Genomic DNA, 142095 nt, shown 5'->3' on the forward strand with positions numbered 1-142095 from the left:
AGAGCCTACTTTAAACTTGCCAGGCTACTAGTCCTTACTAATACGAATATTCTGTTGCTTGAAAACATACTGTGATCTCAGTAACACACTCAAGCAGGACCAGCCCTGCCACTAGGCAAACTAGGTGATTGCCTAGGGCGCCAGCCATCTGGGGTGATGATTTGGGTGCCCCCAATGTGACTAGGTGATGTTATCAGTGCGGGGGGGGGGGGGAGGGCGCCAGAAGTTAGCCTTGCCTAAGATGCCAGTCTAGGGCCAGCCCTACACTCAAGTCTGGCCTACCATGTATGAAACTTACCAACAGCAAGGTTCCAATCACGCACAGGTCTTTCTCTTTGTCATAAGACGTTCTCCCTACAAAGAAGGCCAGAGAAAGCAGCAACACCTGCAGAACGTCTCACTGGATGCTTTATTATCTATGGAAGATGCTACTTAAAAGTCCTTGACTCTCCTGCTACAATACAATCCTCTCAGAGGCTTGGGAAGGGATTAGCTGATAACACAGTATGTAAATTGGATTAACAAGGCAAAGTTGCTCTAGAATGCAGGAGCACAGAACTGTCCCTAAAACAGAAACCTAGATGTGTAAAGCCCTGGAGTTTGGAAGCCTTAGCTGGCAGGTACCCAGCAGTCACTAGCAAGGGGCAAGCATGTATGTGTCAACAGCTGACATTAGAAGAGTACTGAGCATCCACAAACCACTTCCCAAGGCAGTTCAGAATGGTTTTTTCTCAGCTAGGGGCTATCTCGTGGTGCCAAAGACCAGGTGAGTTCACAGTGCTGTTGTGGATGCTGCCAATCAAGGGATGATCCCTTCCCACTGACCCTGCTAACAGGATTTCCCACTGCCCCTAATCACTTTGCACAGTTCCTGTCCAAGGTCCTTTCCAGGCAAAGCCAGCTTAACATGCTGAAGCAACAGCTGTTGTGCAAAACCGCAGACCCAACTGCAAATTTCTTGCAGGATCACCTACCTTCTCAAGGGGTTGCCAAATTCATTTTTTGTGGCAGACTTCTGGCACCCTAAACTGATTTACAGTGGCATACACAGTTGAAGACTAGAGCCATCCTCATTAGACATATGCCGCATGTCCCCAGTTGGCAGGTATTGACAGCGACTTAGAGACCAAACTGTAAACTGGGGTCAAACAGCAGTGAACTATAATACATCCCGTGCCATTTATTCATGAATAAAACAGCAACATTCAAGCACAGTAAAACAATTCATCAAGAGCAGTACCATTAAACACCAAAAGCAAGGTCATAATAAAAAAAAAACCCAAGCAATTATTAGAATGCCTGGGCAAAAAAAAGAAAGAAAAAGGCTAGGTGCCAGGAAAACCACTGTCAGAAGGGCATAAAACATCCAAGGTTTCACCACAGAAAAGTCCTTTGCTTAAAAAAAAGAACAGGCCCATAGATATCTATCTTTACTGGCAAACAAGTTCATCCGGGAAACAGCAACCCTTCAGGTCCCCTTGACCCAGATCGTTGAGAGCTTTAAAGGAAAGAATCAGCACTTTGAATTGTGTCCAGAAACAAAATACAAGCCAGTGAAGTTTTTAAAGCTAGGAGAATGTGACTTTCATCCTTTGATCTTTTTATTAGGTGACATACCAATGGGAATTAAAGAAGAACATAACAACTTGGATAGAAACCTTATAATTGCAGTAAAAGTGATTCTGGGCCAAGCCTGGAAACAGCAAATAATCACAAACCGCCTCCCAGACTCTGGTTAGGTAGGGTTTGGTGTACTGCGCTTATGGATAAGAACACAATCTATACAGACCCATCGTAGACAAGAAAATGCTGGGTTCAGGACAAATTTATCAGAATCTGGTCTCCTTTAATAACTTTGGGGGACTTTGTATTATCCATTGGACAAAGCTAAAAAAGAAACATTAGGAAATATTTAAGCATTCACTAGCTGCTGTATTAGGCTCATCTCTCATAGAAATATGTTGCAGTCCCAAGAGGCTTTAAATATTGTTTGACTTACTGCGTTCTGTATGTTTATAGAAAACAAGAACAAGAACTGAAAGACTGTTGTCTCTAAAGCCCACTCTGTATGAGCAGTCTTTTCCAAACGATCCCTGAAAAGCAACCTTAAAAATCTGTCTCATGTGCTCCAATCCCTTCCTTCCAGGAGCTCAAGGCAACAAGCATGATTCTTACCTCTCCTATTGTATCTTCACAACAACCAGCGAGGTAAGTTAGGCTTCAGAGTGATTGGCCTGAGGTTACCCAGCAAATTTCATAGCAAGAGTGGGCATTAAAGCTGTGAGTGGGCCATATGAGTACTGCATAAATTAGTTTGCTCTAGGGCCATCATTCCTGAGCTAACACAAAAATGTGTGAGCTGGAGGCAAACCCCCCCCCCAAAAAACCCCTCTGTGAGCTAGCTCATACTAATTCAGCTTAAAGGGAACACTGGATAGGATCAGTTCACTAAAGAGAATCTTCATGTCCAAAGGCAGTAAACTTCAGTACATAGAATCAGAGCTGGAAGAGACCTCCATGGTAATCTGGTCCAACCCTCTGCACAGTGCAAGAAGTTCCTCCCCCCTAAATGACAGGAAGCAACATCTGTGGAAGACCTTGGCCTCTATGTTCTGTTTGTTGGCCTTCCAGACAGCAGCAGCGCTAGGACACCAGCCCGAGGCTGGCACCCCTGTCAAGGTGCTACTGCCGCCCCAACACCAGCACCGGGAAAGGTGAGCGCAGTTACAGCAAGGCTCCCAGTGTCAGCGTGCATGCCACCACTGTCCATTGCTCTGCATCTGTGGCATGAGAGGCAGAGTGATGGCAGGCAGCAATGCATGCTGACACCAGGCGCCTTGCTATTGCTTCTAAGTGGACTATTTCAGTCCACTTAGAAGCACAGGCCAGTGGGAGGCCCCACAACAGCACCCTCTCCCCAAGCTCGGAGCCTACTGCAACTCAATGGGCACGCCAGCCTTGCTTCCAGAGCAAATCCAGAGGCCCTCCAGAGCGACTGCAAAACAGGACATGGGGCTAGATTAACCACCCGTCTGGCACAGCAGGACACCTTTCATATTCTTATGAGGGGGGGTGGATACTAGCAAGTGTGAAATGTGTCCATTTTGGGTCCCTTATAAGTCTTTTGTTGTTGGCTTGTTTGTTCTTAAGACTCTAAGTTTAACAGCAGTTTTGGGGGTTGCCATCACTCGGTGGGGTTTTGGAGAGGACGGGACTTCAATGGAGTATAACGCCATACAGTCCATCTTCCAAAGTAGCCATTTTCTCCAGGTGAACTGATCTCTATCGCCTGGAGACCAGTTGTAACCCTAGGGGAGATCTCCAGCCACTACCTGAAGACTTGCAACCTTAATATTGAGGGCTATTACATTTTTATTAGTTTTATTTGGTGGTTTTGGGGGGGAGGGTAATAAGAGGATAATAACTTGTTTCAGGATAATCGTCATTTTAACAACTGTTAGAAGCTGCCTCAAGACAGAAGCACACTCAAGAAGACGGAGGTCACATGACTAGAGAGTGGGGTATATATCCATACCAGAATGATCCAATACTGTAGACCAGTAGTCTTCAGTCCACAGATATGAAACCTCAGATAGGTATAGAGCTTGGCATTCTGGGCTGGCCTCTTCAAGCAGGGGTCCCCAATGCCCATGGGCACCCTGGCACTCATCACCACAGATGCTGCCACCACAGCATAAGGATGTTAACTGAGTGACTTAAAAGTAAGCTCTATGCATACACAAGGAAAAAAATAGAATAGTATTTAAAAGGTATCCTGTTAAAGAGCTTCTGCCTGAAAAACTGAAGAGTTACTTGTAAAATTATGCAAAACCTCACTCCCTAACATTTTGCAATTGGCTCTGCCTTGCATCGGTGCTTAGTACTCCTGGCCATTTCTTACACACCCAGGGAAAATGCTGGTCACCACTTTGGAGTGAATTTAGGGGGAGGTATTTGTGAGTTTCCTGCATTGTGAAGGGGGTTGGACTAGATAACCCTGGAAGTCCCTTCCAGCTCTATGATTCTAGGAAGCATTTCTCTTCCAAGCTAGTTTGGCCAGGGATCCTGGAGGTTTTTTGCCATCTGCATTTTGCATGCTTTTTGTAGTGAGAAAGAGACAGGCTCTGTGCATCCACAAAGGCAGGGAGACACTCCTCACTGAAGGATTGCCTATCTTGCAGGACAGTCATGTCTTGTCTGCGCATGCAACAGTATCTCATTCAGGTTGCCCCAAGAGCACAAAGAAGCAAGACCTCAAGCTTGGACAGGAAACAGGAGCATAACAGCATGAAGAATGTTGTAGCAAAGAACAAACTGGGGTTTTATCGCAATGGAGAAATCTCGGCTATTGTGTGGCCTTGCCTTGTTGTCCTGCTGCTCCTTTCAGCTTTCTTACAGGAGTGGTGGTGGTATTGCTCTCCACACATCCATGCAAATAATGGGTTCTTCCTAGCTTTTATGAGCCTGAAGCTGTTTGTGAAATTCTAACACAGGATGATGGGTGCAACTGCAAAATCACTGTCACAGAATCATAAGAGTTGGAAGGGATCTCCAGGGTCATCTAGTCCAATCCCCTGCACAATGCAGGAAATTTACAAATAACCCACTAAAACTTGCTACAACATTGCTTACTACAACATTCTTCATGCTGTTTTGCTCCATTTCCTGCCCAAGTGAGGTCTGGACCCTGGTTCTGCCATTTCCTGTAATCTCAGGCTTGCATTTTACTGAGTCCTTGTGCCACCTAGAGGTGGGTTCTAATGTGGAAGGCTTTTAAAACCACTGCTGTAGATGAGCAGTCTTCAGTATGGCAGCTGACTTTAAAAACAGACCACAGACAAGTCAATAAAAATGCAGAAACCTGGCTGGGACCCACTTTCACATGCCTTGCAACCCACTGTTGTAGATTACCCTTGATTTTTAATTCCAGCTGGGCAGTCTTGTTCAGTCTTAAAGAATTCAGAATTATTCCAAAAGAAGCTTTTATGAGTAAAATCTCAGATCATTAAGTTTAATCTACACATTAACTATTTAAGAGCGCGTGGGGAAGCTAAAGCAACACTGGGGAGGGAAAAGGGAACGGTTTTTCGATCCCAGCTTATTGGAAACAGTGAAGAAATTATTTTTCTCTCGCTGGTCTTCCGGCGAAGCCAAATGAAGTTCCTTCTTCCAGGTAAGCAACGAAAAGGCTTCTAGGGCCAACAAGCCGCGGAGTCCTCCGGCTTCACTACCGGCCAGGGCAACCGACGCCGCGTTGGCCGCTCTGCAATCACTTCGCCTCGCCCGGCGTTCGAGGCCACGGAGAAAAGCAAAGGCACTCCGTTACAGCCAGCCAGCCAGCCTCCCTCAAGGCCTGCCTCAACGCTCCCTGAGGGGAACCAGAACAACAAGACCAGCGCGCCAACGACAAAAGAAGAGAGCGGAAGGAACCCCGCCACTTTATCTCGAGCCCCCCTAGAGGGCGGGACAGGGAAAAGCCCCGCCCCTGGCGGAAATTCATGCCGCTACAGGTTCCTCGGCTTAACGTCAATGAAAATCTCCTTGCCCCAGCAAGGAACGTGATCGAGGGCGCCTGAAGAGACCGCCCGCCTCTTTCTGATTGGCGGCGACGGTAGGTTAAGGCCACGCCCCTCTGGCATAAAGCTCCACCCCGAGCTGGGTCGAGACTAAGGACCGACACCCTCCTCTCCCAATGAACTTGCGCGCTATTGCGCTGAGAGGAGGAGTTGTGTGAAGGGCGGGACTTAGGAAAATTGGAAGTGGGGGGCCGCAAAAGCGTTTCTCTCTATTGGTGACAGAATAAAGTATGAGTCCAGCGGCACCTTTAAGGCCAACAAAGTTTTGTTCAAGGCATAAGCTTTCGTGTGTGCACATCCAGTGGACGCTCCTTCGGCACTAAGCACTGTTCCCGGAAAAGAGCATTCAGACGCGAATCTTGCGGGTGTGCAATCACGTGTCTTTCCCAACGCAGCTTCCTGACCGCGGGAGGGGGGGAGAGGAATAAAAAGACAGGAAAGAGATCGCTTCCGACTGCATTAGGGTTGCCAATCCCCTGGTGGGGGGCAGGGGATCCCCGGGTTTGGAGGCCCTGTGCGGACTCTTATCTGGGAGATCCGGGTTTGATTCCCCACTCCTCCACTTGTACCGGCTAGAATGGCCTTGGGTCAGCCACAGCTCTGGCAGAGGTTGTCCTTGAAAGGGCAGCTGCTGTGAGAGCCCTCTCAGCCCCACCCACCTCACAGGGTGTCTGTTGTGGGGGGAGGAGGGTTCTGAGACTCTTCAGAGTGGAGGGCGGGATATAAATCCAATATCTTCTTCATCTTCACTTCAGGGTCATCAGAAAGTGGGGGGGGATGTCTGCTGAGCACTCCATTAATCCTTATGGAGACCGATTCCCATGGGGTATAATGGAGAATTGATTTGCGGTATCTGGGACCCTTCGGGGGCTGGGGTTTTTTTCTCCGGGTAGAGGCACCAAATTTGCAGCATAGCATCCAGTGCCTCTTCCCAGAATACCCTCCAGGTTTCAAAAGGATTGTACCAGGGGGTCCAATTCTATGAGCTCCGAAAGAAGGTGCCCCTATCCTTCATTATTTCCAACGGAGGGAAGGCATTTAAAAGGTGTGCGGTCCCTTTAAATGTGACGGCCAGAACTCCCTTTGGAGTTTAGTCGTCACAACCTTGCTCCCGGCTCCACCCCCAAAGTCCCCAGATATTTCTTGAATTCCACTTGGCATCCCTGGGCTGTATCCAACCGGGGAGCGAAGGCATACCTCCCCGCAGAGTCCCCTCTCGAAAGAGGTTCTGGGTTCAACACCCGAGTGCCGCGAGCACGCCAACACGCGCTCCTCGGCCGCCTCATTCTAGCGCCATGGAAGAAGTTGCTCTGAAAGGAAGAGGGGGCGAGCAGAGAGCCGCCCCCCGCCGGTCTCCCCGGCGTCAAAATGGCCGCCTGCCTCTTCCTTGGCTCATCCAGGGGCCCCTGACCGGCCCCAGCCGCCGCCCGAAAGGAAAGGGCTCCATTGCCGCCGCGTCGCTCCGAGGTGACAATGGCCGCGGTGTCGCCTAGCGACCTCCTCCTCCCTCGCCCTCCCTCAGCCACGGGCTGGCTTCCTGCTGCCATGGAGAACTGGGGCGGGGGAAGGAAGCAGTGCGGCGGAGGCCGGCCAGGCGAAGCGAGCTGAGGGAGCGTCTCCCGCGGACTCAGGTGCTGGCTGCTCTTCCTTTCGGGAACTTTTCCAAGAGCCCTGCCCGTCTTCTTCTAGTCCGTTTTTGTCCCTGCCCATCCGTTAAGTCTCCCTTCCCCTGCCTTTCGCAACAACCCTGTGAGGTAGGTCTCCCTGCACGGGTCAGGATTCCCCGATGACCCTTGTTGTGCTGCCAGTGTAGTCATTTGAATGGATTGGCTGGAGACCCAGCCCTGTTGAGCGCTGTTCTCAGTTGTGTTCGCAGGCCTGGTGATGTTATTGTTCTCTTTGTGGGGAAAGTGGCAACTTCTCAGAAAAGCTCCTCAGAAGCTGAGAGCCCTGATTTATCCATACTGGAGAATATGGCAGTAGAACCTCTCCGTCCCTGATATCTTGGCTAGGGCTTTAGAGGCTGACTAATTACAACAGAGTTGACTGAAACTTCATCCAGCGAAGGCAGAGGTCCTGTTCCTGAGCCATTGTGGGGAGGGGATGGGTACGGGAATCTGACACCCAGCCCTTGGCGGGGCACTATTAATGCCGGTGCCAACTGTGAAGAGCTTGGAAGTGATTCTGGATGCTTCCCTTTCTACGGAAGCCCAGTTCACTAATGTTGCCAGATTAGCATTCTGCAAACTTTGGCTGGTCAGGTGACTGGTTCCCTGTCTTTCCTTCCATGACTTGGCGACAGTGATCCATGCGACGGCCACTTCCAGGTTTGATTACTGCAATTTGCTGTACATGGTCCTACCCTTGAACCTAATCTGGAAGCTTCAGTGGCTACAAAATGCAATGTCACACTTGCTGACTGGGTATCTGTGCAGACCCACATTCAGCCAGTTGATTACTGAGTAGTCAGGTTCAAGGTTACAGTATTAACCTTTAAATCCTTATACGGCCAGGAACCAGCACACCTGTGGGACCATCTCTCCTCATATGTGCCCCAAAGAGCCTTGTGCTATTCTGACCAGTGCTGCTTAGTAGTTCCCACCATCTCGCCTTGGCCAGGGCCTTTTCAGCCTGGTGGAACATGTGCCCAACTGAAATCAGGGCCCTGCAGGATCTGTTGCAGAACTGCAGGGCCTGCAAAATGGAGCTGTTCCACCAGGCCTTTGGTTGAGGTGGTGGATGTCAAAGAACATTGGCCTCCCCTATCTCAATTACTCCATGGCGCTATTCATATTTATTGGTGCCACAGCAGTGGTTGAGTTATTCCATCAGAATGATCCACCGCCCTTCCCTGATATGAATTCAGTGTACACTGAAATTGAACTAACCCATCAAACTGCCGGTTAGGTATTTTAAATTAGCCATTTAAATTTTAACTATGTTGGAATTAATGTTTTAATTATTCTTTGTTTTATGGAATTGTTGACATAATGTAAACTACTCTGAGCCCGTTCACAGGGTAGGATGGGATAGGAATCTAAATAAATAAGTATTAAGCAGAATAGACCACACTGTTTTGAGCTGCGGACAGAAGGTCACATTTTGGAGTATTTCCCCATGCTAAAAAATAAAAAACCAGCAAAGCAAACAAAGTATAAAAATTGTGTTAGCTTTCTGTTTGTAGTAAGCTGTTCATGTGAAGCAGTGCTCAGAGCTGGAATCTGTTATTTGCAATTCAAAGTGGCACCATTCCAAACTACCACTTCACACAAACATACAAAACTAACCATTCCTCTGTCAAAGTCAGTATTGTCTACTCTGGCAGGCAGCAGCTCTCCAGGCAGAGATCTTCTGCATTACCTACTTCCTGATCTTTGAACTGGAAATGCCCAGGACTGGGACCTTCTGCTGCAAAGCAGATGTTATACAGCCATGCCACAATGCTGCCCCTTAATGCTCTCCCACATCATTCTCCGGCATGTGCAAACCCTGAGACAAATTGGACAACATGAACTTTCTAGGACATATGAACATATGAAGCTGCCTTATACTGAATCAGACCTTTGGTCCATCAAAGTCAGTATTGTCTTCTCAGACTGGCAGCGGCTCTCCAGGTTCTCAAGCTGAGGTTTTTCACACCTATTTGCTTGGATCCTTTTTTGGAGATGCCAGGGATTGAACCTGGGACCTTCTGCTTCCCAAACAGATGCTCTACCACTGAGCCACCGTCCCACAAGCCACCTACCTCCAGCATTGTTCATCAGGCACCTTCCCTCTCCCTTCCAGACCTGCTGTGATTGTGTGTGTCCTGCTGCTGCTGCTGTTGTGGGGGCCAGGAGAGAAAAGACAGGCAGTTTTGTTATCACAGTAATCATCCAGAAAGAGCACTGCTTTGTTTGCTGTCTTTACCCAAAAGGAAGACGACCCTGGCTGTAAGACTAATAAAAGTTACACCCACGTGTAAAATTGTTACTGTAATGACCCCTTCTTTTTCATGACAGCACACCTGGGGGTGGGGGGAATCTAGTCTTCCTTTTGAATAAATACAGTAATACTGCTTGACTCCTTAGTAGAATGAGGGCTGCTGTCTAACAAGGAAAGCAAGAAATAAGGAGTAGGCAAAACTCCTTTCCATCATAAGTGATCACACCAGTGCCGTAAGGCTGAATCTCTATGCATGATTTTCAAGCCTCAGGCAGCTCCATGGTTTCCTCAGGAAATTCCTTCCCTTCTAGCCAATATTAAAAGCCGTGCTTCCCTTCCATGCGCAACTCTGCTGATGCTCCAGGACACAACAGATGGCATCGCTGCATACAGCCCATTGACCAGAACCTAGAACTTGGTGGTTGTGACTGGCGGGTTCATTTACATTTGGACCCCAAAGCCTACTGACAATATGTTCTCAGTCATATGGTCCGTTAATGAAGCCTCCATATGGTTGTTGACACAAAAGTACTTCTGCATTGCAGAAAATATTTGTAAATGAGATTTTCACATTTGGTTTCAACTGGGATTTTGTGGTTGGTAGGGCAAGTTTTTATCAAATCCAAAATGGAGCAGAACTGTATTGTGTGTTATCTTGTTCTTGCTGCGTTGTTTTCTGACTTCTGCAATCCAGTTTTTGTGCTGTTTATGATATGGCAGATCTTATATTGCTTTTATTGCATTGTTTTCTAGTTTTTTACACTGTTTACTGTATGCCCTGTGTTCTTTTAGGATTTTGTAATCCAAAGTGAGTTTCAGTAAGAAAATTTCAGGAAAGTAGCCTTGCGTGTCTGCAGGAGAATATGTAGATTTGAGTCCAGTAGCACTTCAGAGACTGGAATGATTTTTTGGGGGTATAAGCTTTTGAGAGTCAGTAGGTGCATTCACACACAAAATAACATGCTTTGCAACTGGATTTTTACTGTGTAAAAATAGCAAAATCCACTTGCAAACAGTCGCCATGTGAAAGCAGCCAGTGTATCTGACAGAGAGAACTTTGACTCTCAAAAACTTATACCCTGAAAATCTTTTTGGTTTCTAAGATGCTCCTGGACTCTAGTAATAAAGGTGGCGTATAAAGTTAATAAATAAGGAGAAGATGCTCAAAAGCCAGAACAACTTGCCCTCAGCAACAGAATTAGCAGTCAGACTTCCACAGCCCGAGTTTGGCACTAACTTTTGGGGAAAGGAAGCAGAGGTGGAGTGTGGGAGAAGGAAAGCAACTATTTTGAAAAAGGCTCCCTACAACAAGTCCTCAGTCCAGATTCCCAGGCGTCTAAAAAGTCAGTGGCCCCTGAGAGGGCTCAGCAGCCCCTTCCCACTCCATCTGTGAGAAGAGATGGCTTCTTCAGAAGGGCAAGTTTTAGAAGGCTCCGAAGGTAAGAAGCTTCATCATCTCCCTTCAGCACTGGCGGATTGTCCTATGAAATGTAGTTCAGGAGGAGGTTCTCTAGGAGGCATGAGGCCACACATCCATGTACTTGGTTTGTGTCAGCTCAGAAGATGACCCTGGAAATGTGTGCGAGTATAATGTATAGGTGAGGACAGCATTTCCCCAAACTCAGAAATGTTGCAACTGCCTATTCCTTTGGCTAGGCTAACTTTCCACAATGGCGCAAACCCTCGATTTGGTGCCGTGGCCTCAGGATGCTTCCCCCGTCTATGCTGCCCCAGCGATTCTAATCCCGTTGGAGCCCAGAAAAACTATGTTGGCAGGAGTGAAGAGCAGCCTGTATCACCCATTCCTGCCAACGCTGCGACGAATGGATATGGATACCGTCGCCCACAAGCTTACAGATGAACACTCTAGGACGTTAACTGCCTGCTCCAAAGGTAACTAGCGTGGCCAGTTTATTGTGAGTGGCTGAGAGCCAGATCAGTGTGCGGGGTGTACACAGCAGCCACTGCAAACCCTGGTTGCTTCTGTTTGTAGCGGACTAGTTTGGGTGCGCTCTAGTTGTGCAACATCATGATTAATCATACTGTCTGTGATGTGCCTAAAAACGAGGTGCTGTACAATTCAAGGCAGCTGCACATTACATCCACAGACTATGCCAAGAACCACCAGAGTCTGTGTTACTGACTTAACGGTGACCCTATGAATTAATGACCTCCAAAATGTCTTAACATTAACAGCCTTGCTCAAACCTTGCAAACTGAAGGCTGTGGTTTCCTTTATTGAGTCAATCCATCTCCTTCCAAAGTCTGGACTTCGGTAAATTATAGATAATAGCAGTCATCATCATCAAGACTGCAGTGTTTTGTGAACTAAGTGATTAAAAACATTTTGTTTGTCCCACGAATAGGAGAAAATAACTCTTTTAATGTGGCACTTCTACTTGCTGCTGGGAACATGTATTCAACTAATTTAAATTAAAAAAAAAAATCTGTGACCCAATTAATCAGGAGCACTTTTGTGTTAAGCAAAATGCTTTTAATTCACTTAATAACTTCAGCCTTGATTGTGATGATTGCTATTATGTATAATTTAAGTCCAGACTGAGGCAGTTCTTGGCACAGTCTGTGTATGTGGACATAATATGAAGCTTCCGTATCTTCCAAGTCAGGCATTGGTCTAGTGCAGCGGTGCCTCCTGTGGCTGGCGGAAGTTCTCAAGGAGCTCAAGCAAGAAGGGTCTTTCCCTCCCATTTGCTACGTGAAATTCTTTATAGCTGGAGATTGAACTTGAGATCTACTGCTTGGGAAGTAGGTGCTCTACCAGTGACTCATGGCCCCTTTCCAAAAGCCATGTGCAAGATGGTGCTTGTGGCATGGGGTGAGCACTCGCATTATTATACACCAAACAGAAGACAATGACGTCTTTTAGGCAGGGCCAGCTTTTTTTTCTCTTGCAGGCAAGATGAACTTAACCTGTGTCTCGCTGCACATGCCCAGCAGTTTGTCGGAAAGCCCCTAAGTGAGGTGTGTGGTTTTAGACCACCAGCTGAACCCAAACCTACCATCTCTCAGACTAATAATTGGCAATCAGTTTGGAATAAGCATTTCTATAGTCAGACACATAGGAGATTCCTTAAAGGGCAGTGGAGGCTCCTTCTTTGTTCCAGCTACAGTTGGTGAAACTGTATTTCTCAGGGAGGCATCAGAAAAGAAGAGGAGGAAGAGCAGGGAAGGCTGGTAGGCAGGGTCTGGGATTGTCAGTCCTCCAGGGATTCCAGTAGAGGTTTGCTTACCCATAAACGTGTCCAGCAACAAGTCCTCAGCATGGGGGATTGTTGAACGACAGCTAGAAGCGTTTTGTGTTTCCTTGGTACTCCTTGCTGCCCTTTGACCATGACTAAACAGGGTAAGCTTGCTTTCTTATGGCCACTATTGAAAATATTATTTCCCCTAAAATATAATCTGCATGTTATTTGTTTGACTTTCCTCTCTAACGTTTGCATTCCTCTGAGGATTCCTAGGAGGGAATTCTCTTAGGGGTGGGGAGGTATCAAGAGAGAAAAAAATAGCATCAGACAAAATAACAAGGTTATTTAAAAAAAAGCCAATCAGGCTAAAACTGCTAAATGAGATCTACCCACCCATCCCTGCTTCAAATTGAGCTCCATTTTCTGTCCATTTTACAGTTATTCTGCAAGCAAACCGCAGGATAGTCTTCATGGACCAGTTCAAAGTGTCTGAACCAGTCACCAAACCAGTTTTCAAAGTTAGCATCTGAACTGGAAGGTTAAGACAAAGAAATGTACAAGAACCCTGCTGCTCTGGAGCTGAATACAAACTTTTAATGGTTTGGCTCCCTGCTTAGAATATTTTGATTACTAACCTTGTTGCAAGGCCAGGGGTTCAGCTCTGCTGAGAAGGGCATCATCTTTAAATCGGGACAGAGAAGGTCCATTGATCAAATAGCAGCAGGGTGGCCCATGCTTTCTCAGTCTTGAGCAGATACTGCTTGGATGCATTAAGTTTTCTTTTTTTTTTAATCAAATGTGTCTGTTCTATTTTGAATGCTGGTTTTGTGTCACACACTGCAGTTCACTTCTAGCAATGCAGGCATCACAGTTCCTTAGAGGAAGGGAAGGAGATCTTCATGTCCCTTGTTAATTTTTCTGTTGTATTTTTCCAAAGAGGACTTTGACAATGCAACATTCACCCTGGCTGGAGTGCCCAACCAGCGTCTCCCATCTCTGGTGAGTAGCTTCTGCCCACTATCCTGTGATGCTGAATGACCCTTCTGTGGCCTGCCACAGCCAGTCGCTACCACAGCTCAGCTGTTTCCAGTCAGTCACTTCTGAAAGCAAGCAGAAAGTGCCAGATCTTAAACCTGTCTGCAAATTACACCCTGAGCAGGAGCAATAGCTCTGATGCTGGTTGTATTGTGGGCATGAACAGGGTCTTGTTACTGATGGCTGAAGCCCATGTGTTCCTTGTAGGTGTTTCTGAGCAAAGGCACATGCTCCATGGATTAGGAGAGTGGGCAGCCAGCTGGCCTTTTGACTGTGGGAGGGGGGCTCAGGAGAACCCCAGGAGAGCAAGACCTGCTTAGGGTGACTGGATCTCTAGCCAGCCCAAGCAAGCCTCGCTCACCTGGGGCTCTCCTTTCTTGCGTTGGGTTGCTTTTGGCTGGAGGGGGAGGGCAGCATATGGGTTATGCTAATGAGCTCCACCACCTATTTTTCTACAAAACGACCCCTGCACACAAGTGACTGTTTCTGAGAGAAGAAACAACCTTTGCCAGAGGTTTCCTTCCAGCAATTGTGGTGGGTGTTGCCTTCCCATGAGTAATTCCTAAAATGGCCTATTTGGGGCTTTTAAAATTGTTTTTAAGCTGAAAGCCACTTTAAGCAAGTCTCAGGAGAGGTAGCGTATAAACCTCCTAAAATAAATGGATAAAATGAGTACAGGAGACTTTTCCGCCCACACCCAAACTCCTGGGATGCTTTACCGTAAGACCGTCTTTCCTTTGCATCACTTTCAGGGGATGACGGAGCTGGGCAAAAAGCTGACTGAGAAGTACAGAGCAGGAAAGATGGCTCCTCTCATGCCCAGCACGAATGGGGAAGAGTGGCCCAGCTACACGCGAGCCATGTCGGACTGGTCCCGCTTTGTCTCTACTGCTGGAGAATTCAAACTACCCACTTTTGGAAAAAAAGGTACCAAGTGCTGCTGCCTTTCACCATTCTGAAAGGCTAGTCTAAACTTTTATTTCCTTAGCGTTCTTCTATCAATGAGGACCCACAGTGGCTTACAACATCATTGTGCCCTCCACTATTTTGTCTTCCCCCAGCAAGTTTCCGTGGCAGCATGGGGATTTGAACCTGCATCTCCCAGAACCTTGTACAGCACTCAGGGTATTTTTTGTAGCAGGAACTCCTTTGCATATTAGGCCACACAGCCCTGATGTAGCCAATCCTCCTGGAGCTTACAGTAGGCCCTGTACTAAGAGCCCTGTAAGCTCTTGGAGGATGGCTACATCAGGAGTGTGTGGCCTAATATGCGAAGGAGTTCCTGCTGCAAAAAATGCCCTACCATTCAACCCTTGCATAGGTGGCCACTGCTCATGTTGTGGAGCTGCCGCATGTCAGCAGCCTTCAGCAATTCCAAAAGAGGGAAGTTGTCTTCTGAGTTGTGATCTCAACTTGTTTTAACAGCATTACATTGCCATCACTAATGTCCAGATGTGGTTATATTTCCTTCCACACAAAGGTCTTTCTCTTCTTTGGCTATCAAGCTATGGCTTTTTTTCCCCAGCACCCACGTGACTTGGTCTGACTGTGTACCAGTCATCTTTTCCCTGTCTTCAGTTTGATATTCTCCAACCTGCCTTTCTTCAAACTTTTTGGCAGGAGCACAGTCCAAGTTCATAAGATAGTCCAGATGGGAAGAAGTGCATTATTTTGAGACATTCAGCTATCCTTTAGCACGTCCATGGCCTTTTCTGCCCTGGCTTCAACCTGGCCAAAATATCTGCCATATAACATTCATGCCCTGTAGAACCAGTTACAATTCTGCAGGCCTTGCAAGGTGATGTTCTGCCAGGCACTCGGTTGAGGAGAGCGACAGTTCCATTGTGGCACTCCCACCCTCTCATCCCCTCCTGTAATAGCAGCACATTGGTTTTTGCACCATCTTCTAAGCTACACCTGTCTTGAATGTCAAATGCAGCAGCCAGGATCAGGCAGATATTTTCCTTTACTTTGAGAGGTCTCTCCACAGGGAATCCCTTTCTAAGGCACACTGCCACTCCTGAGCACACAGCTGCACTGCCAGAGTGAAAGACATTTACTTAAATGGGATTATTTCCCAAGGAGAGTGTCCTTACTTTGCCTTTTCCAGTGGCATTTCTGCAATCCCTTCAGATTCCAGACCTCTGTAGCTGATCACAGCATTCTTAGCTCAACTGTGTTGTGTGTGTGTACTCTCTCTCTCTCTCTCTAATCCCCCAGTGGTTTCAGTATGAGATTAAAGCCAAAGTGTGAGGATCCTTTCCTGACCCACTTATTGGAAGATTGGGAGGTAATTTTAGATGCAAGACATCCTGAAGCAAACCACAGCATTGTCCACTCTGGCCTCGCCCTTCCTTGCTTCCCTCTTCATTTCATAGCCCCAGAATGCTGAGAGGGTGATGGATTTGGGTCAGTCTTTTGTTTCATAACATGGAAAAGCCCCTCCCCGCAGTCCATTCACATCTCTGCAGCTCCCACTCCCAGCTTTCTCTCTGAGCCTATGTGCACTGTATCAGTTGGGACAGGCACCCCAGAAGTCTCTGTAGTCACCTGCGCCATTAATAGGAAGTCATTAAGATCCTCTGCCTCTGGCAAAACTTAAGTCTTTTCTCTGTATTTTTCACAGTTCTTGGATTCAGCTGTTATGCTTTGAGATACTTAAAACCCGATGTCACCCAGACCTGGCGGGTAAGTGCTCTGTTGCTATTAGTATGTGATGGCAGCAGGGGAAGAGTCCTTTGGAGCGAGTTCTCTGCAGAGAACATGTCTGCCTTGTTAAAGAAGAACACATTGTGGCTTGAAATATGCAGCACTGAGCTGTCAATCATGGCAAAAATACAGTGCCTACCAAGAGACTATTGCAATGCCTGCCAAAGGTCATATGGTTGATCTGCTGCTCTAAGCGCAAAAGAAAAAAAAATAAAGCAAAAACTTTGGGTGGTTCTTTGCCATGGCTTTGTCATCTGAATGAAAGGTGGATTGTCTGTGCAATCCTATGTAGTTACACCAGTCTAAGCCCACTGAAATCAAGAAACTCTGGACTAAGAAACTCAGCACAGGATTGTACTGTGTTACTTAAAGCCACCCTGAGTCCATTAAGGGGAGGGCGAGATATAAATCTAATCAAATAAATACCCTTTCTTCATCTTGTTTCTTGTCAGTACTGCCTCAATCAGAATCCCAGCCTGGATATGTATGGACCGAAGCCAATCCCCTACAACACCTTGTAAGTATATCCATGTGGATCAGTCATTATGAATCCCTTGGTAACTCTCTTCCACTGGGGTGATACTTTTTTTTTTCTTTTCTTTTTTTGCAGAAATACTTTCAGGAGTTTTGGATCTGCACACAGGTAATTGCCACTGCTGGTTCAGATGCTGGCACGATCCCACTCTGCAAGAGTGGGGAAATGAAATCACAATCCCAGTCCACTGAGACTGGCCGGTGCTTTGTGCTCATAGCGAGTCACATCACCACAATCACTATGAGCATATCATCAACTTAGTGGATTTTGTCCGGGGGCGAGACTTCAACTCATTTTAAGGCAGGCGAGGATTTGTTACCTTTCCCTGAAATTCCTGATTTGGAAGGTGATGTTCCCTAGAAATTCACAGGGAACCCCCCATTTCTTAGGTGTTCTTTATGTAGCTCCAGGGCATGTGTGTAAGTATATATGTTTTTAAAAAAGGATGTACTGCTTTGTCAAAGCAGGAAGCAGCTCATGCAGAATGAAAATAACACTATATAGTAAACTAATTCAAGCCAAAAGAACAGCACCCTAGATACTCAGAAACAGACCCCCAAATCAAACAACCATACTTTTGTCCAATGGGAAAGTGCCACAGAAATCCATCTTGGAGACAATAAAAACTCAGCAGATAGAGGGTTCATTTCCAGAGCCTTGGCGGAAGAAGGTATATATATAATTTTCTTTAATTAATATGGTTGCTGTACGTTGGAAGTGACTTGACAGCACCTAAGACCCATCTAGCAAACCATTTCAAAGATGGGGGCCACCATCGAGATAGTGGTCAAATGCATCTTCCAAAAGGAAGGAAACTTCTAGCAGGAGACACTGAGCCAAACTTAGCTAGTTAATGGACACATATAGGGAGAGGCAGTCTTTCAAATGTCAGCACTAACCACAAAGGGTTCAAACCAGCCCCTTTAGTTGCGCCTGGAAACAGACAGGCACCAGTTGTGGAAAAAGCACCCCATCAGTATAATGCTGTGCTCCAGCCAAGAGATAGGCTGCTGCATTTTGCACAAGCTGACTTCAAGGGTAGCCCTAGGCACAGCATGTTTACAGTAGCCCCAGTCTGCAGGTTATATCAGGCAGGAGAGGGAGCTCTCACAGTGGATGAAAAACGTTAGAAAGCACTTCCGCCAACCTTTCTCAGCAAGTAAGGTGGGTGCTGGAGTCCCTCCAGGCTCTTCTCTTGACTGAACAGGATCAACTGAAGAAGATCAATGGCCCTATCCAGTCTCCTCAAGAACATCTGCCTTCCCAAACACTGCCCCTTGTCTTGACTGGACTGAAGTCCAGCTTTTTAGGAAGGACAAGTGCTCCCACTTCAGAAACGTTCTTCCTCTGCTAGTCTTACAAACATCAGACCCATACAAGAGAATGAAGATACATTCCCTGACCCGGCAGGAAAATGTAGGAATGCCGCCCATTCCTAACCCCACCCTGTGCCGCTCTGAGCCGCTTTCTGACACAAGGCCGCACCAGCCCTCTCCGTTGTCTTTGATTGTCTTCAAACACATGGCCCTGCATGAGGAGGCCACAGCCCCCCAGCCAGAATGAGAAAACAAGGACAGTCTTCATTCTTCCCAGAAATCGTGGCAGATGGCACAGCAAGAGGCATTTTCTGCCAGTATGAATATCCTACACAAGGAACAGCACTTTTATGTCACTGTTAAAGAATGCCGGAAGGGCAGTGACTGCAGAATGTGCAACCCATGCTGGGTTTTCATGTGGTTAGAGCAGGCCTTCTTGGTGTATTGGGGCAAGGGCCAAATAGCAAAGCCTCAGCTACCAACCATCTCAGAGAACAGAAGTTTCAATCTTCCCAAACACACACTTCTTTATGCCTTTTACGTGACTTAGGACAGCTAAGGATTTGGAAAGTGGCCCCAAATCATGAAATCTTAAGTTAGAGGAGGTCTGAAAGCAGAGAAGGTTTGGAAAAGGACTGTTGTTTGGTTTATCCAACGGTATCTTCTCTTCCTTTCTAGCCGTTCCCACTACCTCCAGCCCTGGCGCTAGGAAGCGACTTTTTCAGAGCCAAGCAAATCTTCTTGTGCTGCATTTGAACATCAACAAAAAGAATAAAAAGTGCATTAGCTGCCTCAGCAAAGGAAGCTGAAGATAAGGCCACTAAAATAGGCATTGAAAGTGGGGGAGGGGGAGATGACAGGGTGTTCCCGGCCATCTTTGCACCTCCGTGCAGTGGCAGGCAGCCTCAGCACTAGAACAGGCAACTAACAAGTTAAAGCCAGCACTGACTCAATTGATGCACTGGTTCATACATAGTGGAGCTCAGCATCTTGGGGTAAACGTCAGATTTTGTGCTGCCAACAACAGCCTCTCAGCTTTGAAACACGGAGCTTGCAGCAGCCATTTTGAACTGAGCTAGTCCTTCCCTGCAGTTTCTCGCTTACCCTCAGGCTTGTCACAATCAGGGCTCTCCTGCTATTACAATTGATGCCCAGGTGACAGAGATCAGTTCCCTTGGAGAAAATGGTGGGTTTAGAGGGTAGACTCTGTGGTATTATACCCTGTTGAAGTCCCTGCCTTCCTCAGGCTCCACCCCCAAAATCTCCAGGTATTTCCCCACTCAGAGTGGCAACCCTACCCCTTCAGAGCACGCCAAGCTGGGGAGAGTGTGTGCATTGCAGAACTGCACTTCCATGGCTGTATGCTTTTGTAAGATAAAGATCAAGCCAGCTTGACTTTTAAAGCCATTCCCTTCCCTTGCCTTCCTTCCTTTGCAAACATGTTTTTGCAGACAGAAAGGCTGGATAAGTTACCTAACAATATGTTTCCATTCACCATATTAACTAGCAACATGCTTTTCAGAGAACTAAAAGTCATTCATCTCTTAAATACCAAGCCACCAAGAAAGGACTCTTTCCAGCAATAGCCTTGGATAGTTTGGCACTCACAATAGGCATTTGAAAGCCTATGCTTGCGTCTAGCACCCTTGTATTTTCCCCTTAATGCTGACTTCTGTGCTTGTATTTTTTTTCTTATTAAATATTTATGTTTGCTATTTTGTCCTGGGCTTTCTGTTATTTCCTCCCTCCCAAACACACACACACTTCCTAAGCATTACATTCTGCTGTTCCTGTGTTTCACAGTGGACATCGGGAGCGTGAATTTGCCAAGGGCATCTGGTTCCTCTGCTCTGCTTAACTCTCTCTCATAAAACCCAGTTGGAGCTCCGGTCTGCTTTGGATTCATGGTATAAGTTCAGTAACTTGTCGCTTCCAGAATCTGTGTGAAGAGAAGTAAGAAAAACACCCCCCACACTCAACCAACACAGAAGTGGTGGGTATGTTAAAATGGAGTATTAGGGTAAGATCTTGTCAGAGACGGCTGCCTGGAAAACCCTGAAGTTTTTGGCTGTTCCAAGGAAAACTCAATGACTCTGGCTGCCCATCCACTTGTTTCCTCCCTATGGCAGAGCCCAACTATCTGGGTCTAGGATGAATATGTACCATCACTGTAGTTCTTAAGTCCAGGTTTTTCTTTTAAGCCTTATGCCATCATAGTACAATCTCACGAGATGCGAAAGAAAATGTGTTTCTGAAATGTCATGGGGATTTGCAGGTCAGGACACACCCTGGTAAAGCATCCTGGTTTCCAACATGATTCCAGCTTGGGTTATGCCCGCCTACAGAAAGGCCATTTCAGGGAGGAAGAATCAGAGTTTAGGTGGGGGGGACACAGTCTGGGAGCAAGATATGGAATTTAGCTTGCTCCTAAGGGCAAGCTCAGACAAGTGAAGGTTCACAGCTGCTTCTCTAGTACATCACAAACTTTGTCTCACCTCTGCAGCGGCACCAATGAGATACCCAAACTGCCTAGACTATGAGTTGCTATGATGTTGTACTCAATTCTGGCAGCTTCCCTAGCAGAACTTAAAACCACCACAGCTCTGGAGTGATTGAGCCCAACGCAAATATCCCTGTAGCAACTTCTGTAGTTCTTTTACTGAGGCCTCTGCATATAGCCCTCACCCAAAGACGAAATTGCCAGGAAGGAAAGGAAAGAGATTGGATTTATACCCTTCTCTTCCCTCGGAGTCTCAGAGGAGCTTACGGTCTCCTTTCCCTTCCCCTCCCCACAACATACACCCTGTGAGGCAGGTGGGGCTGAGAGAGCTCTTGAGCTGCTCTTGAAAGGACAGTGGCTGATCCAAGGTCACTTCAGCAGCTGCATGTGGAGGAGTGGGGAATGAAATCTGGTTCTCCAGTTAAGAGTCTGTGCACTTAACTACTCCACCAAACTGGCTCTCCTTGAATGGTTACTGCTCTATGCCCGCAATCAGCTTTTCCCAATTTTTCTGGCTGGAAAGGCGGGGTGGGGGGGAAAGAATGGTAGTTTTCAGCCAATCTGTGCTATCTGTTTGTTTGCTCCCACAGACCCCCTCCCCAAAGAGACCATACCTCCCCCTGCCCACATTCAAATCTAAGCACTGTAAGCAAAACAAAGAGACAGGTCAGGGAGGAATATCTCAAAAGAACAGAGAGGGAGGGGCATCAGAACATGAAGGAAAATATTCCTATCAAGGAATTCATTTTAGCAGTGACTCCTTAAGAAAGGGGAAACACAAGAAAGTGCTCAGAGGGGTTTAGAACCTACATTCAGGAAGCAGTTGGATGGGGACAAGGTTGCTTTCGCTTCAAAATAGCCTGCTGAAGCGCTATTGGGCTTGGTCTCTTTCCATTCAGCAGCTCCAGTTGTGTGCACAAAGCCTCAGGGAATACAAGTTCCAGACACCTCATACTTCCTTCCTTAGAAAAGCAGTTCAAAAAAAGCACAGCTTCCACTTCCCTGTTTGTAGTTCCTTATTTTTGCTGCAGTGGTCAGAGTATCGACTGAACTCTATGTAGTGACATCAGACCCTGAGCCTCCCCTAAAATCTAGTACACCTGACATGTTAAGGATCCACGACAGCGTCCAGTTAAGCTACACAGATTTTTTAATGAGTAGTAAACTTTTTTTTTAAAGCAATATGAAAAATAACGAAGACAAACTCCCCCAAAGTTAGTTCTATACATCAGAGATGCCATGAAAGATACAAGTTCCAGGCAGGAGGTCTTGTGTGAAGGCAGACTGTCCAGCTTGCTCTTATACCCAGCGGGCACCTCGGCCAGCCTCCTCCTAAAGATGTCCTTCCTCTGTAATGTCCTGAGTAGCTGGCTAAATAAATGGCTCCCAGCTAGAAAGCTTTCCTTCCTGGGGGCGCTCTGCATCCCATAACAAACAGGTTCAACTCAGCTTTATGGGGCAGTCCCCAAAAAGGCTAACTCTCAGAGGTGCCCATTACAGGCAGCTCCCAATTTAACAGTATGAAGCAGTGTTACTCACTCTGTGGCTTGCCGATAGCCACATTCACAGTTGCCATTAACTAACAGAGCAATGTTTACTTCCAGCCCTGGCACTGGGTCCAAGACTTGCACCTCCAGGAGACTCGTAGTTTACCTGTTTAGTGGCAGCACTTTCAAGGTGGAAACTACCTGCCAACCACAAGCCCCTCCCTCTGGGCAAGAACCCTGCCCACTCCTGAAATACGGAGCAGGTGCCATTTTGGGTAACAGCGCTCAGAACAACCACAGGAGGCCCCCCTGAACCAATGAGAACCACTGATCTGAAGTGCAAGAGAAAACAAGTAATCCAAACACACGTATCCCACAGGCCTCCAGAAGGAAAACGTAACGCAGATGCTCAGCTAGCTCACCTCCAGTTCAGTTCGCGGGGGACCACATCATTTACGAAAACTGCACTCCAAGAAAGAAGGCTATCCCGTGGCAAAATAGTGGTGCTGCCAGCACTGCTCTAGTTTCTGCCCCATAGAAATTCTCCGTGCAAACAACCTACTCCCCAGAACCACCCTATATTTAACTTGGGGGGGGAAAGGGATGTCGCTCTAGTTACATCGTACTTTTTACTCCACAGCCTGCTTTTCACTCCGCCTCCCCTCAAGGTGGCAGGGCAAAGCCCAACATGCAGCCCTGGCATCTCAAGAGCTTGCGATTTAGAGGGAATTCCAAGACACTTGCCTCAGCTGTTTCAGAAAGAATCTTGGGCCTTTTCTGCAGGCTGATGCCTTAAGAGTAGCCAGGCATGTCTCACCGGCTTTACTGCACCACCCCAAACCTTTGCAAGCAGCAAAGAGACCAACGTGCAAGATGCTCCTGAGTCCCACCCTTCCTTCGGCTGACGCTCAAAGGCATCACAATAAGAAAAGAGCGGGATCGAAGTGGCAGGTTTAGGAGCACGTACTTCAACCTGTCCTGAAAACAGCCACTTTGCTGGGAATGGCAAAGCAGGCCCAGCTTGTGTCTGCTTCCCAAAGCCAGCTCAGCTTCCATTCAGAGGGCAAAGATACAACCTATGCCTGGCAAAGGCCGCCAAACAGAAAGCAGCCTGCTTCTGCTGTATATTTCACTCCACCAACCCCAACCCACCTATCACTGTGCACTGGAAGGCCATGTTTCACGAGAATATAAAGTCTCCGGCAGGGTTCGCACTTCATCCCAGCATCAAAATGGGGGTGGGTGGGGGTGGAATGGAAATTTGGTATCTACCATCCAAGGCAGCTGGGTCAAGGTAGGCAGGGTGCAACTGGGTAGGTGTTCTCAGTAGACGTGTGCTGCGCACTGTGCTCCTGCAGCAGGCCCAGGTCCAGGAAGCGCTCGCCACACCACATGCACTTATAGTGCTGCTCCCGGGTGTGGACCCCGTGGTGCTTGTTCAGGTGCTCCCTCTGCTTGAAGGCCTTCTCGCAAGCCGGGCACTTGTAGGGCTTTTCCCCAGTGTGAACTCGCCGGTGGCGCTGCAAGTCAGAGGCGTATTTGAAACGTTTCTGGCAGTCCGGGCACTTCAGGGGCCGCTCGCGGGTAGGGTCGCAGCGGTGCTGCACAAATTCTGACGAAGAGAAGAAGCGCCGCTCGCACAGGGTGCAGCGGAGGGGTTTCTCTGCACAGTGGGAGGACAGCTGGTGTTTCTGGAGGGCGGACGCACGCTTATAGGCCTTGCTGCACACGGCACACTTGAATGGCCGCTCAGCGCTCTGGACGCAGCGGTGGCGCAGCAATTCCGAGGACTGGCTGAAGCCCTTCTGGCAAGCGTTGCACTTGAACAGGTTCTCGATGCCGTGGACGTGCTGATGATAGAGCAGGTGAGCCGGCTGCACAAAGCCCTTCTCGCACAAGGAACACTTGAAAGGGGGCGCCTGCGGCTCCTGCTCTGTGGAGGTCGTGGCGCCCGCCGTCTTATGCGTGCGGCGGTGGCGTATTAATGCGTACTGCTGCTTGAAACTCATTTGGCAGAGGTCGCACTGGAAGGGCCGCTCAGTGCTGTGTGTGCGCTCGTGCTGCCGCAGGTCCGAGGGCCGCCGGAACGCCTTGTGGCAGGCGCCGCAGCGGAAGGGTCGCTCGCCGCTGGGGGTGCAGGGGTGTTGCAGTAGCTCCGAGGACTCCTTGAAGTGCAGCTCGCAGACGTTGCAGCGGAAGAGGTGTGCTTCACCTGAATGGGCGTACATGTGGCGGACCAGGTGGGAGCGGTGCTTGAAGGCCTTCTCGCACACCGTGCACTTGTAAGGCCGCTCGGCGCTGTGTGTGCGCTTGTGGTGCACCAGGTGCGATGACTGGCTGAAGCTCTTGTCGCAGAGGTTGCATTTGTAGGGCTTCTCCCCGGTGTGTACCCGCTCGTGGCGTGACAGCTCCGAGAGGTGCTTGAAGGGCTTCTGACAGATGGAGCAGCTGTAGGGCTTCTCTATGGGGGCCCGATTGAGCGCCGCGGGCTGCTGGGGCGGGGCAGGCTCCTCGGGTGCCGCTGCTGCAGCTGCAGCCGCCTTGTAGGTCTTTTCACAGATGGAGCACTTGACGGCAGCGCTGCCGTTGTGAACGTTGTGGTGCTGAGCCAGTGATGTGAGGAGGGAGAAGCCCATCTTGCAGACCCCGCAGACAAACGGCTTCTGCTCCACTTGCAGGCACTGGTGCTCCAGGAGGTCTGTGGCCTGGTGGAAGATCTTCAGACACTGGGTGCACTGGAAGGACCGGTCGTGGCCCCCCTGCAGACACTGGTGCTCCTGGGGGTTAGCGAGGTGGGCCAAATCATGGCCACACAACCCACATTTGGCAGAGGGTTCCCCGCTGCTGGTGGGGATGGGCGGGTGCTGCTGAAGGCTGCTGGGTTCTGGCTGGAGCAGGATGCCATAGACAGCACAGCCCAAGGGATTCTCGCCTACAGCGTTCGACGGGATGGGATGATCTGGGACAGCAGGCGCCCCGGCGTGGTGCGTCGGTTGTTGCGGAGGAGGGGGTGGCTGCTGCCAGCTTTCTGACATGCTGGAGAAAAGAAAATGGGGTTTCCGCAATAAGGGCTTCAGCTTCTCAGTGGAGAGGGAAATTATTAAGGAGATCTGAATTCCCAGCAGTTGATTCTGAAGATGGAGGGAGGAAGGTCACAGCACTGGCCTCTAAAGCTGGCTAGCGCAGCCACTCCAAAAAGTGTTTGGCGTCAAAGACATACAGACACAAGCAGGCAGAACATCCTGTAGAAGGCGCTGTGCGTCCTTCCAGAAAGTGCTTCAAGGATCCTGCAGGAAGAGAGCATCTTAGGTTAGGGCCCACAGACTGACAGGCAATTTTTATACAGTTCAGAAGTCCAAATGTAGATCAAGACCTGATAGTTGTTGATCAACCTCTTTCTCCTCCAAGGTCATGGATAGAGCCAGGTCAATAACGAGATTTTAATCTGGAGTCCACAGATATTGCTCAGAGACTGTGGAATCTGTCTCTCCAACAAATCTCTCCCCCTCCCACACACACACCTTTAGTCCTCCAGAGCATCTCAAGTTCCCCACATTTCCATAAAATATGCCGCCATTGTGCAAATACCAAGAGATCTACAATGCACCCAATCACATCTCTGTTATATAGGCCAGAAATATACAGCTCTGCCAGGGGAGAGAGGGAGCCTAATGATGGACTCGACACTAGCAACACAGCCAGGCAGAACTAAGCAATGTGGAAGTCTTAAAGCCAATTCTGAATTAATTCTGAAACCAGACACCCCACAAATGGTTGCTTTCTTTCTTGAAGGACCTCACACATGGAGCAGAGAAAAGCTCAGAGAGATGCTATGTAACTCTTGGGAAGAAGAACTTGATTTTTTTAAAATCAGCTTAATGCAAAAATAAAAGATGCCTAGAAGCAAAAATCTGCCACCAGAAATATTTTGTCTTCAAGGATGGGATGGGAATACAGGTGAATGTAGTGAAATAAAACCCAAGCAGACCCTTTCCAAGCATTGCACTCCATGGACCTCTGAAAGCACCAACCCACATGCAGCTGTTATGGCCTGGCAGTGCTTGCTGAGGAGCCTGATTCCTGCTCAGCCAAGCTAGCTTTGTCAATGAAGGCAAGAGAATGCGATTGGAAGCTGATGAATGTCTTCCGGGAAGAGGAGGTAATCCCTGAGACTGCTCCTTAGGATCCCTCCCCCAGCCCTGAGGATTCCTCATTAGTCCCCCAACTTGGGGCAAGGTTTTCTAAGAAAGTGGTAGCCTTCATTCATCAACCTAATACCCACTTCAGTTTGCGTTCTGGCTTGATTTTCTGCCTGGACCATTCTGGTGGGTGATTGATGATGACAGTGCAGTCCATGTCATAAGAACATAAGAGAAGCCATGGATCGGGCCAATGGCCCATCCAGTCCAACACTCTGTGTCACCATGGCCAAAGTGCCATCAGGAGGTCCAGGGCCAGGACTCCAGAAGCCCTCCCACTGTTGACCTTCAAGCACCAAGAAGACAGAGCATCACTGCCCCAGACATAGTGTTCCATCTATACCTTGTGGCTAATAGCCGCTGATGGACCTCTGCTCTGTGTGCTTATCCAATTCCATTTTGAAGCTGTCTGTGCTTGTAGCCACCACCACCACTTCTTGTAGCAGTGTCCTTCTCAATGGCAATGTCCTTCCATAACACTATGGATGGCTTCCTTCTGGATCACTGGGCAAGGAAATGAGCTGGGACCATAATACTACAGTGGCTCTGAACCCTTTGGCAAGCCTACTGTCGAAGAAAGCACTGGGGGGGTTTGTTCTATGCCACAAGGTTCCACCGTCCTCCAGTCTATTATACTCCAATGTTACAAAGGGCCTGGGGAAATAAAAGTGTTAATTGATTGCTAACAGAGATGGTAAAATTAGGGTTAAAAGGGCAGGAGTGTATCTGAAAATCTGGCTCCACCATGGAACAGCCTCTTTTCCAGTAGCTAGCCACTTCCCCTAAAAGTGGAGGCACCAAGAACAGGGTTTTGCTGCTGATTGTAAGGCAAGGTGGGGGTTGTTACAGAACTGGGTCATTTTCAGATTACAAGTAAAACATGCCCTTTAGATCATGCTTGAAAAGAAACTGGTAGCCAGATTAAGTACTCATCAGACACGACCATATCAGTGGACCCCTACTAAAACCCAGGCCCCTGTATCATGAACCAGCTGAAGTTTCTGAAAACTTTTCCACTCACCCCATGCATGTTCCAGCGTTGTAATCTAATTTAGGCCTTACCAAAACACAAATAACAGAAGCAAGAGTCAGATTTTCTCAGGAAGTGTCACACGTGATGCACTATCCAATGTTGGTAAGGGAAGACCCAGCAGCCCCTGAAAGGAGAGGTTAATAGACTTATTACTAGGAATATCGGGAGAAAGTGGGGTGGGGTAGAGTAAGGGAATTATACATGCAAGCTTAAATACCTCAGCAGAAATCCCATCAAGAGGATTTTTTCCTTTTTACTCAAAAGTTATAGCCCAACCTTTCTCCGAAGAGCTGCATGGTATTTTAGACTCAGTGGCATTTTTGAGGAAGAAATAGATCCTCCCCAAACATATTGTCTGGACCACCCAACCATCCATCTTCCATGGGGAAGACCCATATGCAACGCCTTGTGGTACTACGCAGAAAGACGTAGCTATTCTTTGCTTCTTGCTGAATTACCAGCATATGACAACTCTCTCAGAGGTTCCTTCCATATAGAAAACAAATATTAGTGGGGACAGATCTCAAAAAGCATGTGGGAATTTGTGAAATTATAAAAAAGGAGAGGGGCTAATTTTAGAAACAGCAGCAAAGAATAAATGGCGTACAAGTAGAGCAACAGGAAACTCTGCGAACACTAATACATCCACAGATTCTACTTGGCAACTTCTACCTGTATGTGCACAGGATTCCACTGAAGGTCACTGCTCACTCCTAGGTGGGAAACAAACAGCCACCCCACAAAACGTCTGCATTCTCCAGTCTCCCTCCCAATCTGTTCAGTTGGGATTCCACTGGCATACAGAAAAGGTTGGCCCTAGACTGTCTGGCACCCTAGGCAAGGCTAACTTCTGCCACCCCACCCCCCCGCACTGAGGTCACCAAGTCACATGGGGAGCACCCAATTTGATGCCCTCAAAAGGCTAGCATCCTAGGCAATCACCTAGTTTGCCCTGCATACAGATGCCCAAATTTCCCCAAGCATGCTCTCCCATCTTGCTGAATACCAAAAAGGCTTTTACCATACAGAAACGTGATCACCCATGAGCTTATGCGCATTCTATTCTTGACCCTGGTTGGAACACTGAAAAAGCCCCAGGACTAATCAGCAAATAAGGAGGAATGAAAGAAGCTCTTCAGAAGGAAAAGGCTCCAATCTCCAGTCAGAGCCTAGGGAAAGGGACCTTCCATTTTATCCCCGATTCCTCTTATACAGGTACTGGGTTAAACTTTCAGCTTTTCAGCCCAACTTGGAAGCCCATCTCAGCTTCCTGATGCGGAGACAGTAATTTCCAGAAGAGAACCTTTGGAAAGTCTTGATTAACCACCCAACGGGCTTAGGATTTGGGGCAGACACTAAGCAGCAAGGCCTCATCTGGAATGCAAGCAAGGTATCATGCCACAGTTTAATCTTGGCGGTTCATCCCCTTGGGGCAAGAGACACTGTCCCAGTTATCTGCCTGAAGCTGCATCTAGGGATGTGTTGGGTCACCTGTCTCAGGAAATGTATGAGGAAGGAAAGGAAAGGTCCCCTGTGCAAGCACCAGTCGTTTCCGACTCTGGGGTGACGCTGCTTTCACAACGTATGAGACCCCAACCATTATTTGCAAGGCAAGCCAAGGGTCTGGGTCACTTATCGGGCATCCTCCTCTGTGGGTCTCCAGCCCAGAAGAAGATGCTTTAGGTCGCTGCGGTCGCCCTGCTTGGCACGCAAGAGGTGCCAGCCTTGCTCTACCTGGTTAGCGCACCCATCAAAAAGAGTCGCTGCCAGTCCAGTCTCCAGAGATGGGATGAGGCTGGGTAGGCTAAGGGTCGCTTTCAGATGTGCCCCCCACCCCAAGCCAGCCAGCGGTACAGGACTGCGGCCAGAAGAGATGCCAGCCGGGTTCCTCCTTTCGGGATTCACACAGCAGGGGCAAGCAAGAGTTGCGCGTCGCCGGAGGACGGGCAAGCAGGCAGCAGTCGGCCCGGCAGGGTCGAGACGCTGCCGGTGAAAGGAGCCCCAAGAAGATGTCCCGAGCAGGCCGGGGAGACCCGCGGGAGCCGAGGAGAGTCCGGGATCCAGTGTGGGGACTGGGGTGGAAAAGAACCAGGACCTACCTCCGTCGGACCCACCTTAGAGGCCCGGAAGAGAGACGCGGCCTAGTCGCCCGGCTCGATCCTCGGTCTCGCGTTGATCGCTGCGGCCGGGGAGGTGGGAGGGCACGAAGAGCGAGCCAGGAGCCGGCCGGAGAGGAGAGACGCTGGAAGGGGCGGCGCCCGCCCGGCAGAGAAGGATCGGGGCCGCCCTCTGCCGGACCGTGGAAAGAACTGCGGACCAGACGCCAGGGGAACTGCGCGGGGCGGAGCAAGCGAGGCCGAAGCTGCGGAGGAGGCCGGACGGACGGATGGACTTCCCCGCGAGCGGCAGCTAACAGGCAAACGGCCTCGGCCACGCGCGGTTGCTGGCGGCCGGCTCGGGATCGGTGGGGCTTCGCGGTTGTGCAGAGACTAGAAAGCGTCCGATATAGATTAAGGGGGCGGAGGGAGGCCTGGCTAGGGAATAAACAGACGTCTTTTGCGTAAACCCCGCAGAGGGTGTTGATGATGGACTGGCAGCTCTTGGAGGCAGAAGGAGGAGGGGTGGGGGGTAAAAGGACTTTTGTGCTTGTCTTTAATCGACTTTAAACCGGATCTCTGCAGGTTCTGTAACGGCATTTTATTCTCGCAGGAGCTTTGGTAGGCTGCAGCAACGAAGGACGATCCACTCCTGCTACTTGGTAAAGTGGGCTGCAGTCCACAAAAGCTTGTGCTGGAATAAAAAGTCTATATATGCGTGCGTGTTTGTGTGTGAAAACGCACCCAAACTCAACATTAGTGGAGACCCTATGTCACTATAAAGATTTCTTTATAATATCACCATTGTGCGTGTAAATTATTATTGCTGTTAAATGCATTTATTCTAATTTCATTTCTCGCTGGGATTATTAGTCTCAGAACATAAGAGAAGCCATGTTGGATCAGGCCAATGGCACATCCAGTCCAACACTCTGTCACACAGTGGCCAAAAAGTATGGTAAAAAGTTTCAGTCACATAAGAAAGTGGATCACAAAATATAAAATTTGAATCTAACAGCAAGGATTCTTCCTAGTAAGATGAAAAAATGCAGTTTGGCTGAAACGCTTGAAGAGGGGAGAAAGAAAATGGCGGGAAACAGGACAAATGCGACCCTGTATTTAAGGTGACAAGACGATCAGTGGAGGAAAGACTTCGGTGGTGGAAAGTGCCTTCAAGTTACAGACAACTTATGACAACCCTGTAGGGCAGAGGTGTCGAACTAATTTGTTATGAGGGCCGGATCTGACATAAATGAGACTTTGTTGGGCCGGGCCATGTGTGTACCTATTTTTTTTTTAACTTAAATTTTTTTATTTTATAAAAAGCAGTAAACAACAAATTTTGACAAATATATAACTGTGTGTACCTATTTAAGATTAGGTAATGAGATATAAACTTTATAAAGGACACAAATACAATTATATATATATTTAAAAACATAGAACATGCTGAAAATTTTAGCACTCATTGGTCTTAAAGGTGCTTTCTTTGTATTTCTGGTTTTTAGAACATGGATGGGGTCACTGGGGCTTTTGTCCAGTGAGGCTTCTGATTGGCCACTGGATTGGCTGTGCAGATTTGTTTAAAAAATTGCTTTGGCAACCACTGCCAGCACAACACAATGATAAAGGTAAGCTATCCGTGTGCAAAACAGTTTTTAAATAATATGTTCATTTAAAAAGTCATCCTGTTAAACAGAACTTCTGCCTGCAATGCTTTAGGGCAGTGGTCCCCAACCTTTTTGGCACCAGGGACTGGTTTTGTGGAAGACAATTTTTCCATGGACTAGGAGGAGGGGCACGATGGTTTTGGGATGATACAATTGTGCACTTTATTGTGGTGTGATGGTTAAATGTGCAGTCTCTTATCTGGTAGAACCAGGTTTAATTTTCCACTCCTCCACTTGCAGGTGCTGGAATGGCCTTGGGTCAGCAAGAGTTGTCCTTGAAAGGGCAGCTTCTGGGGAGAGCTCTCTCAGTCCCACCCACCTCACAGAGTGTCTGTTGTGGGGGAGGAAGATAAAGGAGATTGTGAGCTGCTCTGAGATTCGCAGTGGAGGGCAGGGTATAAATCCAATGTCTTCTTATTACTACATTGTAATATATAATGAAATAATTATACAACTCATGGCCTGGTTGCTAACAGGTCACGGACTGGGACCCGTCCACAGCTCAGGGCTTGGAGACCCCTGCTTTAGAGTACTATCAGAATCAATCATAAGGTCACTCCCTGACATTTGCAGTTGGCTCTGCTTCCCATGGCAGCACATTGGTTCTTCCATGAAAAAAATCACTGTTCTGCCAACTTGACTGGAAATGTTATTGAAGAAAAGCCACTGTACAATGCATGAGGCTGAAGAGAGGGGCATATTTTCTGGGCATGCAGTATTGGCCACTGGGGAGTCAGTCCCTTTGCCATAATGAATGCATTGGTATGGAGTGTGGTAAAAGTGCTGTGAGCCACACTGGGCACACATAAAGAATCTCCAGCAGCTCTCCAATATGCTTTTTTTTCCTGCCTTAAGTAAATATGACTTTTTCACCACCACCAGGTCCCTCCCTAGACACTGTCAATTCTGCTTCTTCCTTAGAGTCATCCCCCCCCCCCAAACACCGTGATAATAAACATAAATGGAAGATATGTTTCGCTTCCTTTCGGAAAATCATCAGGAAGGACAATGAAAGGACCAAACTATATCCTGCCTTCGTCCATTTTTCCTAGAGATCCACTTCTCCCGTTAGTCCATCGCTGTTAGAACTGGGTCATCCCAGCTCACAACACTGCTTCTTGAGTTGGCTCTGCCCTTTATTTAACTAATAGGGACTGACAGGGTGGCCAACCTCCAGGTGGAGCCTGGACATTGCCAGAATTATAAATGCTCTCCAGATTAATGATGTTCCCCAGGAGAAAATGACCGTTTTCATGGGTAGACCCAATGGTGGTAAAGGTAGTCCGCTGTGCAAGCACCAGTCGTTTTTGACTCTGGGGTGACGTTGCTTTCACAGCGTTTTCACGGCAGACTTTTTATAGGGCGGTTTGCCATGGCCTTCCCCAGTCATCTACACTTCCACCCCCAAACCCTCCAGTAATTTCCCAACCCAGAGTTGGCTGATTGACTGATCAGTCCGTTTAGAAATTGACAGATCAGTCAATTAGGGTGAAATTACTAGCTGCCTGTGGAACATTTTTCAAAACTTGAGAAAGTCAAACCGTTAGACTTGAGACACAAACTGTTAACATTTTGAAAACTTCCACAGACAGCTGGTATTTACAGCCGTTCTTTTCACTCTGAATCATTTTCCTGTATTTAGCTATTTATCTATACCAGGGGAAACCAACCGAAACAGCTTCCAACCCTCCTCCATCATTCTCCCCTCCTTTCCACTGTCCTGACAACCTCCACCCTGCGAGGTAGAAGAGGCTGAAAATGCGTGGGACTGGCCTCCACTCACCCGGCAGGCAGGCCTCCTTCCCACAGCACAGATTTCAACCTGGATCTCAAAGCACACCGAAGGAATAAAGTGAGTGCAACCACAGATCAAAACAGGATTCAGAAAACCGGATTGAGGCTTCATTAATTTCCACAGGGCAATAGTTTAGCCTTAAAAATTAGAATTCTGTTATTCTAATATTGAACATATGAAGCTGCCTTATACTGAATCAGACCCTTGGTCTATCAAAGTCAGTATTGTCTACTCAGACTGGCAACTGCTCTCCAGGGTCTCAAGCTAAGGTTTTTCAGACTGGCAACTGCTCTCCAGGGTCTCAAGCTAAGGTTTTTCACACCTATTTGCCTGGATCCTTTTTAGTTGGAGATGCCGGGGATTGAACCTGGGACCTTCTGCTTACCAAGCAGATGCTCTACCAATGAGCCACCATCCCTCCCCAATTTTAGCCTCTTTTTGAAAAAAATATTTTTAAAATATGCTTCCTTTCATTGTATGTAATAAATAAATAAATAAAACACCCGTTTGCCTTCAGAAGCGAAAGTGAGTTAAAGAGGAAAGGCGCCGGCCCTGGTTGTTACCAGGATCCAATGGAGGTTGTGGCCCACGGTGGGTATATAAATATCTAAATAAATATACTAGGGGACGACAGAAACCCTTCCCAGTTCTCACTCTCCGCGTTGCTGGGACGGCCTGTTTTGCATTTGTAAAAAAAACCCGCGAGAGCTCCACGGGAAGAGGCGATTGGAGCGAGAGAAGGCCGGCCGGCTGCCTGGCGCCGCCTCCGGCCCTGCCCTGCCCTGCCCTCCTTGCGTCCTTCCTTCCTTCCTTTCCGCGCTGCGTCTTCGACTAGGGCTAGCGTTCCATGCGGGTGCGCAGAGGCGCTGAAAGGCGCGTCGGCCATGAGCGGGGCGATGCTGGTGGGCTACAGCAGCAGCTCGGGCTCGTCGCCGTCTGCCTCGGGCGACGAAGGCGCCTCCCCCGCGGCCCAGGAGGTAGCCGGCCAGGCGGGGAACCCGGCCTCCCTTCCCGGTGCTAGGTGGGCTTCCTCGCAGTGTCTGGCCGCTGAGGTGGGAGGCAAGGGGGAAAGGAGAACAAACTCTGAGGTGGTGGAAACGGCCTGCAAGCCCCGTAGGGTTTTCATGGCGCAGAGGTGGTTTGCCATTTCCTTCCTCAGCAATCCAGGACTTCCTTGGCAGGAGGGTTACCTGTGTCCAGGTGGCACCCTGAGAATTACAGCTGCTCTCCAGCCAACAGGAATCCGTGCCCCCTGGAGAAAAAGGGCAGCTTTGGAAGGTGGACTCAATGGCAATATGCCCTGTTGAGGTATCCCCCCCCCCCCTACCCAAATCCCGCTCCCTCAGGTTCCACTCCCAAATCTCCAGGGATTTCCCAACCCAGAGCTGGCAACTATATTTGGTAGTCCTGGTCAAAGTACGCTCCAGGGCCAACCCTGCTTAGCTTCCGAGATATGATGAAATTGGGCTAGCCTGGGTTGTCCAGGCTAGACGTCCCCACCATTGAATGGTTCAGTGAAACAATGCTGTATTTATTAAAATAGCCTTCCCCCCACCCGTGTAGTTCATGGCAGCTTTCAAATTTAAAACCTGAAAAGTAAAACTGCAAATAACCTGTGTACTCCTTTAAAAGTTCATCATGATTTTGCTGTTGGTGTAGAAGCTTTTGTACACCAGAGCCCCCTTTATGCAACTACTGGGAATACTTCCTCTGAAACTTATTAATTGCACACATCCTCTTTTTCTAAAGGCAGCTCAGCCTGTAGCAGCTTGCAGGAAGGGAGGATGCGTGTCCTCATTCCATCACCCCCAAACTGCCTTCCTTTCTACCATCTTGGTGTAATGGGGTGGCAAAGGTAAATCCTCACCAAGTCTAGGGCCAGATAAACAGCTTTGATGATGAAAATTTCCATGGAGCAGCATGGAACCTCAGGGCTTAACAAAGATATCAGCTTCTTATCTCACTACACATGCCAACTCGCTCAGTTCTCACATACCCAGAAATTAAATTTTGTTGGTCTCAAAGGTGCCACTGGACTCAAACTTTATTCTCACATCTGTTGTTAACTCCTTTATTATCTGTATGCCAATTTGCTGCTATTTAGATGTCTTACCAAATGTGTTATTCCAATCTTAGCTGCATTTATTCCTGTTACTTATCCATCTTGACTCTAATTAGCTCTTCCTGGCAACTAAACCCCCCCACCTATATTCAGTATTTGAGAAAGCATGTTTCAGTGTATCTGAAAGAGTGCACATCTACAAATCCTAAGTCTCTCAGTTCTTGCTCTTCCCCGGAATTGAACTCTGTTGGTCTTGAAGGTGCCATTGGACTCCCATGTGGCTCTTTGACATGCAACTTATGACTATTCTGAGGACCATTCCCCTATGTGGTACCTGCTCCATATTTCAGGAAAGAGATCAAGGCCCTAAGGGCTTCTGGGTGGTTCCCACCTTGAAGCAGCCACCAGAGGAATGAGTACATTGTGTGCCGGAAATGCAGACCTCATGCCAGAGATGGAAGTAAAGTGTGGTTTTTTTTGGTTGATGACGAATGTGGCTCTTTGTGAGCCACAGAGTACCACTGAACTAGCAAATGAACAAAGAGCCCAGGGTTCATGTTCAGGGTTCAACCATTAGTTCATGTTTTCTCTTTTGCAGAAAAGAATGAAAACTGGCATGGGTGTGTTGGGAACACTAAAAATGCTATTTTGGTTCTGGTTCCCTGTCTTGCAGCGTAACAGCTCCCCGCCTTCCCGTACCAGAGAGTGTGCTAAATATGTTCAGAGACCAGGAAGAGAAGGAGACGGTGGTGGATGACTGCAGCAAGCATGGAGGCCGCGTGCGGACCTTTGCGCATGAGCGTGGCAACTGGGCAACCTACATCTACATGCCTTGTAAGTCTCTTCAGTGCTTTCCAGTCTGTGTGCAACAGTGAGAGGAAGTAAGGTTGCCAACTTCCAGATGGGGCCTAGAGATCTCAGATCTCCACACTACACATATCCATTTTCCTGGAGGAAACTATGGCATCCCATGCTCCTCCCTCCCTGAACTCCCCCTGCCTTGATCACTGCCCCCAGATCTCCAGAAGTTTACCAGGACAGGGTTGGCAACCCTAGCAAAGCAAAGGTGGGTAGGGGGCCTTCTGCCTTCCCAGATTTTGAGAATGGCCATCTTTGACAGCAACAAAGTCCTGCTGGAGGTTCCCTTTCATGTTCTCAAGTTAGCACAGTTCAAGGGGCAAACTCAACCATGGGGGGGTGGGGGGTTCAAGGACTTCCTTGGTAGTCTTCCATCCCTGTACTAACCATGATTGACTCTACTTAGCTTTCAAGCACTGCCGAGTTTCAGCTAATCTGGGGTATTCAGGTTTCTAAGCACAGCCTTAACTGTTCCATAATCCAAATGAGTGATGGATACTCAGAGCCACTTGTTAAAAATCTCCTTATAGCTGACAGGACATATTTAACATAAATATTTCCACTCTTTTCCAGGGTATTCTCTGCTAACAAAACAGCAAAAGGATAGCTCTTTCAAAGTATACCATTAGAATGTATTTATTAGTACTGATAAGTGTGGGAAAGAGAATCTGACTCAAAACCTATAGCTCTGAGTCAGTACGCACAGATGGCCCAGGTTTTTTAATCATGTAACTATTCGGCTGCCTGTTTTTGCTATTCATGAGGAAATCCACATCTTTGTCTACTATTTATTTTGTTTACATTATTTATAATGAACCTTTCTCACTGAGACTGAAGGGGGATTACACAGTGTCAGTCAATGCTAGTCAGAAGCCCTGCTGGACAAAACCCCCACCTAACCCTGCCCACTTGGTGTCAGCAGGTACCATATTGGGGATCCCTGCTGTAAGCACTATCTCATACTGGCTTGAACTACTGCCACATACTTGTTGAATGTTGCCTTAGCCAGGAACCCAGCTCTCCAATCCTTTACCTGTGGGCTGATTTTCTTTCCTTCTTGCCTTGCAGATGAAGCCCAGGAGGACTTCTTGGATCTGCTGCAGCTGCTCCTTGCACATGCACACCTGCATGTGGCATCGCTGACAGCTGCAGCTGAGTTCCACATCAGCCTGTCACAAAGTGTGGTCCTGCGCCATCACTGGATAAACCCTTTTGTGCAGTCTCTCAAGGAACGCCTGTCCTCCTTCCACAGGTAAGAGATCTTTTGTGTTCTTGAGCTGCCTTATCCCGTGGCATGCTTCATATTGCCTCACACCTTTCCTCTTCCCAATCCTGTGCCTGCTCTGTCGGAGCGGGAGTAGCAGAGTGAGGGAGATGACTTGCCCGACACAGGGCTTCAGGAAAGAAAATCAGGCAGACACGTGCAACTAGTGCCAAAAGGTGTATTAACATATATACACGACAAGTGCTCTCTTGTGCAGTCTATACAATATCACCTCCACGGACAAAGTGCTTCGCCTAACCACCATCTCACAGGGAGAGACCTGTGTGATGCACACACAGATCATATATAGTCCAAGCAGCCAATCCTGGCCGTGCTGACTCAGCAGATTGCATCACTTGGCTTCTGCCGGCTCAAGCCGGTCTGCTGATCAGGTCACTGTGACCTAGCCTGGCAGCTAGATCACCAGCTGTCATACTGTAGCTGTCAGACTGGGTTTATGTAGATTCTTGCTCCAACACACCTCCTAATCTATTTAAACCCAGTATACCCAAACACTTTACACAGTTTTCATGTTCACTTGCAGTTAAACATTTCGTGAATATATCAGCGGCATTCTCATCCGATGTACACTTTATTATTTTTATGAGGTTTTTAGCCGCTGCTTCCTTCACATTTTGGTACCTGATAAGTATATGCTTGCTTTTCCCTCGAGCAGCTTGGTTCTCCGTCAGTTCTTTGGCTGCTGAGTTGTCAGTATATACTGAAACTGGCAAATTTACAGGTATGCTAAAGTCCCTCATCAGTTGTACTGCCCACTCTAGGTTAAGTACACATTCGTTTATGGCACCGTACTCTGCCTCACACGTGCTACATGCCACCAGGGTCTGCTTGGTGGCTTTCCATACTACTAGGGCATCTCCCAGAAATATTCCAATTCCTGTGGTTGATTTTGCCTTGGGCCGGTCCCCCCAGCTTGCGTCAGCATAGGCGCGTAGTTCAGGTTTTTCTCCTACTCTGAGGGATAGCTTACGTTCTATTGTGCCGCTGAGGTAACGTAGTACTCTTTTAGCCGCCACCCAATCTTTGTGGTGGGGTTCAGCATTTTTCTGGCACAATATATGTACCGCATAGCTGATATCTGGCCTGGTCCAGCACGCTAGGTGCAATAAGGACCCGATCAGGGACTGGTATAATGGTACATTCTTGAATATCTCACCTTCAGGTTCCTTGCTATAACCTGTGGTCATGGGTGTTTGCACACTGCTAGCTTCGTTCATACCATACTGAGCTAGCAGCGCTCTCACTTTGTTGCTCTGGGACAGTTCAAAACAACCATCGGCCCTCCTCGCTATTTCCACCCCTAAGTAGTAGCTCACTGGCCCCAGGTGCTTGATAGTGAACAGCTTACTGGCTGTTTCTTGAAACCATGCTAATTGTTGGTTGGAGTCCACTAAGACAATCAGATCGTCCACAAAGATGAGGACTATCATTCTGGACTCTCCCACCACCCTGCTAAACATGCAAGGGTCTGCCAGATGCTGGTTGAATCCTACTTTCATTAATGCTGACTTCAAACACTTGTACCATGCGTGTCCGGCTTGTTTCAAACCATACAAGGCTTTGTTCAGTTTTAACACACCACTCCCACCATCAAAACCGGGGATTTGTTCCATAAACAGCTCCTGGTCTAAGGGGGAGTTCAAATAGGCTGTCTCGAAGTCAAAGTGATGGGCTTGTTGCCCCGTACTTCCAGCCTTACACAATGCTGCCCTGAGGGTTTCAGCTTTTAAAGTGGGGGCAAACACTTGCTGATAATCCAATCCCTTCCTTTGGCTGAACCCTCTGGCCACTAACCTGGCCTTTCGTTGCACGGCCCCGTTTGCGTCTTTCTTTAACCGGTAGGTCCACCTACAGGAGATAATGTTCCGGTTGCCCGGCCTTAGCACCTCAGTAAACACTCTGTTTTTCAGCAAGGAATCATATTCCTTCTGCATTGCGGCAAACCATGCTAGCCTTTCTTTACTATCTAGCTTCAGCACCTCCTCGTATGTTTCCGGTTCAGGGGTGCTGACTTGGTTTGCACTTGGGAACCCGTATCTAGCAGGAGGGATGCCTTTTGTGGCTCTAGCCGACACCCGTGGCCCTGTGCCAGGATTCGGCTCACCTTCTCCAGCCCCACTGGGTGCCACCTCCTGGGCTGGGCTTCTGGGCTGCGCTCCAACATTCTTATCAGTACTTGGCAGCATTCCCAGGTCTCTTTCCGTAGAGTGCAATCTTGCCCAGCTGGACTCACTAAATCCAGCGGACCTACTAAAGGTTAGCTTCGCCCGCTTATCACAAAAGCGATATGATTTGGTTTCTGGCTGGTAGCCCAGAAAGGTTAGGCTCACTGCCCGGTCACCTCCTTTCCTTCTATGTTTCAGAGGAATATTCACCCAGGCTTGGGTTCCAAATACCCTCAGAAAGCTCAAATCTGGGCAGTGGTTATATAGCCGCTTATAAGGCAAATCATTTACAGGCTTACACCAAACCCTATTATGTACGTATGCCGAGCAATGCATCGCTTCCGCCCAATAACGAATTGGCAGCTTTGCATCCTCGAGCATGCTGTGCATTAATGTTTGTAACACGGCGCCTGTTCGCTCGGATAGCCCATGTTCTTGGGGCGTTGCTGGGTTCGTCAGACGGTGGGCAATGCCCTTGTTCTCCAGCCAACGTTTCATCTGGTTAGATAAGAATTCCCCCCCTCTGTCGGTTTGTATAGCTAGGAGATTAACCCCTAATTGTCTCTCCACTGCTTTGACCCACTTGGTGAATGTCTTATACACCTCAGACTTATGCACCATGGTGAAAACCCACGCGTACCTCGTGTGGTCGTCGGTGGCCACCAAGCAGTATCTCCTCCCCGACAGACTCTTTGGCAATGGGCCAATAACGTCTAAATGGACTAGTTCCAGGGCTCGTGTGCTTTCCCTTGAGCTTTCTTTAGCAACAGCACACGCCTTGCTTTTGGTCTTCTTGCAGACCTGGCAATCCAAGTAACATTTGCAAGGATTTACTTTCAAACTAGGCACAAGCTCCAGGGTTTTCTTTAACGCCCTAAATCCGCAGTGCCCAAGTCTCCTATGGAGCAAATGTATACAATTATTGTGCACAGGCTCATTCGACACCTGAGCCACCTGGGCACAATCACTCTGGACCACATACAGTTTACCTTCCCTCTTTCCTGTCACAAGCAACTTTCCCCCACCTCCCAGGATTTTGCAGCAGGTTTTCTCAAATCTCACCTGGTATCCCTGGTCAAACAGTGTGCTAACACTCAACAGGTTAGACTGCAGTGAGGGTACATACAACACATTTTGCAACATACATTTCAGTGCAGGAAATTCCACATTGCCTGAGCAAACAGAATTGGCAGTGGTCCCATCAGCCAATCTCACATACTTATGCTCAGGACTGTCAATGTTTTTCAACAACTCCTTCTCGCAGCAGAGATGGCTCATTGCCCCGGAGTCTAAAATCCAAGCAGACCCTGTGCTCTCTACTGCAGACGTGACCAGCCGGGTTGCTTCCTCACACGGGCTGGCGGTCCTCCGCTCTCGCCGCACACGCCCCCGCCTCTTCTCCCTCTCAGGGCAAGCTCGGAGCAGGTGCTGCGCCGACCCGCATCCATAGCAGCGACGGACTGCAAACGCAGTCGGCTCCACTTCCTCCACCTTCGGACGCCTGCCAGCAGCAAAAGCTGGCTCATTCTTGGCTGTCTTCCCGGACACACCGATAACAGCACGCTGCCTGGCCGACACCCCCGGACAGCTCACGGCCGCAATTCTCTCTTGGAAGTCAAGCAGGTGGGCACAGACGTATTCCATGGTCAGGGTCGCTACGTCCACCGTCTCCAGAGAAGTTATCAGGGGAGTGTACTCAGGTGGCAACGACGACAGCAAAATGTACACTCTGTCGTCTGGAGCTACAGTCTTGCCTCTTGCCTCCAGCTCAACGAAACAGTCCGTTAGCCGTTTGATGTGATCTTTCACACACCCTCCAGCCGGCATAACGGTGCGGAACATCCTCCTTGTCAAGGCCATGAGGGAACCAGCAGTGGTGCTAACATGCACCGCACTCAACGCGTCCCAGGCAGCCTTGGGAGTGTCCTGCCCTCGCACATAAACCAGCTGGTCATCTCCTATAGATAGCACTATGTTGGCCAGTGCCTTATCCGATAACACAGTCTCGGCAGGAGATAAGTCAGCAGGGGGGTTACTCACGAACAGCCATTGCCCTTCACGCTTGAGGTAGTGTTGCATTCTCAGGCTCCACACCGCGTAGTTGGCTGAGGTGAGCTTCTCAACGGCTACTCCAAGCTGTTGCTGAGCCATCGTGCCGACTCCTCCTCACGGCTGGCTGCCGACGTCCCTCTGGCTCTCAAACAGAGAACGGTGGTGCTTCTGTGTCCTTCACCGGCGTTCCTCGCCTCCGGCTCTTTCCAAACTCACAGTCAGCTCAACTCTCAACTCTCTCCTCCGCGCAGCGGAAGCGCCCTGGGCCCATAACCCTGTCGGAGCGGGAGTAGCAGAGTGAGGGAGATGACTTGCCCGACACAGGGCTTCAGGAAAGAAAATCAGGCAGACACGTGCAACTAGTGCCAAAAGGTGTATTAACATATATACACGACAAGTGCTCTCTTGTGCAGTCTATACAATATCACCTCCACGGACAAAGTGCTTCGCCTAACCACCATCTCACAGGGAGAGACCTGTGTGATGCACACACAGATCATATATAGTCCAAGCAGCCAATCCTGGCCGTGCTGACTCAGCAGATTGCATCACTTGGCTTCTGCCGGCTCAAGCCGGTCTGCTGATCAGGTCACTGTGACCTAGCCTGGCAGCTAGATCACCAGCTGTCATACTGTAGCTGTCAGACTGGGTTTATGTAGATTCTTGCTCCAACATGCTCTTGAGGAGTACTTTCTCTGCAAGGAGGCAGACGGAAGCACTTTCCTGCCTGTGCTAAAAGAAAAATCAGCCAAAGCTTCAAGAAAGTCCCTTATGAATTAACAAGAGCACAGCTCAGTCTTCTTAGCTCAGCATTCAGGTGTAGTCAAGTCCTGATAGTGTGATGGAAAAGTGCAACAGCAGACCAGTATCCACACTGTTTCTCCATGAGCTTCTTCAGGTGCATGTGCAATAATGAAATAGTGATACAGTCAAAGGTTCATTTCGAGTCATGCATAGCACTATAGTTTCTGAGCGTTTTGACCTGGGACTAGGCTACATACTGACACCCTTACATGATCCCTTTCAAACTAGAATTGACATTTTCTTGCTGACCTTAAACTTACAGATTTTTTTTTTGAGACACCAGTAATAAAACCAACATGGAGACTGCATTTAAAGGGAAATCTACGTTTGTTCCTGCCCACTTTGATGCAGCTATCTCAGTTTTTGAAAAGCTTGTGATCTGGGAAGTGGAAAAATTAGAATGAAATTTTAAAAATGGTTGGAGCAACTTGTCCAAAGTGGTCAGACTGTGCTTGGAATCTCTTGCAAAGGATAATAGCATTGTAATGAAACAGGCAGACAAAGGGGGAGGCATTGTAATTTTAGATACTAAAGACTGAAGTAGAACGTCAACCTTGGGATTGGACCTTTTTGAAACCATTGGAAATGGATCCCACTGAACTGTACAAGCTCAGTTGATTTACTTCTTTTATAAACCACTTCATAATGTTAGCTTATTTATATAAACATTGTTAGACAACCAATAAAGGTTCATTGCCAGACAACCCCTCACATATTATCATATTAATTTTGTATGGTGGTCAAGTAGGTCTTGTTTTATTTGTGTTTGATATATAGTTGATTTTATTAACCTAATTCTTCTTGTTAATGTTATGATATGCTATTCACAATAAAAAAATTATAAATTAAAAAAAGAAACAAACGAAGTTGAAGAATATGGCATATCACTCAGTTAGTTTACACTTTGTCTGCATTAGACTTTCCCCATTTCTGAGTGCTTTTAAAAAGCACACTGCAGTGATCTAATCTGGATGTTTCTTTTGAATGCATAACAGAGCCAATTGGATGTAGAGGTTAAAGCAGGGGCCTGAATCTGTTCGAGCTTGCAGCACCTTTGGAATTCTGACACAAGGTGATGGACACAGCCTCAAAACACTACAGAGCCAACTGCAAAATGTCGGGGAATGAGGTTATGCATAACTCTCATAGTAACAGATGAGAGCCAGTGTTAGTGAAGAGGTTAAGAGTAAGGGACTACATTGAATAACAAAGATAAGAGGGCAAAAGAAAGACAGATGTTGGACATTCAAAATGAAATAAAGAAAAAAGAAGGGGAACTGAGAAAAAGGCCAGGGAAAAAGAAAATTATAAGGGAGATTACAATATTACAAACGCAAATTAGACATTTGTTAAATAAAGAACTGGAATGGAATCTGAAAAGATTGCAGCAGATATCTTTCGAGGGAACAAACAAACCCGGAAAATATTTGGCCTGGCACTATCCATAACCGTTTTCTCTCATCTCCATAAATGCTGATCTTACAGAAGACATGATAATTAGTAAAGATACAAGACAAGGTTGTCCACTTTCTCCACTGTTGTTTATAATGACTCTTGAAATATTACTGATGCAAATTCAAGAAGATAAAGAAATAGAAGGATTAAAAGTAAAAGGATTTACTTACAAATACAGAGCATTTGCAGATAATATAGTGTTTATAAATGAAAGCCCCATACAAGTCACACCTTTGTTGTTAGCCAAAATACAAGAATATGGGGAGTTGACAGGACTTTGTATTAATAAAGAAAAATCAAAACTTCTATGTAAAAATATGCAAATAAATAAGCAACAAAAATTGCAGAGACTTAACGGGCTGTGAAGTTACCTCCAAGGTAAAATATTTGGGTGTGGAGATAACAATGAAGAATATTTATTTGTTCAAAAATAATTATGAGAAGCTATGGCGTAAAATGGATGAAGATATGCTAAAGTGGAATAAACTTAATTTGTCACTGTTGGGTAGAATAGCCGCAATTAAAATGAATATTCTACCAAGAATAATGTATTTGTTTCAAACTATTCCGATTGTGAAAGACAGTAAACAATTTAATAGATGGCAAAGAAAAATTTCAGAGTTTGTGTGGGCAGGGAAGAAACCAAGAATTAAAATAAAAATTTTAACAGATGCAAAAGAGAGAGGCGGATTTCAATTACCAGACTTAAAATTATATCATGAAGCAGTTTGCTTAGTATGGATAAAAGAATGGATAATGTTGTTAAACAAAAAACTCTTAGCGTTGGAAGGTCATGGAAATAAATTTGGCTGGCACGCTTATATTTATTATGGGGGAAAAAAGATAGACGGCTTTTTCTCTCACCATTATATAAGAAACAGCTTGCTAAATACATGGATGAAATATAAGAAATATGGAGATGAGAGAAAACCGTTATGGATAGTGCCAGCCGAAGTGATAAAAATAACAGCTGAGACGGGTGAAGAAAAGTGGTTGTCATATAATCAACTATTAAAAATACAAAGTGGCAAAATAGAACTGAAAACTGCTGAAGAGCTGAATAATAAATATGATTGGTTTCAAATGCAACAAATAAAGAGTTTGGTGGAGACTGGCATTAAAAATGAAGGAATAAGAAAAGAGCAAACAGAAATGGAAAAAGTTCTGCTTGGAGACAATGAAAAATTAATTTCAAAATTATATAAATTACTCTTAAAATGGTCTACGGAAGATGAAGTAGTGAAATCTCAAATGATTAAGTGGGCAATTAATGTAAATAAAGAAATACAGATGGAAACTTGGGAATATTTGTGGAAGAACTCTATGAAGCTTTCGACGTGTCATAGTATTAAAGAGAACTGTTTTAAAATGATGCACAGATGGTATATGACTCCTAAGAAATTGGCAAAGATGAATAATAAGATGCCAGACAGATGTTGGAAATGTAAAAAACATGAAGGTTCTTTCTACCATATGTGGTGGACTTGTGAAACAGCAAAAAAATATTGGCAGATGATTCAAGAAGAAATTTCTAGGATCTTGGGATATGAATTTAAGAAAGTTGCAGACTTTTCTGTTGGGATTACAAATGGAAAAATTTCTTAAAAAAAGATAGAACTGTAATTTGGTACTTGCTTTCAGCTTCTAGGACATAATATGTGCAGTTGTGGAAGCAAGAAAAAATACCAGAGAAATGGGATTGGATTGTAAAAGTTATGACATGGAGTGAAATGGACAAATTAACAAGAATTTTAAGAGACTATGATTTAGAAGTTTTTAAGATGGAGTGGAAAAAGTTCAGAAGATATGTAGAAAAAGAGTGGAAAATAAAAGGACATTGGACAATTTTTGATAATGATTAAGTCTTAGAAAAAAGAATATTAATTTTTGTTTTTATTAGTTAAGGGTACCTTTAAACATTAGTACTTTAAGTAAATAACACTGGCGGGGGTCAAGTAACGGGGGGGAGGGGTGGGTAGAAAGTAATATATGGGATAGATAAAAGAAGTTATTAATGATGCAAGAAATATAATTTGTTACCGTATGTTACCAAATAAAATTTTTAATACAAAAGAGTAAGGGACTAGTATTTTGGAAGACCCAGGTTTGAATCTCCACTCATACCATAGAAGCTTGCTGGTTGACTGTGAACTGGTCACACTCTCTCAGCCTAACTTGCCTCATAGAGTTTTTGTCAGGATAAAAATTGAGGAGAATGATGTATGCTTCTTTGGGTCCCCCATTGGGGAGAAAAGGTAGGGTAGAAATGAATTACGTAACTTTTCAGCATTTTAGACAGAAGCTCTGTTCAACAGGGTGTCTTTTAAGATGAATATATTGTGCTTGCTGGTGGTAAGGTATAGATGACTGGGGAAGGCAATGGCAAACCACCCCGTAAAAAGTCTGCCAAGAAAACGTCATGATGTGACGTCACCCCATGGGTCAGTAACAACTCAGTGCTTGCACAGGGGACTACCTTTACCTTTTTATATTGTGCTGTGGTGGGAGATGCTGCAGAATCAACTTTTTAAAAAATCTGCACAGCCGATCGAAATGGCCAGTCAGAAACTCTGCTGGACAACAAGCCCACCTGGTCCCGCCCATTTTCTCAAAACACTTGGCAGGTGCCAGGAAGGGTTCTGGTGAGCCCTGTGGTTCAAATCCCCACTGTGTCATGGCTGCTAGCTGAGTGACCCTGGACCAGACATGCTCTCAGCCTAACCTACCTCACAAGATTGGTGTGAGGATAAAATGGAGGAGAGAACAACACAAGCGGCTTTTGGTCTCCATTGGGGAGAAAGGTGGAGTATAAAAGAAATAAATAATTGTGGCTGGGCTACTCTCTCAAGGTTGCAGCTGGTGAGCAAGCCAAAGCGGTGCCTCCGTGTCCCTTGTCCTGTTTTTGCTCTTCATCTTCCCCGATGAGATTTTTCTCCCACGTTTCAGGTTTGTCTGCAGAGCAGATCAAGTGAAGATTTACACCAATGAGACTAAAACCAGGTGGGTGAGTGAATATTGGAATATCTGCCCCCCAGGGAGCAGTGGGGAATGAGCTTCAAGGTTGTGTAGCAGTTGTTTTTTAATGCAAACTCTGTGGCTGTTTGTAGAGTTGCTTGATCAAACAGACACACAAACACAACAGTTGTAAGAGCAGGATCCAGAGTATTTTTGTCAAGATTATGGCTGGTAGAAGGGAAGAACATTATAGTGACCATGGAGGCATAAGGACTGAGAGGTTTGAAGAACCTAATTCAGGGCCGGTGCTGTCCTAAACAACCTAGTCGGTATCACAAAGAGATCCATCCTGATTTGTCCAACCAGGTTACGCAGGTTAGCCTTCTTGCTCAGAATTAATTTCTAGATGGCAAATGTCTTACTGCAGTCTAAATGGGGTCTGGTTTTTATTAAATGTTCTGTTCATATTTTATTATGCATCTATTGATATTTATAGTTCCCCTTGTGGAAGACTTTTTTCAAAACCAGTTGGGAGACTTTTGTGACAAATATTCTCCTTGGCACCATTTTAAGGTTCACTGTGCACCCCAGGGCTGTCTTTAGCAGCTGCCCTTTTTCTCTCTTAGTTACTTAGGAAGCCTTTGGTTGCCTACCGACTCAAGCTGAACTGTTCAACTGCTGTGGGGTGCCACAGGGATGGGGGAGGAGGAATTCTTGGCTACAAATGTCAACCCTGAAAAGCTAGCTTAAAGTTCTCTCCACATATCTTCTTGCAGGACATTTGTTGGCTTGGAGGTCTCTTCCGGACATTCCCAGTTCTTGGAGCTGGTTTCTGAGGTGGACAAAGTTATGGAGGAGTTCAATCTCGCCTCATTCTACAAGGTGAAAATCATTGCTTTCTTTGGGCAGATAGTGGGAAGAGGAATTGAGCCTGCACCAGGCTTTGATGCGGAAGGCTTGTTGATCTCTTCTGATGATGGAGATTCTGGAATGATTAATGGTTTTCTCCAGTGGATGCAATGAGACATGTATTTAAGCCCCATCCACACGGAGTATACTCCCAAAGCCAGCACAAGGGTTTGACAATCCTTCTGAACTGTCCAAGCTTTACTAGTTCTCCAGAAGAAGGGGCTTGCAGTGGAAGAGATGGGCTAGCCTTTTCCAGTGACCGTGTCCAGGCTGTGTGTGTGTCTAACACAGTAGATGCTTTACTGACCGAGGGGAGGATTGTTCTTAGCTATGTTGTACGGACCTTTGGGTCATGTCCTGTCATAACAGGAAAGATTACTGTCCACGGGAATGATTTGGGATAGAATTCTGTTAAAATGTTTTTGTTGGGCAGTCCCAGCTGCATACACTGGCCAGTGCTGCCCAAGAAAGGGGGTACAGGTGGAAAACTTGCAAGTGGGAGAAGGACACATGGGCAGGTGGAGGGCTTGCAGGCATGGGGGCAGAAAGGAAGGCATGGTGGCCCCGGTGGTGGGAAGATGGAGACCCCTGGGCACTGTCTGACCAAGGTCCCCCCAGAACCTGGAACTGGCCCTGGAGAGGATAATGAAGGAAAGCCTGTAAAGTGGTCAGAAATTTTGGGATGGGTTGTCACATCTCTGATTCTTGGCTTCTGGTTGTTCACTGTATAGAATCCCTCATTCCACCTCAGCCTGGCATGGTGTGTTGGAAACTTGTCTGAAAAACTCAAAGGCCAGTGTCTTCAGGAGCTGCAGGTAAGTTGCCCCATTGTCTTTAACTGGCAGTCCTAAAGAGTTCAACAAATTTTAACCAGTTGTCGGAGTCAGGGGGTGTTGGGAAAAAAGGCACTGTGTTCTGTGCACTGGTGCACGTAGTATCTCTTGAGGTTTCCAGCTATCCTGTGGAAGTGCTCAGGGCAGCAGCTGGTACAACCAGAGCTCCCTCAGCAGAATGTTGAACGGAGCATGTGGCACAGCCTGAATGGCCCTGCTGTGAACCCTTATCACTTTGAAAGGATGGAAAGTGATCTCAAAGTGCAGGAAAGCATAGGAGAAAGGCTGTTTCTGAGGCACACAGAACCTGGTCCTTGAAGAGCTTTAAAAGTCAAAAGCTTGGGTATAAAATGTTAAAAAAAAGTCAGAACCTTGAACTGGATCTGGAAACTAACTAGCAGCCAATAGAGATTGTCCCAATAGGGATAACCATACTCTGTGCACCTTTTCCATACAGTAGCATGTCCAAATCAACACATGACCTTCCTTCCCTAAACACTTCTGGACCAGTTTTCTGCCTGAACAGACTCTTCTCTCCTTCATTTTCCCAGGAGATCGTGGATGGGTTTGAAGATTCTTCCTACCTTCTGCGAATCCATGTGGCCGAAGTCCGCTGCAAGTCCGGCAAGAAGGTCTTCTCTTTCCCTCTGCGATAGGGGCACATGGGAGCAGAGGGCCACTCGTTTGCATTTTGGTAGCCCTTCCACCTGGATGTGAAGCCTGGTCAGAAGTCACCAAAGATTCCAATGACATTCACACCTCAACTGTGGCCCTGCAGCCTCGTGCCAAAACGGCCTCTTGTTCTATTCGCTGAGCAGAGTTTTGCTTTTGTGAGCACTGCAGATGGTGATCTAAGACCTGCTCTTGGTGCCACTGAAATTACTATGTGGCGATGGCATATGTGGGAAAAGGTGTTCAGTGCTGGGCTGCTATTGAAAATGATGCTGCACAAATGTGGAACGTCAGAGGAGTGGAATCCTGTGAACTTCAGGGTTTTGTTTTGGTCCTGCAGGATCCAGAAGAGGAAGGACTCCTCTGGTACAGTGCCTCTCTCTAAAGACTGATGCTGCCTCTAAGAAACATTCAGCTCCAAAGTGTCTCTGGCTTCCCCAAAAAGCAATATAGGTCTGGATTTTTTACCCTGGCAATCTCAAAAGTGGGAAACGCATAAGAAACAGGGAGGGGGGGCAGAAGTTTTAAACATAGGGAATTGCCATTTTCCTAGACAGCCACAAGCGGTCAGTGTTGGCTTTCTTTTTGCCTGTGCTGGGGAAACCAAATTAGCTGCCCTTTTTATACCGGCTGTTTACAGCACTTGACATAAACAAGTCTATTTACTCTCCATTGCTTCCCATTAGAAATGTTTAAAGCAGAATCTTTCACATGTTCATAAGGCTCAATTTCCTGATTTGGGGGAGGTGGGTGGAGAACCCTGATACAGGAGCCAAAACATACAATATAGATGGGGCCAGAGGAAGAACTTGTGGCCATTAACTCGTCTGGGAGAGAGCAGGAAGATCCTTCTTTCCTGTTACTCTTTGCTCACAGGGGAGACATTCTGAAGAACAGCTGCATCCGTGTGAGTTTGCAAAATTTTAAGACAGTTTTGTTCTCTAGTCCTTTGCCCCTTTCTCAGACATCTTTTCATCCAAAGTTGGTTTATTTAACTGCGCTGAAGGGAGTACATGGGGCTGGCTCCATATACTCGTTCTGCAGGGCGGATTTGCTGTATTTCAAAGTGACAATTTGTACACATCTTGTGTTCAGAACGCCTGGTTTCTTAATGCAGGATGAGAAGCAGGAGAAAAGAACCTATTTTAAACTCAAAAGCAGAGTCCAGCTGCTGTGGAATAGGGCATTGCTTTCCCCTATATTTAGTGTGTCCCTCCCCCCCCCCCCCCACACACACCTTTTAACTTGTGCAGAGTGACTGGAACATGTCTCCCATCCCCAGTCCTGTAGCATCACCGTTACTCTGAAACCAGCCAATGGGCCAAACATGCAAACCTTATCTGGGATAACAGGCTGCGATTTGACCAAGCTTGGGGAGTGCATTCTGGAAGGGTCACAGGGACTACAGCTCAGATTTCTCTAGGGGCAGAGTTGGCTTGGTGACCATTTGGTACTTTTTTAGAAACCCACAGGGTTTGTGTGGTATTAACTCACCGGAAGGTAATTAATGAAGAGATCCTTATTCACTGCAGGTTGTGGAGCTCGTTGTTGGGTGGGGGGGTTGAATTTCTACTCATAATGGATCATCCTGCAAAATCTGGGCCTTGCAGAGGAGAACCCCAAAATGTGAGACCCATTGTATGTTGTCTACCAGGGGCACTCTGCACATGGGCACATTCCTTGTCCAAGTCTTTTTCTCTCATAGGAGTGCCTGGGAATTCTAAAGCCAGTTGTCTGTCTTGGGAGCAGTCTGGATTTCTGCTGTTTTAGTGGAGACATTTGTGTCCAGATTCAGAGATTCAAAAGCTAACCCTGGCCTAAGAGCCACCATCTTTGCTCTCCGGCACTTTGAGCAACATGCTGTCCCCGCAGAATGGGGCAGCAGCTGCTGAATGCTGTTTTGGGCTCCAGAGAATAGAAATAGGTGGGGTGGCGATATTGCTTGCAAAGAGACCTGAGTCAGTCACGAGCGTGAAATATGCAGCAGCAACATGCAAAGCCCTCCGAACAATGACCAGCCAACATCCCATATGTTTAATTTTAAGCGCATTTGGAATAATGCTATTTCTGTAACCTCTCCAAATGTTGCGCTGCTTTTGCTGGTGTAAACTTCAGCATAGTGTGTTTGGAGTCCTGTATGAAAGTAGCAAATATCTGGGAGGACCCCTTTAAATACACACATGAAGTTGCCTTATACTGAATCAGACCATTGGTCCAGGATCAGTATTGTCTACTCAGATGGGCCATGGCTCTCCAGGGCCTCAAGAAGAGGTCTATCATTTTAATTTCAACTGGATATGCCAGGGATTGAACCTTGCACCTTCTGCATGCAAAGTAGAATGCTCCCCAAATAACAGAGCAGATAACAGTATTTCTGATACCCACAGGGAGCCGAAGAGACATCCACAGGGGAGCCAGCCAGCAGAGAGCAACAGTCCTCTGCAAAGAGATATACCTCAGAAGGCACCACACATATGGACTACAATGATGGCTTGTACTGCAAGAGCCTGTACCAAAGCCACTCCAGGGTTCCCTGTGAACAAAAGCTTGCATCTCCTTCCCTACATGGAGCCAGCCAGCAGAGAGCGACCGAGTGGTCTCTTGCAACGAGATGTACCCCAGAAGACAAATGCACCACACATATGGACCACAACAAATACTTGTACTGCAAGAGCCTGTAACAAAGCCACTCCAGGGGTTCCCTGTGAACAGAGGCTCAAATCTCTTTCCCTACACAGCTTATAAACAGTTATTACCTTTTGGCAGGAAAACACACCAGGAAGGAAGTCAAGCAGGGCCTTCCTAGCATGTCACCCCGCTGGCTTTCCAGCTCAGTTGAAAGGGAAGAGGCCCGAGGAGCCCATGGTGTTAGCCCAGCCAAGGTTCAAGTCTTCTTAGGGGAGTTATGTTGCCGTGAGAGGAAGGGGTTTTTGTTTTTGTTGTGCAAGGGTGGAGAAAGGAAAACTCAATAGCATAGACACAAACTGCCTTGCTGAGGAAGCACTGTGATGGGAAAACTGAGGGGGAGGCGAGTCCTACCCGTGGAGAAGTGCAAATGCTGTCAGCCAGACCAGAAATCATCACAATTGCTATTTTAAAAATGGCAGGAACAGAACTGGCACGCTCCATTGAACAGCAATGCAGGAACAAGTTGCTGGGTGCTGTGTCAGGGTGTGGCTTTCATCTGCCCCAGCGATGAAGCCAGCCACATATATTGGAGCTGAAGAGCTGCGTGCAAGAGGCCTGTGGAAGGTTGTGCAAGGGCCCAAGGCCTCAGTCAGCAGAGCTGATGTCCCCTTTCTGCTCAGTTGTTTGTTTTCCCATCTCCCTGGCCTTTGTGGAGCCCAACTGTGTGGTTTATCACATCAGCAGGGAGAGGTGAGCTGTTAAGGATGTGCCCCCTTTTCCAAGCCCCAGGTGACCAGCTAGGTTGGGTACAGCAGCCATTGGGGGAGGGGGGTGAATATAGTTGCCAACTCTGGGTTGGGCAATTTCTGAAAATTTGGGAGGGGAGCCGGGTTTGGGGAGGGGAAGGACCTCAGTGGGGTATGCTAGGGTTGCCAGCCTCCAGATGGTGGCTGGAGATCTCCTGCCATTGCAGGTGATCTCCAAGCCACAAAAGAATCATTCACCTGAAGAAAATGGCCATTTTGCAAGGTGGAGTTTATGGCATTATGTCCCACTGAAGTCTCTCCCCAAGCTCCACCCTCCCTCAGGCTCCCCTCCCATCTTCTTTAGGTATTTTCCAACCCAGAACTGGTAATTCTAGATGGGGTTCACTCCCCAAAGCAGCCATTTTCTTCGGGGGAACGGATCTCTGTGGAGTTCTGTTGTGATTCTGCGTGATCTCTAGACACCACTTGGAGGTTGACAACCAAAGTGAGATCCACAGATAGACATGGCAAGGAGAGAAGCTAAGCTTCCGTGTATACTGTATAGATACTACTAATAAGAATTTCTTAATCCAGCAGACAATAGAAATAGAAAAATCTTAAATACCTATTATTAAATCACAATATGCATCCATACAAAAACACCAACAGTACGTTTTAAAGGGAAAGTAACAGTCAATTCTCATACAGGTCACAGTTCAACACGTTAGTCCAATTTCTTGAAACCTTGATGGGAAGTGTAAGAGTTTGAAACTGGATCAGCTGGAAGAGTACTGACATGTTAAAGCTTGGATAAAGCCCTTTTGGGTGAAAGTGAGGTCTAAACATCCCGGGAGGTCCATTTAGCTTACAGAGCCTGAACAGGGAATATTGGAAATTATTGCACATTGAAGAACCTTCTTTTGGACTGCAGCATATTTTCCCTGCATCCTTAACATCTCAATATCTACACTAAGTGGGAGAAACGAACAGTCAAGCTAGGAAGAAAAGAAATTTGGACTTACCTGAATTAGAATTGACTGTTGCTTTCCCTTAAAATGTACTGTTCTGTTGGTATTTTTGCCTGAATGCATATTGTGATTTAATAATCAGTATTTAAGATTTTTCTATTGTCTGTACTTGATTACGAAATTCTTAGTAGTAGTATCATTCTAGACAGTATACACGGAAGCTTAGCTTCTCTCCTTGCCACCACTTGGAGGTTGGCAGGCTGGCAGCCCTAGGGGTGAAGAACCTAGCTCTTCACGTCCTGGGGTTGGGTAGAAGGATGAGCGCGACAGGGGGGCCGCCTAAGGCGAGGTGCTATTTAATACTAACCCCCCACACATCGCCGGTGCCCCTCTGGCTTCGGGCTCCCACCCTCTGAGGGACACAGCGGCCTGTGGCCCCACACCCAACACGTGGCGCCCTTTGGCGCGTTCGGGAAGCAAGCCCGCCAGAAGGAGGCGGCCCGGCAATGCGCGGTGCGGCCAGCAAGCTGCGCCATTGGTCGTTCAACGAAGCTGCCCTGTAGGACACGGCGGGGCCGGTCGGGGCGGAGCCTTGCCTGGGCTGGCTGGCTGGCTGGGGCGGTCGCTGGACTGAGTTTGGAGGAGCCCGAAGCCGCCAGACAAAGGCGGTCGCCCGCCGCAGCCCACTCCGCCTCCGGGCCATGGCCGTGCTGCTGCGGCGGTGGCGGCTGAAGGGAGCCGGCGTCGCTTAGAGAGAGGAAGCCGGGCCAGGCGTGAGTCGACGTTGGGCGATGGAGCGGCGGGGCAGAAGCGGCTGCTGGGGCTGGGCGCTGCCGTCGCTGTTGCCGCTGCTGGCTCTGGCCGTGACGCGGGCCTCGGAGAGGCCAACCCCGGGCGAAGTGGACGCAGAGGTAGGGCCCGGCGGGGGCGGGCAGGAGCCCCTCGGGTGTCCTGCCAAAGCCGCCATCGCGTCCTTGCCGCCGGCTGCAAAGATTCGCCGCTCGTGTCCGCCCCTTTCCACCCCCCGGCTGCAAGCTGGAGGTTCGCACCGGCCAGGTTTTGCATGCGGCGGGAGGACACCGTGCTGCTTGCTTGCCTGTCTGTCCTCAAAGGCCCCGGGTGCCAGGCGGCTCCAACTCGTGCGCTTGGCTAGGAGTTGGGGCAGCGAAGCTCGCTGCTTCCCGCTTGTGGAAGGCAAACGCGGGGCCAGGGTCCTGGACTGCACGGGGGGGGGGGGGGGGGTTGCCAGGCCAGAAGTCGGCGGCGCCCTTTGCCCGGGGAGGCGGGCTGGCAGGTGGCAGGTTGGGGCTTGGCAGGAAGGCAAAACAAATATTGTTGTGCGCCTCCCACGGCAACACCCGACCGTGCAAAGTCCGCGTGGAGATCTCAAAGAGCCGCTTCGGATCGCTCCCCACCTGTCCATGAAACACCTGCTGCGCCCCTCCACCTCGGATTTATTGCTGATCCGGGTAGCAAGGAAATAGGGAAGACGCCTGCCCGGGGATGTTCTTGGGGGTGGCCAGCTCTGGCCAGAGGTTCTGCTCCGAGGGTTGCTGGTGGGGAGGGCGATTCTCCTTTTCCCTGGATGGCTTCCAATGGGAGCCGGAGCTCTCTTCCCTCGCGGTGTCCTCGGTTAGGGACCAGGAAGGAGCAAAGGAAAAGCCCTGGTGGTGCTGTCTGGCAGAGGCCGGCCTGATTGAGCGAGCGTATTCCCAGCTCAACCTGGATGGCTAGAGCAAGGAGTACTGCTTGGGGGGGGGGGTGTCCAGGGCTGCTGCTGTCAGGGGTTCAGCTGAGGTTTTCAGTACCGGGCGCTGTCGGGCAGGGCAGGTACAGGGCGAGAGGGCCTGAGGGATTCTTGCCTCCCCTGCTGCAGGTGCACAGTAGCATCACAGGGCTCCGGAAAACGTTTGAGTAGCTGAAGCAGGCAGATATCTCTGCTTCAGTTGTTGAAGCTCAGCTCAGTTGTTGAGTCTGAGAACTGAGTTTAAGAAATTGGTGGAGGTACCTTTCAGCGCACATCTGGTCGACTGTAAAGGAGAGGGGCAAGGCCTGCTCAGCTAGCAGTGCTGCCTAGCAAGCCAGCTGGTAAATGTGAGACTTTTGGGTGTTTTTTTTTTTTTTAAGATTGTGTAAAGCACACACATGCACACACCCCTTTTCATGGGGTTTTCCGGCGAAGCCTGTTGGGCCAGAAATGGCCGTGGAACTAAATACGCCTCAGGAAGTAATTCTTTAGCCCTTGGGAAAGTGCTTGTTTCCAGCCCGAGATCTAAAATTACCCTCGTCAACACTTGGAGTTGCCTATTGGCAGAAGCATGTCCCATTCAAGTGTGGCTTGGCGGCGCACCCAGCTCACAGTTCGGGTTCCTGAACGGAAGCATTGTGCCTTTGGACTGGGCTGTTATATCGTGCTGCCTCTGGGAAATCTATGCGTGCTGTTAGGGCATATTTCCCTTCGCCGTGCCTTTGCTCAGTGTGGGATTTCCCCAGGGGCCTACTGCGCCCCATTTAACTTACAATGAAGTTTCCTAGTACACCACTGGTGTCCAAGACCAGGCATAACCAAGCTCTGGCATTCAGGGGCATGTAGCCCAGATCCTTCCTTGGCAATAGGGACTAGTGTCTTGCTGTGCTGCCAATTTTCAGGAGGAAGTGGTTGTTGAACTAATACTCATTCTTTGCCCCACTGAACTGAGTGACCCCTGAGGTTCACATGGGCTCATAGTGCTGCCCAAGGTCACTCAGACCGATTTCCCACTCACCTTACACCGCTCACACGTTCCTCTTCTCAGTGGGGCTTCCTTCTAATTTCACACTATCTGCCCCAGGGCTGCAGCTAGCATGGGCTTTTTCATGCTTCAAACAGAAACTGGTTTTTAGAGGTTTCTGTTTGTGGCATGAAAAAGCCGAAGCTAGCTGCAGCCCCCCCGGGGTAATAGTGTGAAATCGGAAGGAAGCCCTGCTGAGAAGAGGAACCTGAGAGCTGCATAAGATGAGTGGGAAATCGGTCTCAGTTTGGCTAGCCCCAGGGCTGTTGTCGCTTCCTAGTCCTCTCCTGGGTTAACACGCCTAAGTCCTTCCTGGCAACTTTCAAGCTTTCTTAGGAAAGGATTCCCCGACCCAAAGTACCTTGCAGGAAATTTAACATTTTTAGCCATTTGGTTTTGTTCCACATGTTCTTGCTATTTGGTGTCATAGCTGATATCAACCTTATTCTTCTGCTTTGCATTACAATCCAAATGCTTCCCTGCAGGCCTGGCTGCAGTCTTACGGCTACCTCCCGCCATCTACCCGCCAGATGTCCACTTTGCGCTCGGCTCAGATCCTCTCCTCTGCTGTGTCTGAGATGCAGAGCTTCTATGGCATCACTGTGACAGGAGTCCTGGACAAAGAGACGAAAGCGTAAGCTGTTCCTTGGGCACCTGGCAAAGGGCGGGGGTGGTGGGGGCTGAATCTAGCCTCCTGTGGTACAAGGCACCTGTCTTTTGGGGGAAGCTGAGGAACAGGAGAAGGCCCAGAAGGGTGAGATGGAGTAGGGAAGGGTCCTCACTCTTGTACCTTCTGGATTTGCTGTTTGCCTTTTTCTGTTATTCTGCCCCCACTTTTAAGGATGTGGGAATGGCCTTACTAGACTGGACCAGAATAATATCATGTTCTGTTCCTATCAGTGGGAAACCTATAGGCAGGGAACTGAGACAAGAATGCCAACTATTGTTATTCTTCAGTAACTGATGTTCACAGATAGACTACCTCTGAACCTGGAAGTTCTTGATAGCCATCAGGGCTAAGAATCACCGAAAGAAACTTTCTTCCATGATTTTTTTCTATTCCCCTGTTAGCCATCTAACTAGTGAAAGTGCCTCACGGCACCAGTTTATTAAGCATTATGTGAAGAAATTGTGTCACTATTCCTTCTCTGCCTCACGTTTTATGTGAAAGTTATCCCATTTTAAACTTGCCAACTGTTATGATCCTTTTTTAATAACATTAACCACAATAATAATCAGCATCATTATTATTTCAAATCAAACCTTTTATTTATTTATTTAGGCCATTTATATTCTGCCTTTTCCCAAAACGGGCTTAGGGCGGATCACGACATACTAAAAACAGTATGAAACAACAGTTAAAACCAAATCAATAAGAACAATACAAATTTATAAATCATAATAAGTTATAATAAGTTATCTTGGTGGGTATCCCTTTTGTTTGTATTCTGTATTATATAGCCAGCCACATTCCAAAGATTTCAGAGCATTTGTAGACCCCCTACAGCAGACCCCACTAGGCTGACTTTCCCAGGAGCAAAATTTGGAAGGCTCATTCAGCTGCAGCAGGAGGGTGCGAACTAGCAGAAATCATCAACCCTTTTTAGGAAAACTGAAGAACACTGACATTTAGAGGCAGCTGAGACCAATCCCTGTGTAAAAATATTTTTAAAATTGAAACATTTGCCTTTTCTTATGATACTGATTTTCCTTCAGGTTTTTTTGCCTACCCCTGGTAAATTTTTCAAAGGAAGCCCAATTCCATCCTACTCATGCATTAAGAAAAGAGACTTTGTTATCTGGCTTTGTCCACTCAAACATCCCCTGGCATCTTGCTGCACAGCAGTGGGTTGGAACTAGACTTAATTTTCAACTAACAGAAGGAGAAGTGTTTTTTCTGCCAATCCCAGATTTGCCCCTCATGCCGTTCTTGAGGGTCCCTTGTCCACCAGGAGCGGCATTTTGGGGAGATCAGTGGGCTGCACCATGGTGGGAAGGAGGCAGGAAGGTTTTGTTGCACTGAGGAAAGGATCTTCCACCACTGGAAAATCCAACCCAATGTGAACAAATATTTGGGGATATCACTTCTGCATACTTTTAATCCGAGTGCTTTTATTAGTTCTTGAAATCTTTTATCATTTAAATAGAACTTTTGCAGTACTTTTGTTGTCTCTATATATGCATTACTTTTAGATTCAAGATTTGTGTCTAGTAGCACCTTATAGATGAATATGATTTCCTGTATCTGATGAAGGGAGCTTTGACTCTTTTATGTCCCCTAAATAAGTCACAGGATCAATTACATTTAATGCAGCATCACATATATAGCATAATCTGTAGTTCTTTGAGCCCTAATTGAATAGCATTTACATCTTTCTCTCTACAGATTGCATTCACAAAACTGTTCATAAATATTATAAAGAATATCAAGGGCAACAGACATTACTGATTCCTCTTTTCAGACACTTCATTAACTTTCAATGTATTTCATGTTTTACATCCTTATAAAACATAATAACCCAGAAACAAAATGCCATAGTAGTGTCTGTCTTTTTCTAGAACAGATTTAAGAAAAACCTGCTTTCCTCAGCATCTAAAAAAGTTGATATTTAATCGGGTCTGCTTTGCCATACCAAAGTCTATATTACCTTCCATCAACCTCGCTGATGTCTGGAATGCAATATAAAACTGTATGCCATGATAAGCATCATTATTTTGTTGTCTGGAATAAGGAAGGTTATTGGCTAGTGTGATTTCTCACTTGACAAATCCTTCGCTTTGTTAGGCATTTATAGCAGTTGTTTTCCATGGAGTGGGAGAGGGGTTTTTTTTTCTTTTGCATTACCCAGGTCAGTACACTTAGCAGCTCATCCCTAAAAGTTATACAATATTTCCACGGCATAAGCTTTTAAGAGCCAAAGCTTCCTTTGTCAGATACAGGAAATCTTATTGGTCTGTAAGGTGTTACTAGACTCAAATCTTGAATCTAAAAGTAATGCATATATCTGGAGGTAATGCACCCTTTCTTGTACTTCCCATCCATTATGGGCCTTCTGGTTTCTTGGCTTATGTTAGTGCTTAGCAATTAATCATTCTCATCAATTCTTTGAAAAAATGGAATTTATACCTGTATACTGCTTACACTCCTCGGGTTAGCTGTGAGATTCTGTCCTCTTTCTTGGGAAGGGGGAACATAACATAGAGTTAGTTTTGCAAAGGCCCCTGAGAAGTACAATAAAAGTGGATCCCTCTTCAGAAAGTCTGCGAATCACTGCCTTTGGATGGAATAAAAAGCTTTTTTGTTTGTTAGGGCTTTTAGTGGGGTTCAGATGCATTGGTGTTGCTGTGTGGCTTTGTGTTTCTGGCTTCAGATGTGAAGAGGTTTTTATTGCTGATTCTTACTTTTATCGCTGATAATTGTACTTTGAGTCTGTGGTTTGGAAAAGTCCAGCTATAAATATTGTAAATAAATATCTTTGTTAATTTGTTACTTGTTAATTAGGAATGTTTCAAGCTCAATTTTTATCATCTTGCTGTGCCTTGATGTTTGTGGCTGCTTTGATGGGAGTAACAATTTGTGTTTAATAGTTTTATGCTGAGTGATAATTTGACATATTTGCTTCCATATTTGAATTTTTTTTGCAGAGGCTAATGATTTTCAATAACTTTAATTGGTCTCTATAAAATTTTCATCCTATTGAGATTTTTTTCGTTAACCTTTGTTTTTATTCTTATTTTCCAGTTCTTAAATTTGGTATACCATGTTCTCTTTATTTTCTCCCTTCAAAGCTACAAGAGATGTGTATCCTCTAATAAATTTTTTAAATATTTCCTACACTGTGAAAATATAAACTTTGAGTGTAATGTTGATCAGAAAACAGACCTAATCTCTTCCTTCATTGTTCTTCTGTTTCCTCCTTATTGGTCAATAAAAATGATCTAGTCTCTGTAATCTGTTTTGTTTAGCTCATAAAATGTACTGTTGTCGTTGTGTGATGTGCCAGAACTCAGATTCAAATTTCAACACTTTTGATAGTCTTCAATATATAATGCATTCTAAATTCTTCAATGAAAAGCTGAGCAGACAATTAAAAAGTATAATTTCCTCAAAGATGACATAAAACATGCCAACTATTGCTTAATTTTAAGATTATTCACATTCTGTCATCATATCTTGAAAGCACCTGAAACAGCAAAACTGGAATCTTATTAAAGAACTCTCAAAATCATTTAAAAAGTGATTCTGATTAACATTAGCCTATAAATGGAAACCTGTACTCCGCTTTCACCATCAACCCCACCAGCCTGTTTGTTCAAGTATTGTTTGTCTATTTTATAGGACATTTTTAAATAAAGTGACTATAATCTTTGCTGAAAAAAGCATGCATTTCTAATTCTTGTTTTATCCCATTAATCCCTAGTGCTATGTAATGAGTTTCTTGAAAGAAAACAATTTTTGCTTTCTTTCTAAATTGCCTTTGCCTTTTAACATTAATATTGAGCGCCTTTATTTTCAGCAACATCCACATTCTTCTCCTTTTCTCGCTATATCAGGGAATTTGGTACAATCAAGACACATCATCCCTTTTCTTTTGATCTTTTTAAGCTTTTTCATTAATTCTTTTTTTCGTGTGTATCACAGTCCTCTCTCTAAAATGTTGAAACACCTGCTAATCCTATCTGTAACTTTTTTTTTTCTGCCACTAGAATTTCTACTAAATCTCTTAATCTTTTTAAGGTTTTGGAATTTCAGAACCATTTATTTATCTCTGGATCTTAATTTCTATATATTTTTATAATTTTATTTCCCACAAGTATGTTATACTATGTGAAATATACAAACTGTTAAAACAGCAGTGTCCTTTTCAATATATATCAAAGTGTTTTGTGTTGGGATTACAGTTAAATCCATTTAAATTCAAATAATGTTGAAGCACTTTATACAATAGCGTTAATTATGTTCAGAAAACTGCAATAAATGTTAAGGTGCTCTGTGCTGGAATTCCAGTTAAGTTGAGGTAACGACAGAAGTTAAAGCCAAGTAGCACAGTTAAATATTTACCTCATGCCAGAGTTCAAGTGAACTTGAATAATGGTAGACCTTCAGGTGCTTCATAAAAAAATATCAATTTAAAGAAACAGCATGTCATTTTCAAAGGGCATTAAAGAGCTTTGTGACAAAGTTAAATCTGAGTTAAAGTCCACATATCAGCATAAAAAGGTTTTCCGTAAATGGGACGTGATTCCGTCACTAAAATAATAGTAACTTTTAATAATTGTTTATTTCGATTCGAATTCGAGGCTTGTATCTCAGTATCCATACAAGATGTCCATTAAATCCTATGCTTGGATCTTGCATCTCCAAGGCTTAGTATTCTTAACAGCCTTGATATTTTGCAGCTGTTGCATATAAATGAGGTGCTAACATTTCAAGTTGGAAAAAGTTATGTACTTCCAGTTAACCAGAACAGAAATCCACAGAGTCCTTGTTCAAGGAAGATGGGAACTGAGCATCAGTAATTCTCTATTCTGCCCCCCCAAAAAAACTTTTCACTGCAAAAAAAGAAAATAAAGAAGCAATTTATAAAAGTGTAAAAAGGATAGGAGGAGTTGCTTCAGAATAACATGCACCAGCTCTCCCCTGAGGGCCTCTGTCAAGACCCTGAGGTGCCAGTGGGGAGTTAAAGCCTCCAGAAATGGTTCTCTTCTGAGCTCCCAGAGATGGCTTAGATAATGAGTAGGGGGGAATTGTCCCATTTGCTTCCCTGCTGTGTACATTCAGAGCTGTGAGTGATTTCACACGGATAGCTTTACAACAATTTTAGCTGATACCAGTGAAATTCACAGAAATATGAAGTCTTAGATGACTGTTGCCCTGCTTGCTGCCAGATGCCTGGATGGGCGGGGTGGGTGGGGGACAACATTTGTTCTGCCAGCTGGAGAAAGTGGTCTTTTCTACAAGAAACCTTGTTAGACAGGAGTTCCCACACAAAACAACAGTGGCATGGTTCTTGAGAGACTGGAGGCTCATGAAAACATATGGGTTGGATCCCACAGTGCATGGGCGGAAAGGAAAATGCGTCTAGTGCACTTCAGCTTGCACAAGAACTGCAGCAGCATGTAGCACTTTAGTAGCTATGGTGCCAGACTAGGATCTGGGAGCTCAGGGTTCGAATCTCCATTCTGCCATGGAAGCTTGCTGGGTGACCTTTGACCCAGTTATGTACTCTCAGGCTAACCTACCTCACAGGGTAGTTGTGAGGACTAAAGGAGGACAATGGTGTAAGCGACTTTGGATCCACACTGCAAAGAAAGACAGGGTGTAACTAAATGATGCCCTACCACCTGGATAGCCAGGCTAGTTCAGTCTCATCAGATCTCAGAAGTTTAGCAGGGTCAGCCCTGGCTAGTATTTGGATGGGAGACCTCCTAGGAATAACAGGTTGTGAGGTGGGTGCAGGTAGTAGCGAACCACCTTTGAATCTCCTTTGCCTTGAAAACTTCTATGAAGTTACTGTAAGTCACCTGTGACTCAACGGCAAAAATAAATAAATTATAAGAAAAATACTAATAAATAATGTTTTAATATGGTTTCTAGTGAAATAACCATGTGCCCTAGGGAATGATGCAACATGCAACAGTCCCATAATTTTACTTAAATTGTATCAGAAGAAATACTTTGTGTTTTGTCTTGCACTGATGGGAAAAGGTAGGAGGGGTAAAATTGTTTTCAGTTAGCACAAATCAAACTGTAAAGAGTTAACTCCGGCGCTTCTACTTGCACAAGGACTGTTGCAGATGCAGAAGTCTTCTATGGGGTTCAGCCCAATGGTGAGGTAGAACTCGCACTCTGGACTTAAATAACGGATTTTCATTCCCTCCAAATTTTGCTGATATTTTTGAGGATCTGAATGAGATTCTTCACTGCACAGTCTTGCTGGGACAGGCATATGGATTTCAGCCTTTGGCAATGCATCTGTATTCACGAGCTTATGTTTTAGTTGACAGACACTTCAGCAGAAATGCTTGTGATGGATTTCTCCCCCCACCCCACCCCCAGCCTGCCAACATAACCCCAGGGAGCATATTCGGAGAATACATCAAGGCCTTACTGATGTGAAAAGCAAAAGATGATGATACCATCTTCTGGTGTGCTGAGTTCTCCCTGCCTCTTTAGCACATTCTGAAGGGCTGAAGCAATAATGTGTGATTTCCTGCTTGGCTTTTAGTTGTAGGGGGCTTAGCCTCCTGGCTCCCTAGCCCCTCTCATCTGTTCTCTGCTCACTGGCTGCTATGGCTTGCAGGTGGATGAGGAGGCCTCGCTGTGGAGTCCCTGATAAGATTGGAACTCAGGTCAAAGCCAACATGCGGCGCAAGCGATATGCACTGACTGGACGCAAGTGGAACCAGGAGATTCTGACCTTTAGGTATGTCCTGCCGTAAGGGTTGCCTACCTCTAAATGGTAGCTGGAGAGGTCCTGCTATTATAATAGATCTCCAGGCAACAGAGAGCAGTTCACCTGGAGAAAATGGCTGCTTAGGAAGGTGGACTCAATGGCTTTATGCCACGTTGAAGTACCTCCCCTCTTCAAACTCTGCCCTTCACAGGCTCCACCCCCAAAATCTCCAAGTATTTCCCAACCCAGCGCTGGCAATCCTACCTGCCATCCAAGCCTGAAGAAGGATTGTTTTCTTAGGCTGCTTTTAGAAGTCTGACTCCAGGAGGGACTGGACTGAGGAGAGTCACAAATGTCCAAACTTTGTACTTGAAATAGATTACGTGGTGTGGTTTTGCCTAGATTTCTTCAGTTGTTTTTTAAACTTTCAGTATCAGGGATTTTGCAGAGTACTTTGGGAAAGATGGGACCGCATTAGGCAGGGAGGGAAGGATGGCATTATGAAGGGAAAATGAAATTGGTGGTAGCTGGGATTAGGAGCAGAATGCCGTCCACTTACAGATGGCAGCTGTGCTGAAAACTACCAGAGTTTTGGCAGGTAGCTCTTAAGAGCTTTCAGACTTCTTCTTTGTAGCCCTGAGGGCTACAGACATCTATAAAGAACTGAAACCTGGAGTGAGCTGAGAATGTTTGCCTGGCATTTTAAATGGATGTACCGCATAGTATTCATTCCAGTCATCACATCTGAGGAAAAGAAATTATTCTTTGGCAATACAATTGTTGGTTCTGCCTCTGCTAGTTTTCCAGACGCCTGGATTTCTGTGGAAGAATATTTTCTCCCAGAAGCTGTATAAGACCATAAAGGCCGCCCAGTGTAAGACCATAAAGGCCACCCATCATAGGCAAGAGTCTGCTGCATCAGTTGAGCCCTCTGCCCTGGGGGGAAAGGTGATGCTGATGGTGTTGTATATATGTACATGCACAGATTGAGGTACAAGAAAGGAAAATCTCAAGGGGCAAGGTGAGACCTCAGGGGAACAGCCTTCCTCCTGTCTTCCATTTGCCAGCAATAATACACAACAGAGTGTCCTTTTCTTCTTTTGCTTCTAGCATCCAGAACTACACAGAGAAGGTGGGTCGCTTCCATTCTTACAGCGCCATCCGCCGAGCCATCCGAGTGTGGGAGCAAGTGATCCCACTTGTCTTCCAAGAGATCCCATATGACGAAATCCGTTACAAGAGGAGGAAGGAAGCTGACATCATGGTGCTGTTTGCCTCTGGGTTCCATGGCGACAGCTCTCCTTTTGATGGTACCGGGGGCTTCTTGGCACATGCATTCTTCCCAAGTACTGGTTTGGGAGGAGACGTGCACTTCGATTTGGATGAGCCATGGATGCTTGAGAACAGGGATGTGTTGGGTAAGAAAGCATCATAAAGCTTTGAAGATATGTGGGCATATTCCAGGACTCCCCAAAATGGTGCCCATTGGTGTCATGGCACCCGTTGAATGTTTCCAGAAAGTGGGTGGGCTTTTGCTGGGCAGGGCTTCTGATCGGTCACTGGAGGTCAGCCCGAAATGTTAAAGAGTTACTATTAGAGTTATACATGACATCACTCCCAGATAGTCTGTGATTGGCTTTGCCTCCTGCAGTAGCCATTCCGGTATCATGTGTCAGAACTCTGAAGGTGCCCAGAGGTTCAGTAAGGTTGGGGAATCCCAACCTCTTCTTCCCCCCCACCCCCACCTTACATTGAGAATCTACTCTTGGAAGATTCATGACGGAACTGGCACCAAACCTCTCTGCCTCAACTCCTCTCTCCTCCTTGTAATCTTCTCCATAAGAACTCCCGATATGTTTTCCTTTGACATATTCGTAGAAGTGAGCTGTAATTCACAAAAACTCACGTTGAAATAAATATTCTTCATCTTTAAAGTGTCCCTGAGCTTTTTCTTGTATCAAGCTGGAGATCAGCTGTTCCCATCATCTTTGAAATTGGCAAGAGATCCTTTTCTAGGTCATTCCTGGGTTTTCATTTTATTTTTGAGAGAGCCAGTTTGGTGTAGTGGTTAAGTGAGCAGACTCTTATCTGGGAGAACTGGGTTTGATTCCCCACTCTTCCACATGCTGGAATGGCCTTGGGTCAGCTATAGCTCTTGTAGGAGTTGTGCTTGAAAGGGCAGCTGCTGTAAAAGCTCTCTCAGCCCCACCTACCTCACAGGATGTCTGTTGGGGGGATGAGGTAAAGGAGATTGTGACTGCTCTGAGACTCTGAGGTTCAGAGTATAGAGCGGGATATAAATCCAACATCACCATCAACTCCTCCTCCTCTTTGGTTTCTTTAGTGCATTGCTATTTTCAGGAGCACACAATATCTTCCTCTATTAATCCTGCTTCCATGTTTTCTCCTGCTTTGCTATGATCTTTCTCAAATGCAGTTGAGTATGATCTTTTTTGCAAAGACCACTCTCAAAGTGATTGGAAAGTGCATGCATTGCAGGTCCTACCCACAATGGCGCTGTTTTCTTTATCTTAGCCCCCATCGCCACCATTCCCTCACACATATTAGAGACTGTAGGCCTTTTTTTAGAGCAGAAATTGCTAGATCACTAACATCATAATAATTTATTACAATAATGTACAGGTTCCCAACTTTCATTTTTTTGGGAAAATGTAAGCTTCTAAGTCTTTTCATTGTGAAGTTATAAGGGGAAAGGTGCTAAATAGAAGACATGCAGCCTACAGCTTTCCCATATAACTCCACAATGAAAAGGGCTAGAAACTTTTTAAAAATCAAAACTGAGAATATAGCTAGTAAACTGTAGATCATTATAACAGTATATTGCTCTAACAATCCATCAAGTACTTTTTTTTAAAGTCCTCGAATTGAGTGGGGGAAATACCGATGACAAGAAGCTAAGACAAGGAAAGTACAGAGGAGCCAGACATACACAGATTCTGTTGCAATGAGAGCTACACAGAGTATTGTTTTGTATGGAAGACTTAAGCCATTTTGCTTTTTCATCTATATTATTGGTCAGATTCCTTTCCTGCTTATGATACAGTAGAAGTTAACTTTAGGAGGGGCTCACTATTGACTGGTCTTGGTTTTGGCTTGATTAGATTAAATTCCTTTCCCATGTCCCCCATAATTCTGAGAAGCAGGGTGGAAGTGTTTTGAATTCAGGAGACCTCCCTTATCTCTTTCCAGAAGGAAACAATCTCTTCCTGGTAGCTGTCCATGAACTGGGTCATTCTTTGGGCCTGGAACATTCCAGCAACCCTAGTGCCATCATGGCACCTTTTTACCAGTGGATGGACACAGAGAATTTCCAGCTGCCGGATGACGACCACCGTGGCATCCAGCAACTCTACGGTGAGTGCCTTTAATAATACATATTATTATGGCGAGTGCCAGCTGTTAATGTCCTTGGGGCATCATGTGGGATGGCCCTCTCCCTTTCTGAGTGGGAGAGGGGGGAAAAAAAACTTCAAAGCAGCATCTTAGTACATTGTTTAGTATAAAATAGCTTATTCTGGAAGTTGCCAGGCTTTGTCTTTGAAGGCAGTGCCCTGAAATGCTTGTCTGTGTTTAGTTTTGAAAGAAGTGTTGGAACTCCCTGGGAACCCCAGGTGCTGTGTCTTCTGCTCTGTTTCCACAAAGATGTTGACTCCACTTTGTCTTCCTTACAGCAGTGCTGTTTTCAGGAGCATCCACATTATGACATCCTCTATTTGTCCTGCTTCTGTATTTTCCCCTAGCTTTGCCACAGCTGTTCCCTAAGTTGGTTTCGTATGATCATTTCAGATGAAGAGCAGTCAAAGCACTTCTGGATACCTTGTGGGCAGGAAGGTGTGCATTTTTGCAGGCCTTACCCACATCAGTGCCATTTTCTTAGCCCCTACTGCTGCCATTCTGCACACAGACACTGGAGGGCTTTGGGAGGATTAAAAAAAATGAGAATTGCTAGATCACTATAGTTTTCAATGATTTATAATCTCCCAGGTTTTAAATTTGTAGACATTAAGTCTTTAGCCCTTTTCACTGCATAGTTATGAGGGGAAAGGTGCAGCCTAGTCCTGTATGTTTGTTTTACATAGTCAAGGGGGGGGGAGTTGGAACTATGTAAAGCCCACCCTCTAGCCACTGCAAATCCTATTTAGCTCTCCTTTGATTTTGACAGTTTCACAATGTTGGTCTAATCAAGGGGTTTCTACCGCAAAATACTGACTCCTCATTTATATTCAAGTCAAAAAACCTGAGAGATTTGTTGTTGAGTGTGTATTTGATTGTTGGTTTTGGTTGAAAAATTAATAAAAAATTTAAAGTATAAAAAAAAAAACCTGAGAGGTGTGTACTTGTGTTCTGATGAGCCTCTGGAACTGGATGAGGATCTTGCAATAATTTTCCCTGCCTCTCCCTCTCCTTTTTTGAGTTAATCCTTCTTAGGGACAGACCTCTAAACATTCAACCATGTAGATTAGTCATGTGTGTGCCAGTTTGACTCCTGAAACCACTTTTGGTTGTACCAATGTGTGTGAGCATTGCCCTTCCTTGCCCTCTGGCAGGTGACAGTCCCTGATGCCTAGCGATTTCTCCCCCAATCACTGTATCTCCAGGGGGACAGCCACAGCCCACCAGACCGTTTCCTACTGGGATGCCTAGGAAGCCAGAGCAGAGGACCTCTAGGCCACCACCCGGCAAGCCAGATTGGCCTCCCAGGCCGGGTAACCCAGACCAGTCGGAGCCCAGCATCTGTGATGGGGACTTTGATGTGGTGACAGAGCTGCGTGGGGAGATGTTTGTCTTCAAGGTATGCCTTCTTCTGCCCAGTTACCCTTGTTGACTCGGAAGCTCAAAGCATCAAGATGAGGGCCCATGAGTATAAATAAAGAGGGTTGTCACACCAAATTTGGGGATGGGGTTGGCAGCTTTATTTTAAAAGGCAGCCTCTTCTGTATCCAGCTGATATGGCCCTCCAGGCAGATTACAAAACCCATCCAAAATATAACACTCAGCTGGTTGACAGATGATTCAGTGCACTCCCCTTCCCCAGACTCCAAGACCCCCTTGCCTTACTGCTTTGACTGCTAATCCACCTCCAAGGTGTGGTAAAATGCCTTCCTCCCTTTCAGAAATTGGTTTCCAACCTCCACTCAATAGACATTCTCTTCAGAGCAGGGCTTCTTCCTCTGAGCAGATGCAGCAGAGACCTTTGTAGCTTTCTCCCTCCTCCTCTGGTGACCTAACGTGGAAGCTTGATTGCCAACAGCAGGAGGGTTACAGAGTCATTATGGCACAGACTCCATATTGCATCTCCAGGTGAGGAATCTGGAGACACATTCCCAGGGGATAAAGACAGCATCTCTCCAACATGGACCTTGAAAGCCTACTTTTTCTGCAGGCAGCTCTTGAAGCAAAAGGAAGCCCTGGGGTAACCTGGTGCATTCAGTGTTGGAGGAACTGCGACTCAAGCCAACCTAGCTCAAAACGAGCATAGAGAACTTCCTCCCTCTCCTTTTTCTTGGCCCAAACTAAGGTCTGCCCAAACACCTGCTAATTCTCCATTAAATGTGAAAATCTTAGTGTTCTGGTATTAGAAGTTGGGTTGTTCTAGGGCCACTGTCCAATTCATGATCTATGCATCAGTCACTCACACACTCTAAATGATGTTCTGACTTTACATTTTATTCTTTGAGCCCAGCAAGGATGTGTGGAAGGAAAACTTATTTCCAGGTTTGGGAAGCAAAAAGCAGTGAGATTTAATTTGATCCGCATAACATAGTTCTATTTACAGTGAGTCTCAACTGCTCAAAACTTGTGTGTGTGTATTTCATATATATATGTATAAATGCAAACTATGGCAATTTCATAGCTTCTTCAATAACCCCTTTCCTTGCAGTATTTCCCAACAATAAGCTTAAATCATTTACCATATCTCCTGTCTGGGAATGAAAGCTCTGTTACTCTTGCTATTGCTAAATACAAATACATCCTGGTAGCTCTAAAACTCCAAGCTAATAGCAGTTTCTCAGCCTCTGAATAACCAAAAAGGAAGCCTAATGACTGACTGGGAGTATTGATGGATTTTTATTTATGCTACTTTTAAAAAAATTGCATATTGCTTTCCTTTAATTTTCTTTACATGCTGGGTCTCATTGTGAATTTATTCTAATCTTCCTTATACTTTGTTAAAAGCCAGTGTGCTACGTAGATTTCTTGCATCAGGGTATTGCAGTGGTAGTTCCTTTTTGCAGAACTGAGACTATCTGATGGCCTCTTTAGCAAGATAATGTAGAATTTACAGTTCAGTTCGATTTGATTGCACAAGGCCAATGGCCGTTACAAGCGATAGAAAATAATATGCAGCAAAACACAACATGGTAAAACTAGATTAAGCCTCTGTGAAAATTACATTTTTAAAATTTGCTAGAAGTTGCCTGCAACCTGACACCACCTTCTCCTGCTGCCCTCCAGGGGTACTGGAAGTGGAACTATTAAAGGGGTACAGCAGTTCCCTGGGGTGGGAAATGGAGTGAGGGGGGTGAGTCTTACTTGTTGCCATGGTTGAGCCTCCTGTGTTCCGCTGGGGTCAGGATAAACCCAGAGGCTGGAGAACTGAGACTGAGGTGCCTTATTCTCCCTCCCCAAAGGGCCGTTGGTTCTGGCGTGTTCGCTACAACCGGGTACTGGTCAACTACCCTATGCCGATTGGACACTTCTGGAGAGGCCTCCCAGGGAATATCGATGCCGCATATGAGAGGCATGACGGGCGGTTTGTGTTCTTTAAAGGTGAGGAGGTCTTGGGTAGGGATTGAAAGTTAAAAAGAAAAGCACACAGGATGTTATCATGTGGAGTTTTGCTAAAATCTCGCTCCTCCAAACTTGAGCCTGCAAGGACATAGTTTCTTTAACCTTTCCCTGGTGCCAGCACACCACAAAACTGCCCACAGCTATCTGCAGAGATGCATCTCTCTCACAGGAGAGGTGTGACATGTCTGTTTTGAAGTAGAGTGAGGTTTGGGCAGACTGAACCTCAAGCAAGAAAAAGGCCAGCTCCCACCAGCAACTGGGACCAGCAGCTTTTTTCTTGTCCTGCCTCTCGGTTCCTGAGAGCCTCTTGGGCACTAGGTCAGTAGCCTGGCACAACTAGGCAATGTGGACCTCCAAGAATTGTGTAGCACATGGAAGTGCTGCTAGCTTCAACCTGACATCCTTCTGTGTCCTGTCTTCAGGGGATCAGTACTGGCTTTTCCGCGAGGCAAACTTGGAACCGGGTTACCCACAGCCCCTGACTAGCTATGGACTGGGCATGCCATACGGCAGAGTTGACACTGCCATCTGGTGGGAGCCCACAGGGCACACCTACTTCTTCCAAGGGGACAGGTGCGTAACTGGCAGGCAGAAGAGAGAGATTGCAGGTAGGTCTTAGCTAAGGGGCTCATTTTGAAGGCGTAAAGATAAGGTTTGGGGTGAACCATCCAAGCTAAGGAGTAGGATTCAAGCCAAATGAGGCTGGAGTGGAGCAGGAGAAGGTGAGCGCCAGAGTTTATGGAAAAAAAGAATGCAAGGCTCCTTCCTCCAAGGAGTTCCTTGTAGCTATCACACAACTAATCCCAAATATGTGCTTTGCTAAAGCTGGTGTGTGTGTATGTTCATGCCCAAACATGGGTAACACCATTCTGAAGGCACAGAGAAAGCAGCAGATGAAGAATATTGGGATTAGTTTTGCACAGTAAATCCTAGGGGCCCAGAAGCCTTTGAGTGCCTGTAGCAGTTGTCTGTTGTAGCCAAGGAGGGAGCCTGCACACCTGCTACTCTTTGGTAAATGCCTGGGGCAGGGAAGAGAAGTCACTGGCAGCGAGAACCAAGATTTTAATAGTTGCTACTGGTGACCGGAGGCTTCTGTGACTTAGAAGCTACAGTATGAATCGAAGCAGGAGCCTGTAGTAGACAAGGATGCAGAACGACAGTAAGGGGTGCTAAGGGAGCTCTCAGCTGCAGGGCTCAAAGAATAATCCAACATTGTTTGGTATGGCTTGGCCTCTGAAGCCAAGCAATTTTGGGCTTTGGTGGGAAAACACTTGGGGCTGAGCCAATCAGGCTGCAAATGAAATAGGTATTTCTGTTCCCAACCATAGTAAAATAATGACAATGATGCCTCTTGTGGGCCCTGAACCTGTCTTAGTGTTCCCTGGGCTCTTGGGAATGCATGCTTTCATCTTAGCCCTTGCTCTCACCTAGGTACTGGCGCTTCAATGAGGAGAGGCACAGTATGGACCCAGGCTACCCAAAGAAAATCAGCATATGGGCCGGAATCCCCCACACTCCCAAGGGAGCCTTCCTGAGCTCTGACGCAAGTACGTAGACAAAGACAAACACTGGTAGTCATCAACCTAAAGTAACAAAAGCAAAGTGTAAGATCAAAGCTAATAATAACTTACAAAATTATTATTATTGTTAATGTACAGCAGAATCTGGAATCTGGATGCAAACAAGCCCGTGACAGTTGTAAACGGAGTACCCAAGTAAGTTCAGGGAGCAGGATAGAAGCAAAGCAGACTCCTCCATTTCCTTCATGGAAGAAGTTAGGGAGAGACCCACAACCACGTTTGTATTTTAGGAGAGGGATCCACAGAGCTTTGCAAGAAAGGGGGGGATGAAAGATAAAAGTTTCTGACCTGCCTGAGGAATTTAAATTTAGCTGCCATGAGAGTTTTTGAAAAATCTTCCATGAAATTGCTGATCTTTAGACATAATTTTGGAATTTACCATTCAAATCTGCATCCTTAGCAGAGAATGTAAGGGTATTTGGTGTAACACCACAGCTTGGGTTAATATAGAAGCCTTGCTGAAGAAGACTCAAGCAGAACTTTTTGACAGGAAAGCATTTGCTTCAGAGGGCATTAATGAACAGCTGTTCCATACTTTGGCTGAAGTGAATTGTCCCTCAGTTAGAGCAACTGGACTTAAACCAGTTGTGATTAGCAAAATCTCACTGGATTTAACTTGGAACCCATCTTTGGACCCACCTGCAAAGGGCGCCCAATTCTGCTGATGTCCCTCCCCCTCCTTTTCTTTCTCTTTTTTCTCTGTTTGCCTTTCTCCACCACTCTGTTTTCTCTGTCTCCTTGTCTTTTCACAAACAAACTCTAGTGGCTCCACAGTTTTGACCTGTCTTAGGTCAAGGCAAGACCCAGTTGTGGTTTACAACCTGACAAGGAAAGAACAACCAGGCTGATTCCGCATTTGGCGTTTGCCTCCTGGCGGAATCATGGGCGTGGAGTTATGTGGGTGTGTTCTACTGATGCGAGAAGTTTGACAGCGCATTGGCGTGAGTTCCGCACATAAATTGTGAGCCCCGGAACCACATCAAAAATAAACTTCTCGCATTTTGCCAATCTCCTAAATTAGAGGCGACACTGCATCGGAGGCGGGTCAAACTGACGCCCCAGGTCAAGATATGTGGAAACCAACATCTGCCCCGGGGGAAACACAGCGCTGGAGCCGGAGCAAAGGCTAATGCGGAATCAGCCCCAGTGTAACAGGCCTTGGACTAACCTCTGCAAATCTTATGCAAAATATCATGTGAATGACTGTTCTTCAGAGAATTTATTCAGGCTACAGAACACAGGGTGTAATCAGTTCAGGACACATGCAATCCTGGACCATGGAAGCAAAGCGGTGATAGAATGCAAGATTGTACTGGCGTCAAGAGTGCCTCTTGTCATGAAGCTTTCTGTACTTTGTAGGCCGTGAAGTTAACTATGCCCTGTAGTAACCTTAGTGCTATGTGCCTCGCTTGCTATCTGTCTGCATACTGCATGGTAACATTCATGGGGTATCTTTCTCCCTATGGCAGGAGTCTCAAAGCATCTCAGGGTCGCGTTGTCTAGTTCACAGAGAATAGCTTGCACCTGCAGAGAAGGGGCTGTTGGAACTGAACTCTGGGGGGAGGGAATGCTTGCTTTTGGCGCTTTGAGCTTTGAAATGTATAATGGTCAGTCATAAAGTACCGTATTTTTCGGACCATAAGACACACTTTCCCCCCCCAAAAAAGTGGGGGGGAAAGTGTGTGCATCTTATGGAGCGAAGGGACAATAGGATGTACCTTCCTCCGGGGGGGGGGGGGGGGAGGGCGATCCGCTGCCTCCGCCTCCGATCCCGGCGCTTCCCCCGCGCCTGCCTGCCTGACACCAGCTCTTTTTCCAGCAAGCGCTGGGATCACTCCACACTGCCCCCACCGCAAACCCAGCGCTTCGCGAGTGCCGGCTGCGGAGGGGGCAGCGTGCTTCCTCCGTGCCTGTCTGCCTGGCTCCAGCTCTGATGCTTAAAGCAAGCGCCAGGATCGCTCCCTCCACCCTCCGATCCTGGCCCTTGCTGTAAGCATCAGAGCTGGAGCCAGGCAGACAGGCACGGAGGAAGCACGCCACCCCCTCCACAGCCGGCGCTCGCGAAGTGCTGGGTTTGCGGTGGGGGCAGCGTGGAGCGATCCCAGCGCTTGCTAGAAGCAGAGCTGGAGCCAGGCAGGCAGGCACGGGGGAAGGATCGGAGGCGGAGGCAGCGGATCGCCCCCCCAGGAGAAAGGTGCATCCTATGGTCGGAGCGCCTTATGGACCGAAAAATACGGTATATGTAGAGGGGCTTTGCCTGCCAAAGCCAATTTTAGCAAGGCCTGCCTGCCTGCCACGTCTCCTTTCTAATAAACTGACTCTTGTTAACCTCTTGGGCTTGTTTAATGGAGAAGAACTTGCAGAAGTTGACAACTGGTTCGTTAGCTGATGATTGGAACAGGACACAGTTGGAGTCACTAACCATCTTTTTTCCTCATTGTTTTCCAGCCTATACTTATTTCTACAAAGGCACAAAGTATTGGAAGTTTGACAACGAGAGACTGAAAACAGTGCCGGGCTACCCCAAGTCTATCCTGCGTGACTTTATGGGATGCCACGAAGAGGTTGCTATGACACCTGACCCTGGTCATCGGTGGCCTAATCTGGGCAGGCCGACCATTGGTCCAGGTGGCACCGAGGAAGACTACAGTGTCGACACTCACCCTGAGGAGGAAGACAACGAAGTGGATACGGGGGACACTTACGGTGACAATGCAGATGATGGCAGGGCAAAGGGTCACGGCGACAACGATGTGGACATTGTGGTACACATTGACGAATATCCTCTAACCCTGAGCATCGTCATGGTGATGGTGCCATTGGTGCTACTGCTTGGGATCCTGGGCCTTGTCTATGCCCTCGTGCAGCTGCAGCGAAAGGGCACTCCCCGCATGCTCCTCTACTGCAAGCGGTCTTTACAGGAATGGGTATGAAGCCTGACCGTGTCCACCAACAGTCCTGGCGCTCTTGATGTGCCTCACACTACCTCCCGGTCTCTCCCAGTGGGCTAGTTTATCCGTAGAGCTTTCTTTCTCCCTCCCCTTGTCTCCCACATGGAGGAGAGGCTTGTGAGACCTCAGAAGGTCTCTTAGGCTGATTGGTCACTTCATCTCCTCAGGTCCAAAGCAAGCCTTGTAGCTTCCTGTGTAGGACTGTTGCAGGTAGACATAGAGATCCAGCATCCACACAGGCATTTAGCGGTTGGAGGATAAGTGGGTGATCCCTCCCATTCTGTAAACCAACCAGGCTTGCCCAAGGGATGCCACTGGAGACCTCCAGTTTTAAGGCATGGCTTTCTCTTAGAAAGTTTGACCTGCTTGTGGAGAATAACCTGATGGATCTCGTTCCCTGTTCTGAGTTCTCGTAACGCACGATGGTCCAGAGTGACTCCCTGTTTGCAAAAGACTGAGTGGTGAGCAGACAGGAAAGGAGAGGACGCTTTACCCTTTTAGAGCCATTGTTGTCCTTTCTGTGCGGGGGCTCTCCTAAGTTGCATCCTGACAAAGTTGCTCATACCAGATGAATTGCTGGCAAGAGGGCTCCTCCTTTGCCTTCACGCACTAGTCACTGTCTCCCCCTCCAGATCAACCTGGGAAATAGAGATGCTTCTTACAGTTGCTGTCATGCACGGGACATAGTGAATTTTTGGGTGCCTTCAGATGTGCCATGCATCCTACAAATCTTGCCTTGGTTTTTGTTTTGTTTTTTAAAAAAGAATTCTGGCCTTTTTAGCTGCAGAACAAAATTTGGAAGACGCTTCCTGTAGTTTGTTGGCGTTTCTACTCCAGGAAAAGTCCCTGAAGCCAGAGGAAGAAGGCCCTTTCAAGGGAGAGGCAGTCCTGGTGTCTTCCTTGCTGGGTGACTACTGTTCCTTGCCTACCTCTCCACATCTCACTTTGTTGGTCTGCTTCCATTCCCTTGGCCCTTGCCAAAAATGTTGGATGCCTTGGAATTAGAAGTGCAGAACAAGTTCAGTATGTACTGTGACTCCTGTGGCCAGTTGTGGAGTGCTCTGCTTTTGTGCTCTTTCTCCTCTCTTGGCTATGAGACAGGAGTAACTAGTTGGTTCTACCCTGTGGAATAAACGTAGGATGAATGGTGGATAACTACCTCCTGGGACCCTCTCCTTGGAATTGCTGGATTTTGGAAGCAGGTGTCCAATGAATTGTGGCCAGATTGTGCTCCTCGGCTTGACTTCCAAGAGAGAAGGTTTATGGCTCTTCCAAGGAGGACTTCAGCCTGGCTTGAATCTCATTTTGAGGACTGAAAATCCAAAGCCCAATATGCACATGTGGGCCAGGAGCTATTCCCTGGATAGATGTGCATACGCGGTATGTGGACATTGTTCCCCAAGTTGCCAACATGGGGGCTCCCAGGCAGCAAAACAAGCGCATGAGCCATTCCTTCATCAACTCTGCGTGTAATTCTCCCACCCCAAGACTTGTGTATTGGGTATCCTCTGAGACTGGGAATTGTCGCCCTAAACTCATTTGCAACACAGATGGTAAAACTCCAGAACTTGAGTCAGGCCTGTGAGAAGTGAAGAAAGGTTCAAACGCTAACCTGGCTGTAACCTTCAGCCTGTGGTGATACAGGCATGCATCTAACTAAACTTCAGCAGAGTTCCTCTCCAACTAAGTCTTGTCCTGTTAATGCAAGGATCACTGCCCAGGTGGTAGCGTCAAGCGTGGCATGAATCTTGTGCAGTGGTGAGATCAGTTGTCATCTGCTTTGAAATAAATTAGAACAGCATTCTAATGCAAGTGTTGTGCCTTGCTCAAACAGAAGTGGCTCTTTGGATACAACAGGGCTGTCTTTAGCACAGCTGTTTGTTTGTTTTTGAGGGTGGGGGGAGAACCCTAAAACTTTAGTTAAAGTAATGACTTTTCTGCTAGCAGAAGTGGATGCATGCCAGTGCATCTAGCAGCATGTTCAGCTGCTCCAGTAGTTGTGAGAGTAGAACTCTTGGTGGGTCTAGTGTGTCTGTCTGTCCCTCTTTGCTTGCCCAGAACCCTCTTCTAACAGGTAGGTTGAGCAGGTAGATGCTGTAATTCCAGAAGTGGTAAGGCTGGCCAAACTGCTTGGGAAGCGCCTTGACTCAATAGGCAATGGGGTTGGCCTGCACGGCAGAAAGGCAGATCAATGTCTTAGCATCTGCCCCCAGAGGAGCGGAAAGGACCATGGCTCAGTGGTAGAGCATCTGCTTGGCATGTAGAAGGTCCCAGGTTCACTCTCCAGCATGTCCAGTTGAAAGGACCAGGTAGTAGGTGATATGAAAGACCTCTGCCTGAGACCCTTCAGAGTAGCTGCCAGTCTGAGTAGGCAATACTGACCTTGATGGACCAAGGTTCTGATTGAGTCTAAGGCAGCTTCATGCATGTGTTCACGTAAGAGTATTTGGTATGCAGATTAAGGATTTCTGATTATTTTTATCATTTATTCTGTCATTTTCTCATAACAAGGAGCAACAGGTGCTGGTGCCACCTCCCCTAAGCATCACAGTCTGTCGCCCTTCTAGCTTCTCGTGCATCTTTACAGCCATAAGATCTTTGCACTTGAAAGAGGCTCTGAGCTGGGGGGGGGGGGGGTCAAGTTGTCCACGGTGGAATATCTCTGTTGAACGTGAAGCTTTACTCTTCAGGCTGCCAGTGGGCTTCACAAGGGTCTCTCTCCCATTTTTCTTTCGGAGCCGTACTTCTTTCTGTTGTGGATGCCCAGAAAGGAGGGCAGAGATGGGAAATGACGGTTGCAGGAGCCAGACACTCAGAGGATGCCCAGGTGTAGGGGAGAAAGAGGGGTTAAGAAAACCTTGGGAAAGAGAAGTGAGAAAGAATAAAGCCAACATTGTGGGGACAGGTGCAGCTGAAATGTTTTAATCTGCCCAGAGAAGCAGATCTCCCATGGCCAATCATCCCTTGCTGGGCAAGAATCCCATATGGCCCCGTTGACTTTCTATAAACACTTGGTGGGTGTCAGGAATGTCGTGGGTCACCATGTTGGGAACCCCCTGCTTAGGGTAACACAGTGAGGAGGGTACCAATTACCCCACATCGGCTTGGATCCAGCCAGATGAATCCCAGGAGGGGATGCATGTACCCTGCTTATCATGACAAAACATCTTGGAACTGGCCCTAGAGATGCCAGCGAAAGCATCCTGCTATGGTCAGCTGTTAGCAGCTGGCCCCTCCTACGTGTGAAATCTGCACATTCTACATTGTTCTGAGTACAGCTCAGTTATTTTCCCATAATTGGAGAAACCTTTTCCCACAGCCTGACAATAAAATGTGTCTATTGTGCTGATGTTCTGCAAATGGCAAGTTTTGGAATGTAAATCTCCTTTCCCTCAAGAAGTTTTAACTCTGTCTGCAGTTTTCAGTCAGATGAATTCTCTTCTGTATAAGTCTTGGTTCTGGATTTGCCCTTTCTTCTACTAATGTTCTTTAGCATAATTGGCTACTGGTTGTGTGTGAATTGTTTTCACAGAGATGCTGCCGGAAAAGGTGTTGTTCAGATGCTGTAACACATGCGGTACCCCTTCTGGCCACCTGCCACAGATTTGGGGATGTGGTAACCTCAAATGCTTCTGTACGACTTGTAAGGAATGGCTTCCATTTGCTGGCACAAATCCAGATGTCGTGGGCCTAACCACAGCTTGTCACACTTGTCAGCATTTTGCATCCGTTGTTTAACCTGGCACTCCTTGATGCAGCCTGCAATCTCTAGAGGAAAGTGTGTCTTCTTTTTTCAAAGCTGATAATACTCTTAAGTCAGCACGTGAACCCTCTCCCACCCCAAATGGGACAAATGCCCTTTTGATGTGTTCTCCTTCACCTTGTTGGCACTTGTCTGGAATGTAAAGTAAAGGCTGGCCAGGTACAACCTCGGAGTCTTGGGCACTGTTTATTTGGGAAGGACTCCTGACAGGTAATTGGAGATGGGGCCAGAGCAGAGGATGTGTTTCTGAAAGCCACCCAGCTATGGCTGCAGGCTGCTTGCTCCATTGTGCCTGGCTCTTGTGTTTGTTTACTGTTGGTTTTTTTAATCAAGTCCCTGCTGACTGCAGTCAGGAGTCCCACAATAAATCTTCCCAAACCAGCTGTGTGTGGCCACTTCTTCTGTCTCTGCATCAATGGTGTGCTTGCCTTTGGTGGCATCCATTAACCCATCAGAGGAAACTGGCTTTGGTGGCAGCCATTTTGATCCCTGCTTTGGCTTCCTGTCTTCACGTTGAGTACATAATAGCTATCATGTCTGTCTCCATCAGCTGCCTCTGTGGATCCCTGTGGCCATGAAGACCAGTGCCTGGCACCTCAGCAGCACCATCCTGAACTGAGTCACACCCTTTTAATTCCATGGGGTTAGAATGGTGTAACTCTGTTTAGGATAGCTACTTTCTCCAGGCTAGTTTGTGGCGAGAACTGAGACTGAATTTGTTCAAAGGTGGTTAGTACAAAGTGGGTTTATTTTAATCAAATAGACGGATCTTTTAATACATGATAATGAAACCAAAGTATTTAAAATGTAGTATAGGTGATAGTCCTTAAAGAAATATCAAGCAAGTACACTTCAAAACTAAATGCAATCCAAGTAAATGCTACAAATTCATCAGCCTAAAGGCTGAATTATTCAGAGTGAGTTATGAGAGACCATGAAATCCCATAATAGTTACAGAGCAGATCTCTCTTGAGTATAATGCAAAAGTCCTTTATATTAAATATGACAGATGTCTGGCGCTAATTGTTAACATCTTAGTCCTCAGTTCTGAAAATGTCATTTCTATTCTCCCCCTCTGTAAGAAAATTGTTGTAAGAAAATAATTTTGATCTCAGACTTCAATTGCCAAAGTCCCTTACATAAAACAGAAAAACCCACTAAGCCTACTGCCAGTATGTTAAACTATTAGCCCCTCCCATTTCTTCCCTAGCTGCTTCAACAGTCCTGACCAGCCTTGAGCTTGCTAAAGCTGAGAAGCTAAGCAGGGTCAGCCCTGGCTAGTAGCTGGATGGAAGACCTCCAAGGAATACCAGGGGTGGGGCAGGGAAGCAGGCAGTGGCCAACCACTTCTGAACATCTCTTGCCTAGAAAACCATGCAGGGTCTTCAGCTGTTACTCAATGGTGAAAAAACACAAACACAACCCACTACTAGTTGGTTTGGTGACCACCAAGGAAGACCAGGGTTGCTCTGCAGAGTAAGTTAATGGCAAACTACTTCCATTTGTCCATTGCCTTGGAAACTCCCTGTGTTGGAGGGTTGCATAAGTCAGTTGTAGCTTTCTGGCACTTTATTATTATTTCTTTCCTGGTTTACAAAAAACCTCCCACCGCTGCGTGGACATTCTTACAAATCAAAGAACCCCAAGAAGTTCAGTCTTAGCAATCAGAGTCAAGAGTTACACCCAAGCTAAGGAAACTACAGTTTAGAGCCTCAGATTATGAAAAGCAACACATTGGTGCATGTGTTAAATTTCACACATTTTAGTGGCATGGGGCTTCTTAAACTTGACTTAGTATAGTGGCTTTCTGTGTGCTTAGTGCCCTTGCAAACTGAAAAAGACAGCTTTTTGCAAGCTCAAGAACATGGTATGATTGCTGCCAGTTTTTCCAAGTTTATTTTGGAGATGCAGAGGTCATGCAGATGCCCTTGTTCCTTTTTCAGGGTCACATCCAGTATAATTAGTGAGGCTTCCTGGAGCATACCAAATAGAAGCTCTTGAGGAGGATTGTATGATTTGTGGTAGCCCAAAGTCTATATCTGAGTAAAGCTACTTCCAGTTTCTTAATCTGTATTTTCCTGTAGGAGGAGGGAGGGGAGCCTGGTTTGGAGCAGGTAGCTGTTGCACAGGTCCCCTTTCAGAGCTGAGTCCCCTGAATGTTGAGCATATTTGATTTGTAGATAGCCATAACTTATGTTGGGTGTAAAGAAAATTTTTGAAGTATCATCAGTACTTGTGGTTGGATTCATGAGTAAAGAACTACGACGTACAAATAGGGAACTGGGAACCAACTTCAGTGTTCAGGGACTCTTTCTCTGTATGCAATCTGGCAGGCGCTATCTTGAACTGGAGGGCTACAATTCTTTGAAAACTTGGTAGGGAGAAGATTTAGTTACAGCTAGGGATGTTTGACCATTTAAAGGGATGTAAAAGCCACCCAACTACAATGACTCCAAACATGATATTCAAGAATCCGAGCAAAAACTTCTAATGAGCCAAACAAATACAATTTCTGTGCACGGCCCTAATATTTTGGAACAGCAAGATCCCCGTGTTTTGGAAAGTTCACCCTCTGTATTCGTCTGCAGGTCTCTCTGAGTTCTTCTGTCTGCATCCCAAAACAGCAAAGTGGAAGACTGCCAAGTGGCCACATGGATTTTGATACTCTTCCCCCCAGCAGAGACTGAAGCAAGGGGAAAACATTACTCATGTTAAAGCTGTGTCCAGGTACCCAAGTAGGAAGTTCTTTGGGTGGTAGAGCGTGGCCACAATGCTGCTTCCCCCCCACACCAAAAAAAAGATTAAAAGTAAGGCCAAAGAGACTTCAGGTGTGACCTTAATGATAAAAAGTTTTGAACTAGCATTTTTCAGTTTTAGGATCCAGAGGACAAGACTCTTGCTTTGGTTGTAGGTCTGATTCCTAAATGCTGTGCTAAGCAGCCCGATGTAGTGTAGTGATTGTTGGACTAGTTTCTGGGAAACCTGGGTTTGAATCCCCACTCTCATGGTAGCTTGCTGGGCAACTTTGGACCAGTCACTCTCAGCCTAACCTAAAATGCCTCTTGGGGATTTTGTGCATGGCACAAAGTTCACTGGCAGAGCACTTTCAGATGACAAGGAATCTTCAGAAAACAGTAGAAGAACATTTTGACCTCCCAGGTCATACTGTTGGTGATGCAAAACTTACCATTCTCCAGCAAAAGGAGCTTCAAAGGGAGACTCCAGTGTTAAAATGCTGAATTATAGTTCATCAAGATGTTTGATGCAATCCTTGCCCTCCCGTCAGGGTAAAACAAGAGTTTCTGAGGTCTTGGTGGGGCAGGAGTGGTGTGTTTCCAACGTTTGTCTTGGAGTAAAGCGGCGGGGAGGTCTTGGAAGTAGCAGATGGGGTGGAATGGAGGATGCTCTCCCTCTTGCTCCACAGACTTTGGGGGAGCAAGTAGGCAGTTCTTCAGAACAGAATGCTTTCCATTAAAAATAAAATGTGAATGGCGATTTCTGCATTTCTTTGGCTCAGAAGTGCAGTGCAACTTCAGCAGATTTAGCTGGCAATCCTCAACACGTTTCAGTGCTCCTTTGCCTCCATTCTAGCCCTGCCAAGCCAGCAACAGTTGCAAGGAGAATTAGCTACGCACAAGTGTCTTGGCTGGAAGCTGCAGACTTGATTTGCTGTGTTGCCTTGGCCGGAGGCCATGCTTTCTGGCTCGGCAAGATTTGCTAGGTAGGTTTAAAGCCAAGATAAGTAGTCGTCAAAGAATTCACTAGCTCAGCACAATCTGACATGAAATGTTTAGAAGGGTAAATAATGGGATTCCTTTTGATGACCTGTTGAAGTTTTCATTCTGGGTGAGGCCAGGCAGGGAAAGTGTGGGGCTGTACTCCAGCTCATGTGGAGGATGGGCAGGTGAAGGGGGAAGCTGAAATGGGAGAAAGTTTGGGGGTGATCTGAGTCTTGTCATGTTTATTATTTAACATTAATGCAGAGAAGCCACATTCCCAACTAGTGTCTTGGCGTGCTTGTTTGGCCAGGTAGCTTACAAGGGGTGAATATGTAGGGTTACTGGCCTCCAGGCAGGACCTGGAGATCTGGAATTGCAGCTGATCTACAAACTACAGAAATCAGTTCCCCTGGAGATAGATGGCTGCTCTGGAGATTGCAGCTTTATGCCCTCTCAGACTCCACTCACAAATTTTAAGGAATTTCCCAGCTTGGGGCTGGCAACCCTGATGGTGGGTGTTTTCACATGACAGCTGATTTCACTTTAGTGATTCCAGAAGGGGAGCCGTGTTAGTCTGTTGCCTCAAAAAGTGGAACAGGTCTCTTGCATCACCGTCAAGGCTAACAAGGTTTCATTCCAGCACCAGTTCTTATGGACTACAGCCCACTTCTTCAGGTGATATGAGAGGATTCAGTCTGTGCAAATGTATGCTGGGATAAATTGTTGTTAGCTTTCTGCTGCCACTAGGATCCCTGCTTTTATTTTTTATTTCATTTTGGACTCATATTGCCACCGCCTTACATTTACTGCAGTGTGGGTTTTTTCTCTTTCGCACACACATTCCGGCTCCCTCAACAGTGTTTGGGCCTTTGAAGGCAAATATCTGTGAAGTCATCACTTTCTGCAAGCTATTTTCCCTAGAATTCCTGGGCGTGGGGCGAGGAGATAGAAGGCCTCCTTGTCTTGATGGGGTGACCTGCAGTCAGCCTTTTTAGTGGAGACAAGAAAGCATTTTCTGTTACTTCCCCCTCAGGCACACCCTTCCTGCTCCCTCATTCTTCCGCTGCTCTTCTTTTCCTCAGCTGCCATTGACTGGAAGTCCTTCAGGGAATACCCTCTAGCCTTCGGGGGCTGGAAGAACACTGAGAAGTTGAAACTTGGTAAGGATGACGGGTGCAGTAGGAATGACATGGACATTTATGCATAAGTAGCCAGATGGCATGGTGGAGGGGGGTGTAATAGAGCTGAGCTCAGGGGAAGGATATAGACTGGATTCCAGAGCCAATGACTGTTCCCCTTTGGGGAACAACAGAGTCCCCATTAATCAGTTCACTTGGAACTAATCCAAAGGAAGGAGGAATATTCTACTACAAACAATTTCCCACTGTCTAGAGCTGGAATGTTAGAGGAACGGACGGTCTCCAGATGAACCTTGTCCAATTTGGTGCCAATTTAGGTGGAAGGAGTTATTCCTGAGGTCAACATGATGTCCTCCCTGCACAACTTCAAAGGAAGTCCCAGCTCCAAAGTGATAGGCGTTAATCCAGCTAAGTAATCAAAGCTGACATTCTGGTGCAAAATGTGTGATGAGAGTGTGGTTTCCAAGGGTGCCCGCAAAAATAATTTGGAGGGGGCAAGACAAAGCCACTAAAAGAGGACAGTCTGACTGGATGGAAGTCTGAATGTGTCAGAGTACATTAAAAAAAAAAAGTACATTTCGGATTCCCCAAGGGGGGCAAGTGTCGTCCCCCCCCCCAAAAAAAAACAACCCTGCAGGCAACCATGTGTTTGCCACACTACTGTAGTCGATGGATTGACTCTGTGTGTTTTCCACTTTTCCCCAATAGGCCCTAAGGTGACTTTGAAAAGTGGAACTTGCATTAAAAACCAATCAGCCTTAAAAATGTGGACCGTTCAAGCACCTCCTAGGGCAATGCTCCCTCTAAGCTGTGGAGTCTTGTGCGAAAATATTCTACTTTGTGAGCTGCGGGTATTGAAGTGAGTGACTTGGCTACTGCACAAATTAGTTTGCACTGGGACCACCCTTCCTGAGCTAAGACAAAAATGTGTGAGCCAGAGGCTAAAAAACTGTGAGCTAGCTCACACTAACTCAGCTTAGAGGGAACCCTGTTCCCAGGGCCTCTGTTCCAAAATGTCCTCAGCAATATCAACAGAAAATGCCTTTGAATGCTGCTGGCAACTCTAACCTTCTGAAATGATTAAAGTCAAGTAGCACCTGAGAGACCAGTAAGAGTTTGGGTAGAAGCTTTGGGGAGTTGAAGCTCCCTTTGTCAGACACAGTAGCTTGTACCTGAATCTCTTGGTGGTCTCTAAGATGCAGCTGGACTCAAATCAACCTGTTCTACTGTAGACCAGCATGGCTACTCTCTGAAAGAAGACTCACTGGTATGGCACCACCACCACCCAACCTCCTTGGGGAAGTCTCATGCTGTGAGTGAAAGAGAGGGCCAAGGCAGTTTCAAGGCTCCTTGTCAGCTCTGGGACTATCTTCAATCAAAGTAGGCTTCCAGTGTTAACAGAAGGCTGGCTTTATTGATAGATAGCTTCAGTAGCATCTGTCAAATCTGGCACACCTGAGAGGTGGCCAGAGTTTTATACCCTCGTTAGGTCCATTATGCAGCCTGCAAAATAATACAGTGCAAAAGCCCGCGCAAAGCAATATAAATTAGTTCACACCAATTTCTTTCCCCTCCCAGACAATAAGCAGTTCGAGATGGCTCTGGGATGAGATAAGGTGGCCTAGAGGAGGCAGCTCCAAACTTCTCCACAGGGTAGAAACGGATACTTATAACTGTTACACGGGCAGAGCAAAGCAGACACAGTTCACACTCCTCCTTATTCCCAAAACAAAGCTCTAAGGCAATATACAAAGACTGAAAATGGCAAGGGGAGAAGCACAGAAAGAAAGGAAGCAGATATGCAGAGGCTCTCCTGCCCTGTTGGGGTTTACACGGCTACCCTCTGAAAGAAGATTAATTGGTATGGCACCCTCCTAACCTCCTTGGGGAAGGCTCATGCTGCTAGGGAGGTGTGTGTGTATATATATATATATATATTTAAATGTGCCAACTAATCCTTCTTATGGGGCAATATAATATCCCTTCACTCCCCAGGCACAGGATATTCCACCTCTTCTTCTGTAGCAGTCCGTAGATGAGTCCAGCTTGAAATCATATCATTTGGCACACGTGTTTGCTTTAGTGACAATGAACATTGTTTATTAACTCTTTACAGTGAAGGAAATATTGATCTGAGAGAGAAAACTGTGTGGTACTTCACCAATTGACAGAAAATAATGTTCACTCGCAGGAGGGAGGGGCTAGCAATAACAGGAGTCAGGAGATAAACATCATACAATGTATCAGCCCCTTTCCCACCTGCAGTTATTCCTTTCTCTCGCCATTCAAATCAGGCCACACTGAACTATTCCAACACAGGCTGTGACTGAACGAAAGGGCCAAGGCAGTTTCAAGGCTCCTAAGGAGAAGCACAGAAAGAAAGGGAGAGGATGCGCAGCAGCTCTCCTGCCCTGTTGAGGTTTACATCGAGCTGCTGATTTACGAGATGCTGATGTTCAAGTCTGCTTTCTCCCCTCCCCCTTCCCCGCAGCTTTCCTGAAATTGCCAGTCAAATTAGATTTCTCTCTCTATCTGGGAAGACACTGAGCTGCAGGCTCTGACCCCCATTAGGAAGCCAGTCGACTACATCCATTATTGATTTTGCCTCCTGAGAACACTCCTTACTTTGTTCCTTGAATGAGGATGTGAGATCATGGGCTGTTTCATTCATGCACACAGCCTTCCAGACTGCACCTTCTTTCCCTCTTCTGAACCCATCGTGGCCTTTTGGAGCAAGTTTCATTCATAAAGGGCCTCTTTTGCCAAAAGCTGACTGCTTGTCCTTCTCCCCAGCAGTGTTCCAATCTGAGAGCCTATGCAGATCGCAGAGGAAAACAGATGGCTCCCATCACAGGGTTTTCCTACACTGGCGTGCCAGAGAAATATATTTAATGAGACATGACCAACTCATATGGTGGTTTATAGGGTGATCAGAGAAGCAAGGAAGTCAACTTACTTTCATACATGCTGAATAATGCGCTTTCAGTGTACTTGAGTAATTGTTTGCAAGTAGATCTTGCCATTTCACACAGTGTAATCCAATTGCAAAGAGCACTGGAAGTACATTATTCAGCATGCGTGAAAGCACATGAGAATCATCAAACCAACTGACCAGATTCCAACAGTATGCCAGCGCCTAATCAAGGGAATTGGTCAAACGGGATTGGAGCCAGGCCCAAGACACAAATGTTTGGTTTAATGTCTATACTTTAGGTGGCAGAGAAGGCAACTTGGTATAGCCTGATCTTGTCAGATCCTAGAAGCTAAGCAGGGTCAGTACTTGGAAGGGAGGCCACCAAGGAAGACTCTGCAGAGGAAGGCCAGGAAAACCTCCTTTTCTTCTTACTTACCAAGAAAACACCTTGTTGGAGTCACCTGAAACTTGAGGGCACTTCACTCACCCTCTCTCACACACACACATTTCAGGCAGTCTTCTTGCATCCCTTAGTACTTAGTTTTTTATTGCATTTTAAAAATAATTTGTAATCTGCCTTGAGTCTCAGTAATAAAGGCGGACTTCACACATAATTTCCACTTTATCACGGAAGGTTTGACAACTCCCGCTTCAAAAATTTCTGGAGCTTTAGGATCAAGGCTGAGGAAGGGAAGAGTTTAGGGAGGGGAAATAGCTAATCAGGGATACAATAATACCACAGAGTCCCAATCTCCAAAATTGCCATTTCCTTCAGAGGAACTGATCTCTCTAGTCTTGGAGATTAACTGTAATTCCAGGAGAACTCCAGCCCACACCTTGTGGTTAGTAACCATAACCACTGGGCATGTATAGAGTGCCTTTTCCTCTTACTGTACATCATAACCACATATGCTAATGTAGTATTAGGAAACAGGTTTCTCCACTAGAAACAGTGACTTTTACAATGGTGGAAATTTCACCCCTCCCATTTCAGTCATCAGTCCTGGTGAATGGCCAAATCTACACACACACAGTACCTCACCTTTCCAGCACAGTTTTGAATTCTTCCATGTAGAAAGAAAGAAAATGGCAGGTACACAGATTAACCAGACTAGGAGCTCTCTCTATTTATAACAAACTCCCTTGCTAACCTTGGGTTTGTCTTTTCACAGATTTTTGTTTTAAATAGCCACATATGCATTTGCCTAGGGCTTTTTTTTGTAAAGAAAAGGCCCAGCAGGAACTCATTTACATATTAGGCCACACCCCATTACACCAAGCCAGCTGGAACTGCATTCCTGCTTTTAAAAAAGCCCTGCATTTGCCTAAGAAGGATTTTCTACATGTCCTTGACAAAGTAGGCTCTATGAGGAGGAAACTTATGCTAGAATACAGTGCTTTACAGGCTGAGAAAGGAACAGGTGGAAGATCTACTCTAGTCCAAGTGGATTTCTGACCCTTCCTCTTTTCTCCCCGTTCATTGAAAACTCAAGCTCTTCCCAGAGTGAAGTCACACAATGACACATATCCATTACTGTCATTCATCTCTTCATCTGTTTAGAGGTCTCCTCATGACCTTCCACAAAGCCAGATTAAACATTATGACTGCCATTAATCAGGTTGTAGTTTTGTGTCCCTGAGGAGCAAAATTTTGTTTTGTCAGATGATGCTAAGTGGAGAGAGGGAGAGCTAATGTCCCCATTGTGAATGGAATGTCAGTCAGGACTTCAATTGGATTTGGGCATCTGACTCTTAAAATCTAATTCATGCTGGATTTATTAAAAACCCAAAGCTGCCTGTCTGGGCAGATGGGAAAAATGTTTAGGAAAATCTTGTGGATATTTATGGAGAAATAGGATATAATTTTCATGATTGGGGTCTCTGAACCCATGGCAACTGTTTATTTTCTAAAGAGGGAAGAGTCAGGGGAAAATAGGAACTTGGGTTCAGTGGGAAAACCAGACCATTTGGGTCTGCCAGCCTAAGGGATCTAATAGATGTGCAGAATATAATCTGATCAGGGAGAGAAGGATTCTATGCCAGAGGTCCTCCCTGACAGACAGCTGAGAATTTCCCATGAAGGTCAGGATTCCTAACGCTGGATTGGGGGTAGAGGTTTTCACTTAAGCAGAGAGAAGTTTTTAAAGGTTAAATATTCATTTTTCTGCATTCAAACACATCACCTAGATGCTGTAATCAGGGGGCCTCTCCTCCTCTTCAGGGGGACAGCAAGGAGGTTGGGGTGTTTTTGCTCCATCTAATGTAAATAATACATTGTTGTTTTACTTTTATTTACTTAGATCTGTATTCTCCTGCTACGATAGTCATTTTCTGTGTATGTGCTCTAGTTTATTCATTAATTCATTAAGCAGACTGCATTTAAAATCCCACCCACATGCTGAAATCTGCTCTTAAATGCTAAGGACACATGTGTACAGGAGGAGGTAAAGCAATTGGAAGCTCTGACCTTTGTACTTACTCAGAGGCAGCCTTACCAGGGTACCCCAAAGCACTGGTTAATCAAGAGGCTGGTTTTCATATCTTGGGGTGGTAGCAGGAAAAGGGAACACACCGTTGTATGCAGGAAACATATAGGGCTTTTTTGAGCAGGAACTTTTCTCCCTTTCACACAATATGAGAACTCATGAATGTACAGGGAAATTGCTGAGCAGTCAGGTTAGAACTGATAAAAGGAAGTATTTCTTCACTTAAAGGGTGATTAACATGGAATTCACCGCCACAGGAGGTGGGGCGGCTACAAGCATAGACAGCTTCAAGAGGGGTAGGATAAGCATATGGAGCAGAGGTCCATCAGTGGCTATTAGCCACAGTGTATTGTTGGAACTCTCTGTCTGGGGCAAGTGATGCTCTGTATTCTTGGTGCTGGGGTGGGTGGGCATAGTGGGAGGACTTCTAGTGTCCTGGCCCCACTGGTGGACCTCCTGATGGCACTTGGGGGTTTTTGGCCACTGTGTGAAACAGAGTGTTGAACTGGACAGGTCATTGGCCTGATCCAGCAGGGCTTCTCTTATGTACTTATGTTCTTAATGCACAGAAACGCAGTTCTGGCTGGCTTGGTGTCAGGGGGTGTGACCTAATATGCAAATGAGTCCCTGCTGGGCTTTTTCTACAAAAGCACCCTGCATGAAACAATGGTGATGTTGGGCGTGTGGCCTAATATGTAAATGAGTCCCTGCTGAGCTTTTTCTACAGAAAAGGACCTGGCCATATGTATGTGAGAACATACAGATCAGGGCAGGACTGTGACAAGCATCAGAAAGAATCCTTATTGCTGAGTTTTGAAAAAAAGAGACAATGCCTTCTGCAGCAGAACAGCCGTGCTCTGGTTGGCAATCCCTGTTCCATCCTGCCCCCCAAAGTTTTCCCAATACCCTTCTGCTGGGGTGGCAAATGTATCCTTCTCAAGTTGGGTCATGTGGAATTTGGTTCCCAATCCCTTTAGGCAACATTTGGAATTGGTGCCTTTTTTGAGGTGAAAGCTCTGGAGCCCAATACAACAAGAATTGAGAAAGTAGAGAAAGAAGTACTTTTCTCCCTTTCTCACAATACAAGAACTCGTGGGCATTCGATGAAATTGCTGAGCAGACAGGTTAAAACGGATAAAAGGAAGTACTTCTTCACCCAAAGGGTGATTAACATGTGGAATTCACTGCCACAGGAGGTGGTGGCGGCCACAAGTATAGCCACCTTCAAGAAGGGTTTAGATAAAAATATGGAGCACAGGTCCATCAGTGGCTATTAGCCACAGTGTATGTGTGTATATAAAATTTTTTGCCACTGTGTGACACAGAGTGTTGGACTTGATGGGCCGTTGGCCTGATTCAACATGGCTTCTCTTATGTTCTTAAGAAATTCTTTACGTCAATGTTCCCTCTAAGCTGCAGAGTTCTGTGAGCAAAAATTCTACTTTGTGAGCTACTGGCATTAAAGTTGTGAGCTACTGCATAAAGTAATGTGCTCTGGGGTCATCCTTCCTGAGAGAAGACAAAAATGTGTGAGCTGGAGGCTAAAAATGTGTGAGCTAACTCACGCTAACTCAGCTTTGAGGGAACACTGCTTTACATCCCGCAGTATCCCAATGCCAGAGCTGCGCCCCTCTTTCTCAGCCTGACCTACTTCACCAGGTTGTTATTGTGACGGCAAGGATAAAACAGAGGACAGCAGAATGATATTGTATTGAATTATATTGTCCCTTTGGATCTCCATTAGGGAGAAGAGCAAGGCATTAACAAGTAAATGACTTCACTTTGTTGGTATCCAGATCCCAGGGTTGCCAGCTCCAGGAGGGGAAATATCTGGGGGATGGAACCTGAAGAGCATGGGGTTTGGGGAGGGGAGGGGACTTCAGTGGGGTATAATGCCATGGAGTACACCTGGTCACTTTCTCCAGGTGAACAGATCTCTGTAGCCTGGAGATCTCCAGCCACCACTGGAAGTTGGCAACCATACCAGGTCCTTATAACTGGTTTTTTACACAAAGTCTTGCCTTTTCTCCTTATACCCTCTCATTCTCTCGCTTTCTCTTTCCTTCCTTCCTTTTACTGCCAGTGTTCTTCTGTTCTCTTGGCAACAGCTCTCTGAGCGGGAGTGCTGCTGTCCAAGGCGGCCATAAATCACTCCAACCAAGGGCTCATTCTTTCCTGGCTTACAAAGGGAAGGGCCAGCGCGGCCTTTTCCTCCCCCCAGTGAGCGTTCCTGGCTTTCTGCTGAAAATCAGAAGGGAAAAAGGCTTCCTTTCTTCCCCATCCCAGGCCCTCTCTCCTCTGTTACGCCTGTACTTGCCAGGGCCTCAAGGGGACATTGTCTGCCTTTTCGGATGTGAGCCATCTGATAAAAGGAGCGCAGAACCAAGACGGCTTCAGTTGCCATCTGGGGCTGGCTGCTCTCCATGGTGTGTGTGTCTTACGAAGCGAGAAGGGGTCACTAGGAATGAGTATGGGGAGTAACTGCAGCCAGATGCTGAGAATTTGGGACAATTGGGGCCTTGTGTTGTTTCCATGTCCCCCTGCTGCACTTGTTCCAGCAAAAGGGGCAGTCAGCTGAGTTGCTGTTGATAGACAAGCAGGCTGCTCTGTGCAGCCACAGTATAAGCCTCCATCAGGAGACTGGCTCGTGCAGTGCAGACTGTAGAAAGTGACCCACAGGAGCAAAGGGAGTGTTGGAGGAACATCTTGACATCTGCACAACATTCTATTTCATTCCTGTCTGCAGGTGTATGGGCTGGGCATTTATTATCATTTATTAATTGCATTCTGCTTGTTTAAAGTCCCTTCAATTAGGTACTGTTGGGTTTGTGTCAGGTAGAAAAGTAGGGCAATAAATTGCTTCCAATAAACAAATACAAGCTCGCTGGAACAAGCGCAGCAGGCAATTCAGAAAGTGCAGGAACCCACTTGGGCTGTCCACAAATGGAGGAGGGGGAAGGAACCAGGAAACTGGTTGTAAAATAGTCAGTTTGTAGCCCCATTGAAAGCCAAGTGATGATTACTTGAAGCCAGTCAAGAATAAAACCTGCCCAACTTACCTGTTTTTGCTTTTCTTAATCAGGGTATTAGCTTAGCTAAGATCATGGGAACGCTGTGACAATGAGTTCCCCCAAGTCCCCCAAGATATTTTGATTAGAAAACTGATTAAATGGGACATTGACTTAGAATAGCCCAGGCAAGCTTGATCTTGTCAGATCTGGGAAGCTAAGGAGGGTCAATTCTGGCATGTAGTTGGATGGGAGACCTCCTTGGAATACTAGGAGGTGGGAGGTGGGGGCAGGCTTTATTCAGCCACCTCACTGAATATTCTCCAGGGCCCCAGTAGGAGTCAGTTACCAGAAGGCGCCATGACTTCCAGGTGCAAGCAGGCAGGCACACACACACACATACAATAACCTCCCCCCCCCAAAAAAAGGAAAGAAAAACTGGTGAAGTGTGTGCTAAATAAGGTCATGTGGATTCACATCTGGACTGGCCCATCCAATAGGACATTGGAGCTGAAGGGGTGCCACTGCCAACCAGCCTTGCTATCCCTTGCTCCCTGCTTGGTCAGCTTCAGCCTGGCTGCCCACTCATGACATTGGGGTCTTCCCTGGGAAGGCACCCCCAGCCCTAGTGGGTGGCTGGAGTGGAGCCTGCTCCTTTCTTCCCTCCCTGCATTAGGGTGGGGGGTGGGGGAAGGACAGGCCTCCTTTCTTCCCCTGTGCCTTGCCCAGGAGAGTGGGCGCCATCTGCCTGTCCCCCTCATAGGATGGGGAGGGGTGTCCTTTCCTCAGCTCTGGGAATGTGTGTGAGGGGATCTTTAGGGATTGCACAAAACTAGGAGGGATAGCCAGCACCTAAGAACATTTAAATTTGAAATAGTATGAAGGAACTGGGTGAGTTCTGTCTGGAAAAGAATAGATTGAAGGCCTATTCTCAAGTTAGAGTGAACACACAATCCGTGCACACAATACAGTTAATTTTTCTTTATGCATGCATTGAGCAATTCTCATGTTACTTTCAATGTGTGTATAGCTGAATGTGTGATCAAAACCACAAATTTATCCAGGCACTGTTCTCAAGTTTCACTCCTCACCTGGGTAGGGACGGAGTGGAATCTTGGGGGAAATGAGGGAAATTGGTGTCACTAGCAAGACCATGATATTAATTCCAGCATGACCTGGAAATGACCAAGCTTGGAGATGCTCTAGCCGTCACCTGTAAATACTCTGTGCTTAAACCATAGAGTTTTTGGGGTGAATGCTAGAGTACCACTGGTGATGTGATGTTACACTTTCTGGGTCACACCAGAAGTGCCCCTGCCCAGCTCTCCAGAGCATCTAGCCAACTCTGCTTCACTCCCCTTGCAATAAAAGCAGCCCTATGGTGAAAATTCACGGCTCCCTTGACCACCAGGGGCTTCTCTTTACCGCCAAGAAACTGTGGCTTGCCTAGCAGGCCTGGGGACAGCACAGCCACCCTGCACCCTACAGAATGTTTGCCTAGGAGATACCCACGGGCTGCCAAAACTTCCTGCCCTCCCATCTGTTGAGGGTGAAGAAAGTAACAGCTGTGTTGAAATAAGAAGCCTGAGAAAGCTGAAGACAGGGTGGGACGGGAACATGTTCCAGCACAGGTGCTACCAGCCACTAGCCTCTGAAAGCAGAAGCAAGGGCCCCTTCCCCAAGCCTCACAAGCTGGGATGGTGGACTGGGGTGGGGGAGACTGCCATTGCAGGCATCAAGCCCCAGGCCACTGTGATTCTTGTGGGGGAGGGCAATTAAATACCCTGGCAACCAACTGGAGAGGCTCAAGGAAGTTCTGCTCTGCTTAGGGAGGGGAGGTGGCCAACATCAGACTAAATGGAATGTTAAATGAATGAAAAGCCTTCTTAAAAGTCCACAAACTAAACGTTGCAAAGCAAATACTTTAAACTGATCTTGTTCTGTGAATGAAAAATTGCCACCATGCCATGTTCTCCCATGGAGTTCATCCTTTCCCTGATCTTTTATTTTTATTTTTATTTTTAACTTTTATTTGATAAATGAACTTCACATAAACTACAACAAACCAAAAAATCAGCACATTTGTGCAGCATAATAACTTTTAAATTAACAAAGGATAAGATATATACATTATCTTCACTTATATCTCCCCCTCCCCATTCATCTTTCATTACAAGCGGTTCGGTCAATAAACAACAAAGTTTTTGTATTTCAGAGGTACTTTGCAATATGCTAAATCAGAATTTTCTATATAGACAAAGAAATAAAACCATATTTCCAGGAACTCGTTATTTAATTGTGGAGTTTCTTGCTGCTTAATTTGTGCAGCTATTTTATCAGAAATTAAAACATCCCAGACTTTTAGGAACCAACTATCTAAAGTATAATTAGAATTAGCTGAGATCTTCCAGTTGGAAGTTATCAGAAGCTTGGTCGCCAAGATAAGTAACCCTGCCAACTCCTTTTTTAGTTGAGTTAGCTTAAGTTCTGACCAGTCCAGTAATAAAATCACTTCTAGTTCCCTAGGTATAGAGCTATTAATGATTTTTTCAATGGTAGGTAAAACTTTAACCCGTCTTGGATGATGGGGCAGTCCCACCAACAGTGTATGAAGGAACCTATTTGTTTACGCCCTTTCCAGCAAAGTGGGTCTGGTTTAAGCTTAGAATGGAAAAACCTTACTGGCGTCAGGTACCATCTAGTCCATATTTTAAGATGTTGCAGTTTTAAATTCAGAGCTGGGGTTCTAAAACCAAATGTTGAGCCACTGCTCCTCACTAATTTCCTTTTTACAATCTTTTTTTTCATGCTCTCTGCTGTGAAAAGGCCTGTTGCCAAGATTTTTCATTAAGAGCTATATAGATAACCGAGATAACACCTTTCTGTTGCTGAAGGTCTTTTTAAATTATATTTTCAAAGGCCGTTAGAGGTCTCTTTAACAGAGCACCAAGATTGTTAGTATTTAATAAATGGTTTAACTGATGCAGTTGAATCCAGGGAATGGTCGAATTAATTTTCCGAGAAAGTTTATCTTCGGAACATAGTGGTTAGAATCGTATATATCCATGAATCTAAAAACCTTGTTATTTCACCAGTTCACAAAGGAATTTGAATTTCTGCCTGCAGGAAACCACTCTTGTCCTAAGAAGGCCGCAACCGGGGATGGTTGGAGGGCTAGGGTAGGTCTACATTTGTCCCACAGTTTTAGTGTTGTGCTAAGAAAGGGATTGTGCTGTATTGTGGGGCTTCTGTCCTTTGTTTTGTTCCACATTGCTTCACACAAAATATCTGGCAAAGCATATTGACTTTCAATTTGAACCCAGGCCTTTTCTAAATGAGGGGATGCATAGTAAATAATATTTTTTAACTGAGCAGCACTATAGTAAGACTGGTAGTGTGGTAGTGCCAGTCCCCCTAGTGAGGTAAGCCAGCTAAGCAAGCCAAAATTAATTCGAGATTTTTTATTAGACCAAATATAGTTTGTTATGATGTTTTGCCAGTCTCTAAGTGTCTTGTCTGGGATAAAAATAGGAATATTCTGAAATAAAAACAAAAATTTGGGCAAAATAAAAGATTTAATTTGTTGAATCTTTTCTAGTAATGATGCTTGGAATCTGCTCCATTCCTCCAGGCTAGACCTCACAGATTTCACTAAAGGGTGAAAATTGACTTTGAAAAGGTTATTCAGCCGCAGCGGTATAAAAATGCCTACATATTTAATTGCAGAAGATTTAAAGATATAGTATGATTTTAGGTCTTCTGCCTTATCTTTGGACAAATAGATCAGGAATATCTCAGACTTAGAGACATTGATTGAGAAGCCTGAAACTTTGCTGAATTGTTCTATCCTACTCATCAGCTGCTGTAGAGGGGAGCTAGGGTTTGAACAATAGATTAGAGCGTCGTCTGCAAATAGGTTGAGTTTGTGTGTGACTTTGTTAATTGTGATGCCTGTAGTAAGGGGGTCTGCTCGAATGATGTGTGCTAGAGGCTCCAAAGATACTGCAAAGAGGATGGGTGATAAAGGGCAGCCCTGCCTAGTACCCCTATAAAGTGGAAAACTGTCTGACCTAAAATTGTTAACCTTGAGCTGTGCTTTGGGACTTTATAAGGAGCCGAAAAGCTGTTCAAAAAGCTGGGCCCAAAACTCATGGTCTCTAAGACTGCTTTTAAATATTGGATTTCCACTTTATAGAACTCCTTCTCGGCATCCAAAGAAAGCATTACTGAGTCTATTTTCTTAGTTTGGCAAAAATGAACTATATTAAGGGCTCTTCTGATGTTATCTGAGATTGATCTGTTGGGCATGAAGCCAGACTGGTCTGGATGTATATAACACGTAATTATTTTGTTGAGCCTATTTGCCATTCCATCAGTGCCAAAAAGATTTTTAAGTCATGGTTTAATATGGCAATTGGGAGGTGGGATGCAAGGTCCAGCCTATCTTTTCCTGGTTTGTGAAGCAAGATCATTCTAGCTTCATGCCATGAGCCTGGGATAGTGCCTGTATTCATTATTGTGTTACATAGATTTGTAATTGGTTGTAAAACCTGAGGTAAAAATTTCTTATACAGTTCTATGGATAGACCATCTAGGCCTGGTGCCTTGTTTGACTTTATGCTCTTAATAACATAGTCCACCTCAAGTGGGGTAATCAGGGCATCCATGGCTAAGCAGTAATCCTCCAATAGTTTAATATTGAAATTGATGCTTTTAAAATAATCCACAATATCTTGTTGTTTTGGGTTATTGGAAGAGTAAAGGTTCTGGTAAAAGTCTTAGAATATTTGAGTTATTCCTTTTGAGGTATTAATGATATCTCCTTTGGGAGAGCGCAGAGCGGGAATTAAGGTAGATGATTTTTGTTGCCCCATCCTGTGTTTTAATAGTTTGACCGCTCTTGGTGTTTTAGTTACTTATTTCTGCTTAAGAAATCTCAAATGGTTTTGGATCCCTGACATCTCAAGAGCTTCAAGCTTCTTCCTTTCCATATTAAGTTTTTAAAGCAATTTTGTCCCTCCAAATTTCATATGCTTTATTTCCATCTTTTTAATGGAAGCTCTAAGGACTGAGATTAATCCTTGTCTTTCTTTTTTACAGTGCGAAGAGATAGACAGTAACTTGCCTCTTAACATCGCTTTGAATGAGTTCCAAATTACATCCTGGGCTACTCCACACTCAGCATTAAACTTAAAAAACTCTTTAATTTGTTTTATAATGTCTTAACAAACACTGTTTTGTTGCAGTAATAAAGGGCTAAATGACCAGTTAAAGCCTTTACCATCTGATTGTTGGAAATTTAGTTTACATATTACCCAAGCGTGATTCAAAATTGTTCTGTCCCCAAAGTCTGCATCTGAGATTTTGCCTATTAAGGAGCGTGAGACAAAAAGATAGTTCTGGAATACATTTTGTGTACTGGTGAATAAAACATATATGACCTCGAAGTGGGACTGAGTGATCTCCAAACGTCTTGGAGATTGTATGCATTAATGAGTTTTTGGAATGTCTGTGACGAAGAGCAGTCATGTTTTTTCATTTTGTTTTGGTAACTGCGGTCTACTGTTGGGTCCAACATAAGATTTAAGTCACACCCTATAACTACTTCTCCTGTTTGAAAATCAAAGAGTTTCCTGAGAACTTCTTCTATGAGCTCAATTTGGTGGGAATTGGGCGCATATATTGAGGCTATGGTGATTTGTTGTCTGTCTAGTTCCCCAGAAATAAAAAGAAAATGCCCTCTTGGATCTGCCAGTTCCTTTTTTAGAATGAAGGGGACATTTTTCGAAATTAAAATGGCTACTCCCCTGGCCTTTGAGGATTCAGGGGCTTGGAATTGTTGGGCGAACCATTTGGATTTCAAAAGTTGAGCCTGGTTTTTTTTTCTGGTGGTTTTCTTGCATACACAGTATGTTGATCTGCTCCTTATAAACCAAGTTGGCAACCCTTCGGTTTTTTATTGGGTTACCTAGGCCACGACAATTCCATGTACCAACCTTAAGTACCACCGGCATTGATGTTCTAAGCTTGAATTCAAAAAATGAACCTTTTCCAAGATTAGTTTCTCTCTAATCCCCAAAACCTAAACACCCAATATGTGGAACCTTTTAAACTAAAAACTAAAAACACCCTCCTCAGTGCCTGAGGATTCGTTTCCTATTATTCCCTAAAGAGGGATAGTACAGAGAGGAACTTATGTGCCCTCTGGCAAGAAACTAAAACCACCTCCACTACTGGGGGAATGTGACTAAAAAAAATAAGATCATTATATCCAACCCTTCTCCTCTGTTTCAAGTTGTATATGTGGTTGGGCTAAGTAGCAGAGCTAAATGAAAATGTTATACTCAGAAATGAAATTATAAAATTTGTTTTTGGTTTGGTTTGTCCTTCCCTATTTTGGGAAGGCTATTTGTCCACTCGCTATTCTACCTTTGGTTACCTTGGTCTTATAATGTAGCTTTCTGGGCTTTGGGGCCCTTTCATCATTTCATGGATTGTTATTAAAGAGGTTTGCTGCCTAATCGCGTACTTGCAACACTTTTTCCCTTGTTGCAGGTCTGCAGAAGAGTTCTTAGAAAATCAATGTATTTAAGGTGATCCTAAACAATAGACATTAAGTTCATTATTTATATTATAACTTAAAAAATAAAGACAATCACAATGGTTATCTGCTATACTAAGTAATTCATAGATTGATTAATGAAAGCTTTTTGGCAATCAGCTAAGCCCAAGTCCTATAAAAAGTTATTCACCCCCTCCCCCAATTTACACTCTCCCCCCAATCCATTCATTCTCACTCACCTATTCATTCAAACAAACTTACACACCAATTTATATATTCTTAAATCTTCGCACTCAAACCATTCAAGCTTCATACAGTACTCAATACCCATATAGTCTTTTCCCTGTCATTCTTCTCAAGCACCCATTTACAAAAAACTCCTCCCCTGCCCCCCTGTTTGTCGTTATAAATACAAATAAACCACCTTTACCCCCTTCTATGCATACACACCTCACTTTTAGGCTTACATACAATCACATTCACCCTCCTCTTGTTCCTATGTGTTTGTTTCAAAATTAATTCTAAGCTACATGTTTTTTATATAACAAGTTCTGCAAGACCCCACACCAGCGTTAACAGCGATGAAATTCTGCAGCAGGACCATGGAATGATGTTTCCAGACTAAGTAAGGTTGAAGGCCCTGGCTTCAATCCACAACGGATTCGTCTAGTGCTAAGAGTTCTTTTTCTTCTTGCATCATAAGCTTCACTTTTAAAGAGTTGAGCAGGGCCTTTCCTGACATGCCGTCTGAGGCTTAAAACATGTTCCCCGTTTTTTGTACCACTATGTCCGAGATAGGGCTCCATTGGAACTTTATTTGGTTTTCTAAGAGTTTATTAGCAATTGGTTTCAGCTAAGCGTCTCTTAACTATAGCTTCTGGAGATAAGCCTAGGAGCAGAAGAACGCGTCTTCCATTCACTGAAAGATCACTGCGTCGCGCTACTCTTAAAATGGTGTCCCGCATAGCTGACGATCTGAATTGTACCAGTATGTCCCGGAAACGTCCTCTTCTTGCAGTTGCCATGGGGCCCAGCCTAAATGCGTTTGCCACCAGAATTTTGGCATCAGTCAAGGAAGCGAATGACTTTTCAAGCCAGGCTTTAATGAATTAATAGGTTGATTTATTCTCCTTTGCGCCCTCCGGGATGCCTCTAGCCTTCAAATTAAAGGAGCGCCGTCGCGCCTCCAAGATGTTGAACCGCTCAGTCAGTTGTGATTTCGAGGTCTGGAGGTCTCTATTTTCGTTTTGCAGCATCAGTGCTAATTCAGACGTATTTTCAGCCAGTTTAGACATCTCCTTTAGCTCTGCTGCCAATGTGTAATTTAGTATTTACAGGGGCTAGGTGTGCTGCCACCGAGGACTGAAAAAAGGCACATAAGCCCTCCCTCAGCTCTAGCAAGTCCTTTCTAGTGATCGGGCCCTCTTCCTGCTCTGAGAGTGGTTTGTGTGGGTTTTCCCCAGGCGCCATATTGGCTAGGCAAGGCCCGCATTTACCAGAGGCTCTAGTCAAGGTTTGAGAGGCAAAATAGTTTTTTACCGAGTCTGGAGTCTTGATTTTTGCTTTCGCTGGAGTCCGGAGATTCCTTCTCATAATCTCAAAGCCCCGTCAAGTCTCCACCACGATTTGCCACCGTTTTGCCAGAGGAGAGGGTCAGAGCCTTCTTAAAATGCATCTGCCATCTTCAAGTGATGCTCCGCACCCCCCTTTCCCTGATCTTTATTTGAGGGCGAGTAAGAGCATTCTCTTCTGGTAGGCATTGGACAGAGTACAAGTAAGACCAGCAATCTTTTTATGGGCCTTGTTGGGATTGCTTGTTGTGTGTCTGTGTGTGTTCCTGCTTTTAATTAGACTTACAAGGCCTTATTTTAGGATTGGGAATCTAGAACTTGCAAAGAGCTCTATATCATACCACAGATCTTTTGAAAAAGCTTCCAAATGTTGCCATCTCCATCCTGGGTGCTTAATAGATAGGGAAGAACAAGCTAAAGCTGATCCTGGACAAGACAGAGGTTTTTCTCCTTGGTAAAGCTGCTGTTCTAGAGGGGGATGAACTGCCCACCTTGTATGAGGTTAGTTTATCCTTGGTAATACACACAAGTGAAGAGTACTTGGGATGAGAGCCCTTCAGGTATGAGGGACTTAGATCATGAAAGGCTTTAAAGGTGAGATCCAGCATGCTGAGATGAGCCTGGAGATAGATCAGCATCCCTGAAGATGCTTTAGAACAAGCGTTATCAGCATGGCCTTGACTGCCTGGTTTTGTACCACTTCAGCGGGACTTAAGTCTCTGAAATGTAGTTAGGTGTTCTCAAGACTATAAAGTCATCCAAGACCAAAGCCATGGACGATCTTGTCCTAACAGATGTTTAAAAGTATGGCCAACAGAAGGCCTTGCAGGACTCCATCGGGTAACTCCCAAGTGGACTCAGCATTCCCAGTTTGCTGCCTTTAGTAAACCCTATAGGCAATTGCACCAAAGATAGCTGACAGATCCAGCATTTCCCCTTATCCTTTTGCAGGGAAAGACTGGCCACCAAGATGAATGATGTTGCCTGTGTTCTGAAGCCAGACTGAAGTAGGTCAAGAGCAAATGTGTTACCAGCAGCACCTGACATTGATCCTCCACAATCCACTGATTCACCTTTCCCCTTTAAGAAAGGCAAATTGGAAACAAGGCTGTAACCAGCTGCATGCTTTTTAGCTAGAGGAAGGTTTGTTTTCCCAACAACAGCTCAATGATGGCCAACTCTGAAGGTTTAGGTACTGTTCCCTCTATCAGAGATGTAATAACCCTAGACAAAGGAGCTCTTATTTTCTCCTAGCCTTCATATGCAGGGATCTGTTTTGTAAGTGGGAAGCATTCATGCCCAGTTTGGTGTAGTGGTTAAATGTGTAGACTCTTACCTGGGAGAACCGGGTTTGATTCCCCACTCCTCCACTTGCAGCTGCTGGAATGGCCTTGGGTCAGCCATAGCTCTCACAGGAGTTGTCCTTGAAAGGGCAGCTGCTGTAAGAGCTCTCTCAGCTCCACCTATCTCACAGTGTCTTTTTGTGGGGGGGGGGGGTAAAGGAGATTCAGAGTATAGGACAGGATATAAATCCAGTATCATCTTCTTCTAGAATCCTGTCTACATCAGTCCAAAACTAGCCATGAATAGCTGACAAGATGGTGCCGGTCAGGCTGGTTCAGAGAATCTGATCAGTAAAGATTTGTCCAAAATCTGCACAGCTAAGAGCTGAATCACCCTCGCCAAGAGAGAAGGGCTGGGCTGAGGTGCCATCAGATTCTGAACTACTCTGAATAATTGGGCTGGAGGAGATTCAGCTGTTGCAACAGTAATGCAGAATGTGCTTTCCTCGGGACTGTCACAGTCGCTTTGGCAGCCTCCACTATGGTTTCTGCCTTCCCACCTTCTTTAACTTTCCCAGCTCCTCTATGAACTATGGACGCAGGGCTCTGCTAGAGAGAGGAAAAGGACATCAGCCAGTTTATCGCCTGAGGAGAAATATGAAGTGGCGTGTGTGTGGAAAAAAGACTTCTTTGAGGAAAAGGGGGGCATTTTCTGCAATGGAAGAAACGGAAATGGGGGAACTACAGAGGGAAAAACCACCATCCTGTTCTCTGTTTATTGGAATAACAGAACTGCTTTTCAGGCAAAGTTTTATTTATTTATACCCCACCTTTCTCTCCAATGGGGAACCAAAGCAGCTTACATCATTCTCCTCTCCTCCATGTTATCCTCATAACCACCTTGTGAAGTAGGTTAGGCTGAAAGAGTGTGACTGGCCCAACATCATCACTCAGCAAACTTCCATGGCACAATTGGGGATTCAAACCTTCCCTGTACTAGCCCGACCCTCTTAAGCACGACTTTGCAGTATTCACATGAAAAGTGTAGTGAAAAATTTCCACTGAGGCAAATAACAACAACAGTAATTCCTGTGTATAATATAGATCTATACAACACATTTTCAAGGAAATATTTATTGTTTACATGTTGCTAATTTTGTCCACATTTGATATTGTGCCATGATGATATGCCATCAAAGAGTTCCGTTCCAGTGTTGACAAAGTTCAGCTTGATATCCAAAGACTGTATTTATTCAAAAGGAAGATGGCCTTGCATGTAAGACAACCACCTTACTACCTATATGTATGGACTGGTAATTTCCATTTCATTGTATCTGAGGGAGTGTGTGCGCGCACAAAAGTTTATACCTTGAATAAAACTTTGCTGGCCTTGAAGGTGCCACTGGACTCAAACGTTATTCTGCTGCTTCAGACCAACACAGCTACCTACCTGAATCCACCTTAAAAATATTAAAGAAAAATATTATTATTGGATATAACCATAACAATGTAAGATGATTGTGTATCTGCGGGAAAACAAGTCTTGTATTTGAGTAGATTTGCACAAGACAGCTCGTCTCTGTTGTGCACGAGACAACTTCTATCCCAATACTACTGTCTCTTTTGCTTGCTACAAAATGTTTCCTACATCCAACCTATTTCAGTGTTTTCCCTAATACACGTGGTTGAGGTCTCTCTCTTATTCTGCTTGTCGAAAACATTTGAAGTCAATAAATATCCCGAACAGCACCATTTTATGCGGTACAGGATAAATTATGCATTTTATGCGGTACAGGATAAATTAAACAGCAAAATTAGATTAGGCAGGAATGGATCCCTTCCTCTGCTCCTGAGCTCCTGCAGGGAGGAGAAAGAACCAACCGAGCTGCCTGGAGAGAAGGGCTTGTCCCAGGCCTTCACTTCTAGCTCTTTTACCTCGCCCAGCACAGAGAGCAGCCAGCGACACCTACCTGTGTCCAGAGGAACAACACAGGGTATAAACAATTCTGGCACCGCACAATCATTTGCATGTCTGTTGCAGCTTCTGAGCTTGAAGCTATGAAAAAGCACAAGTGGAGAAAGGCTGTTGCTACCATCCTCCTGGCTGCAACTGGTTCCAAGGCCTGGCCCACAGCCAGCACACCAAACCATTGGACGTTCTCCTGTGTCCTGCAGTTTTTTCCTGCCAGGAACAGATGGCTGCAGATCTTGCTTACTCTGCAAAGGAAGGGAAGCAGCAGATCCGGCAAAGTTGAGTTGCTCTTCTGGTGAGTCTCACAGATTCTAAATTGCTTGTGTGTGTGTGTGTAGCCTCTTGGATCATAAGTGGAACATAGGCACACTGGGGCCATGTCAAAGCTTGATGAAGTGTGGCAGAATAGAGAAGTCTCCTTCCCCCCTCCAGAGAGACAGATTTACATTAGAACAGTAAACTTTTGTCCACCTGGGTTTGCCTTCATCCTGGAGCTCTCTTCCTCCTCCCTTACCGAGATGCTCAGAACCCAAACAAACCTCTTTGCTTGTATTTGGAACACCTGGATGGCCATCTATCCAAGATCCTTTTCCTGAAGGGTCAGGACTATAGAACACATGAAGAAACTGGCAACAATGGTTGAAATGTATCCAGGGCTTTTTTTGTAGAAAAAGCCCAGCAGGAACTCATTTGCATATTAGGCCACACCTTCTGACATCACCATTGTTTCACACAAGACCTTTTTGTAGAGAAAGCCCAGCAGGAACTCATTTGCATATTAGGCCACACCTTCTGACATCACCATTGTTTCACACAAGACTTTTTTTGCAGAAAAAGCCCAGCAGGAACTCATTTGCATATTAGGCCACACCTTCTGACATCACCATTGTTTCACGCAGGACTCTTTTTTTTTGTAGAAAAAGCCCAGCAAGAACTTTATTTGCATATTAGGCCACACACCCTGGCACCAAGCCAGCCAGAATTCTGTTCCTGTGCAGTCCTGCTCAAAAAAAGCCCTGAGTGTATGTATCCATGCAACATATGACTATGTGTTTACAAAAAAAATTGGCTCTGGAGAAGAAATCTCTGGGAGATGTTCCAAAATGGTACCACTGCTGCAGGGGTCACCTAAACTGAAGGTGCAACTTCTTCTGTTTACATACACCATCTGAACTGTACCTCAGAGATTTTTGAACCAAAAGCTCGCTCTAGAAGTGTCCAAGTCTTAGCTGGCACAAGTTCAAAGTACATCCATGTGACACACAGAAACCGTGAAGTGATATCCATTTCCTTCGTGGAAGAACAGAGTGCTAAACCTGCAGCAGATACTCTTCAAGCAGTCATCTATGCAGAGAATCCAAGAGCACCAACTCTGCCAACTTCAAAAAGGGGGGGGGGGAGGACTACCAGACAGACCTGGAGGGGGAGAACAGCCCCTGCTGACCCACTCCTTCCCTCCGATCATGCCGCAGGATAACCAGCACCAGTTGCAAGAGCAGAAGCTGCATGACTCCCTCAAAGAATATCAGATGCAGGCATGTCATTTGTCCTCCTTTGTGGTCTCTGAGCAAGAACCCCTCTGGGAAAGACTAGCAAGCAGATCCACCCAGAGGTGAGAACAGATATGATTATGAGAATAAAACACATTAAGGGCAGCTTGGCCAAAGGCAGTCAATCCTGGCCTGTACATCAAAAGCATGATGAACAGATTGGGACCAAATGGCTGTTCTTAAGTGTTCAGGTGTGGGTATCCCCCCGCTTAGGGGTGCCAGCCTCCAGGAGGGACCTGGGAATCCAGCAGAATTACAGATCATATCCAGACTACAGAGACCAGTTCCCCCAGAGAACTGGATGCTTTGGATGGTAGACTCTATGGCATTGTACCCCACTGAGGTCCCTGCCCTCCCCAAATATCCAGGAGTTTCCCAACCTGGTGCTGGCAATCCTGCCCCCCACCCCCCGCTGGCAACTCTACCTCTGCTAATGGCTGCAGGGGTTCCAACCGTCCCCTAGCAGAGTGTGGCAGCTCACAGCATGAAAAGACCACTGTTGTGCCCCAGCAGTGGAAGGGCTGAGGACTTGCTCATGTCCTTTAGGAATGCCACCTAATTATAGGAATAGAGAGCTGTAAAGGACCCCCAAGGGCCCTTTAGACCACCCCCTGCACAATGCAGGAAATTCACAGCTACCTCCCCCACTCCCTCCCGCAACTCGCAGCCTCCAGAGATCCCTGCTCTATGCCCAGAGGAAAGCAGGGTGGGGGGAATTTCCAGGATCCCTTGGCCTACCTGGCCAGGAGGAAAATTCCCTCCTGAGCCCAAAGTGGCAAATAGCATTGCACTGGGCATATAAGAAAGGATTACTGGGCATATAAGAAAGAACTACAAGAGCCAAGCATAGCAGAACCCCGTGGTCACCACAGCCACCTCCAGACAGGTGTGCTTGCTTGAGTCTGACTGGAAAAAAGTACAAAGCAAAACTAAGTCCTGCTCTCAATTATTCAAAAGGTAAAGGTAATCCCCTGTGCAAGCACCAGTTGTTTTTGACTCTGGGGTGACGTTGCTTTTACAACGTTTTCACAGTAGACTTTTTACAGGGTGGTTTGCCATTGCCTTCCCCGGTCATCTACACTTTCCCCCCAGCAAGCTGGGTACTCATTTTACTGACCTCAGAAGGATGGAAGGCTGAGTCAACCTGGAGCCGGCTACCTGAACCAGCTTCCGCTGGGATCGAACTCAGGTCGTGAGCAGAGGACTCCGACTGCAGTACTGCAGCTTTACCACTCTGTGCTACGGGGCTCTTTTCTCAATTATTAGTAAAACATTAAATATAAAAATATCCCTTTTCTGCTTCTGAAGTTTTGGAATATTCATTTTGACTTGGGGAAGAACATGTGAATCCGAAGGTGAGAACAGAATGTAGCCACATTCCTCTACAAGCAACCATTCTCTCCCATCATTAAGGAAACAAATATTATTTAAGAGTTAATGCCTCTTCCCTTCCTTATCTCTTTTCTTTCTGTGTGTATCATGTTGAATTGTAAACTGCCTTGAATGCAATGGCAGAAAGGTGTTATATCAATCTATCATAATACGTGTCTGCTTGAAGGCAGCAAGACGCAATATAACAGCCATGGAAGACAAACAGGGGAGCGGGACAGATTGTCCAAACGCAACACATGCTAATGCTTCCATGTCCCCATGCAACATTGGAGCTGTGTGTTTGGAACTCAAGACATGTCAGGCATCAAAAGCAGTCACAAAAAGTTGAGGCACTGGGGATGGGGTTGTGTGGTCACATCTGCTGGCGCACAGTTTCCCTAACTGAGGGGTGATCTATGCAGATGTTGGAGACAGAACTCACCACTGTAGATGTTCTCAGAATAATTTGGTTGGGGTAAGTTTCCCCAGAACCACCTTATGAAACTCCCCTTTAGGAAGAAGCAGAATTATTCAATATATATTAAAAATGTTGCCTGCACTTGCACACAAGGTCAATAAGTGCAACGTGGTTTTGCAGGAAGAACCCATCTGCGCTACATAACTCCTTCTACACGGTACAGCTCTCAGCAGTCCTATTACAGCCAAGTAACAATACCTAGTTTGATTTTTTTCAAGAACTTTTCACAATTATTTGGAAAAGGCTCCTCTACAATCTGGGCTCTGCGTGGTGCAATCTGCGAGGCCAGACTGAAAGCCACCCGGGACCGGGCCTTCTCTATTACTGCTCCATTACTGTGGAACCAACTCCCTGAGGAGGTGAGGGCCCTACGATGTTTAGAGGGATTCCGTAGGGCCTGTAAGACCCACCTTTTCAAGATGGCCTTCAACTAGCGGAAAACTGTGACAAATCTAGATATGCTGCTAGAAATGCTTTTATTCTTGAAATGTTTTTACTTCTGAAATTTATTGAAACTTGTTTATAACGCCATACTGTTATGTTAATTTTAATACTCTGTAATTGTTTTAACCATGTTTTATAAGTATAATTGATGTAATGTATGTTTTATGTTGTGAGCCGCCCTGAGCCTGCCCCGGCGGGGAGGGCGGGATAGAAATAAAAAATTATTATTATTATTATTATTATTATAAACCAGTGGATAGGTGACACTGCAGATTAGATACCCCTTGCATTGGATATAGCTTAGTTCGCGTGTCTGCAGTGCAGGGTCGCTTGAAATACAGTAGGACCAGTGTCAAGAAATAAGACCTAGCTAGGGAGAACGTTGGCACTCTTGCTCCTCCTGAGCAGTGAGCGTGCAGGGTACAATGGCCCAGAGAGGAAACAGACTTCTAAATCATAGAGAAGAGGACACACCACGGCCAGCTTTACAAAGAGAATCAAATATTTAATAATTGCTTCTGGAGGGAGAGCAGGCCACATACATTTATAGCAGATATCAAACACAGGAAGAGTGAAAAATTATTATAATAATAATAAAGAGGAAGCCATTGGCATCTGAATAGGGCAGAAGGGGTCCACCAAAGATCAGATCCCGCAGATCCACAGCGGCTGACCTTTAAACCAAAAGCCTGATCAGGGGTCGTTCCTCACATCGAACAATGACATGGTTAAGCGGTGTCCTGCCCCAGAGTTAGAGATAACAGCTTTATTAAATAACAGTTATTCTATGTAAATCAACACCTAAATATTGAATAATAAAAAAGTTCCACCTGTCTTCAGAGTGCATGTCTTTGATGGTTTCCCATGAAAGTATCATCATTGCTGCAAGAGGAGAAAGGAGACAAGGTTAGTCGGAACGTCTGCAGTTTGAAATCCAAAGTCTCCAGACCTCTCCCTGGAACTCAAAACTACATTTTTTGATCATTTTTCCACAGGAAGGGGAGTCGTGTGGTCAAGGCCCTAGGGTCTGAAGCCTGACTCTCCAGGTTAAATGGAGTCACAGCGATTTGCTGAAGGGTGTCCTTGCAATAATCTGACAGCAGTGGCAGTGCTAGCCCGTGTGTTTTCAGGTGGAAACGAAGAGAATAGCCCAGGACTCTATGCAGACAGCAAGAGCTAGCCACCTGCAGTTACTGGCTCAGCTCCTCATGCTCCATAGCTTTTGCAGAGATGTGTTCCTGTCCAAAGCGCTAAGGATTCAACTACAGCCATCTTTGAGTGGGGAATGAAGAGGAGACTAGGCCAAGGCCTACCTCAAGTTTGGTAGTTCCTCCCCATCCCACTCATAGACAAACACACGCAAAATGGCATTTTGCTACAACTGATGTCAAGAAAAAGTTTGGGGGTAATTCAAAGAATGCAAATACCTGAGAAAAGTGAATGGCAAGAATAATCCCAAAGGGGAGAGAGGATCCCCTTTGGGATCAAAGCCCAATCCTAAACCAAACCTTGGTTAGAACTGAACTTACTACTCAAACTTGCTTGGGAAATCATTCCTCTCCTATTCCAATGACACCAGCTAAAAGCACATTCAATACCACAAATCCAATTACTCAAAAGATTTCTGGGTTTGGGGCAGAGAATAATCCCAGCCAATGCCTGATCTTCAGTGCCCAAGGAAAGCGGGGGAGGAGGGATAACCTTCCCAACCTCACTAAGCTTCAGCTACAGCATCGAGTTGAAGATTTACTCAGCTGTCTCTGCGCTGCCAGCTGTTTGATAAGGGCTACTCCAGATTAGATCACTCTCCCCCCCACACACAGTCCCTCTTCCCCCGACATCCCCACTCACCTTGGCCTTGTTTTGGACAGGGATGTACAACTTGAACTCAGCAGGAAGTTCATCCTCCGAGTACAGTCTGTCTGAGAAGTAAATTCTGCGGATGCGGCAGTTTGCGTGGATCTGAAAAACCGATCAAGGTAAGAGAGGGGCCTGCAGCAGCCCCACCGTGCCCCTGTTCAAAACAGTCTGGCAGACTTTTGCTACGCTTCAAGGCAAATGGCAACATTCTCATGCCACTTCTTTTTGAGGAGCAGCAGAAGGGGAAGCCTTCACTGCATCGTCTGAGCAGCCAAGGCAGTCAATGAAAGACCTGGAAAAGGTCTCCCCTGTTCAACATTTGTTTCAATTAAAAATCAAAAGGTTAAGGAAATCAGAATATAAGGGCCCAAGAGCTCTGTGTGTAACCACTCTGAGCTGCTTCAGGAGGAGCAGAATACAAACGTACGGAAATAAAATAAATAATAAAAAATTGAATTATAAATATTACCAAATACACAAAACTACACATGTATTTATGAATTCAATTATGATTAAATACTACTAAATCCAGTCTATTGTATTACTATTGACTCCAGATTGCATCTGTTTGTTTTTTAACCAGGAGAGAAAGGTATACAGTTGAACCATTATTCAAGGGACCACAGCAGCAAGCTATCTAGAACAGGGGTCCCCAACCCCTGGGCCAGGGACCAGTACCGGGCCGTGGCCTGTTTGCAACAGGCCGCACAGCCTTGTTGCCCCCCTATGGCGCCTCCTCCCACCATTTTAAGGCCGGGGAAAGGAAGAAGGCAAGGGCAGTGTCGCTTGCACTGCTGCGGCAGTTTCCCCACCAATCAGATGGGGGGGGGTCTGTTGGAGCAAGAATCTACATAAACCCAGTCTGACAGCCACAGTATGACAGCTGGTGATCTAGCTGCCAGGCTAGGTCACAGTGACCTGATCAGCAGACCGGCTTGAGCCGGCAGAAGCCAAGTGATGCAATCTGCTGAGTCAGCACGGCCAGGATTGGCTGCTTGGACTATATATGATCTGTGTGTGCATCACACAGGTCTCTCCCTGTGAGATGGTGGTTAGGCGAAGCACTTTGTCCGTGGAGGTGATATTGTATAGACTGCACAAGAGAGCACTTGTTGTGTATATATGTTAATACACCTTTTGGCACTAGTTGCACGTGTCTGCCTGATTTTCTTTCCTGAAGCCCTGTGACGGGCAAGTCATCTCCCTCACTCTGCTACTCCCGCTCCGACAGGGTTATGGGCCCAGGGCGGTTCCGCTGCGCGGAGGAGAGAGTTGAGAGTTGAGCTGACTGTGAGTTTGGAAAGAGCCGGAGGCGAGGAACGCCGGTGAAGGACACAGAAGCACCACCGTTCTCTGTTTGAGAGCCAGAGGGACGTCGGCAGCCAGCTGTGAGGAGGAGTCGGCACGATGGCTCAGCAACAGCTTGGAGTAGCCGTTGAGAAGCTCACCTCAGCCAACTACGCGGTGTGGAGCCTGAGAATGCAACACTACCTCAAGCGTGAAGGGCAATGGCTGTTCGTGAGTAACCCCCCTGCTGACTTATCTCCTGCCGAGACTGTGTTATCGGATAAGGCACTGGCCAACATAGTGCTATCTATAGGAGATGACCAGCTGGTTTATGTGCGAGAGCAGGACACTCCCAAGGCTGCCTGGGACGCGTTGAGTGCGGTGCATGTTAGCACCACTGCTGGTTCCCTCATGGCCTTGACAAGGAGGATGTTCCGCACCGTTATGCCGGCTGGAGGGTGTGTGAAAGATCACATCAAACGGCTAACGGACTGTTTCGTTGAGCTGGAGGCAAGAGGCAAGACTGTAGCTCCAGACGACAGAGTGTACATTTTGCTGTCGTCGTTGCCACCTGAGTACACTCCCCTGATAACTTCTCTGGAGACGGTGGACGTAGCGACCCTGACCATGGAATACGTCTGTGCCCACCTGCTTGACTTCCAAGAGAGAATTGCGGCCGTGAGCTGTCCGGGGGTGTCGGCCGGGCAGCGTGCTGTTATCGGTGTGTCCGGGAAGACAGCCAAGAATGAGCCAGCTTTTGCTGCTGGCAGGCGTCCGAAGGTGGAGGAAGTGGAGCCGACTGCGTTTGCAGTCCGTCGCTGCTATGGATGCGGGTCGTCGCAGCACCTGCTCCGAGCTTGCCCTGAGAGGGAGAAGAGGCGGGGGCGTGTGCGGCGAGAGCGGAGGACCGCCAGCCCGTGTGAGGAAGCAACCCGGCTGGTCACGTCTGCAGTAGAGAGCACAGGGTCTGCTTGGATTTTAGACTCCGGGGCAACGAGCCATCTCTGCTGCGAGAAGGAGTTGTTGAAAAACATTGACAGTCCTGAGCATAAGTATGTGAGATTGGCTGATGGGACCACTGCCAATTCTGTTTGCTCAGGCAATGTGGAATTTCCTGCACTGAAATGTATGTTGCAAAATGTGTTGTATGTACCCTCACTGCAGTCTAACCTGTTGAGTGTTAGCACACTGTTTGACCAGGGATACCAGGTGAGATTTGAGAAAACCTGCTGCAAAATCCTGGGAGGTGGGGGAAAGTTGCTTGTGACAGGAAAGAGGGAAGGTAAACTGTATGTGGTCCAGAGTGATTGTGCCCAGGTGGCTCAAGTGTCGAATGAGCCTGTGCACAATAATTGCATACATTTGCTCCATAGGAGACTTGGGCACTGCGGATTTAGGGCGTTAAAGAAAACCCTGGAGCTCGTGCCTAGTTTGAAAGTAAATCCTTGCAAATGTTACTTGGATTGCCAGGTCTGCAAGAAGACCAAAAGCAAGGCGTGTGCTGTTGCTAAAGAAAGCTCAAGGGAAAGCACACGAGCCCTGGAACTAGTCCATTTAGACGTTATTGGCCCATTGCCAAAGAGTCTGTCGGGGAGGAGATACTGCTTGGTGGCCACCGACGACCACACGAGGTACGCGTGGGTTTTCACCATGGTGCATAAGTCTGAGGTGTATAAGACATTCACCAAGTGGGTCAAAGCAGTGGAGAGACAATTAGGGGTTAATCTCCTAGCTGTACAAACCGACAGAGGGGGGGAATTCTTATCTAACCAGATGAAACGTTGGCTGGAGAACAAGGGCATTGCCCACCGTCTGACGAACCCGGCAACGCCCCGAGAAAATGGGCATGGGGCTGTATTGCAGAATGTGATGTATTGCATGTTAGAGGATGCACAACTGCCAATGACCTATTGGGCAGAAACCATACATGCAGCTGTTTTTTTGCAAAACAGGGTTTGGTGTAATACTGTGAAAAATGTGCCTTATAGGTTACTGTTGAACAAGACCCCAGATTTGAGTTCTTTAAAAGTCTTTGGGTCACGGGCTCGGGTTGGCATCCACTCCACGAGTAGCGGGGAGGGGGATGTCCGGGCAGAGAGCCTAATTTTTCTGGGCTACAAGCCAAGGGCCAGGTGTTATCGTTTCTGCAATAGCAAAAGCAAGATAACACTTAGTAAGAGTGCCCAGTTCAATGAAGAAAGCAGCTGGCCAAGGTTGCACTCCTTGCAGAAACAATTTGTCCTGCTGCCAAGTAGCGATAACGATGTTGGAGCGCAGCCCAGAACTCCAGCCCAGGAGGTGGCACCCAGTGGGGCTGGAGAAGGTGAGCCGAATGCTGGCACAGAGCCTGACGAGCAGAGTCAGGAGGCAGAGCCTCAAATGCAGGAACTGGAGGTAAAGTGTGAGAGTCAGGAGGTTCAACACCCAATTACAGGGGCAGAGCAACCAGCCCAGGAGGTGGGAACAGAGCAACCCGAAGAAGACAAAGCTGGTCCAAGCACAGGGCCACGGGTGTCTGCCAGGTCCACCAAAGGCCAACGTCCCGCTAGGTACAAGTGTCCCTATGTCACTCTGACTGTCAATCCAGACCCACCCGGATTTGAGGAAATGTTAAAAGAAAAGGCTAAGAAATGGAAAGCCTGGGTGGCAGAGTGCGAGGCAAGGGAGAAGGAGGCTGAAGCCAAGCGTCTGAAAGAGCTGGCTGAACAGGAACACGATGATGTGTTTTACAATCATGATGAGTTCCTGAACGAATTCCGGAAAGGGTTCCGAGCTACGTAAATATGAACTGTAATGTTGCTGGTGGACATGTATGTAAACTGTGTGAAGTGTTTTGGTGCACTGGGTTTAAATAGATTAGGAGGTGTGTTGGAGCAAGAATCTACATAAACCCAGTCTGACAGCCACAGTATGACAGCTGGTGATCTAGCTGCCAGGCTAGGTCACAGTGACCTGATCAGCAGACCGGCTTGAGCCGGCAGAAGCCAAGTGATGCAATCTGCTGAGTCAGCACGGCCAGGATTGGCTGCTTGGACTATATATGATCTGTGTGTGCATCACACAGGTCTCTCCCTGTGAGATGGTGGTTAGGCGAAGCACTTTGTCCGTGGAGGTGATATTGTATAGACTGCACAAGAGAGCACTTGTTGTGTATATATGTTAATACACCTTTTGGCACTAGTTGCACGTGTCTGCCTGATTTTCTTTCCTGAAGCCCTGTGACGGGCAAGTCATCTCCCTCACTCTGCTACTCCCGCTCCGACAGGGTCGGCCTGGAAGGCACTTCATGGCCCCTTCCCTGGCCTTAAAATGGTGAAATGGGGGGGGGGGGTTATGAGGCTGCACGGGGGGGGTGGCGAAGGAAGAAATAGGGAAGGAAAATGGGGGGAAGAAGAGGCTACGTGGGGGGGGTTGCGAAGGAGGGAGGAGGAAAACAGGGGAGGAGGTGGCGAGGCTGTGCGGGGGGGCGGCGAAGGCGGGAGGAGGAAACGGAAGAGGAAAATGGGGGGAGGAGGCACCACGGGGGGGGGTAGGGGAAGATGAATTGGGTGCCCCACCCTGATGGCCCTGGTGACACGGTTGGGGACCATTGATCTAGGAGGCCTCTGGTTTCTGTATCTGCGATACTGACTGCAAAACAATCTCACCTTGGTCTAAGCTTAAGAAATGACTGCATTATGCTAATGCAGCCTCTCTTTAACAATACTGTTTGACCATTGAGGAAAACAAGTTGGCGGAAATGCATTTGGTCAGGGTCAATAATGGTCTAACATGTAATTTTATTCCAAACTGAGACTATTACTTGTGCCTATATTTGTTTTTATTGAATTTAACTAAATACAAGTATATTATTGTAAATTTGGTAATATTTATGCTTCAAGTTTATACACAATGCTCATTTAAACGTGGGAGGCGAGAGCCTGCCACCAGCTTCCTGAGATCAGAACAGCAGAAGCCCACCCAGGAAAGGAAAGATCCCCTGTGCAAGCACCAGTTGTTTTTGACTTTGGGGTGACATTGCTTTCACAATGTTTTCACAGCAGACTTTTTACAGGGTGGTTTGCCATTGCCTTCCCCAGTCATCTACACTTCCCCCAAGCAAGCTGGATACTCATTTTACCGACCTTAGAAGGATGGAAGACTGAGTCAACTTTGAGCCAGCTACCTGAAAACTCAGCTTCCACCAGGGATCGAACTCAGGTCATGAGCAGAGCTTAGGACTGCAGTAGTGCAGCTTTAACACTCTGCCCACCCAAGCCTACCCTAGATCCATCTTTATTGCATCTGGTACCGTCTGGCTGCCAGACAAGCTGCTCTGCCACTGAACGGGAGGCCCTTCCCCAATCCATCCTTTGGCCTTACTGAGGCAAAGCCCCCTTTGCTTTGCAAGCTGATCTTGGAATCCTGCCGATACACCAGGTGGCTTTTAGCTGATCCATCACCTGCCTTTTGAAAACTGAATCTAAATAATGTGCATATTGGCAAAACCTCAGTGCGACCCAGAAGGAAATGTAATGGCATGCATCCAAGCATGCAGCTTCCCCGAAGAATGACATTTCTGTTTGTGGAAGAGGGAGTAGTGCTTTCTGCTGATTCTTCCCTCCCACTGCAGACTCCCATGTTACCCCCTGTGCTGTTCCTGAGAGTCTGCTGGCCACAAGAAGAACATGCTGGAGGGACTTTATGGGCTGACAAGAGGGGCAAGCAGGTATATCCTTCTCTACAAACTCTATGGATGGGCAGATGCAGGCCAATACAACTTTCTATTTAAGAGTCGAAATTATCACACAGAACATCTCTCCCTAATATCACCCTCTAATTCTTTTTTGGCTACAAATCACACACTATACACAAAATGGCCTTAAGTGGGTCATTCGCTGGCAATTCTTCCATGAATCAAGTAAAGCCTTAATAGTTTAACTTGCCAATTAATACTTGCTGGTTACTGTAAGAATATGGGAGTCCTGCTGGATCAGACCTGTGGTCTATCTAGTCCGGCATCGTTGTCTCACAAGATGGCCAACCAGTTACTATAGATAGCAACAATACAGCCTAGATGTCAAGACCTTTCTCTGATGTTGACTGCCTCTGAATGTGGAGGTTCCTTTTAGTAACCTGGCTAGTAGCCACTGGCAGGCCCATCTTCTGTGGATCCATCTAATCTCCCTTTAAAAAACCGATGCCTGTTGCCATCACTATATCACTGATAGTAAAACTCCAGTTTAACGACTCACTGAGTAAACAAGCACACCTAAGTTCCCTGCAGTCAGTCGATCTCCCCAAATCATCTGAAACCCAACTCAGCAATGGCCCTTCCCTGCAGCTATCTGAGCCAGAGACTCTAAATCAGCCTGGAAAAGGCCTCTGGGATCGAGGCCCCTCACCTGCACTCTCAGGGTCTCAATATAGTTGGTGCCATACGCTCGGCGAGTGAAGTCAGACAGGTTGAACTGAATCTGGTTCCAGCCGTCATCCAGCCGCATGGGCATGGTGCAGATGAAGGGCTTGACACGGGTTGTGCTCTGGTAGTTGCTGGCACGGAATCGCCGGCGCACATTTTTATCATCTAGCACCTAGGGAAGAAAAGCACCACGTCCTGAAGAGGAGTCTAGGAGTCAGGCTGCCCACGGCAGAGGCTGAACTCATCTAGGACATCAATGAGCACAGCCCAGAAATGGGGTTGCTAGTTTTGCTCAACTGCCATCATATCTCTAATAGCCAAGTAGGCCTCCTGTGAGGATTTAAAAAAAATTGGAGGGGGAGGGTCACATAGGCTAATGCAGATAACGAAGACTCAGGAGACGCCTCAGTTTTGCAGAAAATACCCCTGAAAAAACAGCAACAGTGCATTAAAACCTCCTCAAAAGTTAAGAGTGATATCTGTGCATACCCAGGCAATGTAAAAAATACAAGAGACAACAATGATGTCATATATTGTCTGCCAATAAGTGCAGGTTGAGTGGATCTGGAGATAGAGGAAAAGAAGGGAGACAGACTGAAGGAAAACTAAAACTAGAAGGGGTGGGAAAACAGCTCCTGATAAGAGAGAGGAGCGGGAAATATTATAAGTTGGGGACAGAATAGAAGATGCGGGAGCTGCAAGGGGATAGGGAAGGAGAGCTAGGAGAGAAAGAAAAATGAAATCCAGTGAAGGAAAAGTTTTTAGGGAAAAGAACTGGAATAGGATTGGGAGGTATGGAAGAACAAAGTGGAAACTAAGGCAGTGGAGGGAAAAGCCAGAGCTAGGGAAGGTAAGGGGTAGGGAGCAGGAGGACACAATATAGAGAGGAGGCTAGGGAAGAGAGAAACAGGATTTCCACTCTTCTTCCCCATGAGTCCCCTTCCCATAAATTATATAGTAGGTCATATCCTGCCTTTCAAAAGAAGTCCTAACTGTGTTAGCTGGCATCCAGCCAAAGATTGGAAGAGTGGTTTGGGCCTTCAGAAGCATGATTGTCAGCCTACAGACTCAACAGAAAGCTTTAGGCAAGTGACCCTCTGTAAATGACAAACAATAACTCTCAAACACACACATCATTTTCACCTGGGCTTGCCATCACAGCTCACCTACCTGTACTTCAAAGGTGAAATATTTTTTCAGGTTCTTGATTATCATCACCAGAAAGGGTAATTTAATTCCCAAAGTCTTCTTTGGATCAGCAGGACACGTAATATACGTGGTACTGGGAGTGAGAGAGAAGGGAGAAAGACTGCATGTTAAAAACTGTTTATCAGATCTCATGGCTGGGGGAGGGGGGTGGAGCCAGAAGCGGCCCTTCCCCCATCCCAAGTTGCAAAACCAAAGGGCAGACCAAACTCCATCGAGACCCATGTTTGGTTCTTCACACATCTGAACATTCCCCACTCAACATCCCATCCCTTCTAAAACTCCAATAATGTAATGATGGAGAGAAGAAATACTTTGGGAAAGAAACATTTTATTTATTTAAAACATTTTTATGCTGCCTTTCCAACCAAATAGGGTCCCCAGGGTGGTGAACATCAAAACCTTCATCATTTCAACATTAAAACAGCATTTAAAATAAAGCATATATAAAATAATAAAAACATACAAACATGCAAACAACCCCAAAGCAGGGGCAAATAAATTACAAACCCAAAGAGAGCCAATAAATTACACACAAAACACAAAAATCTTTGGAAGACAACAACAGAGAAAGACAGACTAATCTCCTCGGAGAGTTCTAAAGTTTTGGTGCCACAATCAAAAAGGCCCTTGCTCAGGTTACCACATTACTAAACAGATTCAGAGTATTTTTAAAAAATAGATTATTTTGAAGAATTTGCTTTTAAAAGACTAATGAACTTATTGCAATTATTTCAGGATGTGGGATCAGTTAGGAATTAAAGGTAATACAGGGACAAGATACCATAGTTAGTGAGTGTCGTTAGTGATATCATTATCAGTGATTCTTTTCACACAGCTATTCTGCACCTAGAGCTCCACATATCCAAGGTCAATCTAGATTTTGAAAAATGTATCCAAGACTAGTATTGATACATTTATGCTTCTGAGAGGTTAAATGTATTTTTCTACTTATTAAGCAACAGGTAATGAGTACTGTATAAACCAATAATCTAATAAAATATAATAGCATTATTTAAGTATTGCTGTCATTATAGTATTTTTATCTAATGATGTTATATTTTACACCAATTTTAAGAGTAGTGAGTTATTGCTTCTTTTGATGTCTAAGCTTATACCAACATAAATGCTTTATCTAATTTCTCCCCCATTCTTTCTAACTGCTGTTATGTGTGTTAACTGTGTATGTGAAACATTCAATAGTATGGGTAAATAGTCACTAACAGCTCTGTCCTACCTGACATTGGTTCCTTCAATCTCCAGCACCAGTGACTGGATATCATTATCCGTGATTCTTTTTATGTGGCCATTGCGCACCTAGAAGGTGAAAGAGGAAATAGCCCATCATGTCATGACCAACAAAGATCTTTGTCCCGAGGAGCATCTGCCAGAAAAAGAACAGTCATAAATGCTCCCCAAATCCAGCAAGGCAGTCTGCACCTCCTAAAAACAGCAAGACCAAAGGACAACCGGATGTTGTAAAAGCACGGAAATCTAATGGGAGCCTCCAAAGACATTCAATTTTGAGTGTAGTAGCTTACACTTAATGTATTGAATACATTGCTATGCAGCCTTTTAATGCAGCTCAGGAGGCAACTTAGAATCAATAACAACACAATAAAATAAAATATTAACGAAAACTTGAAGCATCAGAGCTGCTGCAAGACACTGAACAGTCTAGAGGGCTGACGAAAAATGATCAAATGATATAAACCAGATAAGATTTATCACCAAAAGCCTAGAGAACTTATAAGACTGAGCGCCAGGTGAGCTACTGTAAGAAGCAATTCAGAAATCAAAATGCCAGCTCAAAGAACACACACCCTCTGGTTCCCACCCACCTTACTGATGAAGGTGGGTGGGTGGGGAGAGCTCACAAAGTGGGTCTTTCCTGAAAACCAGGTAAGCTCATGTGGGAGTAGGCAGTCCTCCAGACACCCCAGGTCTTCCAGTTGTGTCCAGCAATGAGTTGGCTGCCAATGCAGTTCTCCCAACACAGGTGTCAGAGAACCCTTTCTGATCACTGCTGCAGCCTAAACCAACTGAAGTTCCCAAACAGCCTTCAAAGGCAGCCCCATGGAACGCACACTGCAGTAGTCTAACCAATATGCCATAAATGCCAGATTGTAGTGGATAAATCTTGTTCTTCCAGAAAATGCTGCATTTGACAAACTAACTGAACTAGATTTAAATGTGCTACACAGCACAGATGAGATCCAAGCTTCCACAGGTGAACACAGGTTGACACGCTCTCAAACCATGAACCTGCTCTTTCAGGAAGACTCAACTCTATGTAGTATGGCTGATGCCACAGTCCCCACCTGTACTATCTGACAGCATCTCCTCACTTTTGTCTGGACTGAGCTGTCACTTATTGGCCTGCATCCAGTATGTTCCTACCTCCAGACCTCCATTTAAGCATCTATTGGCTCACACCATGGCTGACAAATAGGTGCCATCTGTATTGACAGACCAATGGCCTGACTTGTTTAGGGGAGGGACTGCAGCTTAGTGGAAGAGCCTGAGCTACTTTGCATGCTGGAAGCCCCAGATTCAATCCCCAGTATCTCCGGATAAAACGACCAGTTGGAGGAAATGTGAAAGACCTCAGCCTGAGAGCCTAGCAATCTGTTGCCAAGCAAAGCAGACAAGACTGACAGTGATGGACAAAGAGTATGATACAGTACAACAAGGCAGCTTTATGTGTGTTCAAATAATTGGCTGTAGTTCAGTGCAAAGGGGGGGTGGAGGGGTATGACTAGGCAGTCCGGTATCTATTTTGCTCACAAAAGGTCCCAGACCCGGCATGTCCTAAGAAAGATTCCATAGGCGATGTGCAAGGCAGCTAGCCTGAAGAGCCACTGCCAGCCAGAGTAGATGATACTGATCATGATAAACCAACAGTCTGACTCTGCATAAAGCTGCTTAATGAGCCAGCATACCTGCACTCCCTCCTCTTTCATTTGTATTACTGATTTTAATGCACGTTACCTCAGGTTAGGAGGACTAAAGGGACTAGGGATTTAGTGGTGGGGCAGGGGGGGCATTTTTCCAGGTTACTGTGTGGTCACGGGGTGGATTAGTAGTGATGCACAGCCCTGCCAAGGTGGAAGAACACCAGTGTAAGTGGTCTGCCACACCCAGAGGAGAAAAAGAGACCCCCTTCCCAGGGCCACAAATGCATAGCACGTAAGCTCTCTCCCCCCCCCCCCCCGCCCTGCACAATGAATATGAACACATGAATCTGCCTTATACTGAATCAGACCCTGGGTCCATCAAAGTCAGTATTGTCTACTCAGACTGGCAGCGGCTCTCCAGGGTCTCAAGCTGAGGTTTTTCACACCTACTTGCCTGGACCCTTTTTAGTTGGGAGATGCCGGGGATTGAACCTGGGACCTTCTGCTTCCCAAGCAGATGCTCTACCACTGAGCCACCGTCCCTCACCTTGAGACGGGGACCCCAGGCTCAAGCAGGTCTACCTCAGCTCCCCCTCCCGGCCGATTTGGGGCGCTTGACCCGGCAGACAGGAAAAACTGCGCCGGGGGGCACCTAGGCAGCACCCCCACCCCCGGCGGCCCACATCCCCTTGATGAGGGCTAGAAACTTGCTTTTCAACACCAACTGAGAGAGGCAGTGGTTCCTTCCCTCCCCCCACAGCCACCTTCTTGTCCCAGATCTGCAGCGGCTTGCTTCCGATGCTGTAGAGGATGGACAAGAAGCCGCTCTGGAACGTGTTCTTGAACATCCCGCCGAGCCAAGCCGAGCTGCGCCGAAGGGGTGGCTCTGCGCGGGCTGCTCCTACTGCTGCCGCCGCCGCCGAGCGCGGCTTTCTCTATCTCCGTCTCAGCCCTCAGGCGTCGCGCGGAAGGAGACCACCACGCGTGCGTTCTGTAAAACGAACTTAGACCGCTCCGCCGCCGCTAACCTAAGCCTCCGTCGCAACAGCAGCTGCCCCGGAACGGACTACTTTCTAGACGGAACTCGTTCTCTGTCGAGTGTTGTCGCGACGCCTGCGTGCTTCCAAGGCGACGGGAAGGCGGGACAAAAGAGCTAGCGGCGCTCGGAAGCCAAGGTTACGCCCCCTTGGTGTTCGGCTGGGAGCCGCCACAGAGAGGAGGCCCGCCTTCCTTGAACTGCGCAGGCGTAGTAGAGCTCCGTCGAACCTGTCTGCGGCTGAGGCGGTAGCGCTTTCCTGAGGCTTAGCCCACGCCCCGTAATGGGGTCGGTTCGAGGGCGCCCCTCGGGTCCTGCCGTATCACAGGTGAGGACCCTGAACGATTCATAGACTTGCCCTCGTTCTTTTCGTCGGACTGCCTGGTATGGTTTGAGCGTTGGGGCAGGCGGTTGCTAACCACCAGGTCGGGGCTGGAGTTCTCCCGGAATTTCCAAGATCCCTTCCTCTGAAGGAAAGTGCAGCTTCAGAAGGCGGGCTTCATATCATCACAGCCCTGCTGAGCTCCCCCACCTCCCCCAAACCTCCAGGAATTCACCAAGCCGAAATTGGCAGAACTTGTTAGGGCTCCAACTCTTCGTGTGCGAGAGGAAAGTGCTCAGCGGAGGGGAAGATAACGTGATATATAGCTCCCTGAAAGATCTTTCATTGGAGAACTGTGTGACTTAAATTTATCTATTTCATTTATTCCCGGCTCAAGACAGAATATGCAATTTAAAGGTAATGCAATAGAAAATATATGCTGCAGGGAAAGCAGGGCGTGCAGCTTTAAAAATGAAAAGTACTGTCAGTTTCTGAGCATATTATCAAGGAGAGAGTCCAGTTGCACCTTTGGTGTTTGGTGTAGTGGTTAAGTGTGTGGACTCTTATCTGGGAGAACTGGGTTTGATTTCCCACTCCTCCACTTGCAGCTGCTGGGTTAGCCATAGTTCTCCTAGCGGTTGTCCTTGAAAGGGCAGCTGCTGTAATGCTTTCTTTGGATGCCGAGAAGGCATTCGATAAAGTAGAAATCCAATATTTAAAAGCAATCTTAGAGACCATGGGTTTTGGGCCCAACTTTTTGAACAGCTTTTCAGCTGTTCCAGAGCGGCTTCTTGTCCATTCTCTACAGCATCGGAAGCAAGCCGCTGCAGATCTGGGACAAGAAGGTGGCTGTGGGGGGAGGGAAGGAACCTTTTTGGCTTCTTATAAACCCCACTCACCTCACAGGGTGTCTGTTGTGGGGGTAGAAGATATAGGAGATTGTAAGCCACTTTGAGTCTCTGATTCAGAGGGACGGGCGAGATATAAATCTGCATTCTTCTTCAGACTAACAAAGTTTAATTATGGGTTTTATCCTAACTGTATTGTTCAACATGTTGCATTAATACTTAAAGTTTATGGCTCAGATTTCTAATCCTAATCCTATTACATTATCCTAATCCTGTTACATTACTTACAGGATGTTCCATCCTGTTGATTGTATCGATTGACACTGTGTAATCCACCTTTGGTCTCAAGAGAGAAAGGTGGCCTATTAAGTAACAAATAAGCCACATGTCTGTTCACATGGGAGTTTAGAATGATCCGCAATTATTGCAGGCTTCTGCCTGGTGAGGCTCCAGTTTTTCTCTGGGTATTTTTGCTGCTACCTTTGTAGTCTCTAAAGAGGCTCTCCTGCCAAAGGACTAGCACTTGAGCACTCTTCATCATGCTGCTGCTTAAAGGCGCCACTCTTAGTCTCATCTCCTGTTTCACTACTGTGGAGACTAGCTTACACGCTCCTGGGATGATGCGCTCTACAGCAGCCCCCTCCCCTTACTTCTGGATAAGCTTGACTGATTTAGGTATAACATGGGTCCAGAGATCAGGCAACTGGCATTCAAATTTATAAATGCTTACTAAAGTAATCAGAACACACACAGGGGTCTATACTTCAATCTAAGCAAGGTTCAAACTGAATAAAATTACAAATCCTCTTTTCCTATTGCTATCCTATTGCTATACATAGCCTGTAAGATGGTTAGAATAAGGACAGTCTATTTATTCTTGAAGTTTCAGCGTTCAGAAATCCTACCCAGGAAAACCCCTTTGTTCAGCCATGTGGTGCTCAAGATGGCATCCGTGGGTTAAGTCTTCATGTTAACTGGGCAGAGGTGATGAGCAGAACAGAGTAGATATTAACAGATTTTCATATGTCCAGAGATTTTATAACCTCTTATCTGATCCTCTCCTTGTGGATGATGCCATCTCTTCCTCTTCAAAAGGAGATACAGTCTAGCTGTGGGTTTCTAGATCTGATTCCTGGGTGTGACTCCTGGCCAGAGCCCTCTGCATGTCCATGGCACTGAAGTGCCCTATGCCTGTGAAGCTGACTTCTTCCCCTGTAGCTTCCCCACTGCTGTCTTTTTACCTGTAGAAAGGCACTTTTGAGTACATAGTGTCAATCCAATTCCTGTAACTTTGACATTTATCCTGGGATGTAGGGCATTTCTCCACACATGCAACCAGTGCTTAAAAAAACTGGATTACAAAACTACAGAAAGCAAAACGAGATATATGTATGTGGGAGGCTGGTGGCATCTTAATAACAAAATTTATTCCAGTGTGAGTTTTGGTGAGTCAGAGCACACTTCGTTGGATGTATTTTAGTGTACTTCCATTCAGTTTGTGCATTTATACTGATGACAGAAAGGTGGGGGAGGAAGATGTTACAAAGAGAAGCTGGTTTAAAGCAAGACTCAGTTTAAAAAAAAAAAGGTACTTCGCTCACTCAGTGTTTGAGGACTACTTCAGACTGCTGTCAAGCAAGCAAATCAGGATTCACATAAAATCTGCAGCAGATAAGCAGATACTACAAAAATGTGCAGAGGTATAGCTGAATTAATCAACATTTGTAAGGCATGGAATATGCAGAATATTGGAATCCCCCATTCCTCTTACAGCTTGGATTAAGGGAGATGTTCTTGAACTGAAAGTAATGAATATACAGCTATCCATCTCAAGATTGTTTTATTTATGTCTGTCTATAGAATATGGCTTCCCTGGCATTTAAGAAATGTCAAAGCCACTTCTGTGCTTCGATCTGCCAAGTACAACAGACTGAAGCCATACACACTGAGGATAGCCTTCATATGTGTTCAAATAGACTACATTTGGGTGGCAAATACAGCAAACTCCTGTGTGCCCATCACTAAGGGGCAGTTGAGAATTTTATTTTGCAGTTTTGCTGGTAATTGCCAGACTTGGACAAATATGTGCCTCCAGATATTTGCTATTGAGTACTGAAGAGGTGGCCACTTAGTTTTAAGTTTATAATAAAATGGTAAAGATACATTTTGTGGTTTTCCTGTTTTTTTGATATGTTGGTTAACTGAAATGCTTCTATACTTTTGCTTTTGTGAATTCATTTTTTTACATACACTGTTGAAAAATGTGATGACATAGGTTTAAGGAGATAAACTGAATAGCACCGATGTTCCAGTTAACCTATCACGCCCTTGCTGACAGACATGCAATTCAGTCAGCTGTGTGACCTCACTAGGACTGGGCCTTTATTTTTCTTCTGCCCACAGTTAAACACAGTTCTGAACAAGTGGCCATTAGGACAAGGGGCTTTCCCAGAAGTCTGGCGAGGGCAAATGACAGATGGCAAGGGAATGTTATGAACTTAACCAGGAGCAAGGGGAGTGCAAATGAGTGAAACCTTTCAAAAGATGTTTGCCAGGGTCTGAGAAAACAAGTAACAATACCAAATTTTAACAGCAAAGGGGAAACTGCTCAGGTGTACTTCTAGTGAGAACTCAAAACAGACCTCTGGAGAAGAAACATCTTAGGATCAGAGTTCTGCCAGCATGATCCCATTGTTTGTCAGAGTGCAGAATTTTCCCATTTAGACTAATATGACTGTTGGGGGTAATTTTTGCAAGTTTAACAGTGCTTTGACAGTTATAAAGCTTTATTTATCCCCTGCCTTCCATGGAAATGTGCTCTGTTGTGCTGGGGAATTGTTACAAGGGTTTGCACAAGGAAGGAATCTGCACCAGGATTGAAATGGCCATGAAGTGTCCATCATTAACTTCCAAAGTGGATGAGTCATCTAGAATTGTAGAATAGTCATCTAGGTATACTCTCCCAGTCTCCTCTACTGCAACAGTAAAGGGCTTTTTTTGATGTATGCCAGAACAAACGGTGAGGTTGGTCCAGGTCCAACAATTTTGTGCTGGTACCATAGGTTCATAAACCATCTGTGAGCCACTTGTTCCCCTCTGCTAGGTGCATGTACATGAAGTTATTTTGGCTAGGAAGATATACGGCTGTGACAACTATGCTGTATCAAATGAATCAGACTTTCAGTTGCAAGTCACAGTGTGTGAGACATACCTGTTGGTTCAAGTAAGGCTATGTGGCCATGTTGTTTGTAACTGTCTATAAACATTACTGGACAGCTACCTGTGAAACAAAATTAATTGGTTCCAGGCAGTTAAATGTGTATCCTTGGCTACAGAGGAGCAGGTACCTGACTGTGAGGTCTCTGCAAAGGACTTTCCAGTGCTACAGGGATTCATTTGTAATGTCTGGGATTGTTGGAACTGGAAAGTGAAAGGACACCTTCTAGGAGTTGTGATGTTTATTCATTACTACACAGCCTGAAGGACTGAATTCAGCTGGACCTAAGACAGTGATTCTAAGAAGAGTAAAGCACAGGTATAGGGAATGGATGTGCAAACATAACAGCTTCTGTCATACATCCCATGAGATGAAGTAGCCATTGGATCTGAATGTCAGCAGAGAACAGTGTAGAAGTATGTGTGCAAGGATAAAGTGGTACATATTTTATTCTGTGGCAAGACAACTCAACCCACAGTATACAAAGGGCTGTCATGGTATGCTCTGCATTGTCATTCCTCAGTATTGTAGAAAAGACCAACCTTCAGCTGCAACCTATTGCGAGACGCCTGACTCCAGTCAGTCATGATTCTGAAGGCTGAGGTCTTCAAGATGCACTGGATCAGTTGGGCACAGAAGCTAAAGAGGAAGTGTGAGAAGCATGGTTCCTTCTGGATTTCTCGGGGAAACCAGTAATGGGAAAGCAGATTTTAAATCTTTGCTAGCACTTTCTTTGGCATGAGGAGGGAACCCACGTTCCTTCTACAGAAGTGTTTATCGAGTAGGGTGGAGTGGGCATCTACTTGGAAGGGTGGCAAAATGTTCCACCTTTGTTCTTTCAGCTACTACTAAAATGTTTTAGTCTTGGAAAGGTACAAGATTCCTGCTTTTTTTTACTGCCAGAGACTTAACACAACTAGAACTGCAACATGATTGTGTTGCTGCTAATTCTGAATTGGGGGCAGTCATCAAAAGAACTACCCATTAGTTTGCATACCATGATTAATTCTGAACCATTGTACCAACATTCAGCTGTAACTATACAACACATGTGGGAAGTGTAGACTTTGTTTTCAGCAGGTCATTGCAAGAGCAGTGAATAGGCCTGTTAAGTGTGATGCTGGCAGAACAACTTTCCTGGATGATGATGCACATACACAATGTCTCATTTAAACTTAAGACATGCTGTTCCACTTGATATGAAACATTAGCATCTTGATGCAATATCTGCCTAGCCTTTGGATCTGTGGGATGACAGTGTGCTGCAATTGAAGACCCAGTTTAACCAAAGCCCGTGCAAAGCCATGTGGCCAAGTTCTTCTGACCTGCCATTGTCATGTTTATATTGGGCCTAGAAAAAGGTTCTAGCTAAGCACAAATTTGTTGTGTTGAATGCAGAACCTTTCATAGACTCCTTTGCAACATGCAGAGCCATACATATCAGTCTAAATGCAGAAAGTCTGCAAAGCCTTGAGCTTGATTAGAAGTTCTGATGGCAGACCCTTCACCAACCACCAGCAAAGATAGCGAAGTCATGTGCTCATTTCTTTCAAGCCACAGCTCTGCCATCAGTGAAAAACACAAAACTTTAACTCCTATCCACGTTTAATATTTAGCAGATTCAACACACAGCTATTTAACTGGCCCTCATCTGACTTCCTGCACATTTTTATTCAGTAGATGGAGTTCAGTTTATGCTTCAAAGGAATCACTCCTCCTCGCAAGAGAAAAATGGCTGCAAAAGCAAAGAAGCAACTTCCACCATTCCAGGGACAAGTCGGCTGTTGTGCTGTTTCTGGGCTTTGCATGTGGTTGTTGAGATAACTTTTTCTAGGGAAAAAGCAAATCAGCAGATGCTTCTGCCTATGCCATTTGTATTTGAGAAATCTGTTTTCCTTGCAATATGGGCTTATCAAACAATCAATAGACCCATGCCATAAAGCACCAAGGTAATGCAGGTTGGATAAACAACTGGAAATCAGGCCAGAAACAGCACCCACAGAAATAAGTTCTCAACCCCCCCCCCTTCCCATTTCCCTGATGATCTTTTGTACATCTTTCGTACAGAGTGGGAGGAAAGCAGTTTGCCTTTAAAAGCCTGAACTGTACTAACCCCAACAGAGATTATGCAGTTTGCATGAATGACTGGATGTCATTGCAATGTACCTGACTTGGGGAAAAGGTAATAAAGTTGAGGCTTCTAAAACATAGTAGACTTGAGTGCCATTGGGCTGTGTGCCAGAGACATTTCCATTTTCTCAGATTCTCAGGGTGCTTTGTGGCACTGGGCTGTACATTTACTCCACACTCCAAAAATCTGCCTCAGGGTCTATTAAGCCTATTTGAACTATTTTTCTTGCTTTGCACCATTTCTTTTGCATGAACAATCCATGTGGTAAATTTCTGGCTGGATATTAAGACTTTTCTCGAGGGCTTGTATTCATCATTGCTGGAAGGTTTAGCCAATGACTCCAATTTCTCAAACTGCACCATACAAAGAAGGGCTGAAACCAAAAGGGGGAAATCTGAGATTCTCCAGCCAAGATCACCCCCCAGGGCTTTTCTGCACTTCCATAGAGGCACAGCTGAAGACAGAGATGACGTAATAGTCATTTGGTGGTAGGCATGGACTACATTGCTTTTCCCAGACAGCAGCAAGGTGCATTTTAATTCTTCTCTCTTAGAGGTACTAACTTTACCATTATAGTGTCTCTTTTCCAAGCAGGGGAAGGAGGACAAAGCAAAGTGTCCCCTAATGTAGGAGGGAGGGTGGCAAGAAATTGGATAGAAATAGAATTTCCTTGCTTGCTCAAGACAGATGCCCACCCACTGCAGCTGTTTGGGCAGAAAACCCAGGGCATGCATGCCAGGATTTGGCAGTAATTTAAAACTCAAAAGCAGCTTGGCACTCTGGTGCTAGACTATCCCTGTGCTTTCCCCCAAAAAAAGTCTGCACAAAATTAGGGAGCCATCTTTTGAGGGAAGATTACTACAAGGGATGTTGGAATTGCATGCTTCACTCTTGCTTTCCCCTCCTAATACTGGAGTTACAACTATCCTGGTGCCAATGGATTACAGAGCCCAGGGTGGAGGTATTCTACAGAGTGGACAGGCTTGGTTTTAGAGTGTTTTTGACTCCAACAGATGATTTCATAAGAATACCTTTTACTCTTTTACACTGATTATACTTACCTTTGAAAACGGAGCAAAAACTGTTAAACAAAAACAGCTCTCTCTACAGAGAGATTCCAGAGAAAAACAAAGAGCTGATTATGTAGCAGTTTCCAGAGAAGCAATCTTCAGGGCATAGTTTCTTCTACCCATAATACTCTCCCATACATTTAACTTTTAAAACTTTTATTCAACAATATATAGTTTTTTTTTGTTATAGAACTGTCCATCATGCCACAGAGCCTCCCTCCTCTCCCAGCCTGCCAAACAGGAGCCATTTTTATCAGAATGTGGGCTGGGTTTAGGGGAAGGGCACCAAGGTTGGAGGGAAGCCACACGAGCCAGCCACAGTTTTGCATACCCTTCACAACGCCCATGCTTTCTTGGTCAGGAGGAAGTCAACAGGAAGTCAAAGACACAAGTTTGTGTTTTTGTATGCTGTTGGGTGCCGTCAGCTGCCACCACCGCAGTCCCTGTTCCCATAACCTGCCACTGGGATGACTTCTGGAAGCTGCACACCACCATCTCTGTACACAAGCGGATAAGGCGTTTGATTTTGTTCTGGTTATGGAAAATTGGGAGGAACAGCATCAGACAGACCTAGGGAAAAATGGGAAGCCAACATCAAACACAAAGCTGGGATTGACAGCATTGTGTAGCCAGAATGGTTAGTAACATGAACAAGGGCACAGAGGCTAACGTACATGCATGCATCACCTACAGCCAGTTGGTCCAACCCTTGCCCTTCCCCAGTGGAGGCCCCAATGGCATAGCGCCAGCCATTTCTGCCAGGGCTCCTCCCATCTGCCAAAGGAATAAGAACGTCTCTACTGGCACTGAGCCAAAGTTGTGATAGGTCTTTGTAAGACTTGGCACAGCAAACACGGTAAGCAACTGGGGTGAGAAGCTCAAACTGGCCTCCTCCCAAATCACATTCTTGATTGCCATCCTACAGGCTTGCCTGTCCTCACATAATGCTGGACCCAAGTTTGAGCAATAAAATACATCCGTCAAGCCCTTTCTAGGGAAGTTAGACTTTACTTACCAGAAGTTCCTTTCTGGTAAGCATTCAGGACAGCAGGCAGGAAAGGGTTAGTTCTGACTGAGGTTAGGGATGAGCGTGAACTGGGAAAATGGATCTTTGTGGTTCAGGGTTTCCACAAACCCAGAACCACCAAAGAACTTCTCAGTTGGACAAACCAGTTTATGGTTTGTTCAGTTTGGGAGTTTTCCTCTGAGCCAGACTGGCCTGAGTTCCAAGAGTGAGCTCCAAAGGCCTTTATAGGGCAAACCATATAAGACCTATAAAAGCCTCCAGAGTTCGCTTGGGCTGACCTGGTGAATGTCTTCAGAGCTCACTCAGGTCGGGCCAGGGGGCCTGTGCTGGGCCCCAACAGCATTTAAATGCCTTTCAGAGCTCACTTCTGGTTGAACTTATAAAGCAATTAAATGCCTTTAGAGCCTGCAGGAACCCTCCCCAAACCAGCCCAGTTTCTGCTCAAACTGCAGTTTGTGGTTCAGTTCATGCCTATCCCTAGGCAGGATCAACTGAGTCAGAAAGGAACCGCTGCATACCTAGAGATCTAGTATAATTATGCTTATATTAGAAAGTCAGTACTAAAGAAACAAATTCAGTCATTAGCCTCCATAGCATCCTGTATATAATGACCTTCAGAAATCAGACAGAAGGTAACACCCCAGAATCTGCTAACACCATAGTACCAGGGATCCTACACAAAGACAAGACTTGCCCCTTACTGACTCTTGGGTATGATGTCGGCTTTCTTGATAAAGAAAAGGAACATCAGTCATTCCAGCAACCCTTTTTCATTTAGTGACAGAGCAGCACATGTGTGTTATGTGCCATCGAATCACTTCTGACATGGGCAACCCTATGAATTAACGGCTTCCAAAACATCCTATGCTTAACAGCCTTGCTCAGGTCAGCATACAAGAAAAAACTATGATGGCTGTCCCATACCTGCCAAGAGTGGCATCAGTGTTATGGATTCTAGATAAGACTTCTTTGAGTAATGCACACAAAAGTCACAGAAGTTAGAGAAGGGGTGGGGCTTCAGAGAGCTGCCTAGCGCTTCTCATTACCACCTAAGGCAAAAGCGTGCAAACCCAGCTTTTCTTAACACAGTATTGTAATTTTTTTTAAGGCACAGTACACACAGCCCTGCTTACAGTGCCTCTTGTAGGATAAGCCTAGAGAGCACAAGCCAGTACTGGACAGAAGGCAGTGTGGGCAAAAGGCTAGGCCTGTACTCCTGTGTCCTCTCTCATGCTCTGGCAATAACCTCTCTCCATCTCAGTGATTTGGATGTTGGCAAGGTGACTACATATGTACTGCAATTCACATTAGAGCTGTGTGTGTACGCAAAGAAGGTGGAAAGCACAGGGGATGCAGAGCCCCTCTCTCCCGGGATGTGTCTGTGTGAGATCACAGAAGGAAGAAATACCTGTTCCATGTTTTACTGATTACTGAGAATACTTTTGAGGACAGTTAAGACACTGCTTATACTCTCCACCGCTTCCCTCAGCTCCTATGCCAACAACTTCGATTGTGCAAACAAGACTGCAACGCTGCCTTCCCTGATGGGCAGTTTGAACATTACTTCTCCAGGAAACGCTGAGCATTGGGGAACACAAAAATCATGGGCTTTCAAAACCATTAAGCCCATTACGATGATATACAACAGAGAAGCAAACACCACACAAGCATGCATTTTTAGACTTCCTGCACTGAAGTAAAGCATCCCAGGCATAGAAAACAAGATTCCAGACCACAAGATTCCAGACCAGATATCTGCATATTTATACTACTTAGTTTGAACTCAGTGTTTTAAAAATACACTGGGAATTGATGGCAGGAGGTGAATGGATTACGGATAAGTTGTGGTTAGAGGAGAGGGACTAGAACCTATCAGGGAAATTCCATCCTATGGCTACCAGAGTCTTCTTGCAGGGGTCTAATGAAACGAGGCTCTCCAGAGAGTACGTCACTTCAATGCTCGCTGCAACAGATATACCCCCAAGACAACAGCGACTCACCTAGAAGAAATGGTTATGCCACTATCAACAAAATACTGCAAACTAAAGCAAGCAGTTCAGCATAAACTTGGGTTGAGAACCACCACCCAAATATCTAGAGCAAAAAGATTAGAAGCGCACCCTACACACCAGCATGCAAGAGGCGGATGCATTGTATTTAAGTCGCAGCTCATCCTAGCCATAAGACTTTGGGGACTCTCAGGCATTTGTAACTTCAAGACCAGGTCTCACTGGCCCATTTAGCACATAGGGCTGGAGTGGAAAGCACCAACATTGTCAGCCACTCGCACCCTTGTCTCTCAATTTCCATATCTAATACACTACTAGCCTTTGCTAACCGTTACGTTTTAAACTGGAGGGCTCCAAAATGGTTCACCTCCTAAGCACTGAAGAGAGAGTTTGCCTCTGCACCGATCCTTTCCTTCCCTTCCCAGAGACTGGACTGAGGACAAGACAAGTTTGTATTTAGAGAGATTTATTGGTTCCAGTGAATTGTACAAATGGATCTGACCTGATATCAATGCTAACTCGTTCTTGGGATGTGGAATGTAAACAGATGTTTCAAATAAAGACAGTCTAACCTTATTACTTAAATTAAATATTTAACAATGCAATAGAAAGGGGAGGGGAGAATCTGCATTTAGGCATGGTGACAAAAATTGTGGGTTTAGCTTGAGGTCACCAGAATCACATAATATATTCGCCCCTCCAAAAAAATAACTATGGGGCTCAGAAAGAGACCCAAATGGGAAAAAAAAACAATAAGCAGCATCTCACACACCCCATCCCCAAAGGAACAGCTCCAACACTGGACTGGCATGTAAAAAACACTACAGGGATTCTAAACCCTGGATACAGGAGCTGCACACCTGAACAGCCCCTCTGTTTCTGGCTTCCAAAGTTTTCTGCTGGCCTCCTTACCCACATGGCCTCTTTACATCTCCACACCTTGAAGCTGCTGGAGTCAAAGCAACCCTGCATTTGCACATCCCTGGGAATGCTGGCTTTTCCAATGAACATGTCTTGCCACTGCAAGAGCTACAGGAAGCTCACTTTAGCTTTCCTTCTGCTAAAGCAGACACTTCCCTACCAAGGGGACAATGAGGATTCTCCCCCACAGCTGCCTGTTCTAAATGTATTTTGAAGCTTGGTTCACCCGAGCCATTCCCAAGATGTGCTGTTTAAACTGGGAATTAAAAAATGTTAAGGGCCAAATTGAGACCCAAAGGAAACAGGAGTAACGCCCACCACTTGTAGGGCTTACTTTTGCTTATGCCTGGTGACATAAGGGCTTGTTTAAATGGGGCGCATGCTACATTCTAGTAGGGGTTGGGAGGCAATCAAAAAGTTGCCTGATGGAAGAACAAGAAAAAAAACTGATGGCCAGTTAGGAGAGGAGGAGTAGGAAACTGCAGAATCAACCTAGAGCCCACTGGTGCGGCGCACACCCTTGTATCCACACAGATCTCACTCAGTTTGGTGCCAGGGCTTTGGTAACACAAGGAGAAACTTAGGGTAGCCATAAGTGCTGGAGAAAGATGGAGGCGAAGCCCTAACCCCCTTTTCAAGACGAGGCTTCTGCTGAGCTCACGGGTTTGGTTCACCCCTTCCCTGGGGGACTGAAGGGTGTGTATTTGTAAACCTCTGGAATTACCCGTCGTTTCCCAAACTTCATCGTGCAGCTGTTAGGCCACTGGAGAGCACAGAACTGTCGGAACTGGGCTGGGCCTGCTCCTTCACAACCGGATCTGCAGGAGAGGAGAAGAGGTTACTGAGACTCACGCAAGAACAGCATCTTCTGTTTGACCCTTGTGGAGGGACAGAGGTCTTCCCAGGCATACCCCAAAGAAGTCAGAAGGCTTCTTCCAGCAGTAAGTGCACCAGCAAGGCGAAACGTGTCAACTTCTCTCCCATTCCCCCCAGGAGTTCTGCCACATCTGACAGTTTTTTAGGGAACATCAGTGTAGCATTGATTTGAAGTGGCATTCACCAATGCTTTGTCATACACTTTTGAAAACAATATCCCTCTTAACAGTTTGAACATTTAGCTGAGGCATCACTGGAGCAACAGGCATATGTGAACCACATCTCAGGGAAAAGAGAAAATCTATACTGTACCCTTATTCCCAATGGTGTGTCATGCCTTAGACAGTTTTTACTGCCTTAAAGGTAAAGGTAGTCCCCTGTGCAAGCACCAGTAGTTTCCAACTCTGGGGTGACTGCTTTCACAGCGTTTTCATGGCAGACTTTTTATGGCGTGCTTTGCCATTTCCTTCCCCAGTCATCTACACTTTCCCCCCAGCAAGCTGGGTACTCTTTTTACCAGCCTCGGAAGGATGGAAGGCTGAGTCAACCTCAAGCCGGCTACCTGAACCCAGCTTCCGCCAGGATCAAACTCAAGTTGTGAGCAGAGCTTAGGACTGCAGTACTGCAGCTTTACCACTCTGTGCCACAGGGCTCTTTTACTGCCTTAAGACTTTTTTTAATTCTGAAATTCTGCTTACTGGAGGTCTTTGCTGTTCATGTGAATGGATTTCTGTGTTGTGTAATATGCCTTGAGTCTCAGAAAGGTGCAAATAAGATTTCAAAAATTACATCTTAAACCTGTCCATCAAAAATTTAGTCAACTTTGGACCCCACAGATAACAGACTGGCCCCTATTCTTTACAATATGACAACGATCTTGTCAGAAAAGACAACACCAAACTCACCTACTTGATAACACTTTACAATCCCTCCTCAAAACCCATGGGATTTTTGATTCATTTAAATTTTTTACATCTCACTTTTCTTTCAATCAATGGGGGACAAAGTGACTTCCATCAATTAAAACCAGCTAAAATCTCAATTCAACAGAAATACAGGGAAACAAATCAGACCATAACATCCACTCATGAGTCATCAAAAGCACACCAGCAAACCCTCTGAAACCTCTGCAAAGTTTGGGCCTCTCTCACATCTTTATGGATCCATTTTTATAACACAGGAGGAGCATTTAAAAAGATTTTCATAAAAATCCACACCAGGTTCACCCCCACCCCCTGGGGAATAACTGTTCTTGACCTTCTTAAACCCAGAGTGTTCCTCCCTCAAAGGTCAGTATACTTGGAAAATGATAGTACACTGGGATAGCTCATAACTATACAGAAAGTATAAGCAAGCACCTAACAGAATGACCACCCACCCCCACCTGTGATCCTATTTTCACAGAAGGCTTACAGAAATAGGGGTGCTCCATAGCTTCTTTGGCAGTCAGCCTCTGTTGATGGTCATATCGCAGGAGTTTGTCCAGAAGGTCCAAGACTTCAGGGCTGACCAGGTGTCTGTTCTCACTATGGATGAAGTTCTCCCAACGTTTCCGTGAATGCCTGCAACCAAGGTGGGGAAGTCAATCTGTTGTGTTGAAACCCAGAAAAGAGACCCATATTTCAAACACACTCCTAGCTGTGGAAGATTTGGATCACTCGTTTGCTTCCACCTTTCACTATCACTAACAGAAAGTTAAAGATTTACACCTGTTTTAAAAGACTCTGCATGTTTTTCAAGGTATTAAAAATGCAGAAATCCCTGTGGGTTTTTAAAAAAGTAATAACATGATTTGATTCTCTTTTTTCACAAGAGCAGCTGCTTCTCCTTTTAAAAATTATTTCTTATTTCTTATTTAAGACTTGTATAGAATGGAAAAGCAATCCTACACACATCACAACATAAATAAAATCATATGAAGACAACACTGTCTTTGTATATAGTCATTTAAACCGTTGTGCATTTAATGTTTATTACAGAACTGTTTAGACAACCAAATTTTATGAGCCTTTCGATTATACTTTTAAAAGCACAAGCCAAAAGCTCCATAAAACTCAGTTTTCTAATCAGATCTCTAACAAACAACGGAAAGAATGCTTTCCTAGTCCAAGCTTTAAGATGCATCACCATCTCATGAATATTACAACTAGAGATATTTTAACAAAATCCACCTGTGCTGAATTGTTTCCCACATTTTAGGGTTTCACATTACTAGAAATCTATATTGGAGAGGAAATCATGTAAGAATCCGGGATTCTCCAGAAAGTACACGCAAAAAACCTTTGAATACAAGCTACTTCAAAACTAGTCTCTTATGTACCAAAATTATAAACAAATATATATTTTTTACCCTTGAGGGATTTAGCTTTGAAAAAGTTTCTTTCCTATTTTGCAAAGTACCAATGTTTTGTTGTGTTTCTGTGAAAAGACAGCTTTAAAAAAAAAAAGTTTTTCCCCTTTCTTGAAAGCTGTTTAAGATTGAAAATATATTTATAAATCTCAAATAAACTTTGTTCTTGTTTGACATCTGTTATCTGCTTGCCCAAAGTTGTCTTTGATGTTGGAAGACAACCGGAGAGGATCTAAAGTAATACTGTAGAACACTACAACAGGAGAATTGAAGGAATAGGCTCATCCCCATTTCCATCAGAGCTGGAGACAGGCAGGCCAGTACACAAGAGATGCAAAAAGCCACATAGGAATAGACAGGCTAGTTCCCCCACCAAAAAGCACCATATAGTACCTTTCATCAGAACCAGCCAAAAGATAACATAGTATGCAAGCTTGAAAGTGCTTTAGAACGCTTCACCAAACTGAACATTCAGTTAAAAAGGGGGAGGGGGAGATTGCCTCCAGGGCATAGTGGCAATGATCCAAGTCTGCAGTTGTAGCTCTAAAATGGCAGACGGGACATGCTGCAAGCTAAATTGGATTAGATGGTGCAAAGAGAGGTTTCAAGTTCCACTGATGACCTGCTGGGCCAAAAAAGAAGAGGAAAAAAATGGCATTCACAGTTTGTGAATCTAAGAAGCAGCAGTTAAGCAGCCCGGATTCAGACACACAAGTCCCTTGCAGAGAGAAAGGGGCGGGGAGGGGAAGGAGGATTTATACCCCACTCTTGACTTGGAGTGGCTTACAATCTCCTTCCTTTTCTCTCCCCACACCCTGTGAGGTAGGCGGAGCTGAGAGAACTGCTCTTGAGAGAACTATGGAGAAAGCTATGGAGTCTTGTAAGCAAAAATTCTACGTTGTGAGCCACTGGCGATAAAGTTGTGAGCTACTGCATCAATTAATTTGCTCTGGGGCCATTGTTCATGAGCTAAGACAAAAATGTGCGAGCCGGAGGCTAAAAAACTGTGATCTAGCTCACACTAACTCAGCTTAGAGGGAACCCTGCTCCCAAACAAACCCTGACAACTTACTGTCCCAAGATGTCATTGAAGTGTGGGTCCAGTTCTATGTGGTACTTCTTCAGATAACCATATAATTCATCTGTACCCAGCACCTTCGCAATGCGAACCAGCTGTAATAAATAAAGAGAAGTGAATAACCAGGCTAAAGAAGCACACATAGACACCTATTACTTTGGAGTTAACCTCTCTAAACCATTTTGGCTGGCTCAAGTGCTTCCAGCTCAAGGATGATGGGCAGATGCCAGGCAAAGGACACCCTGTCATGGATCTGCTGTGCTTGCCCAGAAAAGTAGTCTTCCAAGCACAAAGGAGTTTTCATTTCTTCTGAAATTCTCATATCTGCAGAAGAGGGGTGGGACAGTACAGGTTCAGGCCTAACCTGTGCTTCTGGTGTTTCAAGTTGTATAGAACAGGTCTGCCAGGTGACTGCAAGTTTGGTTTTACTTAAAAACTTTGGATGGGGTGATCAGAGGGAAAAAAATGAGCTCCACATCCCCTTGCTGGACAGACAAGCCATTAATGTTCAGTAGGAAATGCCATGTCAGCCCATCTTATTTCACTCGCTTACTTAATGGCAACTTTGCATGGAAGTGACCTTTGGCCAATGCCCACTGAAGGAGCAGATGGAAACCCACGAGGAGGCAGGAAATCAGGGTCACTGAGACACAAAATTAATACTGGCTTCCCTCACTTTTCAGACAGAGACAGCTGTCACACAGTGATTCCCCAAACCAATTTCTTTTTTATCTGGGTCAGTTACTGTGGTTTAATCCGTAATACGCTATGGTCATGGAATTTGTCTACAGAGTGACTGAGGCAAGTAACTTCTGCGACTTCACTCTCCAGGTTGAAACACAGCTCAGTGCTGGAAGGAGTATCTATGTTCGGTCTTGGGTCTGGGTGATCAAATGTCTTGATTTTTATTTCAACTTCTTTTGTTAATTCAGATTTCACTTTTAAATTGTCGACATGAATAATTTTCATTAAGATATATATTTATTTAAAACACATTCTATTTATTTTCATGTAATACTCTTCTCCCAGTCATTTAGTGAAACTAATAACATTTCAAGTGGTTAATCTATTTGAAGGAATCAACCAAAGCTTCAATGACTGTTAACGCATACAAACTCTATGCTATTATTGCTTCAGACCAACATGGCTACCCACTTGGATCTATGTTCATGCATTTGGACACATTTTGGTGCATTCTGGAAATGTGAAGCTATCAGAGGCCACACAACAAAGCCAGAGGAGAACTCTTGTCCTCTTGCTTCCAAGCGAAACTCATCCCCTGTGCTGGGCCAGCACAGAACTGATACAGCTCTGTAAGTCCTGAAGGGAAACCTCCCTGTGGCACCAATTAAGGGTTCTCTGATTTAGAGAGAGGCCAGGGAAAGAGTGGCCTCTAGTATTCTCTCCCATCCACTTCTGCCACCCCTGACTGCTGACAAAAATGCACCACAATAAAGTGGCCAGAAATTTTGAAGTGGTAAATGAAGTAGCGATGATCCTCCCATGATTTCGCATCACCTTTTCATGTATGGTTCTCTGTGAGAGTAAATGCAATTATAGGAATTCTATTAGTAGTCCAAGAGCCCTGTGGCACAGAGTGGTAAGCTGCAGTACTGCAGTCCAAGCGCTCTGCACATGATCTGAGTTTGATCCTGGCGGAAGCTGGGTTCAGGTAGCCAGCTCAAGGTTGACTCAGCTTTCCATCCTTCCGAGGTCAATAAAATGAGTACCCAGCTTGCTGGGGGGAAAGTGTAGATGACTGGGAAGCCACCCCGTTGCCACCGCAATGGCAAACCACCCCATAAAAAGTCTGCCGTGAAAACATCGTGATGCAACGTCGCCCCCGAGTCAGAAATGACTGATGCTTGCACAGGGGACTACCTTTACCTTTTTATTAGTAGTCCACACAACCATACCCCAGAGCTCCATGTCAGTCCACCCTTGAAGCAGTACTCTGTTCTGAATGAAGGATTCTGTGCACACTGCACTTTTCCATCATCTATTTTGACGCCAACAGACCATTAAAGGCTTGTAGACATCACTCCTTGGTAGATGGTGCTGATGAACAAAAAGTGCTGTTATTAGAGAGCCCAAAGCAGTATGCATCACTGATGCGAGATCTAGTGCTTTGGTCCAAGGCTGGAAGCACATTCCACTTAAGCCTTCAAGGAAAAAACTTTAAATAAAAAAGCTTACAGAAAGAGGTTATGAACTGGGACATCCTTTCATCACCAAAAGCTTAAAATGATTCAAGTAATTCCATCTAGATTTATCTCCACAATGGGTGTGGAACGGAAAAACCAGGATCAACAAGTACCCTTTCATCTTTCCCAGCAAGATGCCCTGTGTTCCATTTCTCACCTGGTCATAATTGTCTTGGCCGTGGAAGAAAGGCTCTTTTCGGAAGATCATACTTGCCAGCATACAGCCTAAGCTCCACATGTCTAAGCTATAGTCGTACATCTGGGGAAGAGAAAGATCAGAAGCAGAAGTGAAGGGCAGGCACATCTTATTAGTTGGCTGCACACATTTTAGTTCCTCAGAAACCCAGACTGACTTTCAGAAACAGCACAGCTATAGCACTAGCTTCCAGAAATTCTATACGATTAAAAAAAAAATGCCTGGGAAGGAATAGCTCCAAAGAAGCCTCTAGTGCAAACTGGTACTCCCTTGATCTCCCCAACTGCTTTTCACAGCACAGAACTAGCCCTGTCCATATGGGCTACCACCAACTACTTTCAATGAGAGCCCAGGATTTGTTAGGGCTGTTTTGGATTAGGAGTGTGTCCTATGCACATAAACTGTGGTCCAGTTCTACCGGTCCATATTACCAGCTCTTCCCTTACGGCCAAACTATACTTTATGTGGAAGATCCATGACTGGATCATGAGCATCATCATCACACACACACCCTCCCAAAACACGACCATCACACTCCTTCCAAAGCAGTGCAGAACTGGATTAGCTCTGAAGACGGTGACAACTCTTTCCCTGAATAATGTTTTCTCTACAGAAATCACCCCTGCAAAGGTGCAATTAGCAGGAGTATAAAGGCTAGGTGTGATCAGAGGTGTCTGTCTTTTTCACCGGTGCAACTAATAACAGCTTCCCCCTTTTCCAAGCTGCTTTGAAGATTTAAAAGGTGAGAGATCTCCTCCCACTGAATATACAATGAGGACTGGATCATTCCCTAGTGGTCTGCCAAAGCAGGACCTCTGCTTTTTCCATTGTTCCTTACACCTTGTAACAATTTCCTTCTCTGAGCTAGAGGTTCAGAATGTGTCACCTGTGGAACATGAACCCCACAATGTACACAGGGAGACCCTGAGTTGCTCATCAAGCCAAACTGTAGCACCTTGAAGGCAAACAAAATGTGTAGCAGGACATGGGCTTTTGTGAAGCATTGCTCACAACATCTAAGGTGCTACTGGAGTTTTTGCTCTTTTGTACTGCTACAGACAGACTAAAATAGCTACCTATCTTGATCTAACCAGACAAGAGGGATAAGTGTGCTTATTTAAAGGATGTAACTATTAGGCCAAATTACACAAAAAGTTTTTTTCCACGAGCTAGGTCTGGGTTTCCTTGACTCAGTTGATACTGTTGGAAACAGAATAGGGTCATGGGGAGAGTGAATTTTCTCCACCCAAAACTGCCCTGAGGGAAATGTTATCTGCCCCACTGGGAGTATGCATGTCTGCTAAAACTAAAACCAGGCTCATGGGGAAATGTTACTGCATAGCTTGGACCTTAAAGGGCATGCCAAGGGGCACATCTCTGCCCTGATCCAGTTTCCCACTGACCCAGCTCTACTGTGATTTCTGCAACATCGTTATTTTGACACTTTCTGCCCATGCTCAGTCCTACAACAGCAGTTATGAAGACTCTTTTGGCAACCAGACGTTTCCCCTTCAAATACATTAAATGAAGTTTCCACAAGAGGAGAGTCTCAACACACTGCAATCTCCTTCAAAGGGCAAAAAAAAAAAGGCTGCCCTGTCTCAGACCAGAAAGGTGAGCTGATGGAACACCATCTCATCACAGCTGGAAGAACATTATGTTAGTAAGGACTTGGGCAGGACCAGAAGCTGTTATCATAGCAGCTCCTGATTGGACAGCCAAGTTTTCAGTCTATTATACTATCTTATCATTTACAATGAGGGATGCAAAGAACTTTCGCCACTTCTAGAAAGTATCCTGGATGAGGTTCTAAGGGACAGGAGAAACTCAGCATGCCACTTTGGATGCTCTTAATCCAAGTCTCTCTCTCTCTCTCTCTCTCTCTCTCTCTCACACACACAAAAATTTGGTTTGCTGCAATATGGTGGCCAAAACACTCATCCTAGCCACGTTTTGCTGCTGGAGGCTTACTTGATAGTCCACGAGGAGTTCCGGCCCTTTGAAGTACCTCGAGGCTACACGGACGTTGTATTCCTGAGCTGGATGGTAGAATTCTGCCAAGCCCCAGTCTATGAGCCGCAACTATGAATACACCACACAAGATGGTCAGTGGGTCTGCCAAACACTTTGGTGAAATGCAAAGCACTTGCACAACCTCATGGCGGTGCTGCTAGGCTGCCTTCATCTTCTGTACCTTGTAAATACCAGCCAGATCACCTACTCAAGCAGGGGTGTTGAACTCATTTGTTATGAGGGCCAGATCAGACATCAATGAGCCCTTGTCAGGCTCGGGCCATGTGTGTCATAAAATGTAATGCCAGGTAGTGGAGATATAAACTTTATAAAGGATACAAGCACAATTAAAGATTTTTTAAAAAAAAATATGCTTAAAAGATTAGCACTCCTGCAGTATTTTGTTTATTTAACAGTTTCTGATAACTGACACCTCTTGCTCTGAATTATTGCATCAAAATCTGGAGACAATGCCTGTGCTGTAGCAATCTTGAATATGCTGTTCAGGTGTTGTTCAGCTGTGTGTCTCTAAGTTGCAAATCTACTTCTGAATTATTGACATTCATTACAGAAATCTCATGGTAAATGTTTTGCGCCTAAGACCCGGGGGAAAACATAAAATGGCTGGGCTTTGTGCGCTTTTGTACGCAAGCTGCTTCATGTGCTGGTCAGCCAATGGAAGAAATAGAGGTTTTGGCCTGTAGCGCCTGTGTGATTGAGCAAGCCTGAAAAAGCAAGCTGTGATGCAGAAGGAAGCGAGAGGGAGAAAGAAGCAAGTGAGTTGCTCGCGGGCCTGATAGGAGCTCTCCAGGGGCCTGATTTGGCCCTTGGGCCATACGTTTGACACCCCTGATGCTGACCTGGCTCATTTGCTAACTAAAAGGCATCCAATTAAAAATGA

General features: G+C 45.9%; 5 protein-coding genes across 6 annotated transcripts in view; 3 read left to right on the forward strand and 2 right to left on the reverse strand.

Annotated features, from left to right (window-relative positions):
• The first annotated feature begins 7277 nt into the window (after positions 1-7277).
• Positions 7278-19313, forward strand: SPMIP8 (sperm microtubule inner protein 8). The gene is made up of 8 exons (XM_060254131.1): positions 7278-7330; positions 11157-11393; positions 13644-13705; positions 14494-14668; positions 16368-16429; positions 16903-16967; positions 17061-17093; positions 18980-19313. Exons 2-8 carry the CDS (start codon positions 11171-11173, stop codon positions 19008-19010), a joined length of 651 nt encoding a protein of 216 aa, XP_060110114.1. The 5' UTR covers positions 7278-7330; positions 11157-11170; the 3' UTR covers positions 19011-19313.
• A 14495-nt stretch (positions 19314-33808) lies between these two features.
• Positions 33809-49847, forward strand: USB1 (U6 snRNA biogenesis phosphodiesterase 1). The gene is made up of 7 exons (XM_060254476.1): positions 33809-34102; positions 35817-35977; positions 37070-37253; positions 46709-46762; positions 47494-47599; positions 48358-48441; positions 49011-49847. The coding sequence occupies exons 1-7, from the start codon at positions 33966-33968 to the stop codon at positions 49113-49115; spliced, it is 831 nt and encodes a 276-aa protein (XP_060110459.1). The 5' UTR covers positions 33809-33965; the 3' UTR covers positions 49116-49847.
• A 4417-nt stretch (positions 49848-54264) lies between these two features.
• Positions 54265-79129, forward strand: MMP15 (matrix metallopeptidase 15). The gene is made up of 10 exons (XM_060254477.1): positions 54265-54384; positions 56730-56878; positions 63549-63671; positions 64752-65059; positions 66852-67019; positions 68255-68454; positions 70295-70433; positions 70877-71027; positions 71886-72001; positions 74483-79129. The coding sequence occupies exons 1-10, from the start codon at positions 54265-54267 to the stop codon at positions 74965-74967; spliced, it is 1959 nt and encodes a 652-aa protein (XP_060110460.1). The 3' UTR covers positions 74968-79129.
• Positions 79130-107729: 28600 nt separating this feature from the next.
• Positions 107730-120993, reverse strand: CFAP20 (cilia and flagella associated protein 20). The gene is made up of 6 exons (XM_060253900.1): positions 120661-120993; positions 118237-118316; positions 116964-117075; positions 115777-115965; positions 109097-109207; positions 107730-108127 (listed from the first exon to the last, which is right to left on the reverse strand). Exons 1-6 carry the CDS (start codon positions 120742-120744, stop codon positions 108122-108124), a joined length of 582 nt encoding a protein of 193 aa, XP_060109883.1. The 5' UTR covers positions 120745-120993; the 3' UTR covers positions 107730-108121.
• Positions 120994-128659: 7666 nt separating this feature from the next.
• Positions 128660-142095, reverse strand: part of CSNK2A2 (casein kinase 2 alpha 2) — a 44178-nt gene continuing 30742 nt past the window's right edge. Inside the window, exons 7-12 of one of the 2 annotated variants that reach the window (XM_060254336.1) lie at positions 141157-141263; positions 139143-139248; positions 136776-136876; positions 134767-134915; positions 133202-133295; positions 128660-129090 (exon numbers count right to left, since the gene is read on the reverse strand). In XM_060254336.1, the coding sequence (XP_060110319.1) occupies positions 133219-133295; positions 134767-134915; positions 136776-136876; positions 139143-139248; positions 141157-141263 (540 nt within the window). In that variant the 3' untranslated portion in view covers positions 128660-129090; positions 133202-133218. Of the gene's footprint in view, positions 129091-133201; positions 133296-134766; positions 134916-136775; positions 136877-139142; positions 139249-141152; positions 141264-142095 lie in introns of both variants that reach the window. The other variant, XM_060254335.1, reaches the window with a different exon arrangement.

The sequence above is a fragment of the Heteronotia binoei genome, chromosome 14 (assembly GCF_032191835.1).
Source record: "Heteronotia binoei isolate CCM8104 ecotype False Entrance Well chromosome 14, APGP_CSIRO_Hbin_v1, whole genome shotgun sequence".
Classification (NCBI taxonomy): Eukaryota; Metazoa; Chordata; class Lepidosauria; order Squamata; family Gekkonidae; genus Heteronotia; species Heteronotia binoei.

Excerpts from the sequence above, each read along its gene's own strand:
- SPMIP8 (XM_060254131.1), top strand. The coding sequence starts at position 11,171 with ATGGCGCAAACCCTCGATTTGGTGCCGTGGCCTCAGGATGCTTCCCCC. Across the intron at positions 13,706-14,493 it reads ACCAGCGTCTCCCATCTCTG|GGGATGACGGAGCTGGGCAA; the intron begins GTGAGTAGCTTC and ends CATCACTTTCAG. Across the intron at positions 14,669-16,367 it reads ACCCACTTTTGGAAAAAAAG|TTCTTGGATTCAGCTGTTAT; the intron begins GTACCAAGTGCT and ends TATTTTTCACAG.
- USB1 (XM_060254476.1), top strand. The coding sequence starts at position 33,966 with ATGAGCGGGGCGATGCTGGTGGGCTACAGCAGCAGCTCGGGCTCGTCG. Across the intron at positions 46,763-47,493 it reads ACCAATGAGACTAAAACCAG|GACATTTGTTGGCTTGGAGG; the intron begins GTGGGTGAGTGA and ends ATCTTCTTGCAG. Across the intron at positions 48,442-49,010 it reads AGTGTCTTCAGGAGCTGCAG|GAGATCGTGGATGGGTTTGA; the intron begins GTAAGTTGCCCC and ends TCATTTTCCCAG.
- MMP15 (XM_060254477.1), top strand. The coding sequence starts at position 54,265 with ATGGAGCGGCGGGGCAGAAGCGGCTGCTGGGGCTGGGCGCTGCCGTCG. Across the intron at positions 67,020-68,254 it reads CATCCAGCAACTCTACGGTG|CTCCAGGGGGACAGCCACAG; the intron begins AGTGCCTTTAAT and ends CAATCACTGTAT. Across the intron at positions 68,455-70,294 it reads GGGAGATGTTTGTCTTCAAG|GGCCGTTGGTTCTGGCGTGT; the intron begins GTATGCCTTCTT and ends CCCTCCCCAAAG.
- CFAP20 (XM_060253900.1), bottom strand. The coding sequence starts at position 120,744 with ATGTTCAAGAACACGTTCCAGAGCGGCTTCTTGTCCATCCTCTACAGC. Across the intron at positions 118,317-120,660 it reads TGCAGATCTGGGACAAGAAG|GTGCGCAATGGCCACATAAA; the intron begins GTGGCTGTGGGG and ends TTCACCTTCTAG. Across the intron at positions 109,208-115,776 it reads TTGAGACCCTGAGAGTGCAG|ATCCACGCAAACTGCCGCAT; the intron begins GTGAGGGGCCTC and ends TCGGTTTTTCAG.